This window comes from Scyliorhinus torazame, chromosome 5 (genome assembly GCF_047496885.1).
Source record: "Scyliorhinus torazame isolate Kashiwa2021f chromosome 5, sScyTor2.1, whole genome shotgun sequence".
NCBI lineage: Eukaryota > Metazoa > Chordata > Chondrichthyes > Carcharhiniformes > Scyliorhinidae > Scyliorhinus > Scyliorhinus torazame.
In genome coordinates this window covers 122,556,913-122,701,091 of record NC_092711.1, presented here as the reverse complement: position 1 = coordinate 122,701,091, position 144,179 = coordinate 122,556,913, and the positions used below count along the sequence as shown (strand labels likewise).

The window sequence follows — 144,179 nt, the reverse complement described above, 5'->3', positions numbered from 1 at the left end:
TTATACATCACTCAAGTTGAAATTACATTTATTTTAGTTTAGTTAACACATAATCTATGTATGGCAACTCAACATGATTTTATAGTCAATTTTGGATCAAAAGCTCATCCCATGACCCGGTCTTAGCATCACGCTCAAAATTGACAAGGAAGAAAACATATGACCTTAAGACAGTGATGTGAGATGTCAAGGATGAACAATTACTGATGCAAACTATCAGTCCAAAGAAGTAAACGTGCAATTACTGCACATGACAAGTTTTTCGCTTTGTTTTTTTATTTAATGGTGCTGCAAAGACAGCCAAAAAGTTAATAAACTGGCAGTCATCATAGAAAAGGTAGCAAATGACACCTCAACAGCCCTGTTCAGGATTTCCTCTGAGATGCGAGCTATCCGTACTGTGGCCTTGCAAATTCAAATAGCTCTGGATTATATTCTCGCCAAGAAAGGTAGACATGTGCCCTGATCGGATCAGAATGTTGTACTTACATTCCAGATCGCTTCAAAGACATCATTAATTTGGCAAAACACATTAAAAGTGAGGTTGAAAATCTCAAAAAACCCGAGTCCAGCACTCTTCGAGTTGGGATGTGGAGTGGTTGGGATTCTTGGGAGTTTCAGTGGTACAAGGCCTGGTTATGTTCTTTGTAGTTTTTTTTGCGATATATCTTGTATTTGTGATAATCAAATGTATCTGTAAAAAAATGTCAAAAACATCAAAAAGCGCTGAGTCAGATATGAAGGGTGCTTACTATTAATTTCTCATCAAATACTGCAAATGTGTTCATTTTTATGGCATTTGTTTCTTTGCACTATTGTAATTGATCTATTCGATTTTTATTTTGAGTAATCAAAAGGGGGGAAATGATAGATTACAGATTTATTGATTCACTGACTTATTTAGTTGGTACCTTTAAGAATTGATGCAGTATAATTTTTTAATTCAGTACTTAGACAGAAAATGGAATATCCAAAAAGCTAAATCCCGAGTCGCCACACTCCGGTGCCTGTTCTGGTACACTGAGGGAGAATTCAGAATGTCCAATTCACCTAACAGCACGCCTTTTGGGACTTGTGGGAGGAAACCCATACAGACACTGGGAGAACGTGTAGACTCTGTGCAGGCAGTGACCCAAGCCGGAAATTGAACCTGGTTACTGCCGCAGTGAAGCAACAGTGCTAACCACTGTGCTACCATGCCGCCCTGAAACATGGTTTCAGATAAAAATATGAGAAATGCTGTACAAAGCTCACATTCTTTCAAGAAAAGGTGCATAAAAGCCTTCGTAATGTAGAGACCATTGTTCCACAATACATTTAGTAATAAGAAAGTATCGTAGTCTTAGCAACAGGATAAGAATGTACAAGTCTTAGAAACAAGCAAGGTTAATGCAGAACACCTTGGGCGAAATTCTCCAACGGCGCGATGTCCGCCGACTGGCGCCCAAATCGGCGCCAATCAGACGGGCATCGCGCCGCCCCAAAGGTGCGGAATGCTCCGCATCTTTGGGGGGCCGAGCCCCAACATTGAGGGGCTAGGCCGACGCCGGAGGGATTTCCGCCCCGCCAGCTGGCGGAAATGGCATTTGTTGCCCCGCCAGCTGGCGCGGAAATGCGGCGCATGCGCGGGAGCGTCAGCGGCCGCTGACAGTTTCCCGGCGCATGCGCGGGAGCGTCAGTGGACGCTGACAGTTTCCCGCGCATGCGCAGTGGGGAGAGTCACTTCCGCCTCCGCCATGGTGGAGGCCGTGGCGGAAGGGAAAGAGTGCCCCCACGGCACAGGCCCGCCCGCGGATCGGTGGGCCCCGATCGCGGGCCAGGCCACCGTGGGGGCACCCCCCGGGGTCAGATCGCCCTGCGCCCCCCCCAGGACCCCGGAACCCGCCCATGCCGCCTGGTCCCGCCGGTAAATATCAGGTTTAATTTACGCTGGCGGGACAGGCAATTTCTGGGCGGGACTTCGACCCATCCAGGCCGGAGAATTGAGCGGGGGGTCCCGCCAACCGGCGCGGCCCGATTCCCGCCCCCGCCCAATCTCCGGTACCGGAGACTTCGGCGGGGGCGGGATTCACGGTGGCAAACGGCCATTCTCCGACCCGGTGGGGGTCGGAGAATGACGCCCCTGATCTTTGTAGAATTGGTACACGTGATGGGCACATGTAGACATTTAATTAAGTTGATAGACATTAATGAATCTTAAGTACTGACCAATGCCCGGATAACAAATCATGTCCTGTGACAGACAGTTGTTTGAATAAATCAGAGAGCCTCACTCAACTGAGAATTAGAACCAATGAGAGTAAATAAGGGGTTCGACCATTGATAAGAATCTCTTTAACAATAAGGATTCATGATTAAAGTTTTTGTTCTGAATGTATGCTCTAAGAAATTCTGAACCATCTATTGATTTTTGAATGTTTTTGTTAAACTCTCTTTATTATGTTTTGCTGTATTATTTGAACTGAGTTTTGATTTATTTTTATGTAAGAGAATGAAGGTGAATAATTAGCAATAAAGTTGTATTTTTTGGACACCTCCAATTAACCGGACCTGTGATTCTTATTTTGAAGATAAATAAAAGATTGTAACATGGCAAGTTCGATCAAGGTATTCAAAGTGAATTGAATTTCTATCTGAAGAGAAAGAATATGCAAGGTTACGGGGATAAGGCAAGGGAGTGGGGCTAGGTAGAATGTTCTTTCAGAGAGTCAGCACAGACTCGATGAGTCGAATGGGCTCCCCTTGAACTGTAACGATTCTGTAGTTCTGTCAGCACAGGTCCTCCATCATCAGCACTGGAATTGAAACTCTGATCATGACGATAACACCAGAACCACAATAGAATTTCAGAAAACTGGGAAATCCTCTGAAAGGCAACTGACACCAACATTAGGTGAATTTCACCAACCAGCCAAAGTCTTCAACAGACTGATAGGATTGATGAAAGCTCAAGAGGATTGATGAAAGCTCAAGAGTTTAATCTGGGAGATGGAGAACCAGAGGAAAACAGAAACCAACCTGACTTGGACTTACATCAGCATTAATTCATTGTTGCCGGGTGATAATCCTGTAACTTGTTAGCTCATACCATTGTGAGAGCACCTTCACCACTCAGATTGCAGCAATTGACTAAACATCACCATCAAGGGAAACTGCTGATTGTCAGTCGATTGTTTCAATTCTTTCATGGGATGTGAGCATTTATTGTCCATCCCTAATTGTCCTTCCAAAGTTGGGGTGAGCTTCCTTCATTAAATCACTGCAATCTAAGTATTGTTGGTGTACCTATAGTGCTGCTAGGAAAGGAATTCTAGGACTTTAGCCCAGAGACAGTGAAGGCACCACAAAATACCTCCAAGTCAGAATGGTGTGTGGCTTGGAAGGGTAATTGCAGGTTGTAATGTTCCCATGCTCCTGCTGTCCATATTCTTGTAAGTTAGGGGGTTTGGAAGGTGCTTTCAGAAGAGGCTTGGTGAGTTGCTGGTTATGCTAGTGATGCCCATTTCCCACTAATAAACATTTAAAATATTGTAGACGTAAAAAGTCTCAACAGAAATAGATTTTCTGACTTTAAACACAGCCTTTAATTGGTCTGTGTTTTTAGACTCGGTTCTCGGAGCAACAAAACAAGATAAAACACGATCAACATCTTGGGGCTGCCATTGACCAGAACCTGAATTGGACTAGTCATATAAATAGCATAGCTACAAAAGCAGGTTAGAAGCTAGGAATTATGTGGCAAGTAACTGTCCAACATCTACAAGACACGAGTCAGGAGTGTAATGGAATACTCTCCACTTGCCTGTGTGAGTACAGCTCCAACAACACTCAAGAAGCTTGACACTCCAGAACAAAGCAGTCCATTTGCTTGGCAACTAATCCACAAACATCTACTCCCTCCAGCACAATGGCAGCAGTGTGTACCATCTACAAGATGCATTGCAGAAATTCACCAAGGCTTCTTATGCAGCACTTTCCAAACCCACATCCACAAAGGATAACGGCAACAGACACACGGAAATCCCATCTGGAAATTCCCCTTCAAGCCACTCACCATCCTGAATTGGAAATATAATCACTGTTCCTTCACTGTCGCTGAGTCAAAATCCTGGAACTCTCTCCCTAATAGCACTATGGCTGTATCTACACCATATGGATTGCAGCAGTTCACCAGGGCAGCTCGCCACCACCTGCTCAAGGGCAATTATGGATGGGCAATAAATACTGGCCTAGCCAACGACGCCAACATCAAATGAATGAAATTTTAAAAAGCAGAAACACTGCAGATGTTGGAATATCAAAATATAAAGAGCAAATGTTGGACATACTAATCAGATTAGACCGCATCTTTAGAGAGAAATGAACAGAAACGAGGCCTTCTGTGCTCAGTGGACACCAAAGGCCTTGGACTGCTTTATCGACCCCAGTTTTCACGTTTTGATTTGATGTTTTAAGTTTCCGTTCGTCTTTGTTCTTTTTGGGCTGTGCTCCGTTGGTTCTTTGTAGGAACGGCCCCCTTTAATTTATCCCTAAATTAATTTCAGTTCTTCTATTTAGTTGATTGGGCCCTAAAATAAAACAGCAATATTATAGGTTCAGGTCTGATCTGCGGTCAGCCTCCAATAAAACACTAATAAAACAGCTGATGAATGGTAGCCACAGTCCCCACAAACGTCCGCGGCCCAATAACCTCTCTATCCAATTTGCTCATTGCCCAGGCGCTGAGTGCGCAGGCTCCAGGGACAGCCAGCCGCGAGGCATTCTGGGTGATTCTATTGTTCCAAGTCGGAAGGAACCGGGACGCGGTGGCGCAGATGGGCTGCAGTAAACTGGTAAAGATATGGAACCCCAGGGGGATCGATGGAGCCAGCTCTGGACGGGGAGAGTTTCTCAATCCCGAGTGAATGCCGCAGGCCTAAATAAGACTCTGCGGTACCGAGTTTGTGGCTTCGGGTCCGGTGCCTGGGATCAGGTCCGGGTGAACGGCCGCCATCTTGGTTCAGCGAGGATAAGAGCGCGTGCGCTGGAGTCAGGGTGACGTAAGAGAGAATGGGCAGGACTTTCAGGGGTCTCTTTTCCAACTGGGTCCTAATGGCCGGGCGAGTCCCAAAGGCGACAGGTTTTTAAGAGCTTAAATCTATAATTGGCAGCACGGTAAGCACAGTGGTTAGCACTGCTGCCTCACAGCAACAGGGACCCATGTTTGAATCCGAGCTTGGATGGCTGTCTTTGTGAAGTTTTCACTTTCTCCCGTGTCTGCTTGGGTTTCTTCCCACAGTCCAAAGATGTGCAGGTTTGGTGGGGTTATGCAGATAGGGTGGGGTTAGAGAAGGAGCTCTTTCAGAGGGTTGGGGCAGACTCGAATGGCCTGCACGGTGGAGATGCTAATGTGGAGGTTACAGCCCCTGTATCATTACCGGAAGAGGCTGCTCCTAAATGCTTTGTGATACGTTAACTCCACATTCCTAGCTTTGCTGCACAGAGGGGTCTGTGCTAGTCGGAGCAGAGGGTCTGCTCCTGGATCTGTTGAAAACACCAATTTGTAAATCCAGATGGGTGAGCTCTATGGGGGAGAATGTAGGGCTTCCTCTGACTGCTGGCCTCTCTTCCGTGGTCTTTTCCATGTTTAGGTAGCCCTGGAATGGAAACATGAGGTTTCCACCAGTACACTTGATACCTTCCACAGCTGACGGTACCTCAGGGTGCAGAGTGCTTCTGAGACACGGAAAACAACATTCTGGTTTAGTGAAAAAGTTTTCCATGTTTTTGTTGTGATTTTGCTTTCTTTTACTTTGATTGGGCAACATATTTGGGGAAATTAGAATTATTTGTTCTGAATTTCTATCCTGGGCAGACAGTGATACTGACACAGTCAACTCCTTTTACAGGGGATTGGAAGGAGAGGATTTGACACATACATCATGAGTTGAACATCACCAGCCTTTGAATGTGGGAAAGGATCTGAAACATCAGTGTGACTGGAAAAGCACCGAGACCCACACAACACACACCCGAGTGAGAGAGTTCCAGTGAACTGTCAGTGGAGAGAGCTTCAACTATTACACAGCCTGAAAAAAACATCACATCATTCACCGTGAGGAGACACTGTACAATTATTCTCTGTGTCCACAAGGCTTTAACTGATTATTCAATCTAGTGGCACCATGGTGAAACAGTGGAAATGTGTAGACTGTGGGAAGGGTTTCAGATACCCATCACAGCTGGAAATTCATAAACGCAGTCACACTGGAGAGAAGTTATTCACCTGCTCCACCTGTGGAAAGGAATTCACTCAGTCATTCTGCCTAACAACACATCAGTGAATTCACACCGGAGAGAAACCCTATGATTGCTCTCATTGTGGGAAGAGCTTCCGGTCTTTATCCAACCTCACTGAGCATCTACGGGTTCACACTGGGGAGAGACCATTCCACTGCTCTGAATGCGGGCAGAGATTCACTTGTTCTTCCCACCTCATTCTACACAAGCGTGTCCACACTGGTGAGAGGCCGTGTGTGGGAAGGGATTTATTAAATTGGCGACCCTTCTTGAACACCAGCGTGTTCACACTGACGAGAAAGCATTCAGCTGACTGGAGTGTGAGAAGAGTTTCAGTCGTGCAATTAGTCTTCGGGATCACCAGCGAATTCACACTGGGGAGAAACCCTTTACCTGCGCTGAATGTGGGAAGGGATTTGCTTTGAAATCGCAGCTTCGGTCACATAAACTTGTTCACACTGATGAGAGACCATTTCAATGTTCTGACTGTGAAAAGAGCTTTAAAAGCAGAAGAGATTTGACGATTCACCAGCGAGTCCATTCCAGGGAGAAGCCGTTCACCTGCCCCGTGTGTGGCAGAGGATTCACTCGGACATCCGGTTGTCTCAGACACCAGAGAGTTCACATGTGATTACAGGGATTGGATTCCTACACCCAGGAATGAACCATGTTCATTCTGACAGTTCAGATTTATTTCCATTGATGTTAAACTCCAGCCCAGTTAATGGAATTAATAGAATGGACCTGAATTGCATTAAACACAGTGTTGGAGTCTTTGATTTCTCTCAGATAAGAGGAGACTGATTAATGTCCTCTTACCCACTATTCCATTGTTGGGTCTTTTCTCCTTTGTTAATGGAAGATTTGTATTTATATAGCGCCTTTCACAACTTCAGGCTGTCCCAAAGTGCTTTACAGATAATGATGTTCTTTTGAAGTGTAGTCACTGAAGTAATGTAAGAACAAAGAAAAATTATAGCACAGGAACAGGCCCTTCGGCCCTCCAAACCTGCGCCGATCTAGATCCTCTATCTAAAACTGTCGCCTATTTTCTAAGGATCCGTATCCCTCTGCTCCCTGCCCATTCATCTTAAATGACGCTATCGTGCCCGCCTCTACCACCTCTGCCGGCAATGCGTTCCAGCCTCTACCACCCTCTGCGTAAAGAACTTTCCATGCATATCTCCCTTAAACTTTTCCCCTCTCACCTTGAACTCGTGACCCCTAGTAATTGAGTCCCCCACTCTGGGGGGGGGGGAAAAAGCTTCTTGCTATCCACCCTGTCTATACCGCTCATGATTTTGCAGACCTCAACGAGGTCCCCCCGAAACCTCCGTCTTTCTCATGAAAATAACCCTAATCTACTCAACCTCTCTTCACAGCTAGCGCCCTCCATACCAGGCAACATCCTGCTGAACCTCCTCTGCACCTTCTCCAAAGCATCCACATCCTTTTGGTAATGTGGCGATCAGAACTGTACGCAGTATTCCAAATGTGCCCAAACCAAAGTCTTGTACTGTAACATGACCTGCCGACTCTTGTACACAATACCCCTTCCGATGAAGGAAAGCATGCCGTATGCCTTCTTGACCACTCTATCGACCTGCCCAGCTACCTTCCAGGTACAATGGACCTGAACAGCCAGATCTCTCTGTACATCAATTTTCCCCAGGGCTTTTTCATTTACCGTATAGATCTTCCAAAATGCATCACCTCGCAATTGCCCGGATTGAACTACCATCTGCCATTTCTCCGCCCAACTCTCCAATCTATCTATATTCTGCTGTATTCTCTGACCGTCCCCTTCACTATCTGCTACTCCATCAATCTTAGTGTCATCTGCAAACTTGCTAATCAGACCACCTATACCTTCCTCCAGATCATTTATGTATATCACAAACAACAGTGGTCCCAGCACGGATCCCTGTGGAACACCACTGGTCACAGTTCTCCATTTTGAGAAACTCCCACTACTACTCTGTCTCCTGTTGCCCAGCCAGTTCTTTATCCATCTAGCTAGTACACCCTGGACCCCATGAGACTTCACTTTCTCCATCAGCCTACCATGGGGAACCTTATCAAATGCCTCACTGAAGTCCATGTATATGACATCTACAGCCCTTCATCAATCAACTTTGTCACTTCCTCAAAGAATTCTATTAAGTTGGTAAGACATGACCGTCCCTGCACAAAACCATGTTGCCTATCACTGATAAGCCCATTTTCTTCCAAATGGGAATAGATCCTATCCCTCAGTATCTTCTCCAACAGCTTCCCTACCACTGACGTCAGGCTCACCGGTCTATAATTACCTGGATTATCCCTGCTATCCTTCTTAAACCAGGGGACAACATTAGCAAATCTCCAGTCCTCCGGTACCTCACCCGTGTTCAAGGATGCTGCAAAGATATCTGTTAAGGCCCCAGTTATTTCCTCTCTCACTTCCCTCAGTAACCTGGCATATATCCCATCCGGACCTGTGGACTTGTCCATCTTAATGCCTTTTGGAATACCCAACACATCCTCCTTATGCTGACTTGACCTAGAGTAATCAAACATCTATCCCTAACCTCAACATCCGCCATGTCCCTCTCCTCGGTGAATATCGATGCAAAGCACTCGTTAAGAATCTCACCCATTTTCTCTGACTCCACACATAACTTTCCTCCTTTGTCCTTTGAGTGGGCCAATCCTTTCTCTAGTTACCCTCTTGCTCCTTATATATATGAATAAAAGGCTTTGGGATTTTCCTGTAGGAAATGCATCAGCCAGATTGTGCACAACAGGCTCCAACAAACACAATTAAGATGCTGGAAATACTCAGCAGGTCAGGCAGCATCTGTAAAGCAAGAAAGTGAGTTCAAAACCGAACTATGATTATGACCAGATTATCTGCTCAGTGCTCATCACCGAGGGCTTTATATTGAGCAGTCAACCTGAGAGAACTTCCTCCTTCGAAATATCATCAGCAGAACTTTTACATCCAGCTGCAAGAGCAGATGGGTTTATATTGGAAGGTTTCCTCTGAAAGACATTGCAGTATTCCCTCAGTACAATGCTGTATTCCCTCAGTACATTGCTGTATTCCCTCAGTACAGTGCAGTATTCCTCAGTGCAGTATTCCCTCAGTACAGTGCTGTATTCCCTCAGTACAGTGCTGTATTCCCTCAGTACAGTGCTGTATTCCCTCGGTACAGTGCTGTATTCCCTCGGTACAGTGCTGTATTCCCTCAGTCCAGCATCGGAATACCAGCTGGATTTTATGGTCATGTTTCTGGAGGTGAAGTTGAACCCACATCATCCTGACTCAGAGATGGGAATGTAACCACTGAACAATAACAACTCGGGATTATTTCCGCTCTCACATCTTTGGTTGTTCTCCTGAACACATTAATCCATTGGGCTCTCAGACAAATCCAAGTGGATTCAACAGGTTTCCAGGGTTTGTGCTGATGCTGCAGCAAGAGATCGAGAAGGTTTTTATTTCTGAATTCAAGAACTGGCATCAAGTATCACAATATGGTGACAATTTGAACTCCAGGCTTTGCCTTTCAGAGACTTTGGCCTTAACCATTCAGGCCATTTGTTACTTTCTGAGAGAAAGAGCTTGAGATGGGAGAGATGGAACTTGCCTCCAAACCAATTGCCAAGACTTCTGATTCTGATGTAAAAATCCCATTTAGAACCAGCAAGTCGGAGTAATTGTTGCCAAAATTGATAAAGTAAAATTATAGCTTTTCTATTTCAAACTTCGAAAGGGAGATTTACCTGAAGCTGAGAGGGATTATCAAATATTCAGAACAAAACCTGATGACAAACAATCTGGGCGGTTCCCGGGAATCGGGGAAAAAAAGTTTCCTTTGGGGAAATAAATTGAAGATTAAGAAAACCTGTCAGCCCCACAATACGGCAAATTGAATTTGAACTCATTTTGAAAATAAAAAACATCTAAACTGTTGATACCTGGAATCAAATTGGAAAGTCTGATTCCTGTTTTAAAGGTAGTAGGAGTATTGGACAGTAAAGTTTCTCTAAGCCTCATGAATGAGATATATAATGGGATATAATATTTACAGTGCAGAAGGAGGCCATTCGGCCCATCGAGTCTGCACCGGCTCTTGGAAAGAGCACCCGACCCAATCCCCATAACCCAGTAACCCCACCCTACACTATGGGCAATTTTGGACACTATATCATGGCCAATCCACCTAACCCGCACATCTTTGGACTGTGGGAGGAAACCGGAGCACCCGGAGGAAACCCACGCACACACAGGGAGGATGTGCAGACTCCGCACAGACAGTGACCCATGCCGGAATCGAACCTGGGACCCTGGAGCTGTGAAGCATTTGTGCTATCCACAATGCTACCGTGCTGTATGTAAATATGTAAAATTATATAAGAGGAAGTGATTGAGCACAGGAATAAAGTTAATGAAAAATAACCCCACTAAATGGGAATTGGAATACCTCACTGTGGGTGCAGTTCAGTGGAATATATCAATGTGGTATTGATGTACATTTTAATAAAAGGCAAGTGTAGATGTGACTAATAAATTGATGGCTCTATTGGAGATGTTTGTATCGTTGTGGATGAACTTTCAAAGAGAATTGCATTTGATAAAATGGCCACTGCCAAAGTCATTGAAGCATTCGGGGGGAGATAAGCAAATATATTTACAGACACATATAAGTGGGACTAGGCAGTAAATGATTCATTTTCAGGTGAGGTACATTTTATATTTACTGACGTAAGATAATAAGATCAAGGAAGCCATTTTGAAACTAACATTTAAATGAAAAGGGCATTTTGTATTCAGCAATTGATCGATTGTATTAATCAATGATGTGTATTAATTATTCACTAGTCAGAAACAGATTATTAAATAAGTAGTGTGCCACAGTTGATTTTAATTGAAGATTTAATAATCTGTTAGTGGTTGTGTTAAAAGACTTGGTTGTACCTAAAACTGTGTAAGCCTGTTTTAAATTCTATATTACAGCTTCTGTGAGAAGGAATGTATGATCTGATCTGATGGTTAGCAACAAGTCTTCACACCCTTGGTAACCTTCTTTGGAACTGGAAGGTCACACAATGATGGGAGGGATACATTAAACATTCCCATTGTATCCCGATCTGCGACATTTACCAAAATGGTTGAAACCCAATCAAACCGATTCGGGTATGAAATTGACCAACCATTGAGTTCTAATCAGTTTATTCAAACTGAGGGAGGATCTACTTAGGTACTTCAAACCCGAGGAGAATGTCTGTTGCCAGCCAAGTACTGGAATCCCCAAAGCAAGATTCCCATCAGAATTGTTATCAATGAAATTAAATGAAAATCGCTTATTGTCACAAGTAGGCTTCAAATGAAGATACTGTGAAAAGCCCCTAGTCGCCACATTCCGGCACCTGTTCGGGGAGGCTGGTACGGGAATTGGACCGTGCTGCTGGCCTACCTTGGACTGCTTTCAAAGCCAGCGATTTAGCCTAAGGAGTACAAGCGGGATTATGTTTTTACAGCCTGATCAACCAAGAGAAATGGTAAAAGTCAGTTTTGTGTCGATAAGTTTCCCTTTTTCCTTCTGTATCGATCAATTTACCCTTTGCCTTCTGTGTCGATCAGTTTACCCTTTGCCTTGTCGATCAGTTTCCCCTTTTCCTTCTGTGTCGATCAGTTTACCCTTTTCCTTCTGTATCGATCAGTTTACCCTTTTCCTTCTGTGTCGATCAGTTTAGCCTTTTCCTTCTGTGTCGATCAGTTTACTCTTTTCCTTCTGTGTCGATCAGTTTCCCCTTTTCCTTCTGTATCGATCAGTTTACCCTTTGCCTTCTGTATCGATCAGTTTACCCTTTGCCTTCTGTATCGATCAGTTTACCCTTTGCCTTCTGTCGATCAGTTTACCCTCTTCCTCTGTGTCGATCAGTTTACCCTTTTCCTTCTGTGTCGCTCAGTTTACCCTTTGCCTTCTGTCGATCAGTTTACCCTTTTCCTTCTGTATCGATCAGTTTACCCTTTTCCTTCTGTATCGATCAGTTTACCCTTTTCCTTCTGTATCGATCAGTTTACCCTTTTCCTTCTGTTTCGATCAGTTTACCCTTTTCCTTCTGTATCGATCAGTTTACCCTTTTCCTTCTGTATCGATCAATTTACCCTTTGCCTTCTGTGTCGATCAGTTTACCCTTTGCCTTGTCGATCAGTTTCCCCTTTTCCTTCTGTGTCGATCAGTTTACCCTTTTCCTTCTGTGTTGATCAATTTACCCTTTTCCTTCTGTGTCGATCAGTTTACCCTTTTCCTTCTGTGTCGATCAGTTTCCCCTTTTCCTTCTGTGTCGATCAGTTTACCCTTTTCCTTCTGTATCGATCAGTTTACCCTTTTCCTTCTGTGTCGATCAGTTTACCCTTTTCCTTCTGTGTCGATCAGTTTACTCTTTTCCTTCTGTGTCGATCAGTTTCCCCTTTTCCTTCTGTATCGATCAGTTTCCCCTTTGCCTTCTGTATCGATCAGTTTACCCTTTGCCTTCTGTCGATCAGTTTACCCTCTTCCTCTGTGTCGATCAGTTTACCCTTTTCCTTCTGTGTCGCTCAGTTTACCCTTTGCCTTCTGTCGATCAGTTTACCCTTTTCCTTCTGTATCGATCAGTTTACCCTTTTCCTTCTGTGTCGATCAGTTTACCCTTTTCCTTCTGTATCGATCAGTTTCCCCTTTTCCTTCTGTATCGATCAGTTTCCCCTTTTCCTTCTGTATCGATCAGTTTACCCTTTTCCTTCTGTATCGATCAGTTTCCCCTTTTCCTTCTGTGTCGATCAGTTTGTCCTTTTCCTTCTGTGTCGATCAGTTTCCCCTTTTCCTTCTGTGTCGCTCAGTTTACCCTTTTCCTTCTGTATCGATCAGTTTGCCCTTTTCCTTCTGTGTCGATCAGTTTACCCTTTTCCTTCTGTATCGATCAGTTTACCCTTTTCCTTCTGTGTCGATCAGTTTGTCCTTTTCCTTCTGTGTCGATCAGTTTGTCCTTTTCCTTCTGTGTCGATCAGTTTACCCTTTTCCTTCTTTGTCGATCAGTTTACCCTTTGCCTTCTGTATCGATCAATTTCCCCTTTTCCTTCTGTGTCGATCAGTTTCCCCTTTTCCTTCTGTGTCGATCAGTTTACCCTTTTCCTTCTGTGTCGATCAGTTTACCCTTTTCCTTCTGTGTCGATCAGTTTACCCTTTTCCTTCTGTGTCGATCAGTTTACCCTTTTCCTTCTGTGTCGATCAGTTTACCCTTTTCCTTCTGTATCGATCAGTTTCCCCTTTTCCTCCTGTGTCGATCAGTTTCCCTTTTCCTTCTGTATCGATCAGTTTACCCTTTTCCTTCTGTGTCGATCAGTTTACCCTTTTCCTTCTGTGTCGATCAGTTTACCCTTTTCCTTCTGTGTCGATCAGTTTACCCTTTTCCTTCTGTATCGATCAGTTTACCCTTTTCCTTCTGTGTCGATCAGTTTACCCTTTGCCTTCTGTCGATCAGTTTACCCTTTTCCTTCTGTATCGATCAGTTTACCCTTTTCCTTCTGTATCGATCAGTTTACCCTTTTCCTTCTGTGTCGATCAGTTTACCCTTTTCCTTCTGTATCGATCAGTTTACCCTTTTCCTTCTGTGTCTATCAGTTTACCCTTTTCCTTCTGTATCGATCAGTTTACCCTTTTCCTTCTGTATCGATCAGTTTACCCTTTTCCTTCTGTATCGATCAGTTTCCCTTTTTCCTTCTGTATCGATCAGTTTCCCCTTTTCCTTCTGTATCGATCAGTTTACCCTTTTCCTTCTGTATCGATCAGTTTACCCTTTTCCTTCTGTGTCGATCAGTTTGTCCTTTTCCTTCTGTGTCGATCAGTTTGTCCTTTTCCTTCTGTGTCGATCAGTTTACCCTTTTCCTTCTTTGTCGATCAGTTTACCCTTTTCCTTCTGTGTCGATCAGTTTACCCTTTTCCTTCTGTGTCGATCAGTTTACCCTTTTCCTTCTGTGTCGATCAGTTTACCCTTTTCCTTCTGTGTCGATCAGTTTACCCTTTTCCTTCTGTGTCGATCAGTTTACCCTTTTCCTTCTGTATCGATCAGTTTCCCCTTTTCCTCCTGTGTCGATCAGTTTCCCTTTTCCTTCTGTATCGATCAGTTTACCCTTTTCCTTCTGTGTCGATCAGTTTACCCTTTTCCTTCTGTGTCGATCAGTTTACCCTTTTCCTTCTGTGTCGATCAGTTTACCCTTTTCCTTCTGTATCGATCAGTTTACCCTTTTCCTTCTGTGTCGATCAGTTTACCCTTTGCCTTCTGTCGATCAGTTTACCCTTTTCCTTCTGTATCGATCAGTTTACCCTTTTCCTTCTGTATCGATCAGTTTACCCTTTTCCTTCTGTGTCGATCAGTTTACCCTTTTCCTTCTGTATCGATCAGTTTACCCTTTTCCTTCTGTGTCTATCAGTTTACCCTTTTCCTTCTGTATCGATCAGTTTACCCTTTTCCTTCTGTATCGATCAGTTTACCCTTTTCCTTCTGTATCGATCAGTTTCCCTTTTTCCTTCTGTATCGATCAGTTTCCCCTTTTCCTTCTGTATCGATCAGTTTACCCTTTTCCTTCTGTATCGATCAGTTTCCCCATTTTCCTTCTGTGTCGATCAGTTTGTCCTTTTCCTTCTGTGTCGATCAGTTTACCCTTTTCCTTCTGTGTCGCTCAGTTTACCCTTTTCCTTCTGAATCGATCAGTTTGCCCTTTTCCTTCTGTGTCGATCAGTTTACCCTTTTCCTTCTGTATCGATCAGTTTACCCTTTTCCTTCTGTGTCGATCAGTTTGTCCTTTTCCTTCTGTGTCGATCAGTTTGTCCTTTTCCTTCTGTGTCGATCAGTTTACCCTTTTCCTTCTGTGTCGATCAGTTTACCCTTTTCCTTCTGTGTCGATCAGTTTCCCCTTTTCCTTCTGTATCGATCAGTTTACCCTTTTCCTTCTGTGTCGATCAGTTTACCCTTTGCCTTCTGTATCGATCAATTTCCCCTTTTCCTTCTGTATCGATCAGTTTCCCCTTTGCCTTCTGTGTCGATCAGTTTCCCCTTTTCCTTCTGTGTCGATCAGTTTACCCTTTTCCTTCTGTGTTGATCAGTTTCCCCTTTTCCTTCTGTATCGATCAGTTTACCCTTTTCCTTCTGTGTCGATCAGTTTACCCTTTGCCTTCTGTATCGATCAATTTCCCCTTTTCCTTCTGTGTCGATCAGTTTCCCCTTTTCCTTCTGTGTCGATCAGTTTCCCCTTTTCCTTCTGTGTCGATCAGTTTCCCCTTTTCCTTCTGTGTCGATCAGTTTACCCTTTTCCTTCTGTGTCGATCAGTTTACCCTTTTCCTTCTGTGTCGATCAGTTTACCCTTTTCCTTCTGTATCGATCAGTTTACCCTTTTCCTTCTGTGTCGATCAGTTTACCCTTTTCCTTCTGTATCGATCAGTTTCCCCTTTTCCTTCTGTGTCGATCAGTTTCCCCTTTTCCTTCTGTATCGATCAGTTTACCCTTTTCCTTCTGTGTCGATCAGTTTACCCTTTTCCTTCTGTGTCGATCAGTTTCCCCTTTTCCTTCTGTATCGATCAGTTTACCCTTTTCCTTCTGTGTCGATCAGTTTCCCCTTTTCCTTCTGTATCGATCAGTTTACCCTTTTCCTTCTGTATCGATCAGTTTACCCTTTTCCTTCTGTATCGATCAGTTTACCCTTTTCCTTCTGTGTCGATCAGTTTACCCTTTTCCTTCTGTATCGATCAGTTTACCCTTTTCCTTCTGTATCGATCAGTTTACCCTTTTCCTTCTGTATCGATCAGTTTACCCTTTTCCTTCTGTATCGATCAGTTTACCCTTTTCCTTCTGTATCGATCAGTTTACCCTTTTCCTTCTGTATCGATCAGTTTACCCTTTTCCTTCTGTATCGATCAGTTTACCCTTTTCCTTCTGTATCGATCAGTTTACCCTTTTCCTTCTGTGTCGATCAGTTTACCCTTTTCCTTCTGTGTCGATCAGTTTACCCTTTTCCTTCTGTATCGATCAGTTTACCCTTTTCCTTCTGTATTGATCAGTTTCCCCTTTTCCTTCTGTATCGATCAGTTTACCCTTTTCCTTCTGTATTGCTAGGTATCTTTTTTTTAAATAAATTAATTTCAATTTACCATCTGAAATTCCTGTCCTTCCTAATCGTTAAGTCTTGTTCAAACTAAAACAATTGAGTGAACTGTTTACAAACACTGGTGGATTGGTTGATTGCAATTAGACTTAAGTAATTCTATGTTTTAATATCAGATCACCTGAAAGTCTCTGAATTGTCTGCATTGGATGGAACCCTTGTCGCCTCATGTGAGGATATCACTGTGAGTGTGCAGCTGTGATTTGTCAAATGTAAAATAACTAATTTAGAAATGCTTTGTGAAATTCACTGAAGAATGAATCCCAGACGTGCTCAAACTGTGTCCTAGGCCAAACTAGTTTCAGCTGATGCTTCATCAATGACCGGAGTCCCATGACAAGGTCAGAAGCGGGGATGCTCGCTGATGACTGCACAATGTTCACCATTTGCGACTCCTCAGTTACTGAAGCGTCCATGGCCAAATGCAGCGAGATAGTATCTAGGTTTATACAGACAAGTGGTAAGTTGCATTTGTGCCACAAGTGCCAGACTATGATCATCTCCAACAAGAGAGGATCTAACTATTGCCCCTTGACATTAAATAGCATTACCATCATTGAATCCCTCACTGTCAACATCCTAGGGGTTACCATTGACCAGAAACCAAACGCAACTAGCCATAAATATTGTGGCTGCAAGAGCAGATCAAAGGCTAGGATCCTGCAGGGAGTAACTCACCTCCTGACTCCCTAAAACCTGTGCACCATCTGCAAGGCACATCAGGAATATAATGGAATACTCCCCACTTGTCTGGATGGGTACAGATCCAACAACACTCAAGAAGGACAAAGTAGGCCACTTGATTGGTACCCTATCCACAAACATTCACTCCCTGCACCACGTATGAAAAATGGCAGCTGTGTGTACCATCTACAAGATGCACTGCAGTAACTCGCCAAGGCTTCATAGGCAGCACCTTCCAAACTTAGGATCTCTACCATCTAGAAGCAGAATGGCTGCAGATACCTGGGAACTGTAGCCACCTGGGTTGGCCACTTCCCGACTTAAAATGGAGAACCGCAAAGGCTGAAGGGAAATTCAGCCAACACAGGCAAAGACTAGCAAATACAGAAATCATGTGTATTGAAACCTGTAAGAAACCAGACAGCACTGAAACCAGCAGCCATCTGCATAGTAATGAGCAATTCCAAGGCACAATTGCAACAGTTAAGGTGAATAAAGCCAAGCCAGACTCCTCGGCGCCAGCAGGAGCCAAAACAAAGGAAGGCCAACGGACACTGAGGGACCGCCCAGCGATCAGGGAACAACTCCAGTATTGGAGAAATCGATCCAAGTGATCGGAACCAGGTACGGGGTCCGCCCCGAAGGGCAGGAAGCCCCTGGGGACCATAAAGTAAAGCCCCCAAGTTCAAATCGTCCTTCTTGGCAGGGTCACTCAGCAACTCGAATCAACCCTTGAGAGTGAACTGCCCAGCTGCCGCATCAACCAAGTAAGTCTCCAGTCAACGCTCGCTACGAGATAGGTGCGCCTAGCTACTAGTCCATACCAGCTTTGAAGCCTGCAGACTCAGAATCGAACAAAAGGCCATTTGTTCCCCTGACCTGGTGGGCCAATTCCAAAGCTAAGTATAGGCCTTTTAGTGATAGAGAATAGTCTAGAAAGTAGAGTTTATGCATGAGTAGTGATTTACTGTGTATAATAAATGTGTTTTGATTTGAATCTTACTAATTGGTGTGTTGAGTTATTTATTTTTTTATTAAATATTTTATTGAAAATTTTTGGTCAACCAACACAGTACATTGTGCATCCTTTACACAATATTATAACAACACAAATAACAATGACCTATTTTATAAACAAAAAATGAATAAATAATAAATAACAAAAATGAAAACTAGCCCTAATTGGCAACTGCCTTGTCACAAGTAACACTCTCCAAAAATATAATTTAACAGTCCAATATATAATTATCTGTAGCAACGATCTATACATACTATACAGTATATATTAACAACTCTGAGAGTCCTTCTGGTTCCTCCTTCCCCCCCCCCCCCCCCCCCCCCCCCCCGATCCTGGGCTGCTGCTGCTGCCTTCTTTTTCCCATTCCATCTATCTTTCTGCGAGGTATTCGACGAACGGTTGCCACCGCCTGGTGAACCCTTGAGCCGACCCCCTTAGGACGAACTTAATCCGCTCTAGCTTTATAAACCCCGCCATGTCATTTATCCAGGTCTCCACCCCCGGGGGCTTGGCTTCTTTCCACATTAGCAATATCCTGCGCCGGGCTACTAGGGACGCAAAGGCCAAAACATCGGCCTCTCTCGCCTCCTGCACTCCCGGCTCTTGTGCAACCCCAAATATAGCCAACCCCCAGCTTGGTTCGACCCGGACTCCTACTACTTTTGAAAGCACCTTTGTCACCCCCATCCAAAACCCCTGTAGTGCCGGGCATGACCAAAACATATGGGTATGATTCGCTGGGCTTCTCGAGCACCTCGCACACCTATCCTCCACCCCAAAAAATTTACTGAGCCGTGCTCCAGTCATATGTGCCCTGTGTAATACCTTAAACTGAATCAGGCTTAGCCTGGCACACGAGGACGACGAGTTTACCCAGCTTAGGGCATCTGCCCACAGCCCCTCCTCGATCTCCTCCCCCAGCTCTTCTTCCCATTTCCCTTTTAGTTCATCTACCATAGTCTCCCCTTCGTCCCTCATTTCCCTATATATATCTGACACCTTACCATCCCCCACCCATGTCTTTGAGATCACTCTGTCCTGCACCTCTTGTGTCGGGAGCTGCGGGAATTCCCTCACCTGTTGCCTCGCAAAAGCCCTCAGTTGCATATACCTGAATGCATTCCCTTGGGGCAACCCATATTTCTCGGTCAGCGCTCCCAGACTCGCAAACTTCCCATCCACAAACAGATCTTGCAGTTGCGTTATTCCTGCTCTTTGCCACATTCCATATCCCCCATCCATTCCCCCCGGGGCAAACCTATGGTTGTTTCTTATCGGGGACCCCCCCAAGGCTCCAGTCTTTCCCCTATGCCATCTCCACTGTCCCCAAATCTTCAGTGTAGACACCACCACCGGGCTTGTGGTGTAGTTCCTCGGTGAGAACGGCAATGGGGCTGTCACCATAGCCTGTAGGCTAGTCCCCCTACAGGACGCCCTCTCTAATCTCTTCCACGCCGCTCCCTCCTCCTCTCCCATCCACTTACTCACCATTGAAATATTAGCGGCCCAATAATACTCACTTAGGCTCGGTAGTGCCAGCCCCCCCCTATCCCTGCTACGCTGTAAGAATCCCTTCCTCACTCTCGGGGTCTTCCCGGCCCACACAAAACCCATGATGCTCTTTTCAATCCTTTTAAAAAAAGCCTTCGTAATCACCACCGGGAGGCACTGAAACACAAAGAGGAATCTCGGGAGGACCACCATCTTAACCGCCTGCACCCTCCCTGCCATTGACAGGGATACCATATCCCATCTCTTGAAATCCTCCTCCATCTGTTCCACCAACCGCGTTAAATTTAACCTATGCAATGTGCCCCAATTCTTAGCTATCTGGATCCCCAGGTAACGAAAGTCCCTTGTTACCTTCCTCAACGGTAGGTCCTCTATTTCTCTACTCTGCTCCCCTGGATGCACCACAAACAACTCACTTTTCCCCATGTTCAATTTATACCCTGAAAAATCCCCAAACTCCCCAAGTATCCGCATTATTTCTGGCATCCCCTCCGCCAGGTCCGCCACGTATAGTAGCAAATCGTCCGCATACAAAGATACCCGGTGCTCTTCTCCTCCCCTAAGTACTCCCCTCCACTTCTTGGAACCCCTCAACGCTATCGCCAGGGGCTCAATCGCCAGTGCAAACAATAATGGGGACAGAGGGCATCCCTGCCTTGTCCCTCTATGGAGCCGAAAATATGCAGATCCCCGTCCATTCGTGACCACGCTCGCCATCGGGGCCCTATACAACAGCTGCACCCATCTAACATACCCCTCTCCAAAACCAAATCTCCTCAACACCTCCCACAAATAATCCCACTCCACTCTATCAAATGCTTTCTCGGCATCCATCGCCACTACTATCTCCGTTTCTCCCTCTGGTGGGGCCATCATCATTACCCCTAACAACCTCCGTATATTCGTGTTCAGCTGTCTCCCCTTCACAAACCCAGTTTGGTCCTCGTGGACCACCCCCGGGACACATTCCTCTATTCTCATTGCCATTACCTTGGCCAGGACCTTGGCATCTACATTTAGGAGGGAAATAGGTCTATAGGACCCACATTGTAGCGGGTCCTTTTCCTTCTTTAAGAGAAGCGATATCGTTGCTTCAGACATAGTCGGGGGCAGTTGTCCCCTTTCCTTTGCCTCATTAAAGGTCCTCGTCAGTACCGGGGCGAGCAAGTCCACATATTTTCTATAGAATTCGACTGGGAATCCATCCGGTCCCGGGGCCTTTCCCGCCTGCATGCTCCTAATTCCTTTCACCACTTCGTCTACCTCGATCTGTGCTCCCAGTCCCACCCTTTCCTGCTCTTCCACCTTGGGAAATTCCAGCCGATCCAAGAAGCCCATCATTCTCTCCCTCCCATCCGGGGGTTGAGCTTCATATAATTTTTTATAAAATGTCTTGAACACTCCATTCACTCTCTCCGCTCCTCGCTCCATCTCTCCTTCCTCATCCCTCACTCCCCCTATTTCCCTCGCTGCTCCCCTTTTCCTCAATTGGTGTGCCAGCAACCTGCTCGCCTTCTCCCCATATTCGTACTGTACACCCTGTGCCTTCCTCCATTGTGCCTCTGCAGTGCCTGTAGTCAGCAAGTCAAATTCTACATGTAGCCTTTGCCTTTCCCTGTACAGTCCCTCCTCCGGTGCTTCCGCATATTGTCTGTCCACCCTCAAAAGTTCTTGCAGCAACCGCTCCCGTTCCTTACTCTCCTGCTTCCCTTTATGTGCCCTTATTGATATCAGCTCCCCTCTAACCACCGCCTTCAACGCCTCCCAGACCACTCCCACCTGGACCTCCCCATTATCATTGAGTTCCAAGTACTTTTCAATACACCCCCTCACCCTTAGACACACACCCTCATCTGCCATTAGTCCCATGTCCATTCTCTAGGGTGGGCGCCCTCCTGTTTCCTCCCCTATCTCCAAGTCCACCCAGTGTGAAGCGTGATCCGAAATGGCTATAGCCGTATACTCCGTTCCCCTCACCTTCGGGATCAATGCCCTACCCAGCACAAAAAAGTCTATTCGCGAGTAGACTTTATGGACATAGGAGAAAAACGAGAACTCCTTACTCCTAGGTCTGCTAAATCTCCACGGGTCTACACCTCCCATCTGCTCCATAAAATCTTTAAGTACCTTGGCTGCTGCCGGCCTCCTTCCAGTCCTGGACTTCGACCTATCCAGCCCTGGTTCCAACACCGTATTAAAATCTCCCCCCATTATCAGCTTTCCCATCTCTAGGTCCGGAATGCGTCCTAGCATCCGCCTCATAAAATTGGCATCATCCCAGTTCGGGGCACATACGTTTACCAAAACCACCGTCTCCCCCTGTAGTTTGCCACTCACCATCACGTATCTGCCCCCGTTATCCGCCACTATAGTCTTTGCCTCGAACATTACCCGCTTCCCCACTAATATAGCCACCCCCCTGTTTTTCGCATCTAGCCCCGAATGGAACACCTGCCCCACCCATCCTTTGCGTAGCCTAACCTGGTCTATCAGTTTCAGGTGCGTTTCCTGTAACATAACCACATCTGCCTTAAGTTTCTTAAGGTGTGCGAGTACCCGTGCCCTCTTTATCGGCCCGTTCAGCCCTCTCACGTTCCACGTGATCAGCCGAGTTGGGGGGCTTCCTACCCACCCCCCCTTGTCGATTAGCCATCACCTTTTTCCAGCTCCTCACCCGGTTCCCACGCAGCTGTATCTCCCCCAGGCGGTGCCCCCCCGCCCATCCTCTCCCATACCAGCTCCCCCCTCTCCCCAGCAGCAGCAACCCAGTAATTCCCCCCTCCCACCCCCCCCCCCCCCGCTAGATCCCCCGCTAGCGTAATTACTCCCCCCATGTTGCTCCCAGAAGTCAGCAAACTCTGGCTGACCTCGGCTTCCCCCCGTGACCTCGGCTCGCACCGTGCGACGCCCCCTCCTTCCTGCTTCTCTATTCCCGCCATGATTATCATAGCGCGGGAACCAAGCCCGCGCTTCTCCCTTGGCCCCGCCCCCAATGGCCAACGCCCCATCTCCTCCACCTCCCCTCCTCCCCCCATCACCACCTGTGGGAGAGAGAAAAGTTACCACATCGCAGGATTAGTACATAAAACCTCTCTTTGCCCCCCACATTCGCCCCACCACTTTGTTCGAACGTTCTTTTTAATAACCCGCTCATTCCAGTTTTTCTTCCACAATAAAAGTCCACGCTTCATCCGCCGTCTCAAAGTAGTGGTGCCTCTCTCGATATGTGACCCACAGTCTTGCCGGTTGCAGCATTCCAAATTTTATCTTGTTTTTATGAAGCACCGCCTTGGCCCGATTAAAGCTCGCCCTCCTTCTCGCCACCTCCGCACTCCAGTCTTGATAAACGCGGATCACCGCGTTCTCCCATTTACTGCTCCGAGTTTTCTTCGCCCATCTAAGGACCATTTCTCTATCCTTAAAACGGAGGAATCTCACCACTATGGCTCTGGGAATTTCTCCTGCTCTCGGTCCTCGCGCCATCACTCGGTATGCTCCCTCCACCTCCAACGGACCCGCCGGGGCCTCCGCTCCCATTAACGAGTGCAGCATCGTGCTCACATATGCCCCGACGTCCGCTCCCTCCACACCTTCAGGAAGACCAAGAATCCTCAGGTTGTTCCTCCTTGCGTTGTTTTCCAGTGCCTCCAACCTTTCCACACATTGTTTCTGATGTGCCTCCTGCGTCTCCGTCTTCACCACCAGGCCCTGTATATCGTCCTCATTCTCGGCTGCCTTTGCCTTCACGACCCGAAGCTCCCGCTCCTGGGTCTTTTGTTCCTCCTTTAGCCCTTCGATCGCCTGTAGTATCGGGGCCAACAGCTCTTTCTTCATTTCCTTTTTGATCTCTTCCACACAGCATTTCAAGAACTCTTGTTGTTCAGGGCCCCATGTTAAACTGCCACCTTCCGACGCCATCTTGGTTTTTGCTTGCCTTCCTTGCCGCTGTTCTAAAGGATCCACTGCAATCTGGCCACTTCCCTCTCCTTTTTCCATCCGTATCCAGGGGGGATTCCCTTCTGGTTTACCGCACAGTGTTTTTAGCCGTCAAAATTGCCGTTGGGGCTCCTATCAAGAGCCCAAAAGTCCGTTTCACAGGGAGCTGCCGAAACGTGCGACTCAGCTGGTCATCGCCGCACCCGGAAGTCTGTGTGTTGAGTTATTGATCAGCACTTGAACTTGAACCTCGTGGCGGTATAAAGATACCTGGCGACTCTAGAGCAAAGGTTATAGAAACAGCAAATTAAGTAAAGATACAACGGGCAACAAATTAAGAGCCAACCAAAAGTTAGCAAAAGAACACCACCACCTGGAAGTTCCCCTCCAAATCACTAACCATTCCTATTTTGAAATATATATGTTTGAAAATATATATTACTGGCAACATTGAGGCCCAGGGCCTGTACTGTGCTGTAATGTTCTATGTCACTGGGTCAAAACCCTTGAACTCCCTCCATAACAGCTCAGTGGGTGTACCCACACCTAAGGGATTGCAGCAGATGAAGACGGCAGCTCACCACTACCTTCTCAAGGGCTTCTAGAGATGAGCAATAAATGCTGGCCTAGCCAATGACACCCACATTCTGTAATTTTTTTAAAAAATGTGACCATAAAAGGAGAAAACATTTTTAAATCATCAAGGCATTGACTCGTACTCCAATCAGGACAGAACGAAAAACACGGGTTAGCGTCAACAGAAGTATAAAATTAAAGTCAAAAGGAATTGAGTTTGGACAATTGGAGGCTTGGAAGAAATAATACTGAATTAGAACGATCCACAAGATGGATACAGGCGAAGGGAGAGCTGGTGAATCTTCAAATCCAAGCGCGATCTGTCACTTTAATGATTTGTACTTAGTCTTATTTGCTGGTAAATTAAAGTCGCCATAGCCCCAGATGACCAGAGGCTGCTTTCCTCTTTGAGGGGGAGAGCTGACTGGTGGTGATTTAACCTGAGGATCACCACACCTCAGGCGAGGAGTAAGATTGAGAAGGCGGGGCCTTCATGAATAACCTCAGCCAGTTCAGGAATTGAACCTGTGTTGTTGACGTTATTCCGCATCACAAACCAGCTGTCTAGCCAACTGAGCTCAACCGGCCCCCAGTTATTTCCTAGTATTTTAGAAATAGCAGCTCTGCTAGGGATAAGGAATGTCATTGAGTGACGTGTGGCGTGCTTATTCAAGTAAATATAATTAGCTAATTTTACCAGTCTCAGTGTGTCTTCTCAGGTATGTAATCAAGAAATCAGGGAAACAAGTGCATATCTTATAAAAAGCTGGATTAGCCAAAATTAATTGTGAGAACTGAGAGGGGGGAACTGAGGGAGATCAATATTAGTAGAGAAATGGTGTTGGGGAAATAGATGGAATTGAAGGCTGATGAATCCTCAGGGCCTGATAATCTGCATCCCAAAGTACTTAAACGAGTGGCTCGAGAAATAGTGAATGCATTGGTGGTCATCTTACAGAGACTCTGGAACAGTTCCTGCAGATTGGAGGGTGGATTATGTAATTCCATTATTTAAAAAAGGGAGGTAGAGAGGAAACAGGGAATTATAGACCAGTAAGCGTGATGCAGGAAGTGGGGAAATTTCTTGAATCCATGATCAAGGTTTTATAGCTGAGCTCTTAGAAAACAGTGGCAGGATCGGACAAAGTCCGAGGGCAGCACGGTAGCATTGTGGTTAGCACAATTGCTTCACAGCTCCAGGGTCCCAGGTTCGATTCCCGGCTTGGGTCACTGTCTGTGCGGAGTCTGCACGTTCTCCCCGTGTGTGCGTGGGTTTCCTCCGGGTACTCCGGTTTCCTCCCACAGTCTAAAGATGTGCGGGTTAGGTGGATTGGCCATGCTAAATTGTCCTCAGTATCCAAAATAGTGTTGGGTGGGGTTACTGGGTGATGGAATTAGGGTGGAGGTGTGGGCTTTGATAGGGTGCTCTTTCCAATAGCCTGTGCAGACTCGATGGGCCGAATGGCCTCCTTCTGCACTGTAAATTCTATGAGTCAGCATGGTTTTATGAAGGGAAAATTTAATTTTGAGGATATAACTAGTAGAATTGATTTTTTTTTTTAATTTAGAGCACCCCATTCAATTTAGTGTGGCCAATCCACCAACCCTGTACATCTTTAGGTTGTGGGGGAGAAACCCATGCAAACACTGGGAGAATGTGCAATCTCTACACGGACAGTGACCCAGAGCTGGGATCGAAACTGGGACCTCGGTGCCGTGAGACAGCAGTGCTAACCACTGATACATTTACATTGTATCCAACCTTGTGCAAAACCTATCATGGGAGCGTTTGATGGGCCAATGTAGAGGACCACTCCTCCACCCTATCCCCGTAACCCCACCTAACCATTGGACACTCAGGGGAAATCTTTTAGAATGGGCAATCCACCTAACCTGTGCATCTTTGGACTGTGGGAGGAAACCGGAGCACCCAGAAGAAACCCACACAGATACGGGGAGAAATTGCAAACTCTACACATAGTCACCCAAGGCTGGAATGAACCCCCCTCTCTGTGATCTCCAGTCAGCCTCTGTTCGAATGAAAAGAGCCCCAGTTTCTCTCATCTCTCCTGGTAACTAAAGCCTCTCTTCCCTGGGATCATCTCAGTGAATCTCTTCTACACCCTCTCCATGGCCTTGACATCCTTCCTGGTTTAAGGTCCCCAAAACCTGATCTGATATTCCAACTGCAGCCTCACCAATGATTTGTACAGGTTTACATGACCTCTGTCCTTCTGTGCTCCACACCCAGAATTATAAAACCTTGGATCCCATGTGTTTTTTAAACACTTTATCAACTTGTCCTCCCACATTTAAAAGTTTGTGTATCTGAATCCTTTTATGGTTTGGGAGATATTAACATAACTTGGCTGAAATACATTGACATCCAATGTCTGATATAATGTGTGTTATGGGAGAGAAGTTTAGTAGAGTTAGAAACTCAAGCAGGCGCTTCACTGCTGACAGGTCACCTTGGAAACGCTGATCAGACATTCCTTCACTGCAGACAGGTCACCGTGGAAACGCTGATCAGACATTCCTTCACTGCAGACAGGTCACCGTGGAAACGCTGATAAGACATTCCATTCCACAGAATCGACTCATTGGAAACTCGAATCGGATCGGGGAGAGGACAGAGTTTGTCTGTTATTAACCTCAACATAAACTTAAACCAGAGTGAATAATGGAACAGATTAAATTCTAATGTGTGATGTTTATAGCTACAGTAATGGAATTATCAGAAATAATAGAATTAACAGGCAGGGTAGTTTAGGGAAAATGAGGAAATTACCGAAGAAACGTAACTGCTGGGAACCAAGAATGTGTCCTTGTAAACCACAGATTAGAGAAATTCCTGCTGTCTTTTCCTCACTTGCTGCATGAACTGTGTTCCGTACTGGGCACCAAACCTCAGGAAAGATACATTGCACTGGGTAACTGTCCAGTACAGATTGACCCTGATGAAGTGAGGCTGGTGAACTGAGTGAGTCCCTTCCCACACACAGAGAACATTAAGGGTCACTCCTCAGTGTGAACACGTCGATGAATCTCCAGGTCTGATTAAATCTGTTCCACAGTCCCCAGATTTCCAAGGTTTCTTCCAGCGTGACTACATATCGTTCGAAAGGTCAGACCATCGGCTAAAAAGTCAGCCACATTCCGAACACAGGAACTGTTTCTCCCACATTGAACAGGGTCTTTGAACAAAGAACAATACAGCACAGGAACAGGCCCTTCGGCACTCGAAGCCTGTACCGGTCATGATACCTTCCTTGTGCCGTATCCCTCTATACCCATCCTATCCATGTGTTTGTCAAGATGCCTTTTGAATGCCGTTAATGTATCTGCTTCCACAACCTCCCCTGGCACTCACCACCCTCTGCGTAAAAAAAACTGCCTTGCACATCTCCACTAACTTCGCCCCAGGGACCTTAAACCTATGCCCCTTGGTGACTGGCCCCTCCACCCTGGGAAAGAGTGCCTGCCTATCCACTCTATCCGTGCCCCTCACAATCTTGTCGACCTCTTTCAGGTCACCCCTCAACCTCCGTCTTTCTAACGAAAACAGTCCGAGTCTATTCAGTCTCTCCACATCGCTAACACCCTCCGACTAGGCAACATCCTGGTAAACCTCCTCTGCACCCTCTCCAAAGCCTCCACAACCTTCATGTACTGTGGCGACCAGAAATGTGGACAATATTCCAAGTGTCGCCTTAACAAAGTTCGATACAACTGTAGCATGACTTGCCAGTTTTTATACTTGATGCCCCGTCCAATGAAGGCAAGCATCCCGTATGCTTTCTTGAGTACCTTGTCCATTTGTGCTGCCAACTTCAAAGATCAGTGCACATGCACACACACATCTCTCTGACTTTCTATATTGCCAGGAGTTTTGCCATTTACGGTATATTTCCCCTCATAATATAACAATATTCTCCTTAACCAGTAATGCTACTCCCCCACCCCTTTTACATCCCTCTCTATCACTCCTGAAGCATCTATATTCTCCAACATGCAGCTGTCAATCCGGCCCTTCCTTTAAACATGTTTCTGTGATAGCCACATCATCGTAATTCCAAGTAAGTGGTGTGTGGGAAGGTGAGGGGGTGTATCGAAAGGTACTTGGAGGCCAACGACAAGGGGGAGGTGCGGGTGGGGGTGGTATGGGAGGCGTTGAAGGCGGTGATCAGGGGAGAGCTAATTTCCATTAGGGCTCATAGGGAGAAGACAGAGGGTATGGAAAGGGAGAGGTTAGTGGGGGAGATTTTGAGAGTGGACGGGAGATACGCAGAGGCCCCGGAGGAAAGATTACTTGGGGAAAAACGACGGCTCCAGACGGAGTTTGACCTGTTGACCACAGGGAAGGCGGAGGCACAGTGGAGGAAAGCGCAGGGGGCGACCTACGAGTATGGGGAAAAGGCTAGTCGGATGCTGGCACACCAGCTCCGTAAGAGGATGGCAGCGAGGGAAATAGGGGGAGTCAAAGATGGAAGGGGAGCCACAGTTCAGAGTGCAACGAAAATAAACGAGGTATTCAAGGCCTTTTATGAAGAGCTGTACAGATCCCAGCCCCCAGCGGGGGAAGAGGGGATGAGACGATTCCAAGATCAGCTGAGATTCCCGAGGGTGGAGGAGCAAGAGGTGGCTGGTTTGGGGGCACCAATTGGGTTGGAGGAGCTGAGCAAGGGTTTGGGGAGCATGCAGGTGGGGAAGGCCCCGGGACCGGACGGATTCCCGGTGGAGTTCTACAGGAAGTGCGCAGACCTGTTGGCCCCGCTACTGGTGAGGACCTTTAATGAGGCAAGAGAGGAGGGGACCCTGCCCCCGACAATGTCGGAAGCGACAATTTCTTTGATCCATAGCAGGACAAGGACTCACTGCAATGTGGATCGTACAGGCCAATCTCGCTCCTCAATGTGGATGCTAAGTTGCTGGCAAATGTGCTGGCCACGAGGATCGAGGACTGTGTCCTGGGGGTAATCCACGAGGACCAGACGGGATTTGTAAAGGGCAGGCAACTAAACACCAGTGTGCGGCGGCTCTTAAACGTGATAATAATGCCATCGGAGGAGGGAGAGGCGGAGATAGTGGCAGCTATGGACGCGGAGAAGGCCTTTGACTGAGTCGAGTGGGAGTACCTCTGGGAAGTGCTGCGTAGGTTTGGGTTTTGGGTAGGGTTTATCAATTGGGTTAAGCTCCTTTACAGAGCCCTGATGGCGAGTGTAGTGACGAACCGGCAGAGGTCGGAGTACTTTCGACTGTACCGAGGGACGAGGCAGGGGTGCCCCCTGTCCCCCCTGTTGTTCGCATTGGCGATCGAACCATTGGCCATGTCATTGAGGGAGTCTAATAAATGGAGGGGGGTGGTCCGAGGGGGAGAAGAGCATTGGGTGTCGCTATATGCGGATGACCTGGTGCTGTACGTGGCGGATCCCATGGAGGGGATGTTGGAGGTCATGCAGACTCTAAGGGAGTTTGGGGAGTTTTTGGGCTATAAGCTCAATGTAGGGAACAGTGAGCTCTTTGTATTACAGGCGGGGGACCAAGAAAGAGGGATAGGGGACCTACCGCTCAGGAGGGCGGAGGGGAGCTTTCGCTATCTGGGGATCCAGATAGCCAGGAGTTGGGGGACCCTACATAAACTGAATCTGACGAGGTTGGTGGAGCAAATGGAGGAGGATTTCAAAAGATGGGACATGCTACCGCTCTCGCTGGCGGGTAGAGTGCAGTCGGTCAAAATGGTGGTCCTTCCGAGGTTTCTGTTTGTGTTTCAGTGCCTTCCCATCGTGATCACTTAGGCCTTTTTGAAGAGAGTAGGCAGGAGTATTATGGGGTTTGTGTGGGCGAATAAGACCCCGAGAGTAAGGAGAGGGTTCCTGGAACGCAGTAGGGACCGAGGAGGGTTGGCGCTGCCAAACCTGGGGAGCTACTACTGGGCAGCAAATGTGGTGATGATCCGCAAGTGGGTTATGGAGGGAGAGGGGGCAGCATGGAAGAGGATGGAGATGGCGTCCTGTAAAGGAACGAGCCTGGGGGCGTTGGTGACGGCACCGCTGCCGCTCTCGCCGACAAAGTATACCACGAGCCCGGTGGTGGCGGCAACGCTAAGGATCTGGGGCCAGTGGAGACGGCACCGGGGTGCAATGGGAGCATCGGTGTGGTCCCCGATCAGGGGTAACCACCGGTTTGTCCCGGGGAAGATGGACGGGGGTTCCAGAGCTGGCATCGGGCGGGGATTGGAAGAATGGGGGACCTGTTCATCGACGGGACTTTTGCAAGCCTAGGGGCACTGGAGGAGAGGTTCGAGTTACCCCCGGGAAATGCCTTTAGAGATATGCAGGTGAGGGCTTTTGTGAGGCGACAGGTGAGGGAATTCCCGTTGCTCCCAGCACAAGAAGTTCAAGATAGGGTGATCTCGGGTGTATGGGTCGGGGAGGGCAAGGTGTCGGAAATACACCTGGAGTTGAAAGAAGAGGGGGAAGCGCTGGTAGAAGAGTTGAAGGGTAAATGGGAGGAGGAGCTGGGGGAGGAGATCGAGGAAGGTCTGTGGGCTTTTGCCCTAGGTAGGGTTAATTCCTCCTCCTCGTGTGCCAGGCTTAGCCTGATACAATTTAAGGTGGTCCACAGAGCGCACTTTATGGGGGCGAGGTTGAGTAGGTTCTTTGGGGTAGAGGACAGATGTGGAAGGTGCTCAGGGAGCCCGGCGAACCATGTCCATATGTTTTGATCATGCCCGGCACTGGAGGGGTTCTGGAGAGGAGTGGTGGGAGCAATATCTCAGGTGGTGAAAGTCCGGGTCTAGCCAAGCTGGGGGCTAGCAATATTTGGAGTAGTGGACGAACCGGGAGTGCAGGAGGCGAAAGAGGCCGGCATTCTGGCCTTTGCGTCCCTAGTAGCCTGGCGAAGGATCTTGCTAATGTGGAAGGAGGTGAAGCCCCCCAGCCTGGAGGCCTGGATAAATGATATGGCTGGGTTCATAAAGTTGGAGAGTTCGCCTTGAGAGGGTCTACGCAGGGGTTCCACAGGCGGTGGCAACCGTTCCTAGACTATATCGCGGAGCGTTAGAGGAAGGTCGGTCAGCAGCAGCAGCAACCTTGCGGGGGGGGGGGGGGCGCCGGGGGGGGTGGGGGGGGGGGGGGGTGGAGGGGACGTCCTGGGAGGGTGGGGGGGGAGGGGGGGGAAAGGGGGGACTGCCTGGGAGGGTGGATGAGCAAGAGATAACATGAAGGGTTGGGGAAACTGGCCTGTACGGGTGAGGGCCAGTGTACAAAGCTGTGTAAATATATCATTTTGCCATGTATATATCTTGCTCTGTGCGATTTCTCGTTTGTTTTTTTTTTGTTCCGAGGGGGGTGGGGTATTGTTTGTAAGGGAGAAAAATTGTGTTAAAAAACTTTAATAAATATATTTTTAAAAAAAAAGTAATTTCAAGTACCAATAAGTGCTCTAAGTTCATCTGCCTCCCCACTATACTTCCGGCGTTGAAACAAATACACTTCACTATGTTTGAGTAGACAGGGTGATGTTGTTCTCTTATTTTTGTTCCCCAATTCCCCTTCAGTTATTACACCTTCTAGCCCTCTGGTTCCCACCCCCCTGCCGTACTAGTTTAAATCCTCCCGAGTGACTCTAGCAAGCCTCCCAGCCAGGATCTTGGTGCCCCTCCAGTTTAGATGCAACACGTCCTTTTTGTACATTTCCAGGATGACATCGACTCAGAGTCATGTGTTTCTCTTGCAGTCTTTCTGTGATTGGAGAAGGTGTTTCTCGACCCGCAGATCTTTGGCAGAGGTCCCTCTCTGCCACTCTCTGCCTCTTCATTGAGGCATTGGAATTCAAAAGTAATAATAATAATCTTTATTATTGTCACACGTAGGCTTACATTATCACTGCAATGAAGTTACTGTGAAAATCCCCTAGTCGCCACACTCCGGCGCCTGTTCAGGTGACTAATTCACCCAACAAGCACGTCTTTTTGGGAGAATGTGCAGACTCCGCACAGACTGTGACCCAAGTGGGAATTGAACCCGGGACCCTGGGGCTCTGAAGCAACAGTGCTAGGGGCTGTTTTACACAGGGCTAAATCGCTGGCTTTGAAAGCAGACCAAGGCAGGCCAGCAGCACGGTTCGATTCCCGTACCAGCCTCCCCGGACAGGTACTGGAATGTGGCGACTAGGGGCTTTTCACAATAACTTCATATGAAGCCTACTTGTGACAATAAGCGATTTTCATTTTTTTCATTTTCAACCACTGTGCTACCGTGCTGCCCTAATGATGCAGTTTGACGGGCACGTTGTCAAATAGTGACTGATTGGCAGCTGAGGAGCATAATGTGGGAACAATTGTTCTTGGGCAAATGCAGAACAGTAATGTGGTGGTTCGATTAAGAAGCACTTGCTGCGAGTGCTGGATAGTTTTGTCCCAATGAGATGAGGAAGGAATGGTAAGGTGAAGGAGTCTTGGATGACAAGAGAAGTGGAACTTCTAGTCAAGAGGAACAAGGAAGCTTACGTAAGGTTGAGGAAGCAAGGATCCAGCACAGCTCTAGAGGGTTACAAGGTATCCAGGAAGCAACTCAAAAATGGACTGAGGATAGCTAGAAGGGGGCATGAAAAAGCCCCGGCGGGAAGGATTAGGGAGAACCCCAAGGCGTTCTACACTTCTGTGAGAAGTAAGAGGATGATCAGAGTGGGAGTTGGGCCGATCAGGGATAGTGGAGGGAACTTGTGCCTAGAGTCTGAGGAGATGGGGGAGGCCCTCAATGAATATTTTGCTTCAGTATTCATGAGAGAGAGGGACCTTGTTGCTCGTAAGAACAGTGTGAACCAGGTTAATAGACACGAACAGGTTGACACTAAGGAGGATGTGCTGGAAATTTTGAAAAGCATCAGGATAGATAAGTCCCCTGGGCCTGACAGAATATACCCAAGGTTACTACGGGGAGTGAGGGAGGAGATTGCTGCGCCATTGGCAATGATCTTTGCTTCCTCGCTCTTGACTGGTTTGGTACCAGATGATTGGAGGGAGGCGAATGTTGTTCCCCCGTTCAAGAAAGGGAATAGGGAAATCCCTGGGAATTACAGACCCATCAGTGGTGAGCAAATTATTGGAAAGGATTCTGAGAGATAGGATTTATGATTATTTAGAAAACCATAGTTTGATTAAAGATAGTCAGCATGGCTTTGTGATGGGCAGGTCATGCCTCACAAGCCTCATTGAATTCTTTGAGGATGTGACGAGACACATTGATGAAGGTCAGGCAGTGGACGTCGTGTAAATGGATTTCAGTAAGACATTTGATAAGGTTCCCCATGGTACGCTCATTCAGAAAGTTAGGGGGCATGGGATACAGGGAAATTTGGCTGTCTGTGTACGGAATTGGTTGGCCAATAGAAGACAGTGAGTGGTAGTGGATGGAAAGTATTACGCCTGGTGGCCGGTGACCAGTGGTGTCCTTCAGGGATCTGTTCTGGGACCTCTGCTCTTTGTGTTTTTTATAAATGACTTGGATGAGGGGGTGGAAGGGTGGGCTTGAATGCTGAATACAGAGTTCAAAGGCAGGATTCTTGGAAGTGTGGAGGTATAGAGGGATCTTGGGGTCCACGTACATAGATCCCTCAAAGTTGCCAGCCAGGTTGATAGGGTTGTTAAGAAGGCATATGGTGTGTTGGCTTTCATTAATAGGGGGATTGAGTTTCAGAGCCGCGAGGTTTTGCTGCAGCTTTATAAAACCCTAGTTAGACCACCCTTGGAATATTGTGTCCAGTTCTGGTCACCTCATTATAGGAAGGATGTGGATGCTGTAGCGAGGGTACAGAGGAGATTTATCAGGATGCTGCCTGGACTGGAGGGCATGTCTTACGAAGAAAGTTTGAGGGAGCTAGGGCTTTTCTCACTGGAGCGAAGAAGGAAGAGAGGTGTCTTGATAGAGGTCTACAAGGTGATGAGAGGCATGGATAGAGTGGATAACCAGAGACTTTACCCCAGCGGAAATGGCTGTCATGAAGGGACATAATTTTAAGGTGATTGGAGGAAGATATAGGGGAGATGTCAGAGGTAGGTTCTTTACACAGAGAGTAGTGGGTGTGTGGTATGCACTGCCAGGAGAGGTGGTGGAGTCAGAGTCATTAGGGACTTTTAAGTGACTCTTGGACAGGCATCTGGACAGCAGTAAATTGAAGGGGTGTTGGTTAGGTTGATCTTAGATTAGGATAAATCGTCGGCACAACATCGTGGGCCGAAGGGCCTGTACTGTGTTGTACTGTTCTATGTTCTAAATTCTTCCCAGTCATTACGGTCAATGCTTATTACATAAATGGGGAGTGAGCAGGAGTGGAGTAAATTCAGAGACAGGCAAGGCAGCACCCACTTATTAGCCTTGACCAGAACACCAGCTTTTTCAGCATTGTTTCTCCAGAGTTATTAAACCACTCGAAGGAAGGAAGCACAGGTTCAGGTGCTGATGGAGATCCTGGTGCATCCTCAGTCACCAATAGTAATTATATATAAAGTCGAGGTCTGAAATATGTGAAGGTATGATCGATAAGTTTGCACATGGAAAATATTGGTGTGGTAACTAGCAAGGAAAAAAGCCTTAAATTACAGGATGATACAGATGAGTGGGTCATATGGGCAGAACAATGGCAAATGGATTTACGTAGGAAAAGTGGCAGCTCTTGTACAGTCATAGAGATATGGTATGCCGAGTGACATCTGTTCTGGATCATTCCAGAAAACATTGAACATTCAATATCACGAGCAAGAGGGAAGAAGATAGAGGAATTACTGATTCTGGGATTGAACCCAGCAAGAGTTGCATCTTCTGGGGAGGGGAGAGGAGGACCCATTGGGGGAAAAAAACTGAAATTCTGCATTCTTCCACAGGAGAGCAGCATTTAATCATTTTGAACAATGGAGAGTAGCAGAATACCCATTGGCAATAATTTGTTTGATTATTTTTATCAATTGGTAACCAAGTTATTTTGTATTTACTGTTTGTGGTGTCAATGGTGCGGCTATTACCCAACATTCCCTGCGGCTGTCAATGTGCCCCATTCACAGGAGCCCAATGCGCAGACGCATTGCTGGGTGTATCGAGCATGCGCAGTGTCACTTTGCTCGGAGGTCTGGGCGTGTGGGAGCGGCTGTTTCCAGTGCTGAGGCGGAGGGAGGAACGGAGCCGGGAGTCGGGGTGGGGAGGGAGTGAAGGCTACAGAAACACTCCCTGCTGGTCACAAGGTCGGAATAAGACCCTGCAAGTCCCGTGTTTTGCAGCTGTGGAGCTTTTATCCGGTGTCAGGCCCAGTTCCACGGCCGCCATCTTTGTTTAGCGGAGCTGAGGGGCCACCTTGGTGACGTAACAGATGCGGTGCTTCAGGATCCCGGTGACTCTCGAAGTTATTGTTGGACAATCAGCGAACCAGCCTGAGCCTGTGGCCGCTCTCACCATTTGAAACCGTCATAGTGCCCGGGTGATTGACGGTGGCTCCGACCAATAGGAAGAGGAGGGGCGGTTTTTGAGGACCAACAGCTGGTCCTCCAACCAATCGGAGTGAAAGGGGCGGGACCAGCTGTGATTGAAGCATGCGCAGTGAATCAGATGGGTCTTTGCAACAACCAACAATGGGTTTCAGGGTCTTCAGTAGACGTTAAATGAATTCAAATTTAACCTTCTGTCTTGGTGAGAGTCGTGTCTGGGAAATCATTAGGATAGTTAAAAACGATTTTGCGGACTTTGGGAAATCATTAGGACAGTAAAGAAGATTTTAATGTAATTTTCTTTGGTGGATATAAAAATATTGAAAATGGGGTAAAGGTTATTTGGCTGACAATCACAGTCCTGTAAGGTAACGAGTCTTTTTGCTTCCCAATTGGCTGAGTAAGGCAGTGTGTCGCAAGGATGGATGTGTTGACCGATTAATGGCTGGAGGATGGGGGCAGGTTATGTGATCAAACCTCCAGATATACGTTTAATCAAAGTTGGCGAGGAGAGAATGTTATGAATTTCTATCCTAAACTGACGGTGAGGTTTCTGTAAATTTACAGGATACTGGACATGGAGGTTTAACAGACGGGAAAAGCAAACCAAATGTCACATCGCGATCTGACAGTCACTCGATTCACCAGAACCTGAATATCAGCAGCCTCTGAGTGTGGAAGGTAAAAGGTTTGTCTGTTCTGTCTGTGAGGGAAGATTTCAGGTCTCAGTGTGACTGGAAAAGCCCCGAGATTCACAAACCCTGGTTCGACCAAACCTGGAGAACTGTGTTCAGTTCCGGGCAACAAACCTGAGGAAGGAGAGAATGGCCTCGAAGGGAGTGTAGCACAGATTTACCTGAGTGATATCTGAACCCCCCCGGGGTTAAATTACAAAACTAGATTGCACAAAAGAGTCAGAGACATGATGGTACAGAGAATGGCATTCGGCCCATTGAATCCATGCTAGCTCTCTGGAGCAATCCAGTCAGTCCTATTCTCCTGCTCTATCCTTGTATCCTCGCAGGTTTTTTTCCCTCAAATGTCTATCCAATTTCCTTTTGAAATCAAATGATTCATTGTCTATTTTCAAACTCCCTCATAGGCAGCAAGTATCAGGTCAATGCCACTCGCTGTGTAAAAATATATCTCACATCACCTCATATCTCCTGTATCTTTTACATACAAACTAGGAACAGGATACTCGGCCCCTCGAGCCTGCTCAGCATTCAAAAAGATTGCGGCTGATCTCATTCTAACCTTAACTCCACATTCCTGCCTACCCCTGATAACCTTTCACCCCCTTGCTCATCAAGAATCTATCCAGCTCTGCCTTAAAAATATTCAAGGTCCCTGCTTCCGCTGCCTTTTAAGGACATGAGTTCCAAAGTCTTACAGCCCTCAAGATTCCCGACTGCTTGGACGATCAGTGAATGGAAACAGAGTTTCTTTGTCCACCTGACGGAAACCTGGCATAATCTTGTGTACCTGAATCAAATCTCCCCTCAACCTCCTTTGCTGGAACCATTCTGGTAAATCGCCTCTGCACCTTCTCAAGAACCTTTCCATTCTTCCTGAAGAGTGGTGACCAGAGCTTTATAAAGATTCATAGAATAGAATTAGAACCATAGAATTCCTACAGTGCAGAAGGAGGCCATTTGGCCCATCGAGTCTGCACCGATTCTCTGAAGGGGCACCCTGCCTAGGCCCACACCCCTGTCCCTGTAACCCCATAGCCCCACCCAACCTGCACATCCCTGGACACTACCGGGCAATTTATCAAGACCAATTTTACCTAACTTTCCCTTCTTTGTACTGCTGGAGGAAACCTGAGCACCGGGTGGAAACCCACGCAGACACGGGGAGAAAGTGCAAACTCCACACACACAGTCACCAAGGCCGGAATTGAACCTGGGTCCCTGGCGCTGTGAGGTAGCAGTGCTAACCACCGTGCCACCAAAAGCAGAGTGTCAGTATCAATATTTCTATTTATGAAGCTCAAGGTCGAATATGCTTTGCCAACTACTCTCTTAATATGTCTTGTGGATATACAAAATCCCTCTTCGCCTCTTTCTCTCTCCTCCAAAAGAGGCCAATTGGGTTTTTATAACAATCCAGCAGTTTTCATGGTCACTTTTTCCCAGTGCCGGCCCCACAAGTGAGCAGATTCATTCAGCTCAATTTCACAACCTGCCTTTGTGTTTTTGTGGGTTCTCTCTCACTCCCTATTTTCTGTTTTTAAATCAGTTTCACAGGGTGTTCGAAGGGGAGGCTTCAAAGTCCAGAAACTCAAACCAAGCATCATATCAGGATCTGACAGAGACGTCAATTTATCACATCCTGAATATCATCGGAATATCATTGAACATGGAAGGAAAAAGCATTGTTCACAGTGGGGAGAAACCGTATATTATTTGTGTGTGTGGACGAGGATTCGCTCGATCATCAGGCCTCACAAGCCACAAATGCAGTCACACTGAGGAGAAACCGTGGAATTGTGCGGACTGTGGGAAAGGATTCACTTCCCCATCCCAGCTGGAAACTCATCGACGTAGTCACACTGGAGAGAGACCATTCACCTGCTCCAAGTGTGGGAAGGGATTCACTCAGTCATCCGACCTGCTTATCCACCAGCGAATTCACACTGGGGAGAGACCGTTTAGGTGCTCTTACTGTGGGACTGGGTTCAGAAAATCATCTCACCTCACTGCACATCAGCGAATTCACACTGGGGAGAGGCCATTTGCCTGCGCCAAGTGTGGCAAGGGATTCACTCAGTTATCTGCTCTGCAGAAGCACCAGAGAATTCACACTGGGGAGAGACCATTCACCTGCTCAGAGTGTGGCAAAGGATTCACTCAGTCATCCCTACTCCTGAGACACCAGCTAGTTCACACTGGGGAGAGACCGTTTCAATGTCCACACTGCGGGAAGCGCTTTATAGGTTCTGGGGATCTGATACGCCATCAACGTGTTCACACTGATGAGAGACCGTTTAGGTGCTCTCACTGCGGGACTGGGTTCAGACGATCATCTCACCTCACTGTACATCAGCGAATTCACACTGGGGAGAGACCGTTCACCTGCTCCGAGTGTAGGAAGGGGTTCACTGAGTCATCCAACCTGCTGAGTCACCAGCGAATTCACACTGGGGAGAGGCCATTCACCTGCTCCAAGTGTGGGAAGGGATTCACTGAGTCATCCGCACTGCGGAAGCACCAGCGAGTTCACACTGGGGAGAGACCGTTCACCTGCTCCGAGTGTGGGAAGGGATTCACTAAGTCATCCCACCTGCTCAGTCACCAGCGAATTCACACTGGGGAGAGACCGTTCATCTGCTCCAAGTGTGGGAAGGGATTCACCACTTCATCCCACCTCCTGAGACACCAACGAGGCCACAAGTAACCACAGTGATTGGATTTTGCTGTTAACTCACATTCAGGACTGAACCATGTTCATTTGGGTCTCTTTCTGCTGATGACAAACTCCAGCCCATTTACAGGGGCTAATATTCTGGCTAAAAGTCAAATAAATTAGATTTGTGTGAAATACGCAGTGTTGAAACTTTTTTTAAAAAAAATATTTTATTGAAAATTTTTGGTCAACCAACACAGTACATTGTGCATCCTTTACACAACATTGTAACAATACAGATAATAATGACCTTTTTAAATTTAAACAAAAACAACAACAAATAAATAAATATTAAATAACAAAAAATAAAAACTAGCCCTAATTGGCAACTGCCTTGTCTCAGGCCACCCCCCCCCATCCCCCCCCCCATCCCTCTCTCCCCCCCCCCCCCCCCCCCCCCCCCCAAGTCCTGGGCCGCTGCTGCTGCCTTCTTTGTTCTCCCCTATCTATCTTTCCGCAAGATATTCGACGAACGGTTGCCACCGCCTAGTAAACCCTTGAGCCGACCCCCTTAGGACGAACTTAATCCGCTCTAACTTTATGAACCCCGCCATATCATTTATCCAGGTCTCCACCCCCGGGGGCTTGGCTTCTTTCCACATTAGCAATATTCTGCGCCGGGCTACTAGGGACGCAAAGGCCAAAACATCGGCCTCTTTCGCCTCCTGCACTCCCGGCTCTTGTGCAACCCCAAATATAGCCAACCCCCAGCTTGGTTCGACCCGGACTCCTACTACTTTTGAAAGCACCTTTGTCACCCCCATCCAAAACCCCTGTAGTGCCGGGCATGACCAAAACATATGGGTATGATTCGCTGGGCTTCTCGAGCACCTCGCACACCTATCCTCCACCCCAAAAAATTTACTGAGCCGTGTTCCAGTCATATGTGCCCTGTGTAATACCTTAAACTGAATCAGGCTTAGCCTGGCGCACGAGGACGACGGGTTTACCCTGTTTAGGGCATCTGCCCACATCCCCTCCTCAATCTCCTCCCCTAGCTCTTCTTCCCATTTCCCTTTTAGTTCGTCCATCATAGTCTCCCCTTCGTCTCTCATTTCCCTATATATATCCGACACCTTACCGTCCCCCACCCATTTCTTTGAGATGACTCTGTCCTGCACCTCTTGTGTCGGGAGCTGCGGGAATTCCCTCACCTGTTGCCTCGCAAAAGCCCTCAATTGCATGTACCTGAATGCATTCCCTTGGGGCAACCCATATTTCTCGGTCAGCGCTCCCAGACTCGCAAACTTCCCATCCACAAATAGATCTTTCAATTGCGTTATACCTGCTCTTTGCCACATTCCATATCCCCCATCCATTCCCCCCGGGGCAAACCTATGGTTGTTTCTTATCGGGGACCCCCCCAGTGCTCCGGTCTTTCCCCTATGTCGTCTCCACTGTCCCCAAATCTTCAGTGTAGCTACCACCACCGGACTCGTGGTATAGTTCCTTGGTGAGAACGGCAATGGGGCTGTCACCATAGCCTGCAGGCTGGTCCCCCTACAGGACGCCCTCTCTAATCTCTTCCACGCCGCTCCTTCCTCCTCTCCCATCCACTTACTCACCATTGAAATATTAGCGGCCCAATAATACTCACTTAGGCTCGGTAGTGCCAGCCCCCCCCTATCCCTACTACGCTGTAAGAATCCCTTCCTCACTCTCGGAGTCTTCCCGGCCCAAACAAAACCCATGATACTCTTTTCTATCCTTTTGAAAAAAGCCTTCGTGATCACCACCGGGAGACACTGAAACACAAAGAGGAATCTCGGGAGGACCACCATCTTAACCGCCTGCACCCTCCCTGCCATTGACAATGCTACCATATCCCATCTCTTGAAATCTTCCTCCATCTGTTCCACCAACCGCGTCAAATTTAGCCTGTGCAATGTGCCCCAATTCTTAGCTATCTGGATCCCCAGGTAACGAAAGTCTCTTGTTACCTTCCTCAACGGTAGGTCTTCTATTTCTCTACTCTGCTCCCCTGGATGCACCACAAACAGCTCACTCTTCCCCATGTTCAATTTATACCCTGAAAAATCCCCAAACTCCCCAAGTATCCGCATTATTTCTGGCATCCCCTCCGCTGGATCCGCCACATATAGTAGCAGATCATCCGCATATAAAGATACCCGGTGTTCTTCTCCTCCCCTAAGTATTCCCCTCCATCCCTTGGAACCTCTCAGCGCTATCGCCAGGGGCTCAATCGCCAGTGCAAACAGTAATGGGGACAGAGGACATCCCTGCCTTGTCCCTCTATGGAGCCGAAAATATGCCGATCCCCGTCCATTCGTGACCACACTCGCCACTGGGGCCCTATACAACAGCTGCACCCATCTAACATACCCCTCTCCGAACCCAAATCTCCTCAACACCTCCCACAGATAATCCCACTCCACTCTATCAAATGCTTTCTCGGCATCCATCGCCACTACTATCTCCGTTTCACCCTCTGGTGGGGCCATCATCATTACCCCTAACAACCTCCGTATGTTCGTGTTCAGCTGTCTCCCCTTCACAAACCCAGTTTGGTCCTCATGAACCACCCCCGGGACACATTCCTCTATTCTCATTGCCATTACCTTGGCCAAGACCTTGGCATCTACATTGAGGAGGGAGATTGGTCTGTAGGACCCGCATTGTAGCGGATCCTTTTCCTTCTTTAAAAGAAGTGATATCGTTGCTTCTGACATAGTCGGGGGCAGTTGTCCCCTTTCCTTTGCCTCGTTAAAGGTCCTCGTCAGTAGCGGGGCGAGCAAGTCCAAATATTTTCTGTAAAATTCAACTGGGAATCCGTCCGGTCCCGGGGCCTTTCCCGTCTGCATGTTCCTAATTCCTTTCACCACTTCTTCTACCGTGATCTGTGCTCCCAATCCCATCCTTTCCTGCTCTTCCACCGTGGGAATTTCCAGCCGATCCAAAAACTCCATCATTCTCTCCGTCACATCCGGGGGTTGAGCTTCATACAATTTTTTATAAAATGTCTTAAACACTTCATTCACTCTCTCCGCTCCCCGCTCCGTCTCTCCATCTTCGTCTCTCACCCCCCCTATTTCCCTCGCTGCTCCCCTTTTCCTCAATTGGTGTGCCAGCAATCTGCTCGCCTTCTCTCCATATTCATACTGTACACCCTGCGCCTTCCTCCATTGTGCCTCTGCAGTGCCTGTGGTCAGCAAGTCAAATTCCACATGCAGCCTTTGCCTTTCCCTATACAGTCCCTCCTCCGGTGCTTCCGCATACTGTCTGTCCACCCTCAAAAGTTCTTGCAACAACCGCTCCCGTTCCTTACTCTCCTGCTTCCCTTTATGTGTCCTTATTGATATCAGCTCCCCCCTAACCACCGCCTTCAACGCCTCCCAGACCACTCCCACCTGAACCTCCCCATTGTCATTGAGTTCCAAGTACTTTTCAATGCATCCCCTCACCCTTAAGCACACCCCCTCATCCGCCATTAGTCCCATGTCCATTCTCCAGGGTGGACGCCCTCTTGTTTCCTCCCCTATCTCCAAGTCTACCCAGTGTGGGGCATGATCCGAAATGGCTATAGCCGTATATTCCGTTCCCCTCACCCTCGGGATCAATGCCCTACCCAACACAAAAAAGTCTATGCGTGAATAGACTTTATGGACATAGGAGAAAAACGAGAACTCCTTACTCCTAGGTCTACTGAATCTCCACGGGTCCACCCCTCCCATCTGCTCCATAAAATCCTTAAGCACCTTGGCTGCTGCCGGCCTCCTACCAGTCCTGGACTTCGACCTATCCAGCCTTGGTTCCAACACCGTGTTAAAGTCTCCCCCCATTATCAGCTTTCCGGTCTCTAGGTCTGGGATGCGTCCTAGCATTCGCCTCATAAAATTGGCATCGTCCCAATTCGGGGCATACACGTTTACCAACACCACCATCTCTCCCTGTAATTTGCCACTCACCATCACGTATCTGCCCCCGTTATCCGCCACTATAGTCTTTGCCTCGAACATTACCCGCTTCCCCACTAATATAGCCACCCCCCTGTTTTTCGCATCCAGCCCCGAATGGAACACCTGCCCTACCCATCCTTTGCGCAACCTAACCTGATCTATCAGTTTCAGGTGCGTTTCCTGTAACATGACCACATCTGCTTTAAGTTTCTTAAGGTGTGCGAGTACTCGTGCCCTCTTTATCGGCCCGTTAAGCCCCCTCACGTTCCACGTGATCAGCCGAGTTGGGGGGCTTCCCACCCCCCCCCCCCCTTGCCGGTTAGCCATCATCTTTTTCCAGCTTCTCGCCCAGTTCCCACGCAGCTGTATTTCTCCCAGACGGTGCCCCCCCGCCCATCCTTTCCCGTACCTACTCCCCCCTTTCCCCAGCAGCAGCAACCCAGTAATTCCCCCCTCCCCCCCCCCCCCACCCCGCTAGACCCCCCGCTAGCGTAATTACTCCCCCCATGTTGCTCCCAGAAGTCAGCAAACTCTGGCTGACCTCGGCTTCCCCCCGTGATCACGGCTCGCCCCGTGCGGCGCCCCCTCCTTCCTGCTTCTCTATTCCCGCCATAATTATCATAGCGCGGGAACCAAGCCCGCGCCTCTCCCTCGGCCCCGCCTCCCATGGCCAACGCCCCATCTCCTCTCCCTCCCCACCTCCCCCCATCACCACCTGTGGGAGAAAGAAAAGTTACCATACCGCAGGATTAATCATACAATCCCTCTTCGCCCCCCCCCCCCCACTCGTCCCACCACTTTGTCCAAACGTTCATTTTCGTAGTCCAATCATTCCAATTTTTCTTCTACAATAAAAGTCCACGCTTCATCCGCCGTCTCAAAGTAGTGGTGCCTCCCTTGATATGTGACCCACAGTCTTGCCGGTTGCAGCATTCCAAACTTTATCTTTTTTTTGTGAAGTACCGCTTTGGCCCGATTAAAGCTCGCCCTCCTTCTCGCCACCTCCGCACTCCAATCTTGATAGACGCGGATCACCGCGTTCTCCCATTTACTACACCGAGTTTTCTTCGCCCATCTAAGGACCATTTCTCTATCCTTAAAACGGAGAAATCTCACCACTATGGCTCTGGGAGCTTCTCCTGCTCTCGATCCTCGCACCATAACTCGGTATGCCCCCTCCACCTCCAACGGACCCGTCGGGGCCTCCACTCCCATTAACGAGTGCAGCATCGTGCTCACATATGCCCCGACGTCCGCCCCCTCCACACCTTCAGGAAGGCCAAGAATCCTCAAGTTGTTCCTCCTTGCGTTATTTTCCAGTGCCTCCAACCTCTCCACAGATCGTTTCTGGTGTGCCTCCTGTATCTCCGACTTCACCACCAGGCCCTGTATATCGTTTTCATTCTCTGCTGCTTTCGCCTTCACGACCCGAAGCTCCTGCTCCTGGGTCTTTTGTTCCTCTTTCAGCCCTTCAATCGCCTGTAATATCGGGGCCAACAACTCTTTCTTCATTTCCTTTTTTATCTCCTCCACGCAGCGTTTCAAAAACTCTTGTTGTTCAGGGCCCCATATGAAACTGCCACCTTCCGACGCCATCTTGGTTTCTGCTTGCCTTCCTTGCCGTTGTTCCAAAGGATCCGCTGCAATCCGGCCACTTTCCTCTCCTTTTTCCATCCGTGTCCAGGGGGAACACCCTTCTGGTTTACCGCACGGTGTTTTCAGCCGTTAAAATTGCCGTTGGGGCTCCTATCAAGAGCCCAAAAGTCCGTTTCACAGGGAGCTGCCGAAACGTGCGACTCAGCTGGTCATCGCCGCACCCGGAAGTCGTGTTGAAACTTTTTAATATCTCTGACGCAAGTTAGTTCCTTTTGAAGTACTCTTGCTCTCCCCTGTCTCTTCCATCCTCCCCTCCAACACGACGTGTGAGGAGCTTGTGGAGCTTCTTTGTGACTGAGATTGAGTAAATACGATCAGCTGCCTCTGCTGCTTCCCTCCCTACCACGAGCCCACCGGACCAAACTGTCTCTAAATTTCATCCTTTCCTGAGCCCTGAACCCACATATTTCTCTAGTTTCTCTCCCATCTCCCCTCATGCCCTCTCAGAGCTCATCTTGTCCATGAGATCCAGCTCCTGCTCCATCGACCCTATTCCCACTGAGCTACTGATCAGCCAACTACGCTGTGTCCACGGACATTGTCACCATTTCTTTCTCCAGGTACTGTCCCTCTGTCCTTCAAATCTGCCATCATCACCCCCTCCTCAATATAACAGGTCCTTGACCCTGCCATCCTTACAAATTACTGCCCCATCCCTCTCCTCTCAAAACTATTAGATCATGTTGTCACCTCCCAAATCCTTGCCCATTTTTCCCAGAACTTCCATGTTTGAATCCCTTCAATCAGGTCTCCGCCCTGTCACAGTGAAATACAAGAGACAAACAGTAATCTTACCCGGAGAGAAGACAGACAATCCGGGAGCTTGGATGCAAGAGCGGCACAGTGGGTAGCACTGTTCATTCACAGCACCAGGGTTCGATTCCTGGCTTGGGTCACTGTGCGGAGTCTGCAAGTTCTCCCCGTGTCTGCGTGTGTTTCCTCTGGGTGCTCCGGTTTCCTCCCACAATCCAAAGATGTGCAGGTTAGGTGCACATTGACTATGCTAAATTGCCCTTGGTGTCCAAAAAAGCTAGGTGGGGTTACTGGGTTATGGGGATAGGGTGGAGGTGTGGGCTTAAGTAGGATGCTCTTTCCGAGGGCCGGTGCAGACCCGATGGGCTGAATGGCCTCACTGCACTGTAAATTCGATAATTCTATGAGGTGAGATTGTCCTTTCTGAGCTCCAGTCAGGGGATGTTAAACACTCAGGTGGGAACTTGCTGCCCAGATCCATCCCGATCTACATCCCTAAGGTCTTTTTCAAAGCACTAGACAAACTAATCATGGTGTTCATATGGTGGGGGGGGGGAAATGCTAGGATCCCAAAGAAGGTCCTAAAAAAACAAAATCCAGAGAGGGGGAGGGGGGGGGGCTAGCCCTCCCAAACATACAATTTTACCACTGGGCGACGACGGTGAACAGATAAGCGGATGAATCAAGGAGCCAGAAGCCGAGTGGGTGCGCTCGGAAGAGGCCTCCTGCAAGGGGAACTCCCTCCGGGCCCTCGCCACGGCAGCACTCCCAACCCACCCAAAAAACACTACAGCAGCCCGGTGGTGATAGCCACCCTCCAGTCCTGAAACCAACTACAGCAGCAATTTGGCCTGACCAAAATGTCGGACAAAGCTCCCATCTGCAACAACCATAGGTTTGCACCAGCGCTGACTAACGCCACCTTTAAAAAGTGGGGACAGGACGGAGGGACACTGACAGTCAGGGACCTATACACAGACGGCAGGGTCGCAACAATGGACAAACTGACAGAGAAATTCCAGCTAGCCAGGGGGAGCGAGGTAAGGTACCTGCAACTCAAAAACTTCCTACGAAAGGAGACAAGGACGTATCCACAACCGCCACGACAGACGTTACTGGACGCAAGCATCCTAGATAAAGGGAACTGTAGCGACATGTATGACCGACTGGTAGAAAGGGCCGACACCGTATTGGACGCAACAAGAAAGAAATGGGAGGAGGACTTGGGGATTGAAATAGGGTGGGGACTCTGGAGCGAAGCACTGCATGGGGTCAACTCCACCACCACGTGCGCAAGGCTCAGCCTGACGCAACTAAAAGTGGTACATAGAGCCCACTTAACAAGACCTCGTACGAATAGGTTTTTCCCGGAGGTGGAGGATAGATGTGAACGGTGCCTAGGAGGCCCGGCCAACCACGGCCACATGTTCTGGTCTTGCCCCAGACTTGCGGGGTGCTACCTCCTTCAAGAAGACCACCATAAAAGAACAAGGTAGCCTGCCTCAACGACTAACGTCTGTTATCATGAAATGCTTTGAGAGGCTAGTCATGAGACGGATCACTGCCAGCATCCCAGACGGTCTCGATCCACTGCAGTTTGCCTATCACCGCAACTGGTCCACAGCAGATGCTATCTCACTGGCTTTGCAATCAACACTCGAACACCTCGACAACAAGGATAACTATGTAAGACTGCTGTTCATTGACTACAGCTCCGCCTTCAACACCATTATCCCAACAAGACTAATAACCAAACTCCGCAATCTTGGACTTGACCCCTCCCTGTGCAGCTGGATCCTCGACTTCCTCACCAACAGACCGCAATCTGTCAGGATAGGCAACAGCACCTCCTCCACAATAGTCCTCAACACTGGGGCCCCGCAAGGATGTGTACTCAGTCCTCTACTGTACTCCCTAAACACACATGATTGTGTGGCAATATTTAAATCAAACTCAATCTATAAGTTTGCGGATGATACGACTGTGGTGGGCCGTATCTCAAACAACGATGAATCAGACTACAGGAGGGAGATAAATCAGTTGGTTGCATGGTGTACCGAAAACAATCTCCCTCTAAATGTTGGAAAGACCAAGGAACTGATCATCGACCTCAGGAAGCATAGCACGACACGCACTCCCGTCTGCATCAATGGCTCTGAAGTGGAGATGGTCGATAGCTTTAAGTTCCTGGGGTCACCATCACCAACAGTCTGTCCTGGACCACTCACGTTGATGCAACAGTCAAGAAAGCCCAACAACGTCTCTACTTCCTACGGAGGCTAAATAAATTTGGCATGCCTGCATCAACTCTCACAAACGTCTACAGATGTGCGATAGAGAGCATCCTATCCGGCTGCATCACAGCTTGGTCCAAGACCGCAAGAAACTACAGAGTGTGATGAACTCAGCCCAACGCATCTCACAAGCTTGCCACTCCCAGATTCATTCTGTACACACATACCACTGCCTCTGGAAGGCAGACAGCATTACCAGAGACCCCTCCCACCCAGACATTGCCTTCTTCCAGACCCTTCCATTAGGCAGAAGGTACAGAAGTCTGAAGACTCGCACATCCAGACTTAAGAACAGCTTCTTCCCCACAGGTACAAGACTCCTCAACGACTCCCCCTCTGACTGATCTATTCCCTGTAAGAACACTCTTCATGACACCCCATGCTGCTCTTGCTCATGTATTTGCTTTGTTTGGCCCCTTGTTCTGCACTGTAACCAATCACTGTTTGTTGTTGTACTATTTGTCAATGTTCTCTGTTGATTATTCTTTTGTCTACTATGTACGTACTGTGTACGTTCCCTCTGCCGCAGAAAAATACTTTTCACTGTACTTCGGTATATGTGACAATAAATCAAATCAATTTGAAGGTTGCCACTCAAGTGGATAGAGCAGTGAAGAAGGCCTATAGTGTGTTAGCGTTTATTAACAGGGGGCTTGAGTTTAAGAGCCGTGGGGTTATGCTGCAACAGTACAGGGCCCTGGTGAGACCACATTTGGAGTATTGTGTGCAGTTCTGGTCACCTCATTATGGGAAGTATGTGGAAGCATTGGAAAGGTGCAAAGGAGATTTACCTGAATGCTGCCTGGATTGGAGGGTAGGTCTTCTGAGGAAAGGTTGAGGGAGCGAGGGCTTTTCTCATTGGAGCGAAGGAGGATGAGAGGCGACTTAATAGAGGTTTATAAGATGATGAGGGGGATAGATAGAGTGGACGTTCAGAGACTATTTCCTCGGGTGGATGTAGCTGGTACAAGGAGGCATAACTATAAGAATCAGGGTGGGAGATATAGGAGGGATCTCCGAGGTAGGTTCTTTACTCAGAGAGTGGTTAGAGTGTGAAATGGACTGCCTGCTGTGATAGTGGAGTCGGACACTTTAGGAACTTTCAAGCGGCTATTGGATAGGCACATGGAGCACACCAGAATGACAGGGAGTGGGATAGCTTGATCTTGGTTTCGGACAAAGCTCGGCACAACATCGAGGGCCGAAGGGCCTGTTCTGTGCTATACTGTTCTATGTTCTATGTACTGGACAGCCTTCTTCGAGGCAATGTCCAAAGTGATGGGGATGAGGGTGGAGCCATGCCCGAAAGTGGCAGTCGTGGGGGTATCAGACCAGCCAGATCTATTAATGGGAAGGAGGGCGGACGCCCTTGCCTTTTCCTCCTGATCGCCCGCCATAGAATCCTGTTCAGCTGGCGGTCAGCAGCACCACCCAAAGCTGCAGACTGGCTGTCCGACCTCTCAGAATCTCTGCAAATGGAGAAAATCAAATTCGCCATCCGAGGGTCAGACGGCTTCCACAGAACGTGGGAGCCATTCGCCTAATTGTTCCGGGACCTGTTAGTGGCAACAAACAAGCAGAAGAATAGACCGGTCGCCAAGAATCAGGGGAAAGTACCCGAGGCGGGGGGAAAGTACCCGAGGCGGGGGGAGAGAGGGATAGACCGCGGTGGGGGGGATAGCAGCTAAACCTAAGAGGAAAGAAAGGCTAATCACAGGAGAAGGGGAGGAGGTGGAAGAGGGAGGAGACAGGGAACAATAAAGGGGAACCAGTGAGGTGGGAGGAGGCAAGGGAATGATAGCCGGAAGTAGGGCACGGGAAACAATAACAAACTTGGCATCTACAGGAGCAGAGAACAAGGAAAATCCGTGCGAAAGACGGGATAAACGGCTGAAGCGGAGGTGATCGTGAGATGACGACGGCAGCGAAAACCGTCCGATGGAAGCAAGCTACAGCACCAAAACCAGATCCATTCGCGTATTGCCCTCTGTAATTCTGTATTTATTTCCCCGGCGCCCAAATGTCTATGTACCCACCCAGTTTCACCCCCCCCCCCAAACAGATGCCTACTTCTGTGCTAAAAACAATACTGCCAATTGTACAGAGCTGCTGTTGTTGAGCTAGCACATAATACCCCACCAGTCATTTTATTCTAACTTTTTTTGTTGTTGTTTGTTTTGTTTTTTGTGCGTGTTCCCTTCTCGTCTATGTATATATATATATGTGTGTATTCTATTTTGTGTACATAACGGTAAATATACTTTATTCAAAAACCCAATAAAAAACATTTATTTTTTTAAAAATTCACTCTCATCATCCAACCTAAAAACAAAACCCTTGACCCCATCGTCTTGGCAACCTACTGCTCCATCTCCAATCTCCCTTTCCTTTCCAAAGTCCTTGTACTCGGTCTCCCCCAAGGATCTGTCCTCAGCCCCTCCTATTTCCCACCTACACACGGCCACTAGGTGACTTCATCCCACAGCACCGTGTTAGTTTTCACATGGATACTGACAACACTCAGCTCTACCTCACCACCATCCCTCTCCATTCCCCCACTGTTACTAAATTATCAAACTGCTTATCCCACATCCAGTGCTGGATGAGCAGAAATTTCCGCCAATTAAAAATTTGGGAAGACCAAAGCCATTGTCTTCAGTCGCCATTAGAAATTCCGTTCCCTAACTCCCGAGTCCATCCCTCTCCCTGGGAACTGTCTGAGGCTGAACTGCACTCTGCACAATCTCCGGGTCAGATTTGACCCCAAAATTAGTTTCTGACCCCATATCCACACCATCACTAATACCAGATATTTCAATCTCCATAATCTCACCTGTCTCCCCCTCCATCCCAGCTCATCTGCTGCTGAAACCCTCATCCATGCCCCTGTTATCTTTAGACTTGGTGATTCCAATACATTCCTGTCCACATTCACCCAGCACGGAAACATGAGATCATCCCAAACTCTGCTGACTGTGGGCTTTCTCACACCAAGTAGTCCTGTTCACCCATCACCCTGTGCTCACTGACCTACACTGGCTCCTTATGTAGGACAGCCTTGATTTTAAAATTCACATCCTCTACCTTGTTTGCAAATCCCTTCATGGCCTTATCCCTCCCTATCTCTGTAATCTCCAGTTTTACAACCCTCTGAGATATCTGCACTCTGCTCACAAACAACAACAAAAAAAAAGTTAGAATACAATGACTGGTAGGGTATTATGTGCTAGCTCAACAATAATTAAAATTCCCCATTTAAATTATTCCACCATCAATGTCAGGACCAAGGCCGGAAACTGTGAAATTCTCTCTCTAAACCTCTCCGTCAACAGTGCAATTTTAAACAGCGTAGAATCAAATATTCCAGCGGTGGTGGGGGTGAAGGGTGGTAAATGTCGACAATTGGGTGATTAAGCTGTTGATCAAGCTGTTTACAAAAAAAAGCTAATGGGGTCCTCAGTTTATTAATGTAGACATGGAGTGCAAATGCAAGGAAGCTATCGGGAATCTTTGTAAATTACTGATTACCCAGCAGTGTGGAAAATTACCCAGGTAGGTCCTGTACACAAAGAGCAGGACAAATCAAACACAGCCCAATACTGCCTCATCAGTCTTCTCTCAATCATCAGTAAGGTGATGGAGGGGCCATCAACAGTGCTATCAAGTGGCACTTGCTCAGCAATATCCTGCTCTTGGGTCATGTCTGTGCGGAGTCTGCACGTTGAGTCTCCAGAGACTTCCTCCCAGAAGTCCCGAAAGACGTGCTTGGTAGGTGAATTGGACATTCTGAATTCTCCCGCAGTGTACCCGAACAGGCGCCGGAGTGTGGAGACTAGGGGATTTTCAAAATAACGTCATTGCAGTGTTAATGTAAGCCTAATTGTGACACTAATAAAGATTATTATTAGATTATCATTGATGCCAGTTTGGGTTCCGGCAGGGTCACTTAGCTCCTGATCACATTACAGCCTTGGTTCAAACATGGTCAAAAGAGCTGAACTCCAAAGGTAATCTGAGAGTGACTGTTATTTAAACCAAGCCAGCATTTAACCAAGTATTGCATCAGGGAATCAGAGCAAAACTGGTGTCAATGGGAATCGGGGGAAACGCCGCTGGTCATAACTTGCACAAAGGAACTTGGTTGTGTTTGTTGAATGTCAATTATCTCAGTTCCAGGACATCACTGCAGGAGTTTCTCATGGCAGAGTCCTAGGCCCAACATCTTTATCAATGACCTGCCTTCCCTCATAACTTCAGAATTGGGGATGTTAACACTGCTTCTCATGGTGCCAAGGTCCCAAGTTCGATCCCAGCCCTGGGTCACTGTTTGTGTGGAGTTTGCACATTCTCCCCAAATTTTCTGTGGGTTTCGCCCCCACAAACCAAAAGATGTGCAGGCTAGGTGGATTGGCCACAAAAAATGGCCCATTAATTGGAAAAAATTAATTGGGTACTCTTAAAAAAAAATTTTTTTTAAAGAATTGGGGATGTTTGCAGGTGACTAAACAATGTTCAGCACCATTCACGGCTCCTCAGACACTGACGCAGTCTGTTGAATTCGCGGACAGCAGGACACAGAGACGATAGGTAGAAAGTAATGAATAAGGTTTATTACGATACAAATCCAAACTCTTCAACTCCCCAACACAGGGCTAAATCGCTGGCTTTGAAAGCAGACCAAGGCAGACCAGCAGCACGGTTCGATTCCCGTATCAGCCTCCCCGAACAGGCGCCGGAATGTGGCGACTAGGGGCTTATCACAGTAACTTCATTTTGAAGCCTACTTGTGACAATAAGCAATTTTCATTTTCATCCATTTTTCATTTTCAAAAATCTCCTTCCCTGATTGCCCCCAGACGAGGGTTTTATGTGAGATGCGGCTCTCCCTGTTAAGAGGAAGCCCTGCTCCCTTAAAGGGGCAGTTCCTATTCTGGGGAGGTCATGGGAAATTGTATGGTCCTGTCCCGGGACCTCCATTGGGGTTATAACACAATCCATGTCCAAATGCAGCAAGACCTGGGCAATATCCAGACTTGAGCTGACAAGTGGCAAGTTACTTTCACACCACACAAGTGCCAGGCAATGACCGTCTCTAATGAGAGAGGATCTAATGATTGACCCTTAACATTCAATGGCATTACCATCGCTGAACCTCCCACAATCAACATCCTGGGGGTTAGCACTGACCAGAAAATGAACTGGACTAGCCATATAAATATTGTGGCTACCAGAGCAGGTCGGAGGCCAGCAATCCTGTGGCACGCAACTCAACCCCTGGCTCAGCAAAGCCAGTCCACCATCTGCAAGACCCAGGTCAGGAGCATGATGGAATATTCCCCACTTGCCTGGATGAGTGCAGCTCCAACAACATTCAAGAAGCTTGACAACATCCAGAAAAAACAAGCCCATTTGATTGGCACCCCATCCACAAACATTCAATCTCGCTACACTGGGGAACAGTAGCAGCAGTGTGTACCAGCTACAAGATGCACGATAACTCACCCAGGTTCATTTAGGCAGCACCTTCCAAACTCATAACCTCTGCCATCCAGAATGACAAGAGCAGCAGATACATTGACGCACCATCACCTGGAGGTTCCCCTCCAAGATACTCCTGACTTGGAAATATATTAATGTTCCTTCACTGTCACTGGGTCAAAATCCTGGATGCAGCCTCATCCTCGAGTTACCGAACAGACTTTCTCCTGTCAATATAGAGCAGCAGGATTGGACTGTGGTTTGTTTATTGCTCATCTTCAGTTAATACAGTTTAGGAGTGATTTAAATTTAAAACAAGCTTTTCAGACATGATGGTCTATTCATACATAAATTAGATGCTATAGGGCACAAACTGCATCCAAATAGGGCTGATTTACATCAGAAATAAATATTGGAATGAACTTGGGTCCGGCATGAATGTGATTAACAGCAGCAATAACTGCAGAATCAAAAACAATTAGGTGGGGTTACAGGAATAGGGTGGAGGCATGAGCTTAAGTAGGGTGTTCTTTCCAAGGGCCGGTGCAGACTCAATGGGCCGAATGGCCTTCTGCACTGTAACTTCTATGATATGATGATAAGGTGGAGTTGAACTCGTGTCTCTAGCGCATTGTGCCATCCCACATCTGTGGACACTAAGTGGCAATTTAGCATAGCCGATCCACTTAACCGGCACATCTTTGGATTGTGGGAGCAAACCAGAGCACCTAGAGGAAACGCACGCAGACATGGGGAGAAAGTGTAAACAATCTCCCAAGGCTGGAATTGAACTTGAGTCTCTGATGCTGTGCCACCGAAGTACTTCACTCAGCCACCCCACATTTTGAGTTTACATTTGACTGGAGCTATTGGATTCTGCTGTCGTGTTGGAAAACTTTAGGGCATTTGAAATTCTCCACCAATTCCTACTCCATCTTTCTGATGGATAATGAAGGGTCTGTGCACATTCCCCCCCAATATCCACATCACAGCAAAAACGATCACGAGTCACTAATTAGGATTTTTGATGGGGCTGTATTTACCCAGCATTCCCGCGGTAGTGAATGTCCCCCATTCACATCAGAGGAATATGCTGCGCAGGCGCAGTAGTGACCAGTATGGGAGCATGCGCGGTGCGAGTAATGGCGATGAGGAGAGTCGCTCTTTTGTCGTCTCTGCAGCGGGAAGGATGCGGAAACTCTGACAGAATGATGGAGCCGGATCTGGATAGGGAGGGTTTCTAAACACCTGGTGAGGGCCGCCAATCCAGAATCAGACTCTGCAAATCCCGCGTTTCCAGCTCCGGGTCTTTGTTTTCCCCCAGACCAGGACAACACGTTTTAAAATCAATTCCCCGCTCTCGGGCTGCACCGGATATTCGCCGCCCAGAGGAGTCTTTGGGCCATATATTTATATTCAGTGAGAGGTCGCAGTCTCCGTCTTGTTACCTGAAGGAACTGCTTCGCCATTTGGTTTGCACTACAACCCCACGCTGCTAATCACTGCCCAGTGTGGAGGGGGCTGGGTAAGTCAGAGGATCTGCTCCTGGACCTGCTCTTGGGCCTGGTTAAAGCAGCAGCCTGTAGATTGGCAGGGGGTAACTCCGGCTGTCGGCCCCTCTTCTGTGGTCTTGTCAATCCCCGGGTAGTCCTGGAGAGGGAGCGTGTGGTGTCCACCGGAACACTTGTGACCTTCCACACTGGTGGCCACTTCAGGGTGCAGAATGTCCCATAGACACTGGAAACAACATTCTGGTGTAGTTGAGAAGGAGGTTTGATTGGACCACAAGTTTGGGGAAACAAGAGAAAAAACCCATAGAAACTGGAATTGTCTGTTCTGAATTTAATCCTGTACTAATGGTAATACTGACACTGTTAATGTCTTTTACAAGGTACAAGAGGACGTTGATTTACAGATGGGGAACTCAGACCAAACATCACATCAAGATCTGACAGAGTCACTTAATTCATCAGGACCTGAATATCATCGGTCCTTGAATGTGGAAGGAGAAATGTTTGTTGGTTCTGTCAGTGGGAACAAATTTCAAACATCAATGTGACTGGAAAAGCACCGAGACCCACACAACACACACCCGAGTGAGAGTGTTCCAGTGAACTGACTGTGGAAAGACTTTAACCAGTTACACAGCCTGAGAAAACAGCACATCATTCATAGCGGGGAGAAACTGTACACGTGTTCTGTGTGTGGACGAGGCTTCCATTGATCATCCAGTCTGGAGAGACACCAGGACTCGGACACAATGGAGAAACCATGGAAATGTGGGGGCTGTGGGAAGGGATTCAATTACCCATCCCTGCTGGAAATGCATCGACGCAGTCACACTGGAGAGAGGCCATTCACCTGCTCGGTGTGTGGTAAGGGATTCATTCAGTCATCCCACCTGCTGACACATCAGCAAGTTCACATTGATGAGAGGCTGTTTAACCAGTCAGACTGTGATAACTCTAAAAGCTCCGAGGACCTGGTCAAGCACCAGGTTGTTCGCACTGAGAGACAGTTCAGCTGCTCTCACTGTGGGAAGCTGTTCAAACGATCACAGAATCTCATTGAACACAAACGCACTCACACTGGGGAGAGACCATTCACCTGCTCTGTGTGAGGGAAAGGATTCACACGATCATCCCACCTCGCTACTCACAGACTGGTTCACAGTGATAACAGACCTTTCAAATGTACTGAATGCGAGAAGAGTTATAAAACCACAAGTGATCTGCTGATACACCAGCGGGTTTACAACGAGGAGAGGCCATTCAGATGTACAGTGAGTGGGAAGGGATTTACTCAGTTATCTGGCCTCCAGAAACACCAGCGAGTTCACACTGGGGAGAGGTCATTCACCTGCTCCTTATGTGGAAAGGGATTCATTTATTTAACCAGCCTCCGATCACACCAACTTGTTCACTCAGATAAGAAACCTTTCAAATGTTCTGAATGTGAGAAGAGCTTTAAAACCACAAATGTTCTGCTGAGACATCAGCGAGTTCACACTGGGGAGAGGCCGTTCACCTGCTCTGACTGTGGGAAGGGATTCACTCGCTCATCCCACCTGCTGACACATCAGCACACGCACACCGGGGAGAGACCGTTCACCTTCTCTGAGTATGAGAAGGGATTTACTCGGACAGCTCATCTGACACAGCAACAGGTTGATAAATGTCTGCAGGGTTTGGATTCTGCTGTTATTGCTGCTGTTAATCACATCCAGCACTGAACCATGTTCATTCTGACTGTTGGAGTTTGTTTTTGCTGATGTTAATAATCCCTATAACTGGACTGGAGTTTAATCTTCTGAATATATGTCAAGTGAACTAATATTGTTTCAGACACACTATTGAAACCTTCATTTCACCAGGATAAGAAGAGATTAATTGGTGTCCTGTTACTGGCTGCTGCATTTTTGTGACCTTTCCTCCTTTCTAACTCGGGATTATTTCAGTTCTCACACCTTCAGTTACTCTCACAACCGCGTCCCAGCTCCCCATCACTTCCAGTGCGTCTGTCTTAGCTTTGGCATCCAGGGGACGTATTGGTAACAAACCCAGGATCACTAAACACAAAACCCAGTCATTTGTACTGGGGATCTGGTCAAGCACCAGGTTGTTCGTACTGAGGGGCAGTTAAGTTGTTCTCACTGTGGGAAGCTGTTTAAACGATCACAGAATCTCATTGAACATGAACACACTCACACTGGGATGAGTCACATGAAGGTGGTCAGTACAAATGATACAAAGACATCCAAAAAAAGGATCCTTACAAACTTCTGCACTGCGGACCACCTAAAATATTATCATATCTCTGGGAAAAGACTGCAATCGACCAGCCGTGTGGCGGCAGCACTGAAATTAGTTCAGTTTGTTTCAATTTGTACTGATGTGCTTGTCTCCCCAATCACTGAGGACAGTGATGTTTGTGGAGCCGCCTCCTCCTGTGATTTGTTTAATTATTCACCACCATGTAGATGTAGCAGGACTGCAGCTTTGATCTGAACCGCTGTGTGTGAGATCGCTTAACCCTGCCGAGAGCATGCTGCTTCTGCTGTTTAACACGTTTATAGTCTCCTGTGATAGGGTCACCAGATTGGAATCTGTTTTAGGGAAACCTGGTGCTGCTCCTGACATGTTCTCCTCCACTCCATGTTGAACCAGGGTTGATCCCTTGGCTTGATGGTAATGATAGAGTGAGGGATATGCTGGCCTATGAGCTTACAGATTGTGTTTAAGTATTGTGCTGCTAATGGCTCACAGTGCCTCATGGATGCCCAGTTTTGATCTGGATCTAATTTATTGTGCACCCCCCCAGAACTGGTTGACATCTCTCAATGCATAACCTCCCACGTTTCTGTGTTAAATTCCCTATTGCCACTTTATTGTCCACTCCACCAATCCATCTACATTGTTTTGGAAATGATAGCTATCCTCTACAATGTCCAGAATTCGGCCAATCTTTGTGTCGTCTGCAAATTTCATAATCATGCTCCCTACGTTCACGTCCAAATTATTATATAGCCCACACAGTAATGGTCCCAACACCGAGCCCTGTGACACAGCGCTGGAAACAACTTTTCCAATTGCAAGGGCAGCCAATGACCCTTTGTTTCCTGCTACTGAGCCAATGTTTTATCCAGTTTGCCACATTGCACTGTATCCCACGGGCTTTCACCTTTGCCACGTGGGACTTTGTCAAAAGCCTTGCTAAAATCTATGTGCACAACATCGACTTCACTACCTTTATCAACACTTCTTGTCACTTCCTCAAAGAATTCGACCAAATTTGTGAGGCAAGAAATTCCTTTAACAAATCCATGCTGACTATCCCTGATTAGTCGATGCCTTTCTATGTGACAGTTAATCCTATCTCTCAGGATTCATTCTACTAATGGTGAGAATCAGCTCACTACCACAGGGAGTGGGTGAAGTGAAGAGTACAGATGTGTTGAAGGGGAAACTGGACAAACACAAGAGGGAGAAGAGAATAGAGGATTACAATGAAAGATTTAGATGTGGAAAGATGGGAGGAGCTTGCGTGGAGCAGAAACTCCAGCAGGGACTGGTTGGGCTGAATGGTCTGTTGCTGTGCTGTATATCCTGTGTAATCGAGCTCTGAATTCACTGTGTTATTTCTGTTTGTGTCAGGAAGCAGCATGACGTTAAACTGAGGACTATAATCAAAATCTCCCAGGCCATTGTCCTTCCCACCCTGCTGTGTGGAGCAGAATCCTGGGGATGCTATAGGAGCTACAGCTCTGGAACTCTTCCAGCAAAGACTTCTGAAGACCATCATGAAAATTCAATAGCAGGACAAAAATCTCAAAACAACCTGGTTCCCCATCGTGCTGGGCTCAACAGCATGGAGACCATCCTCCAGAACATTCAACTGAGCGGCCAGGCCATATCTCTCACATGGATGACTATAAAATCCCCAAGCAGACCTTCAATGGGGATTGTCTCAGGGCAAACAACATCAAGGTGGTCATTACAAATGATACAAGGACATTCAAAATAGGATCCTTACAAACGTCTGCACTGCAGACCACCTCTCTGGGAAGACTGCAATCGACCGGCCCATGTGGAAGCAGCACTGAAATTGGTTCAGTTTGTTTCAAGGACCATCAACAGCAAACTCATAACATCCAACACTGCCAGAGAAAGATCAGAGGTGGAGCAGCTACAGAAGTTCCCCCTAAACACCAACAACAATATAAACTGCCAGTTCTGTGGACGTGCATGTCGATCCCACATCAGACCCTCAGTCACGAGAGGACCCACAGAAAACAATGTAATTAATGACAGCTTGGACATACTCGAACAATGAGGAGTTGACCCCAACATTATCCCTGTTCTCCGGATGGGATCACTGTACTCTGTCTAATTATTGCAGAGCTGTTAATGAAGTCAGTAAAAGACAATCCATTGTTGGGAGCTTGATTATAGAAATATAGAAAATTGAAGGAGTGGCCATTTGGCCCTTCGAGCCTGCTGCCCCATTCATCATGATCATGGCTGATCTCCCAAGTCAGTAACCTACTCCTGCTTTTCCCTCATATCCTTTGATCCCTTTAGCCCCAAGCTCGATATTATCTGGTGTCTGAAACCACAGGGCTCAATATTTAGAGTCAACAAGATGAACAAGGATGTGTTCATCAGGGCCCAATTCTCCACCTGGATATTCACAGGAGAAAGTCAGTCTGTTATCAAACACATTGAGGGAATTGAACAGAGAAAAATCACGTTTGTAAGAACCTCGCAAATCAATTGTAAATATCTGTCAAATGTTGGCAGGTTCCAACTGTCGATTTCCATCACATTGAAGTCAGTGAGAGGCGGGAGGGTGGTTATTCTGGAACTAAAAAACACCAGTTAGATCACAGCTAGAGTACTCAGTACAGTTCTGGTCACCACATTACAGGGAATAGGGACTAGCTCAGTCTCAACCAGTACAAACATGGTGGGGTGAATGGCCTGTGTGCTGGAAACTTTTAGGATTCTGTGATGACAAGTGGTCCTTGTGTTTTTATCCAAGACCGGTCACGGCCCAGTCATTTAGTCCAAGTGTTGATGTGATGGTTCAAGCCAAGAGGTGTCTTATGGAATCTGTGGTTCAAGCTTGTATTTTTAGAGACAGACGCTCATTGAAAAGGGAAACTGAGAAAATAAACTGACTCTCAGCTGCCAAGGAATCTAAGACTGAAACTGAGTAGAATCGTTTAAAAGGACAAAGAGAACCCTCGGAGCTCAGTCGCAGATTGTGGGTTCAGTGTTGCTGTACAGGCAGGTTGAGGAGTCTCAAATGAAAAAAAAATGAAATGAAAATCGCTTATTGTCACAAGGAGGCTTCAAATTAAGTTACTGTGAAAAGCCCCTCGTCGCCACATTTCGGTGCCTGTTCGGGGAGGCTGGTACGGGAATTGAACCGTGCTGCTGGCCTGCTTTAAAAGCCATCTCTTTAGCCCTGTGCTAAACCAACCCTTGGATCCAGAAGCTGAAAATAAGCAAAGATGCAGTTTCTGAAGATAACATTGGTCGCGATACACCATCCAGACCAAAAGATATCGGAGCAGAATTGGCCCATTTAACCCATCGGGTCTGCTCCACCACTGAATTATGGCTGATATGTTTCTCATCCCCATTCTCCTCATAACCCAATTGGAAGGCTAGATAATGTTGAGGAAGCAGGTGTAAAAGTGTGAGGTTATGCACTTTGGAAGGAAGAATAGGGGCATAGACTATTTTCTGCAAAGGCTTCGAAATCAGAAGCACAAAGGGAGTTTGAAGGTGCAGTTCAGGATTCTCTAGGTTAACATGCAGGTTCACTTGGCAGTTAGGAAGGCAAATGCGATGTTAGCACGCATGTCGAGAGAGCTCGAATATAAGAGCAGGGATGTAATGTTGAGGCTGTATATGGCTCTGGTCAGACCCCATTTAGAATATTGTGAGCAGTTCGGGCCCCATATCTAAGGAAGGAAGTGCTCGCCTTCGAAAGGGTCCAGAGGAGGTTCACAGGAATGATCTCTGGAATGAAGAACTTGTCATATAAGGAGCGGTTGAGGACTCGGGGTCTGTACTCAATGGAGTTTAGAAGGATGAGTCTTACAGAATACTGAGCAGCCGAGAAAGAGTGGACGTGGAGAGGATGTTTCCACTAGTAGGAGAAACTAGATCCAGAGATGACTGCCTCAGACTGAAGGGACGATCCTTTAAAAGAGATGAGGAGGAATTTCTTCAGCCAGGGGGTGGTGAATCTGTGGAACTCTTTGCCGCAGAAGGCTGTGGAGGCCAAGTCACTGAGTGTCGTTAAGACAGAGGTAGATAGGTTCTTGATTAATAAGGGGATCAGGGGTTATGGGGAAAAGGCAGAATGGAAATGAGAAAAATATCAGCCATGGTTGAATGGCAGAGCAGACTCGATGGGCTGAATGGCCTAATTCTGCTCCTATATGTTATGGTCTTAATGTAATAAAACATCCCTCGTTGCTTCAGGAGTTTCAGAAAGACGAAAATGACATTGAGTCACATCGGCTGATATTAGGGTAAATGGACAAAATCTTTTTTTTAATATATAAATTTAGAGTACCCAATTCATTTTTTCCAAATAAGGGGCAATTTAGCGTGGCCAATCCACCTACCCTGCACATCTTTGGGTTGTGGGGCGAAACCCACGCAAACACAGAGAGAATGTGCAAACTCCACGTGGACAGTGACCCAGAGCCGGGATCGAACCTGGGACCTTGGCACCCTGAGGCAGAGTGCGAACCACTGCGCCACCGTGCTGCCCTTAAATGGAAAAAATCTTGATTGGAGAGGGAGATTTTAACAAGTATCTTTAATCAGTGCTGAGAGGTGGAGAGGGCAGAGAGCTTGAGGGAGACCTTCAAAGAAATTCACGTGTCAAAAATATAAAAACAGACTGAATTTAACACAAAAACTGTTGTTTGATTTTTATCTAGAATATATAACGGAGCTGAAGTTTATTAACATCAGCAAAACACACTCCAATGAACATGGTTTAGATATGAATGTCATTCCCAATAAAATCCAATCATTGTTATTTGTGAACTCATTGGTGTTTCCGCAGGTTCGATTATTGAGTGAATCCCTGGCCACATTCGGAGTAGGTGAATGGGCTCTCCCCAGACTGAACTCGCCAGTTTGTCAGCAGAGTGGATAACTAGTGAATCCCTTCCCACACACAGAACATAAAAATGGCCTCCCCCAGTCTGAATGCGCTGATGAATTTCCAACTGAATCCTTGCTCACAGTCCCGATATTGCCACGTTTTTTGCCCTGTGTGAACACGCTGGTGTTTCTGGAGTTTATGAATTAGCAAATCCCATTTTACACACAGAGCAGGTGAACGCTCTCTTCCCAGTGTGAACCTGCTGGTGTTTCTGTAGGCTTAATGTCTGAGTGAATCCCTTCTCACACTTGGAGCAGGTAAACGGTCTCTCCCTGGTGTGACTCCGCTGTTGTTTCCGGAGTGTGAATGAATCAGCAAATCCCTATTTAGACCCAGTGCAGGTGAACGGCCTCTCCTGTATGATGGCGCCGATGAAGTTTCAGGCGAGATGGGTAACTGAATCCCTTCCCACAGTCCCCACATTTCCATGGTTTCTCCCCACTCTGAGTACACTTGTGTTTCGACAGATCATATGATCGGCTGAATCCTCGTCCACACACAGAACACGTGTACGGTTTTTCCCCACTGTGAACAATACTTTTTCCGTTCATTTTTAAACTTCGATGATGTTCTGATGATATACGGACGATGGTAAATTGTGAGGCTCCATGTGATCTTGATGTGATGTTGGTTTGTGTTTCCCAAATGCAAATCCTTTGAATCTCCTGTGAAATTGATTGAAAACAGAAAATAGGGAGTGAGAGAGAACCACGAAAACACAAAGGCAGGTTGTGAAATTGAGCTGAATGAATTTGGTCATTTGTGGGGCCGGCACTGGGAAAAAGTCACCATGAAAACTGCTGGATTGTTGTAAAACCCCAACTGATTCACTGATGTCCTTCAGGGAACGGAAGCTGCCAAACTGGAGTCCCACTCACTCATCATCCCTGTGCTCACTGACCTACATTGGGACTCAGCTAAGCAACATCTCAATGGAACATTCACATCTTTGTTTGCAAATCTTGCTCTTTGCTATTTCCAGCAACACAGATGTTTAATTCTTGAAGCACAGAACCACTGGGGCTGGTTTAGCACACTGGGCTAAATCGCCGGCTTACCAAGCAGGCCAGCAGCATGGTTCAATTCCCGTACCAGCCTCCCCGAACAGGCGTCGGAATGTGGCGACTAGGGGCATTTCACAGTAACTTCATTGAAGCCTACTTGTGACAATAAGCGATTTTCATTTTCATTTAATTTCAAACACAAATACTTACATTCAGGTCCTGATGAACTGAGTGACTGCCAGATTTTAACGCGAATCTTAGTTTTCCAGAGGGAGGTGGGGGAGGGGGAGAGAGCGAGAGAAAGAGAGAGAAGGGATTTTATATGTTGACAGGCAGTTGTCCCTCTCCCCACGGACGTTTTGCATTGTTTTCCAAGGGTCACACCAGCCCCAGAGACATGGAACCCCTCACAGGTAAGAGAACAGAGCACTAAAAGCTCAAAGGTGTTGATAAATGCTCAGACATACTTAGCTGTGAAGCAGTTCCACAGTTTTTCATGTTAAAATCTCCCACTGTAGCCTGCAGCTGGAAAGATATCAGAAGCTCTGGAGTCGGAGGAAAATCCCCCAGTTGAGGAGAACGGGGATGATGTCACCACGCAATTGGAGGTGCGTGATGACATCACAGACAGGAAGACTGAACATCTGGATCTGTGCGAACCAGTGATCACCACATATTATGGAAGATGTGATGGTCCTTGAGAGAGTAGAGGAGACTTACCAGAATAGTTCCAGGAATGAGGGATTTTAGTTGCAGGTTAGGTGGGAGAAACTGCAGTTGTTCTCCTTGGAGCAAAGGAGAATGATAGAGGTGTTCAAGTTTCTGATTGGTCTCAGTAAAGTAGCTAAAGAAACATTGCTCCTACCAGCTGATTGTAAAAGGATTTCAGGACACAGATTTAAGATTTGGAGCAAGAACTACAGTGAGTGGTAATGACTTGGAACTCAATGCTTACGCTGAAAGTGCGATAATATCCAGGTCCTGATGTCATAGAATTTACACTGCAGAAGGCCATTCGGCCCATCGGGTCTGCACCAGCTCTTGGAAAGAGCACCCCATCCAAGGTCAACACCTCCACCCTATCCCCATAACCCAGCAACCCCACCCAACACTAAGGGCAATTTTGGACAATAAGGGCCATTTATCATGGCCAATCAACCTAGAATGCACATCTTTGGACTGAGGGGGGGAAACTGGAGCACCCAGAGGAAACCCACGCACACACGGGGAGGATGTGCAGACTCCTCACAGACAGTGGCCCAAGCTGGAATCGAACCTGGGATCCTGGAGCTGTGAAGCAATTGTGCTTTCCACAATGCTACCGTGCTGATGAATCGAGTGATGCTGTCAGAATTTGATGTCAGGTTTTGTTTATGTTTCCTGCCTGCAATTCCTTTTCTAATACCCTGAAAATAAAAGTAACAAAAGCCATCTTTCCAAAATCAAAATTCAGGAAAAAAATAAACCTATTCTTGGTTTGAGTGTAAATCCTCCCTTTCTAACGCCCTGTAAAAGGAGTTTCCACAATTCATCACTGTCAGCCCAGGGTAGAAATTTACTACATTCTTCCCTCCTGCTCCCTGGACCAGGATGACAGCTCATACTCCCTGCTACACTTTACCCTCGTTGTCATCAGCCATTGCTCAATTTCAGGATGACCTTTACTCAAGGTTGTGAGTTTCTGACATGGTTCTTGATATGACTGGACACAGTCGTAGATCTTTAGACACATGGAAGAGGATGTTCCAAGAGGTAGTGAGAACTGAAAAGCAGAATGTCTTTCTCTTCCTTTTCTTCTCTGCCTCAACAATAAGACATTGGGACTCAAAGGCTAATGTAGTTTGATGGTTGTCTTCATTCTGAACAATGGGTAACAAACTCCTCTCAAAACATTGAATAAAAGCAAATTACTGTGAATGCTGGAATCTCAAACCAAAAAGAAAATGCAGGAAAATCTCAGGCCTGGCAGCATCTGTAGGGGGAGAAAAGAGCTAACGTTTTGAGTCCAGATGACCACTCAAAACTCTTTTCTCTCCCGACAGATGCTGCCAGACCTGCTGAGATTTTCCAGCATTTTCTTTTTGGTTCCTCCCAAAACATTCTCCCCCTTCAAAACATCCCAAAAGATGTGCTTGTTAGGTGAATTGGACATTCTGAATTCTCCCTCTGTGTACCCAAACAGGCGCCGGAGTGTGGCACCAAGGGGATTTTCACAATGCTTCATTGCAGGGTTAATGTAAACCTACTTGTGACAAGGTTTTTTAAAATCATTGCCCCCTACAAAGATGGCGGCTACGCATGCGCTCTGGTGCGCTACCCCGGTAAAGATGGCGGCCGTTCACCCGGGCCGAACATGAGGAGCTGCAGTCCCGCTCGGTACAAATTAGGTCCGGTAAGCTCTTTTCCCAGATTTGCGACTCACACAACATGTTTACGGAGCGTTTCCGCCCACCGCGCGCTTCTTTGCTCCCTCCGCACCGTCAATCGCCTCTTACCGATTTCAGATCTGAACAAAGAGCCGCAATCCATCGCCATTACCCACACTGCGCATGCTTCAATCACAGCCCGATCCCGCCCCTCATTCACTCCGATTGGTTGGAGGACCAGCCGCTCTCGATTGGTCCTCCAAACCAGCCTCTACTCTTATTGGTCCGCAGCTGCCGTCAATCCACAAAGTGTTTACAAATCATCCCACCCACCGCCTGATGCTGGCTCCGCTTCTCCGGGGCAAACAAGGGCCGAGGTCACCCTTGCTCCAGACTGCACCTGCGCACCAAAATCCAGCGATTTCATTGCCCATGCGCCAGACCACAATGACCGGGGAGTGATTGACGGTACCTCTGAACCAATAGGAAGAAGGACGGGGTGGAGGACTGAGCAAGAGCGACTGGTCCTCCAACCAATCAGAGTGAATGAGGGGCGGGGCTGAGCCCGGATCTCCTTCATTGGCTGATACTCTGCATCATTTTGAAAGCTGATTTGTTTCAAAATCCAGGAGAAAATTGGGCCTTTCTGTTTGAGGCTTTAAACAGATGAAACCCTGTGGGTGTGGAGCAAACATTTCAACATTTGTTACTGAAATGCGGGAACTCACCAGATAGGAGCTTCCAAACCCTGGTCACCATCGCCTGGAAGGACAAGATCCCGAAAGGGCTACAGATCACAAACCCACTCAAGTCGACCTACAACACAGACTATGCTGTCGCACCTCTCTCACGCTCCTCAACCACCTTGTCCGCCAGCTCTACAGCAGACGACGTAACCGGGAAACCAAGATAGAGGCCATATTCTCAACTTGCGCTCAGGATGCAGCAGACCAGCTGCGGAACACCGCCAAACAGATGAGACAACAATACTATGCCACCTATATGCACACCAAGAACAGAAAGCTTGAGAAACTTGGCATCACCACTGTCAGCAACCAAGCCACCCCCGGTGCCACAGTAGAAAACAATACAGGGAAATCTATTGTCAACTTGTCAGACTACACCCTTCAACCAGACGAAATCGAAGTCCTCAGCAGAGGGCTCAATTTCTGCACCACCACCAAAATGGACCCCATCAGTCTTGCGGCAGACACGGAGGAATTCATCAGGCGAATGAGGCTCTGGGAATTCTTCCACAGACCCCAAGAGGCCAACAGCGAACCCAAGCAGACTATCAATGAACCGGAACAGCAGACCGAGAGATCTGCGGTGCGGCAACCGAAGAGGAAAGAGTCGAATTGGACCCCTCCGGTCCTTAAGACTCGACATGTATGCTCAAGCCGTCAGGAGTCGCGTCAATGCCAGATTCATCAGTCGCATTCACAAGACAGCCCCGAACGTCACCCAAGCACAACGCAATGCCATCCGCGCTCTCAAGACCAACCGCAGCATCGTCATCAAACCAGCAGACAAAGGAGGGGCCACTGTCGTACTGAACAGAACGGACTACTGCAAAGAAGTATACCGACAACTGAACAACCAAAAACACTACAGACAGTTACCCGCAGATCCGACCAAGGAATACATCCGCCAACTTAACAGACTGATCAAGACCTTGGATCCAGATCTTCAGAGCACCCTACGTGCTCTCATCCCACGTACTCCCCGCATTGGAGATCTCTACTGCCTCCCAAAAATACATAAGGCCAACACACCAGGCCGCCCTATCGTTTCAGGCAATGGGACCTTGTGTGAGAACCTCTCTGGCTACATCGAGGGCATCTTGAAACCCATCGTACAAGGTACGCCCAGCTTCTGTCGCGACACGACGGACTTCCTACAGAAACTCAGCACCCATGGACCAGTTGAACCAGGAACATTCCTCGTCACAATGGACGCCTCGGCACTCTACACCAGCATCCCCCATGACGACGGCATTGCTGCAACAGCCTCAGTACTCAAGACCGACAACTGCCAATCTCCAGACACAATTCTGCAACTCATCCACTTCATTCTGGATCACAACGTCTTCACCTTCGACAACAAGTTCTTCATCCAGACGCACGGAACAGCCATGGGGACCAAATTCGCACCCCAATACGCCAACATCTTCATGCACAAGTTTGAACAGGACCTACTCACCGCACAGGACCTTCAACCGATGTTATACACCAGATACATCGATGACATTTTTTTCCTTTGGACCCACGCGAAGAATCACTGAAACGACTACACGATGACATTAATAAGTTCCATCCAACCATCAGACTCACCATGGACTACTCTCCAAAATCAGTTGCATTCTTGGACACACTCGTCTCCATCAAGGACGGTCACCTCAGCACTTCGCTTTACCGCAAACCCACGGATAACCTCATGATGCTCCACTTCTCCAGCTTCCACCCTAAACACATTAAAGAAGCCATCCCCTATGGACAAGCGCTCCGTATACACAGGATCTGCTCAGACGAGGAGGAGCGTAACAGACATCTACAGACGTTGAAAGATGCACTCGTACGAACGGGATATGGCACTCGACTCATCGATCGACAGTTCCAACGCGCCACAGTGGAAAACCGCACCGACCTCCTCAGAAGACAAACATGGGACACAACCGACAGAATACCCTTCGTCGTCCAGTACTTCCCCGGAGCGGAGAAACTACGTCATCTTCTTCACAGCCTTCAACACGTCATTGATGACGATGAACATCTTGCCAAGGTCATCCCCACACCCCCACTACTTGCCTTCAAACAACCGCGCAACCTCAAACGAACCATTGTTTGCAGCAAACTACCCAGTCTTCAGAACAGTGACCACGACACCACACAACCCTGCCATGGCGATCTCTGCAAGACGTGCCAGATCATTGACATGGATACCACTATTACACGTGAGAACACCACCCACCAGGTACACGGTACGTTCTCGTGCGACTCGGCCAACGTTGTCTACCTCATACGCTGCAGGAAAGGATGTCCCGAAGCATGGTACATTGGCGAGACCATGCAGACGCTGCGACAACGAATGAACGGACTTCGCGCAACAATCACCAGGCAGGAATGTTCCCTTCCAGTCGGAGAACACTTCAGCAGTCAAGGGCATTCAGCCTCTGATCTCCGGGTAAGCGTTCTCCAAGGCGGCCTTCAGGACGCGCGACAACGCAGAATCACCGAGCAGAAACTTATAGCCAAATTCCGCACACATGAGTGTGGCCTCAACCGGGACCTGGGATTCATGTCACATTACATTCATCCCCCACCATCTGGCCTGCGAAATCCTACCAACTGTCCTGGCTTGATGTAATTCACACCTCTTTAACCTGGGGTTACCCCATCTCTGGATCTGTAAAGATTTAATCACCTACTAATGGTCGCATTCCAAGCATTGTTTGGCATCTTTGAATTTGTCTATATATGTGTTTCTGGAACATACTTCTTCATTCACCTGAGGAAGGAGCAGCGCTCCGAAAGCTAGTGACATCAAAACAAACCTGTTGGACTTTAACCTGGTGTTGTAAGACTTCGTACTGGAAGGACAAGGGCAGCAGACTCTTAAGGAGCAGCCTTCCCAGGGAGGCAGTGGACAAGCAATCCAGACAGCCAGGGTAATGATTTAGTGACAATAAAAGCACAATACCGCAGATGCTGGAAATCTAATAAAATCAGAAATTACTGAAGGACACAAAATATTCATTATTTTTCTCTCTCCACAGATACTACCGCTGAGTTAATGCCACAAATCAGCTGTTTTTATTATAATGGTACCTGAGTTTGAATTCTACCACGGCTGAATTTGAATTCAATAAAAATATTGTGAGCATGGATCAATTGTCATAAAAACGCATCTGGTTCTCTTAATGCCCTTTTGGGAAGGAAATCAGCCATCCTTACCCAGTCAGGTCTACATGTGACACAATTCATAAACAATTCAAGGGCTAAAGGAATAACTGGGCAGACGGGAAATGTCCCCATTAGAACAAGGAGTCTCCCTGGTCAGCAGAAGCGTTAGGCCAGGTTAGGGAGAAGGTTGATACTGCCGTCATTGTGAACAACACAAAGTATCTCCTGTACCTTGTGAATCAGATTTAACGGGGTGAATTTATATATATTTTCTGTATTGGACAATCACATTTAAATCTGGGACTTAGGTGACGACATGAATTTGTGTTAGGTGACGAGATGTAGATCCATGTTTTATCCCACGAAGCCTTACACCCAGAGTGATAGTATTTCAGAACCAGGTGTGAAGACTGAATTCATCCTCAAAAGGACCACGAAAGTTCTATCATGGGAGAATCCACTGGAAGCATACCTGCCCCTGTATATGGGAGCGATAGAACCTGTGAGGAACAGCTCTTCCAATCACAGATTCTGTCTCTCCCAATGTTGTTGCTTCTGCAGAGACAGAATCTGTGATTGGAGGAACAGCTTTGTCGTCCATTTTGAGGAAGGAAGCTGGCTGACGTGCTGCCTGAGTCAGTGCTGTGTGGGGGAACCGTGTCTCCCTGGGACAGAACTAGAGGGTTTCACAGCAGTGGGAGCTTCGGAAGGAGACGCAGACACTTAGAGCTTTCCCTTCTGCTGAGCAATATTTCATTATTTTTATACATCCCAGGAGGTGGGGTGCACAGCTCAGGAATTGGAGTAATCTCCACTGTGAACTTACTCATTAATCACATCTGTCAAATTAGAAGTTGAGATCCAGGTTTCATTCTTCACTGCTGTTATTTGCAATTGAACGCTCACAGACAACATACAGCCCATAGGGGCCATCCCTTCCTCTTTATATATTCTCTAATTTTCTCCTCCTATTTGGGACACTTTGCTCCCTGCGAACTCCGGTCGCTCACCCCTGGCTACAGGGAAGGTGTAGGGAGTCGATTGGACTACGGGTACGGTTTATGGGCTATTTTCCGGTCCTAATCTCTCTGAATTTGAGCACAAACTAACAGATGTTAATAAAGCATACAACCCGAAATTAGCGATTTGTCCAATACAGAATATATACCTGTGGTTTCTGATTTTTAATTAGGTTTGTGGGATTTTTCGGAGCAACAATTGTTACTTCTAATCATGTCCCATCCGGTGATGCCAATGTTGTGCCTGCCTAAACCACTGTGTCTTAACCCATATGCAGCAGACAAATGACTATGAAACTTTCATACAATGATTCAATATCACACAATTGTTACTGTTAATTGATCACACACACACACTTAAGTCAGATTACAAAGCTATTATGCACAAGACCTTAACTTAAATTCAAAGTGACTAGCATGTCCCAGACAGAGATTGGCCTTTATCTGTATCCCAAATCTTGTAGTCCTCAATGTTCAGTCCTTGGTCTGGTCTGTCCCTGGCTCTGGTTTTCCTTCAGTTGGTCGGGTGATGGTCTACATCGTCGACCAGTGGAAGTCACTGTTGTTGGATACTGCTGCAGATGTATTTTAAAGTTGTGCAGAACCTTTTAAACCTGCTTGAATTTCCTCCCCTTTGGAGGGCGGTCTCTTGGTTATTTGTCAATCAATTGATCATGGATCCATCAGCCTGATCGATCAAATCCAATCAGGGGCTGCCATGTCAATTTTGGGGTGGGCACTCAGTGACCATGCCTGGAAGTGTTCGGGGCATGTAGGCTTTCCAAAGGAATTTAGGTGCCGCTGTGGTCTGGTAAAGAAGCGTGAATGACAGGACAATTCTTTGTTCCTGGGATGGCCTGGAGATGGCCATTTGCTTATGTTATTTGCATCAACCTGTAAAATCTTTTGAAGCCTGCAAACCCTTTTGCTGCAACTTTGTTTGATCTGTTCTGCAGCCTGCCTGTCCATAAAACCTGACCACATTTCCCAGCATGCCTTGCTGGACACCATTTTAGGTGGCCACAGAATAGAATGTGAACTTACACAATACATAAAAATGGATTATAAAAGTTTCTATGGCTACATAAAAAGGAAATGTTTGGCTAAGACAAAGGTTTGTCCATTACAGATAAAGTCAGGAGAATTCAGAATGAGGAATCGAGATCTCTACAGCCACCTCGTTCAACACTCTGGGATGTAGATCATCAGCTTTTGGGGTTTTATTAACTTTCAACCCCATTAATTTCTCCAGAACTACTTTTTCCCCAATACTAATCTCTGCCAGTCCCTTGGTTCTCTGGTGTTTTTTGGACAATTTCTGTATCTTCCTCTGTGAAGCCAGACACACATTGTTCAGTTTCTCTGCCATTTCCTGACTCCCCATTCTAAACTCTCCTGTCTCTGCCTGGAATGGACCCACATTGGTCTTTGCTGATCTTTTCCTTTTCACATTCCTGTCAAAGATTTTCCAGTCAGTTTTTATGTTTCTCGCCAGTTTGCTCTCATCAGTTTCTTGGTCCTCCTTTGCTGAATTCTGATGGATCTCATGAATCTTTAACTTTTCTTGTTCTCCACGGTTACATCACTTTTCCTGTTGGATTTTTGTTCCTTGAAGGAATCTATATTTGTTGTATACATGTTGTCAGGTGGATGTACCTTTAACAAATGGGTGTTTATCAAATAGCTGCAGTGATGTCAGTGTGTGAATGGAGCTGGGCTGTCTGTCTTTCACTTTTGTATTTGAGATGGCAGCTGCAGTGTGTTTTTGGTTTCGTTTTCAGAGGTAAAGAGCTGCATTCACAGCAAGAAGATGTTATGATCTTTCTCCGTAATTTAAAGATCACGTGATGATTTCAAAGTAATACCTGTTTCTGTAGAGAATTTAAACCTGCTGTCTTTATTTTAAAAGGGTTTAACTTGTGGATGTTGTTTGGAAAGTTATCAAGGGTTATCTATAGAGTACTGTTTCTTTTTTTGGGGGGGATCAGGATTGGTAGTTGATAAACTGTTTGCGGTGTGTTTATAAAATGGTAACTGGATTCATAGAATAAACATTGTTTTGTTTCAAACCTACTTTAGCTCTCTGTTGCATCACACCTGTAAAGTGGACACTTGTGCTCCCCATAACCAAAATCTATTTAAAGTTGTGGGTCAGGTGAACTCCATGGTATACTTTGGTGTTCTCTAAACCCTGGCCAATAATAAATTGGGGGCTAGTCCAGGATAAAAGTCTATCTGTCGTGATTGGGTTGGCTTAGTGAACTCAAAGACAGTGAGGAGTGAGCATATTTGTGCTTGCTTTTCAGGTGTGGAACTCCAGTTTAAGTAGGGATTGCGTTGTGGACAATAACTCTTTCAGGGGCACAAACCTTGTTGGGGGTGGAGAAGGTCACACGCAGTACCATTCGAACAGAGACTAAAAAAAGACTTTTAGATTTGGCAAAAACATTGCAGTTAGCGTTACGTGACAGCACATGAAAAGAAGAGGTACTTACGGTGCGAGCTGAGCATTTAAAATTGCCTGAGATACAGTCTGACTCAGTAGAAATGGCAAAAATTCAGTTACAAATCAAGCAACTTGAACATGAAAAAGAATTAAAGCAGCTTGAATACAAAATGAGAGAAAAACAGAGAGAAAGGGAGACACGGATCAAGGAAAAAGAAAAGGAGAGAGAAGAAAGAAACAAAGAAAGAATAGCCCCAGCAGATCAAAAACAAAAAGAAAAAGTGAGGAAAGGGAAAAAGAGAGGGACTTTGAACTTCAGAAAATGGCCATGAAACATGACAGTCAGTTAAAATTGACGGATGTAAAGGGAAACATACAGTTGGAGGATACTGATGAGGATAAAGAGAACGAGCGTCATAGCCAAAGGCTTGGTGGGGAGCTATTTAGATATGGCCAAGCATTGCCAAGGTTTGATGAGGAGGTAGAAGCCTTTTTCATTTCATTTGAAAAGGTGGCTAAACAAATGAAATGGCCTCAGGACATGTGGTTATTACTGACTCAAACAAAGCTGGTAGGTAGTGCTAGTGAAGTGTTTGCATCACTATCAGAGGAGGTATCTGGGACGTATGAGGAGGTGAAAACATCCATCTTAGGTGCATAGGAACTAGTGCCTGAAGCCTACAGACATAGGTTTAGAAATTTAAGGAAAGAACCTGGTCAAACGTATGTGGAGTTTGAAAGGATCAAACAGAGTAATTTTGATAGGTGGATGTAAATAGACCGAACGTATGAAGCTGTCAGAGAAATTATACTTTTGGAGGAGTTTAAAAATCCAATTCCTGATGTAGTGAAAACTCATGTGGAAGAGCAGAGGGTTAAAACTGTGAGGTTAGCAGCAGAAATGGCAGATGATTATGAATTAGTTCATAAATCAAAGCTTGGTTTCCAACATCAGTTTCAGCCTGTGAGGGACAGAAACTGGGGAAAAAATAAATACTCAAGTGGTAGAGGGAAAGCTGATCTGATGGGAGATAATAAAGAGAGTGTACCTCAGAATAAAAAAGAAATCCAGGAGGGTGGAAGAGAAATGAGAAGTTTCAAATGTTTTCACTGTAATAAACTAGGCCATGCAAAGTCACAGTGTTGGTGGTTGAAGAAAAGCTGATGTGGTAAAACAGGATAAGACAGTGGGGTTTGTTAAAGTGGTAAAGGAAAGCCCAAGTGAAGCAAAGGAGGTGCAAAAGATTGTACAGGCTGATCAAGAGGTGATTGCTAAGAAGGTGCCAGATCTCTTTAAAGAATTTACTTGTATGGGTAAAGTTTGCTCATGTGCATCAGGAGGAGCAGGTAAAGAAGTCACAATTTTAAGAGATACGGGAGCTAGTCAATCTTTAATGGTAAGAGATGAGGAGTTATGTCGTTTGGGAAGAATACTGCCAGAAAAGGTGGTAGTATGTGGAATTCAGGGTGAGAAGAGCAGTGTTCCATTATATAAGGTAAGGTTGGAAAGTCCAGTAAAGAGTGGTGAAGTGGTAGTAAGAGCAACAGAGAAACTATCTTGTCCAGGAATACAGTTTATCTTGGGTAATGATATAGCTGGATTGGAGGTGGGATTGATGCCTACTGTGGTTGATAAGCCAGTGGAAAATCAGACAACAAATATTGAAGGACGAATACCCTGGGATTTTTCTGGATTGTGTAGTAACAAGGTTGCAAAGTCACAAGTTAAGACAAGAGGAGAAATCAAAGAGTGAAGATAAAGCCGATGTTCAATTATTAGAAACGATTTTTGATTAGATGGTTGAAAAAGAACAAGAACAGGTGGAGGATGAGGCGGATATTTTTATTTCAGGAAAATTGGCGGAGTTACAACATAAAGATATAGAAATAAAATGGACATTTCAGAAAGCATACACAGAAGAGGAATCGGAGTGTATACCAGAGTGTTATTACCGTAAAAATGATGTCTTGATGAGAAAATGGAGACCTTTACATAAGCAGGTGGATGAAAAGTGGGCAGAAGTTCATCAAGTGGTATTGCCGGTAGGGTATAGAAAGGAGGCGTTGCAAGTAGCACATGAGGTACCAGTGGGAGGTCATATGGAAGTAAGGAAAACTCAAGCTAAAATCCAAAAACATTTTTATTGGCCTAGACTGCAGAAAGATGTCGTAAAATTTTGTTGATCATGTCACACATGCCAAGTGATAGGGAAACCTCAAGCAGTGATAAGACCAGCACCCTTAATACCCATTCCAGCATTTGAGGAACCTTTTACAAAGGTCTTAATTGATTGCGTAGGACCGCTTCCGAAAACGAAAAATGGAAATCAATAACTTTTGACGATAATGGATGTGTCTACCAGATTTCCAGAGGCCATTCCAGTACGCAATATTACAGCTAGAAAGATTGTGGGGGAGTTACTTAAATTCTTTACTAGATATGGACTACCCACAGAAATACAATCGAATCAAGGATCAAATTTTACCAAAAGGTTGTTCAAAGAAGTTATGGATAGCTTAGGAATAAAATAATTTAAATCAAGTGCGTACCATCCAGAATCGCGGGAGCGTTAGAAACGTGGCATCAGACATTAAAGACAATGTTGAGGCCTTATTGTCACGATTATCCAGAGAATTGGGATCAAGGAATTCCTTTTGAACTAATTTTCGGTCATAAGGTAAGAGCACCACTTAAATTGATTGAGGAAAAATTGGTGATTGAGCAGTCGGAACTTACATTATTGGATTACGTGTCAAATTTTAGGGAACGATTAAATAGAGCAGGGGAATTGGCGAGACAACATTTAAAAGTTCCACAAAATGTGATGAAACGGGTAGCAGACAAGAAAGCAAAAGTTTGAATTTTTGCCAGTGGAGAGAAAGTTTTAGTATTGTTACCAATTGTAGGTGAACCTTTAAAAGCAAGATTTTGTGGACCGTATGAGACTGCAAGGAAATTAAGTGAGGTGAATTATGTGGTAAAAATGCCAGATAGAAGGAAAACTCACCGAGTGTGTCATGTGAATTTGCTTAACAGGTACTTTGAAAGGGAAGGACAGAAACAGGAGGAGGTTTTAATGATTCTAACTCAAAGTGACAAACCAAATTCAGATGACTTTGAATTTGACATCCCTCAAATTAAATTGTAAAATGAGGATGTTCTTAAAAATTGTGATAAATTGTTGAGTTGCCTTCCAGAGGAAAAACAAACTTTGGTGTTCTCTAAACCCTGGCCCATAATAATGTGAAATAAAAGTCGCAAAAATCCCAGAGGACCATAGGCTACACTCCCCTTTGACAGAGAGAGAGCTGACTGGAGGTGATTTAACCCGAGGGTCAGCACACCTCAGGCGAGGGGCCTGTTTGAGAAGGCGGGGCCTTCATGAATAACCCCAGCCAGTACGGGAGTTGAATCCTCACTGTTGGCCTTGCTCTGCATCACGAACCAGTCGTCCAGCCAACTGAGCTAACCGACCCTCTGGTAAATATGTAATAATTCCTTAAATATTAGGTATTCCCTGTACCAATCAGTTTCCCAGTCCACCTCAGACAAATTGCCCCTCGTATCCTGATAGGTTTCTTCTGTGAGGAACACCCAGATAAATTAAACAAAAGAACCTTGTAACCCCCAGGGCTTTTCTCCATGGCAACATGGCATGCTTTGAGGGGTTTGATACAGAAATGGAAACTAAATATCTTCAAACTTCCAAACACCCTTTCACTCTGTGATCCTTGTGCAATTTGAAGCCAGGTATTAGCAACAAGGCTCAAAGAGCATCAGCCCACTAGAGGCAAAGTGGTGAGACCGGCCAGTCCAGCAGAAAGAAACCCTCCGACCATCCCCACTGACCACCTGTCAGAATGAACAAAATGCAGTCTTGGGTGTAGAGCAGAAACAATAACAGCAGAATCCAACCTCTGTAATCAATTGTGAAATTGTTGGTGTCACAGCGATGAATCATGCAATCCCGTCTCACATTGAGAGGTGGACGGCCTCCCCCAGTGTGAACTCGCTGGTGTCTCTGCAGGGTGGATAACCGAGTGAATCCCTTCCCACACTGAGAGCAGCCTCTCCCCAGTGTGAACTCCCTGGTGTCTCTGCAGGTGAGATAACCGAGTGAATCCCTTCCCACACTGAGAGCAGGTGAATGGCCTCTCCCCAGTGTGAACTCGCTGGTGTCTCCGAAGGTGAGATAACTGAGTGAATCCCTTCCCACACTGAGAGCAGGTGAATGGCCTCTCGCCAGTGTGAACTCGCTGATGTTTCTGCAAACTGCATAGTTCAGTAAATCCTTTCCCACATTGACAGCAGATGAACGGCCTCTCCCCGGTGTGAATTAGCTGGTGTCTCAATAGACGAGATGAATCACAAAATCCTTTTCCACACAGGGAGCAGGTGAATGGCCTCTCCCCGGTGTGAACACGCTGGTGTAACTGCAGGTGAGATAACTGAGTGAATCCCTTCCCACACTGAGAGCAGGTGAATGGCCTTTCCCCGGTGTGAACTCGCTGGTGTTTCTGCAGGTGGGGTAATTGAGTAAATCCTTTCCCACACTGAGAGCAGGTAAATGGCCTCTCCCCGGTGTGAATTCGCTGGTGTCTCAATAGGCGGGACGAATCACAAAATCCTTTCCCACACTGAGAGCAGGTGAATGGCCTCTCCCCGGTGTGAACTCGCTGGTGTGACTGAAAGCTATATACTTCAGTAAATCCTTTCCCACACTGGCAGGAGAATGGCCTCTCCCCAGTGTGAACTCGCTTGTGTTTCTGTAGGGTGGATAGTTGATTGAATCCTTTCCCACACTGAGAGCAGGTGAATGGCCTCTCCGCGGTGTGAATTCGCTGGTGTCTCAAAAGGCTAGATGAATCACAAAATCCTTTCCCACACTGAGAGCAGGTGAATGGCCTCTCCCCAGTGTGAACTCGCTGGTGTGACTGCAGGCTGTATACTTCAGTAAATCCTTTCCCACACTGGGAGCAGGAGAACGGCCTCTCCCCAGTGTGAATGCGTCGATGAGTTTCCAGCTCTGATGGGGCTCGGAATCCCTTCCCACAGTCCCCACATTTCCACGGTTTCGCCATGTTTTGGGTCTCCCAGTGTTTCTCCAGGCTGGACAATCAGTTGAAGCCTCTTCCACAGACACAACACGGGCATGGTCTCTCCCCGCTGTGAATGTTATGTTTATTCAGGCTGTGTAACTGGTTAAAGAACTTTCCAGTCAGTTCACTAGAACACTCTCACTCGGGTGTGTGTTGTGTGTATCTCAGTGCTTCTCCAGTCACACTTTACCCAGTGAAATCTTTAGGTGACAGTTTGGGTAAACATTTCTCCTTCTAGATTCAAAGGCCGATGATATTCAGGTTCCAAGGAAACCAGTGACTGTCAGAGCGAGACGTGACGTTTGAGATTTCTGTCTGTAATTCCTCCTCATCTAGTATCCTGTGAAAACATTGAACAAATTTTATCACTGTCAGTACAGGACAGAAACGCCTCATCTCAGCTTTCTCTCCATTTATCTGCCAGTTCCCCATAACCCTGGACATCCTCATTAATCAGAGATCTATTTGGGGGGGGGGGAGGGGGGCACGTGGCACGGAAGCAGCTGCTTCTCTGAAGGGTCTGGCACTACACAACTATAATTCATCACGAAACCCGGAGAAATAACCTACCGGGACCCGGTGACCTGAGCGGGGGCTGCAGCTTTCTGACAGGACTCAGCGGCCGCCATCTTAGTTGCGCACTGGCAACAATGCGCATGCGCACTCGCCTTTTACATTGGTACTCGCAGCAGTGCACATGCGCACCCGCCATCTTTATTGGGCCAGTAGCAGCAGAGCGCAGGCGCAGGCGCCATCATTGATGGGGGCAAGTTTTTAAAAATCTTTGTGTGTGTCAGAATGTCCATCAAACTGTTCCACTCTGAGTATTTATAAGGCAGAACAATGATATAATGACAATAATTCGTATTTGTATTGTGCCTTGACCAGAATAAAACTTTCAGACTTTTCAGAGAAACGTTACAAAATAACAATTGACACTGAGCCACAGGAGATATTAGCTTTGAGGAGAATCTTAATAGAGGAAAGTGAGTCAGGGAGTCGCAGAGTTTTAAGGAGGAAATTTCAGAGAATGCGGCCCAGTCAAATGATAAAAGACCAGTAATGGTGGAGCGTCAGAAAAATAAGGAATGCTGTACTGGCTGGAATTAATGAGGGCAGAGATCTCCAAGAGGTGGTGATGGGGGGGGGATTACAGAGATCAGGATGATCACAACTATAACAATAGAAGAATGAGAAATTTCAACTTTCGGTGCTTCTGAAAGGGAATCATTTGTAGATCAGTGAGCACAGGGGATGGGTAAACAAGACTTGTGAGTAAACACATGGGCAGCAGAGTTTTGGATGGGATGGAGGGGGTTGTTTAACATTGGAGGCTGACTGGGAGTGTGTTAGCAAAATTTGGTCGAGAGGTAAAAGAATGAATGATGGTTTCTGCAGCAGATAAAAAGACACTAAGGCGGAGTCAGGCAGTGTTGCTGAGGTGGAAATAGGTGATCTTGGTGATGATGTGGATATGTGTTCGGAAGCTCAACAGGGGTGAAATATTTCACTAGGGTTGTGAAGAGGCTGCTTCTGCCTCAGACATTTGGCAGGGACAAGGCTGGAGTTCGTGGCGAGGGAGTGGAATTTGCAGAGGGGACGGAATCTTAATATTTAAAGAGGAAATTTCTGCTCCTCCAGAACTGGATGTCAGACAAGTTCAGACAGTGCGTCCCTTGGAGTGGAACCTGCAAGGGATGGTTTTATGAGCAGGTGCTCTTACTGTGGGACTGGGTTCAAGACATCATCTGACCTCACTGTACACCAGCAAACTCACACTGGGAAGAGGCTGCTCACATGCTCCCAGTGTGGGAAGACATTCACTCAGTCATCCAGCCTGCTGACACACAAGCGAGTTCATACTGGGGAGAGGCCGTTCACCTGCTGCCAGTGTGGGAAGAGATTCAGTCATCCAGCTTGCTGACACACGAGCGAATTCACACTGGGGAGAGGTCATTTACCTGCCCCATGAGTGGGAAGAGATTCACACGTTATCCAGTCTGCTCACAGTCAAGCGAATTGTTGATACTAACCTATCTAATGCATGCAATAAGGTTGAGTGGTATCAGAAATAGTGAAAGTAATGTCAATAGCACAACAGGATGCAGCTTTCAGCGATTACATTACAGTGCCGTTTTTGTTAGGTGATTTAACAGGATGTGATTGTAACATAAATAGATGCGTCATGAATTTGATTATAGCATTTGCTGGCTGGCTGAGAGACTTTAAAGTTTACTTTAACGTACCCAACAGCAAGTCAGAACTTGAAGCCAAAATTATGATTCAATCCTGGTTCAGCAAGTGATGCATCAACCATGTGCTTAAACATTTATTTATAAGGTACAGATTGTTGCTCGGTGTGAGAAGTATGGGCCATTGCAGGAAACTGTGCTCGGAATCAAATCTGCTCGACCTGACTGGGAATGTTTGCCGATTGTTTATGCCAAAAACCAAAGATGGAAGCGTGCACAGCCAGCAATGAAACCACCATTTCTCACCTTGATCATGGTGAACAATTTGCTCATGCAATTTCTAAATAAAAGATGAAAGTGATGCATTTGGAGGTGTTGTTCTTCTCTGGTTTTGTAAAATTGAAGTCAAGTAGATGGAAATAAAACTATTCCATGCTGAATGTTCTTTTCATTTTACAAACACAGGATGCGTAAATACTCCTTTAATTGATTTGATGCCATCCATAGATGGTTTTTGTCAGCTTTTTATATTGTTACTTGAGGAAGTTTGGGTATAGGATAGACACTGATACCGCGCTAGTTAAAACTTACAGGCCAGCAGAATCTAAGTATTCCCATTATTGTTTAAATATGTAAAATCTCAAGCCTCTAAACAAGGTAGATATGGACCTATTGCACACTCTTTCTTTTGTGCCATAATTTCAGTGTTAATAAAGTAGTGGTTTGAACCATTCGGAGAATTAACGAAAGGAACCATCGCAAAGTAGCAGTTATGTTGACAACTTAATCAAATGTTTGAATACCATACTAATATAAGGCAGATAATACTGATCTTGTACAGTGCAGATTTTTGCGCAACTGGTCCGGTATAGACTTTATCCATTTACAATTTTGGCTGACAAACATCTATGTAACTGGTTTTCCATCTGCATCCAAAATGGCAACACTGGATAGTGGGGGGAAAAATTTAATGGCTGGAATATATATTCCATATTATTGACCCTCCTGAAATTTCCATCGTAGATATATGATTTTGATTTGATTTATTGTCACTTGTACCGAAGTACAGTGAAAAGTATTTTTCTGTGGCCAAGGAAAGTACACAGCACGTACATAGTAGACACAAGAATAATCAACAGGGAACAATGACAAATGGTCCATCAACAAAACAGTGATTGGTTACAGTGCGGAATTATATAAGAGGAAAATAGTTTTAGTAGGTCAGTATGCTGATAGGAGATAAAAGAAAGGGACAGGGGGAGAGAGCTCACAGAGAGTCGCCATGCTCCGGAGCCATCTTGGGAAATAAATGATGCGCAGGCTAGGTGGATTTGCCATGCAAAATTGCCGTTAGTGTCCATTTAGGTTGGGTTACGGGGATAGGGTGGAGGTGTGAGCTAGGGTGGGGTGCTCTTTCCAAGGGCTGGTGCAGACTCGATGGGCCAAATGGCCTCCTTCTGCACTGTAAATTCTATGATTCTAAATGTTAAAAATTTAAAAGTAATTACAGTGAGTGGATTTTTCTTTGAATCACATCCAAGACTGATCCATCTTCATTGGGGTCTGTTTCTGCTGATGTTAATAAATTTCAACCCATTTACATGGGCTAATATTCTGGATAAAATTTATATAAAACAGCTTTGTGTTGAACACACTGTTAAGTCTTTTCTAACATTTCACAAACAAGTTAGTTCCCTTTGAAGGTCACTCTCTTTCTCCCCTGTCATCTTATGACATCACCACAATAGAGTGTGATGACATCAGTGGATTCCACACTCCCAAAGGAACACTGTGATGTCAGCTTGACTTTAGGCATAAGCAGTGTGATGGGAAATGTATAGAACTGTGCCAGTTTTCTACAAAAGAGAAACTCTGCTGCCACTGTCCCAACTCACACCGAGTCCCGTTCACTGATCACCCCCTGAGCTCCCTGATCTACATCATAGAATCATAGAATTTACAGTGCAGGAGGCCAGTCGTCCCATCGAGTCCTCACCGGTCCCCGGAAAGAGCACCCCACACAAACCCACCCGTAACCCCACCCAACCTTTTATGGACACCAGGGGCAATTTAGCATAGCCAATCCACCAAACCTGCACACCTTTGGACGGTGGGAGGAAACCGGAGCACTCGGAGAAAACCCACGAAGACACAGGGAGAACGTGCAGACTCCGCACAGACAGTGACCTAAGCCAGGAATCGAACCTGGGACCCTGGCTCTGTGAAGCAACTGTGCTACCGTGCCTGTCCGTTCAATTAACACCTCAGTGATTTTACCTCTGTACAACTGACTGCAAATTTGAGTCAGTTAAAATCAGGTCCATTCTTTTCAAAACCTCCACAGCCTCTTTTTGTTTCAAATCATCATGTGGTCACAAATTCCCCACTCCCATCCATGTAATCTTATCCAATTCGACAACCCTCCGAGCTATCTTTTAAAAAAAAAAAAAATTTATAAAGAGTATCCAATTCATTTTTTCAATTAAGTTCAATTTAGTTTGACCCCCACAGCCCAAAAGCTGTGCAGGTTAGGTGGATTGGCCATGCTAAATTGCCCCTTAATTGGAAAAAAAAATTGGGTCCTCAAAATATATATTTTTTAAATCAGTGATCCAACTTTTACAACATCTTAATTGCATATTTTGCTGACACACCACCTGCCTATATGCCTGGATTTTTAAAAATATCACTGCACCAGATATATAATACAATATATTTAATAAATTCCTACATTCATCAACTGTTCAGGATAAAATTAATGTATTACATCTGCTTCTGTGGATCATTTCAGTGGAAATGTGCCCTCGCTCACAGATTCAGCCGACAGAAATGAAAATCGGGACACCGGCCAGTGCAGAAAGACCCTCCCACTTCACCAACTGTCAAAATGAACATGGTTCAGTCCTGGATGTGACTAATAGTAGCAATAACAGCAGAATCCAACTCCTGTAATGACTTGTGAACTCGCTGGTGTTTCTGCAGGTGGGCTGCACTTCTGAATCCTTTCCCACAGACAGAGCAGATAAACGGCTTCTCATCAGTGTGAAGTCGCTGGTGTGTTAGCAAGTTGGATGAATTAACAAATTTCTTCCCATACACTGAGCAGGTGAACGGCCTCTCCCCAGTGTGTACTCGCTGGTGTGTCCGCAGGTTGGATAACTGAGTGAATTCCTTCCCACACACTGAGCAGGTGAATGGCTTCTCCCCAGTGTGAACTCTGGTGTCTCTGCAGGTGGATTGAATCAATGAATCCCTTCCCACAAACGGAGCAGGTAAACAGCTTCTCACCAGTGTGAATTCGCCGGTGTTTGACCAGACTAGATGGATCTCCAAATTCCTTCCAACACACGGAGCAGGTGAATGGTCTCTCCCCAGTGTGAATTCGCTGGTGTCTTTGCAGGCTGGATAACTGAGTGAATCCCTTCCCACAGTCAGAACAGGTGAATGGCTTCTCCCCAGTGTGAATTTGCAAGTGTGTGAGCAGATGGGACGAATATGCAAATCCCTTCCCACATTCGGAGCAAATAAATGGCATCTCCCCAGTGTGAATTTACTGGTGTGCAAGCAGACTGAATGAATCTCCAAATTCTTTCCCACACACAGAGCAGGTAAATGGTCTCGAGCTAATATGCACTCGCTGGTGTTTGTGTCGGCTGTGTGAAGTTGTTGCTGTGTGTGTAGGCTGGGTGAAGTAGTTAATCGCTTTAGAGCAGGTGAACAGTGTCACCCTGCTGTGCACTCACTGGTGTGTCAGCAGGTTGGATGAAATAGTAAATCCTTTCCCACACAGAGCAGGTGAACGGTCTCCTCGGTGTGAGTACGTCAATGAGATTCCAGATGGGAAGTGAGTCCCTTCCCACGATCCCTAAATTTCTATCATTTCTCACAGTCCGTGTCTCGGGCTTTTCCAGTCATCCTGATGATAAAATGGCCGATGGTTTTCCCTGACCTAACGAAGCGAGTGACTGTCAGATCTTGATGTGAAGTTTGGTTTGAGATTTCCTACTGCAAATCCTCCACTTTGAATACCCTGTTAAAGGAGTTTACAAATGTCATCACCATCAGTACAGCTGAGAAACTCAGAACAGACAATTCTAGTTGCTGTGGAATATGCTTTCCTCTCTCGTTCCTCAAAAGCTGTAAATTTCCATCCCTGCTCACTCCTCACACACAAACCCCCATCTCCTGCTGCTAATTCTGGTGATTTTATTCTTCTGTTATTCAGATGGCCGCAGATGCACCCTGAAGCACCTTCCCCCTTCTATCTAATAATCTTTATTATCACAAGTAGGCTTACATTAAAAAGAGGGTGCCCATAAACTGGACCTTTCAATCAATGAATCATACATTTTCTCTCCTGGTCACTGATACCCCTGAAGCCCCTTGGGTGGCATGGTGGGACTCTAGTTATCATTGCTATCTCACAGTGCCAGGAACTTCGGTTCAATTATGGCCTTGGGTGACTGCGTGGAGTTTGCACATTCTCCCCGTTTCTGCGTAGGTTTCATAGAAATTACAGTGCAGAAGGAGGCCATTCGGCCCATCGAGTCTGCACCGGCTCTTGGAAAGAGCACCCTACCCAAGGTCAACTCCTCCACCCTATCCCCATAACCCAGTAACCCCACCCAACACTAAGGGCAATTTTGGACACCAAGGGCAATTTATCATGGCCAATCCACCTAACCTGCACGTCTTTGGACTGTGGGAGGAAACCGGAGCACCCAGAGGAAACCCACGCACACACGGGGAGGATGTGCAGACTCCGCACAGACAGTGACCCAGCGGGGAATCGAACCTGGGACCCTGGAGCTGTGAAGCAATTGTGCTATCCACAATGCTACCGTGCTGCCCCTCCGGCTGCTGTGGTTTCCTTCCACAGGTTAGGTGGGGATAGGCTGATCTTTCGCAGGGTCGGTGCAGTCTTGATGGGCCGAATGGCCTCATTCCAGAGATTCTCTGATCAAACATGCCAGGTTGGACGCGCATGCGCTGTTCCCAACTGATCGAAGATGGCGGCGGTGGAACTGGGCCCAATTCCGGATAAAAGCTCCGCAACTCGGGACCTGCCGGCTCTTATTCCGACCGTGGGACCTGCACCGGGTGTTTATAAAGCCTCCGCTCCCTCCCCACTCCGACTCCCGGCTCCATTCCTCCCTCCGCCCCACCCGCCCAAAAAGCCGCTTCCGCACTAGCAGGGCTCCGAACAAAGTGGCACTGCGCATGCTCCAGATAGAGCTCTGCGTCTGCGCACTGGGCTCCTGTGAAGTGAATCGAGCACATTCATATCAAGGGGAATATTGGATAAGATGACTGCCATTGAAACCTCAAACAGTTAATACACTATAACTTTGTTACCATTTGACATAAATTAATCTGAAAATGTCATAAATTGTGAATTGGTGATCTACTATGCTCCATTTCTCAAAGCTCTCCTGTGCGACCATGCAGAGTTTTTAAAGCTTTTATACCATTTCCTCTCTCTCATCCCTCCTCTCATGTGTCTAATTCTGGCTGGGTTCAATCGCAGTCACTGGTTCCTCTCTCTTTCCTTCTCCATCCCTGATTCTGAATATTTACTGTTTTACAGAACAATACTGCACAAATTGAAGTCATTCGGCACATTATACCTGTACTGGCTCTTTGGAAGATCTATCCAATTAATCCCACAGCCCTACTGGCAGAGTCAGAACAATGTATATCTGCTGTAGTAATCCGAGAACTTATTGGAAACAGTTTTCCAGTTGGATAGTTCACAGTCATATTCACCACTGTGGAAAAATAGATTGTCCAATTTATTGTCCAATTAAGTGTTCACCGTTAGTTATGCACACAGCACATTATTGAGTTAATTCAACAATCGACAGACTGCACAAAGCACAGTGACATTATGAACAAAGGGTCAACTTGAGGGAGAATCCTGATGTGATAGAGTAGATGAAATATGGGGTGACAAAATAAAGACATTAATATCCTGCAACTTTACAATTCTCACTTGGCTGGAATGTTGCAGTATGAAAGGGCCCCACATACCTGTCAGAGGAAAGAGGCCAAGTCCAATAGACCTGTTCAAGACACCTTACTGTAAGACTGTCCTGGGGTTTGAGAATTAATCTGGGTATTATGAGTATTAGTATGATTGCTGTGTATTTGATTCCCAAAAACAGATGTAGCATCCTCATTAAATACCCAATACAGTATTTAGCCCAGAAATCCCAGGACATCATCATAATCACAGCCCTTGAAATCGTTCCTGATAAAATTACCAACTATTCTGAAATCTCCATTAGGTTTAACTCCCTCACTGAAAACATATTTCTCTGGAAAAAAAAACGCACACAGCTTCTGCACAGCAGAAAGGAAATCACTCATCCTGCACTCCAAACTCTGAATGATTTGATATGTTGCTGATAAGAGTCCATGACAAATTGTTATTTGTACGGTGAAGGTACATCAGCAGCTGGAGTTAGTGAAGAGGGTAATGGTAATAACCAGACAGACTGACCAAAAGATAAAACACAATCATTGGCACCGGTATGACAGACTCCATCCAGTTAGACCTGATTTTAAAACTTTTCAGGACCCTGACCCTGATGTGATGGTGCAGAAGTGGTACACCATCGCAAAGACGTTCCCACGTCCCTCACGGCAAGTAAGGTCTCACCCATCCTCCATGATGAGGTTTTCTATCACAAAGTGGCTCTAATTTGACATGCATTACATCTTGATGTCTTGCAAAAGAATTAATTTTGTTTAGGGATCAGATTGGGGGAGTGTTGCTCTTTCATGTCCTCCATATATTCATAATTACTACTGGTGGCTGAGGAAACCCCAGGATGTTCGTCAACACCTGAACCTGTGTCCAAACTAATCTGGCTGAACGAAAGGAAGACTAATTGGGAAGTTCCACATGATGATCTGGATACATTGGGAGGAACAAGTCTTTTATTGGCTATTCACAAATGAGGGAAGGAAGCACAGTATCTGTGTTACCATGGAGATAAATGTGTCAGGTACAAAATGAAAAGAAAAAGGTCCGATAACTAGATTGTGAATAAATACTGTGCTTGATTTTTTTCCAACAGGGACGAGATGTAGATGGTCACCGTGCTTGTGGACTTTGTCCAGGCTGAAATTCGGTTCTTGATTCCCACCCCCTGCCCCACCCACTCCAGCCAGGTGATATTAACATTTAAGTGGGAAAGCCAAAGAGTATCAGGGGTAGGTGCTGGTCCAGAGTTTTCTCTATGATAGTTCTCTCAATGCTTGAATTATGATTAAACTGTTATTACCTATCCCTGGGTCTCCTCTGGTTAGTTGGAAGAAGTCATGCGCCCAGAACTGTATACAATATTCCAGCTAAGGTCTAACTAGTATCTTGTGCACGTTCAACACAACCAGCTTGTTCCTGTAGTCCATGGCTGGGAAGGGAAATTAATGAGTTGCCAAAGAAGCATGCTGAGAAATACTTGACTATAGTTCAACACTGCTTTTGAACGAAAATAAGTAAGTCAGGTAACATAAACAAAATACTGCTTAATATTCTGGTCTCGGCCTTATTATGAAAACACATTGTCCTCTGAAAGATAACAAAATGTGTACTCGAGTTGTTTTTAGCCAAGCGCAAGAACACACGTACTACGTATTTCATCTTACGTACTTTCCAAGGTCTATTTAATATAAACATGGCTGTTTACTTCAAGCTGTTATTTCAGACTATAAAAATATGCTTTCTTGGATCGAATCTCAGAGTGCAGTGCCCTGGCTTTGCAGCTGGAACACTCGCTCTCCGCAAATATATTTGTGTAAATAAATTTCCTTAAATCGAACCTCAAGGAATTTGTCTTTATTTTAATTTCCACGACAATGGCCTTATAAATCAATCTCAGAATATTATATGCTTTAACTGCTCTCTTCATCTATCCTGTCACATTTAATGACTTCTGCACATATACACCCAGGTCCCACTGCTTCTGCATCCCCTTAAGAATTTTATCCATTATTTTATATTGTCTCTCTATGTTCTTCCTCCCAAAATGTATTACCTCACACTTCTCCACATTGAATTCAATCTGTCACCCATCTGCTCAGTCCACCTGCCTGTCTTTGTCCAATTTGAAGCTCTACACTACTCTTCACAGTTTGTAATACTTCCAAGTTTTGTGTCATCTGCAAACAATGAAATTATCCCCTGCAGACCATCAATCTAAATCATTAATATGCACCAGGAAAAGCAAGAGTCCAAATACAGGCCACTGGGGAACACCACTACAAACATTCCTCCAGCCTGAAAAATATCCATTGACTGTTACTCTCTGCTTCCTAGTATTCAACCACTTTTGTATCTACATTGCTACTGTCCCCTTCATTCCACGCACTATAATTTTTCTCATAAGTTTGTTGTGTTGCATTATATTAAATACCTACTGAAAGTCCATGTACATGACATCAACAGAATACCCTCATCAATCTTTTCGGTTACTTCCACAAAAAACTCCAGCAAATTAATTAAACATGATTTTCTCTTTACAAATCCATGCTGGTTCTTCCAAATAAGCATTCATTTTTCACATGGCTATTAATCCTATCTGGAATAATTGATTCATGAAGCATACCGAACAACTGGTGTTAAACTAACTGGTCTACATGCTGGAGCTATCCTGACAACCCTTTTTGAATAAAGGTGTAAGATATGTAATTCTCCAGTCTGGCACCTCATGGAAAGACTGGCGAATCATTTCAGCACCCCTGAAATATACATTTTCACTTCAACAGTTCCTCCTTATCAATTTTAAACCTATTTATGGACAGGGCATTCTAGTCTGCCTACATGGCCTGGGTAGCATCCATCTCCTTCGTAAAGACAACCAGTTATTTTTGTAGCATTTTGAACAGGGCGGGATTCTCCATTGGCCGAGTGCGGAATCGCAAAACCCCATTGGGCGGAGAATGGGTTCTGCCCCTGAAATTGTGGCGAGCACCGATTTCACGGGAAACCGCAATTCTCAGGGTAGCACGGTGGCACAGTGGTTAGCACTGCTGCCTCATGGCGCGAGGTCCCAGGTTCATTCCCGGCTCTGGGTCACTGTCCATGTGGAGTTTGCACATTCTTCCCGTGTCTGCGTGGGTTTCGCCCCCACAACCCAAAGATGTGTAGGATAGGTGAATTGGCCACGCTAAATTGCCCCTTAATTGGAAAAAATGAATTGGGTACTCTAAATTTATATTTTAAAAAATTGCAATTCTCCGTCGCCTTGACAGTGGCGTCTATGCATTCCGGAATGCACATGCAGTTAAACATCGTTTACATATCATTAGCAGGGCCAACCCGGTATTCTCAGGGGCCTCCGTGATTCGCCTCCAATGGGCTGAATTCTCGACGGTGAGGTTCACTTGTGCTTTTAAAAATCGTGAAACAGGCTCTGTGGCTGATGAGCGAGAGGGGGTATGGAAAGTGTCCAGCATTGCCATAGTTTGCCGACAGTTGTGTTGCTGGCCAGGGGACTTCTGCCAGGGTTGGGGGAGTAGTAGGGGATGGCCAGGAGGTGCGCTGTGGGGTGAGGGTGAATGGGCACAGAGCACTATTGCTGCAGCCTGCAAAGTAGCCATGCAGCTGCGCTCGCCGGTGACTGCCCACTGTGAAATTAGGGCCATAGATTGCATGGGTGTCCCCCAGGGCACTCCCCTATGTGCCCTCTGGACTTAGCTGACCCATCAGTGGGATGGGGGCACTCCAGTACAACCAGTGCTATCTTGTTGGCTGGGATGAGTGTGTATGGGGAGTGTAATGTGTATATGCAGCCGCAGTTTGTCAGCCTCCCGTGAGTCAATCACGGACCCGGTGAATCCCGCACCGTTTTAATTCAAATTGATTGGCTGGTCCTAGCCCCTCCAAAGTCGCTGAATCGGTACTCCCGCTCTGCCTGTTCTTTGTTGAAGTCAGCCCTTGAATTGTGTGAACATAGTTTCATATTTCTACACTTCAGTAACAAATGTTGAAATGTTTGCTCCACACCCACAGGGTTTCATCTGTTTAAAGCCACAGAAAGGTCTCGTTTTCTCCTGGAGTTTGAGACAAATCAGCTTTCAAAACGATGCAGAGTTTCAGCCAATAAAGGAGATCCGGGCTCAGCCCCGCCCCTCATTTACTCCGATTGGTTGGAAGGCCGCCTTCCTATTGGTCCAGACCTTCCATCAATCAGTTGGGCATTGTGATACAGACCATGCGCAATCCAACTGCTGTAGTTGGACACCAGTGCGCAGGCGTAGAGACGCAGTTAGGAGCATGAGCATTTCCAGTGTTGGCCTGGGCAGTAAGTCCTTTGTCCCGGAGAAGCGGAGTCAGCGTCAGGCGGTGGGTGGGAGGATTTGTAAACACTTTGTGGATCCGCAAACCCTTCACCATCATTATCAGCTCCCTGGTTTGCAGCTGCGGAGCTTCTCCCTCCCTCCCGGGAACAGGCCCAGGTTAACGGGCACCATCCTGCCTCAGCCACTGGAGGATGGTTCACATCAGAGGATGGGGGAGGGGGACAATAAATAAGAGCTTACACTTTGCACTCAAATCTTGCAATCTGATCTCTGGCAAGGAAGTAAACCCTGGCAGGTGGGTGGGGAGGATTCACAAACACCCGCTGGAGGCCCCAAACCCCCAATAAGAACCTGCCGGTCCCGGGACTCCAGCTCCGAGGGATTGTTGGCTTCAGATGTGGCCATCTTGGTCAAGGGACAGAATGGGCGGGGCTTCAGGGTCCCAGTGATCAGGAGGAAAAATTATTGATTAATTGATTTTATTCTCACTTTGCACAGAGGGGCTTGAGAACTGAACCCAGCCAGAGGGGAGGGAGGGGGTGAGCTGTAAGGAAAATAATTGTGAAGGTGGTGTGCAGCGTTTGCCGAGCTGACCAACTCTCATGGTGAAAATTAAAGCACAGTCTGCACTGAAAGGCTGGCGTTCTGCCAGAGCTGGGACCAGTCCGCCTGAGGTAAGTGTCTGCCAGAGCTGTTGGAACACAGAAACAGTAAGGAACATGGTTCTGTGCATTGAGAAAGGTCCAATTTATGTGACAGATAACATCCAGGCAACATGCAGCCTGGGACAGTGGACACAAATACATTCCAGTAAAATATGGGACTGTTCATCACCCCGGGATTTGCATCCACCCGGGAGGTGAGAGAGTGCATGGGATTAGGATTTACTGCTTTACAGGTACAAATGATGAAAATATGCTTCATGGAAAATAGAATAGTATGTTCAGAATTTCACTCCTCTATTTAAAGTTTTGTAAACTCTTTTTCTGGGGCATTAGAATGGGTGGATTTACAAACAGGGAGCTTAAACTGATGAGTTACTGAGTCACCACAGCCTCAATATCATCAATCATTGAATTTGGAAGGAGAAATGTTTGTGTTCTGCCTGTGCGACATCATTCAAAACATCAGTGTGACTGGAAAAGCATAAAGATTCACACTGGAGTGAGAGGTTCCAGGACAAAGAGTTTTAACCAGTTAAACAGCCTGTAAACATCATCACGATTCGCAGTGGGGTAAAAAGCGTACTCGTCTTCTGTGTGTGTGGACAAAGCTTCAACTGATTGTCCAAACTGGAAAGATGCAGCAAAACTAGAATGAATGAAAATCGCTTATTGTCACAAGCAGGCTTCAATGAAGTTACTGTGAAAAGCCCCTCGTCGCCACATTCCGGCGCCCGTTCGGGAATTGAACCGTGCTGCTGGCCTGCCTTAGTCTGCTTTCAAAGCCAGCGATTTAGCCCTGTGCTAAACAGCCCCTATCATGGAGAAACCGTGGAAATGTGAGGACTGTGGTAAAGGATTCAATTCTTCATCCAGGCTGGAAATCCATCGACGCGTTCACACAGGGGAAAGGCCGTTCATCTGTTCTGTGTGTGAGGAGATTCACTCAGTCATCTGGCCTTCGGTTACACCAGCGAGTTCACACTGAGGAGACGCCATTCAGCTGCACAACCTGTGAAGAGAAATTCAAGTCCTCATCCATGCTCATGGAATACCAGCGAATTCACACGGGTCAGAAATTATTCATTTGCTTTGTGTGTGGGTAGGGATTCACTCAGATATTCACCCTCCAGACACACCACCAAATGCACACAAACGAGGATCCATTCAGGTGCACCACCTGTGGAGCGGGTTTCAGTCAGTCAGCTGACCTCTGAGCACCAACGCACTCACACTGGGGAGAAGCCCTTTACCTGCTCCGTGTGTGGGAAGGGATTCCCTTGGTCATCCCAACTGCTGACACATCAGTGGGATCACACCGGGGGGAGACGGTTCACCTCCTTGTGTGGAGCGGGATTCACTCAGTCGCAACACCTGCTGAGACACCAGCGAGTTCACAAGTGAGTGCAGGGACTGGAACCTGCTGTTTTGCTGCTGCTAATCACATCCAGGATTGATAGTCTGACAATATCTGGTTTGATTCTGCTGATGTTTGCAATCCCTATAACTGTCTGCAGTTTAATATTCTGGAGAATCGCAGCGCCTGCGATCTTCCTCCTTAATTCAAGAACTGTCAACAGGAACACCTTTACAGTAAAATTATGAACTTAAAAAAAAAAATTTAGAGCACCCGATTCATTTTTTCCAATTAAGGGGTAATTTAGCATGTTGAATCCACCTACCTTGCACATCTTTGGGTTGTGGGGGCGATACCCACGCAAACACGGGGAGAATGTGCAAACTCCATACGGACAGTGACCCAGAGCCGGGATCGAACCTGGGACCTCGGCGCCGTGAGGCTGCAGTGCTACCACTGCGCCACCATGTTGCTCCTAAAATTATGAACTAGTACTCCAATCCTAAATTGATCTTTGATGCAAATCAGTGTGTGGAAGGTTCCACTGATTAACATTTGCAATTAGAAAGTGCAGATTAATCCTTCCTGACAATTCTTACTGACTTCTTCAGTGTTATGTCCATTAGGAAATTAAATTGTGAAGGAAGCAAAACAAAACAGCAGCAACATTTGGTAAAGGTGGAACTCACAATACAGACTGGTTTGAGACCCACTCAACAGAGATAACATCTGTCATTGAAGCAAAAAGTAAAGCTGACCTGATGTACAACTTAAACCTAACAGCTAGAACAGTGTTTTTCAAACTTTTTTCCGAGGACCCATTTTTACCAACCGGCCAACCTTAGGGACTCACGCCGTCCGACCTTTGCAACCCTCGCTGGCTAACCTTTGCGGCCCACGCCGTCCGACCTTCGTGACCCACGCTGGTTAACCTTTGCGACCCACGCTGACTGACCTTCGCGACCCACGCTGGTTAACCTTCGCGACCCATCATTTTCTCTTACCTTGTTTGCTGCTGACAAAATGGTGGAATCGCAAACGCGCCCAAAGCACGTGAGGTCGACATTCGGGGGGCGTGACCTGCTCTCTACCTCCCTTCAGGCAGGAAGATTACATAGAATGTTTTAAAAATCTTCTGTGACTCCGATTGCACAAATTTGTGGGGAACAGCCGCAACAGCCGGCTTTTAACAATGCCGGCTGCGAGCGGCCTTCAAAAAGGCTGTGACCATGTTAATAAAATGCGGGAGCACTGTGTATGCGTGCACGCTTATTGGTGCACATGCGCAAACCTCTGTGCATGCGTACCGATGAGCAGGCACACATGCGCAGTGCGGCCGCATTTTTAAAAATATGGTCGCATCCTTTTAAAATGTCGACTTTTAAAATGCCTGAGCTAGAACACAGCATCACGTGAAAGTAGCCAAGATAGTTCTGTAAAAGACAGGAGGTGGAATCAATTTGATAGAAAACGTGTGACACACAAATCATCACATTTTACAAAAACAGCAGTGACAGAGGAGATTGCAGCAACTACAGGGACATCTCACTCCTGAACAATGCTGAGAAGACCTTCACTAAGGTCATGTTTAAAAGATTTGTCTACTTTCAGACTGAGTGTCTCCAGAAGCACAGTGCGGGTTTTGGGCTGACTATCTATGAAATCTATGATGTACAGTGAACATGATCTTCTCCACACACCAGCTACAAGAGAAGTGAACAATTGGGATTTGGTCTAAAATGCTGCCAGTTCCTGTGCTGTGAAATGCTATAGTTACTGAGTGAAAGTAAACCTTTCAGTGTGAATCACAATTTACTGGTACAATTGGAAATAGTATCGAAATGTTTGATTCCCTAAAGATAAACTTCAGCCTTTAAGTTATATTTCGGAGCTCACAAGCTGTGAGAAGCTCCACCCTCTTTAACTCTTTTTGGTCTAAGAAGGTTGAAGCATTTGTTTACCCACGAAAGCTAACCTTTTTAGTTTGAATTTTCCTGAGTTATAGCACAGCGATTGGGAAAATCACCCGAAGAAAGAAGAAAAAACATCTTGGCAAAACTGAGAAAAAATATCAAAATAATTGGAAAAACAAAGATCAAAATGGTGTCTTGTTCATCTTTAATCTGGAAATAAAGTTACGTGAGGTTGACACAATTGTGCCCATTTGTGAATGTTTGCGTCACCCTTTTACAATCAAGCATCGCGGTGAACATTTAAACTAAAGATTCTGGTTTTTAAAATATTTGACTTCATTCCAGCACACTGGGCTAAATCACTGGCTTTTAAAGCAGACCAAGACAGGCCAGCAGCACGGTTCAATTCCCGCACCAGCCTCCCCGAACAGGCGTCATAATGTGGCGATTAGAGGCTTTTCACAGTAACTTGATTGAAGCCTACTTGTGACAATAAGCGATTTTCATTTCATTTGTTATCACTCAAGACAAAGCGCCTGAAAATGGGAGATATGAGAGTTACCCCCAAACCGATCTGTTTCTCTGTCTCTGATCTAAAAATACTGAATGATGGGTGTGTTTAATTGGACAGTAAAGTTTCCGCACTCTCCTGAAACAGATAGAATGGGAAGCCCCATTTTCTTTTTTCTTAATAAATTTAGAGTACCCAATTATTTTTTTCCAATTAGTCTCATCAGTCTGCAGACTCCTGTTAAATACAGAGCAGTGCAGGAGCACACTGACAGGGTAACACAGTCTCATCAGTCTGCAGACTCCTGTTAAATTCAGAGCAGTACAGGAGCACACTGACAGTGTGACACAGTCTCATCAGTCTGCAGACTCCTGTTAAATTCAGAGCAGTACAGGAGCACGCTGACAGTGTAACACAGCTTCATCAGTCTGCAGACTCCTGTTAAATACAGAGCAGTACAGGAGCACACTGACAGTGTAACACAGTCTCATCAGTCTGCAGGCTCCTGTTAAATACAGAGCAGTACAGGAGCACACTGACAGTGTAACACAGTCTCATCAGTCTGCAGGCTCCTGTTAAATACAGAGCAGTACAGGAGCACACTGACAGTGTAACACAGTCTCATCAGTCTGCAGACTCCTGTTAAATACAGAGCAGTACAGGAGCACACTGACAGTGTAACACAGTCTCATCAGTCTGCAGACTCCTGTTAAATACAGAGCAGTACAGGAGCACACTGACAGTGTAACAGAGGGTGAAGTCCAAAGGCTGAGAGTAACTAACCAACTCAATTTCGAATTTATTGATCCCAGGAGTGTTTCCAATATCTTCCCAGGACCCCAGTGGTAGGATAATAATAATCGCTTATTGTCACAAGTAGGCTTCAATGAAGTTAATGTGAAAAGCCCCTAGTCGCCACATTCCGGTTTCTGTGCAGGAAGGCTGGTACGGGAATTGAACCCGTGCTGCTGGCATTGTTCTGCATTACAAGCCAGCTGTTTAGCCCACTGTGCTGAACCCAGCTGCCTAAACCAGGAGACACACTCTGGAAGATATGGAGAGCTGGGAATTGTCCATGAGAGTAACTGAAGCTATGAGAACTGAAATAATATAGAGATAGAAAAGAGAATAGAACCTAAATATGAAGCAGGCAGCAACAGGACATTGATTAATCTCCTCTTACATTGGAGAACATGGAACATAACACAGTGTATTTGCACAAAGACTGACTTAGCTGACATTCATCTCGAATTTTAATCACCCTGATGAAATTTACCATCAGCAGAAACAAACAGTGAAAGTGATGAACAGCAGAATCCCGCCCCTGCAATCACATATAAACTCACTGCTCTCACAATAGATGCTGTGACTGAGTGAACCCTTTTCACACACAGAGCAGGTGACCAGCCTCTCACCAACGTGAGTGCGTTGGTGCGTCTGCACCTCACGTGTACTTCTCATATTCATAACAGGATGTCATTTATCAATGTGAACACGTTGATGTGCAGCGAGTGTGCTTAACCGAGTCAATCCCTTCCCACACACAGAGCAGGTGAATGGCCTCTCCCCAGTGTGAACCCTCTGGTGCCTCAGCAGGGTGGATGACTGAATGAATCTCCTCTCACACACAGAGCAGGTGAATGGCCTTTTTCCAGTGTGAGTCTGCTGGTGCCTAATCAGGGTGGATGACTGAGTGAATCCCTTCCCACACATGGAGCAGGTGAACGGCCTCTCTCCAGTGTGTGTGTTGGTGTTGCATCAGGTTCTTTCTGCTTTTAAAGCTCTTCCCACAGTCAGAACATTCTAAAGGTCTCTTATTGGAGTGAGGACGCTGGTGTGACTGCAGGTGTTGTGACTGAATGAAACCTTTTCCACACAAGAAGGTGAACGGCCTCTCCCCTGTGTGACTGCATCAATGAGTTTCGAGATGGGATGGGTAATTGAATCCCTTCCCACAGTCCCACGGTTTCTCCATGGTGCCGGTGTCCTTTTGCCTCTCCAGGTTCGATGATCAGTTGAAGCCTTGTCCACACACAGACCACGTGTATGGTTTCTCCTCACTGTGAATGGTGTGATTTTTGTTCAGGCTGTGTAACTGGTTAAAGCTCTTTCCACAGTCAGTTCACTGGATCACTCTCACCAGTGTGTGTGTGTGTGTATGTGTCTTGGTGCTTTTCCAGTCACACTGATATTTGAAATCTTTTCCCAGACAGAAGACAAACATTTCTCATTCCACATCCAAAGGCCAATGAGATTCAGGTCCTGATAATCGAATGACTTTGTTGAATCTTGATGTGATGCTTAGGAATTTCCCGTTTGTAAATCATCCCCTTCGAATATCCTGTAAATGGTGATTACCAAAGTCAAAGACGTAAATCCCCGTCCCACACACTGTCCCTTCTCCCGGGGCTGAAATCCAAACCTATTTCTTTCCTCCACTCCGTTTTCTCCCTCCCTCTCCTCTGCCTGGGTTCAGTTCTCCTGTCTGCAGACTGACAATAAAATCAATGGGTCTTATGGTGGTGGTGGGGGGTTTGGGGTCTCCTCTTACCCACCTGAAGCCAGAGCAAGAACCCGCACTGCACGTGTTCCAGCTCACAATGCCCGAGTTGCGATTGACGGCATCTCTGGACCTTTAAGAAGCAGCAGTGGGGCTGGAGGACTGAGCAGGAGCAGCTGGTCCTCCAACCAATCAGAGTGAATGAGGGGCGGGGCTGAGCCCGGATCTCTCTCATTGGCGGAAATTGCATCATTTTGAAAACTGATTTGTCTCAAACTCCAGGAGAAAAGTGGACCTTTCTGTCTGTGTTGGGAGACATCACTCACTCCCTCCAGCCTGTTCCACCATTGAATAAGAACCTGGCTGATCTGACTGTAACACCCACTACACATGCAGCGAGCGGGACTGCCCTGGAGCTCAATTATACTCAAATTCTGATCATGTTCAGGTTCTGATGAACAGAGTGACAATGTTAGAACTTGATGTGATCTCTGATTTGAGTTTTCTGTGTAAATCCAGCCTCCCAACCCCCTGTAAAAGGAGTTTGCAGAATCCATCCCTGTCAGTCCAGGAGAGAAATTCACAACATTCTCTCCTCCTGCTGACAGGGAGCATCGCGCATGCGCCCTTAACCCGGGCCTCTCACTCCAGACGCGGCCCCGCCGCCTCCGCCGCACAGATACAAACCCGGCACCGGCAGCTTCTTATTCCGGTGTCAGAGCCGCATCGGGGACTCACGGACCCTCCCCGTCCACCGCTCGGCTCCGCCTCTCCCTCCATTCCGCCTGTGGATCTGACAAACAAGCGTCTGTCCCTGGACACCGCCCGCATTGCGCATGCTCAACGTCACAATGCCCGGGGAGCGATTGACGGCGGCTCTGGGCCAATAGGAGGAATGGGCGGGGCCGGAGGACCGAGCGGGAGCGGTGGTCCTCCAGGCAATCGGAATGAATGAGGGGCGGGGCTCGGAAGTGACTGACGCATGCGCAGTGCGAGCGATCGATAAGGGGAAAATTGCGGAAAGCAGGCACCGGTCGATATGCCGGGTGTGTGGAGTGTTTTTGTGAACATATTGTGCACAATCTTGGGAAAAGGACTTCCAAGTCTCCCATTTGAACCGAACACGTCCTCACCGGCCCGTGTTCAAGATCGCATCTTTAATAGGGGCAATGATTGCAGAGACTGGGACAGATAAGAGCATGGATGAGATGACAGAGAGGAAAAAGACCATGGAGGGGATTACAGACACAGAGAGAGCATGGGGCAGATTACAGAGAGATAGAGAAGGGCATGGAGGAGATTAGAGAGACTGGGAGGGATGGGGCAAGAGCTTGGAGAAATTTGAAAACAAGGATGAGAATTTCTAAATGTATCTGGTTCTTAACTGGGAGTCTTTGTAGGTCTGTGAGCATGAATGAAACTTGGTGTGATTAAGTAATAACGATCTCAGGTTCACAGGGAGGTTTAATGTGGGAGACCAGCCGGGACTGTATTAGAACAGTTATGTCTATAGGGAACAAAGGAATGGGTGAAGGTTTCAGCAGCAGATGAGCAGAGAGTCGGTGATGTTACTGAGGTGGAAATAGGCGGTCTTGGTGATAATGTAGATATGTGATTGACAGCTCTACTTGTGACAAAATATTTTGGGATATGTATGAACCATGGTTTAGTCTCAGGCTGTTAAGGGGAGATGGGTGGAGCCGGTGCTGAGGAAATGGAGTTTGTGGCAGAGAAGCAAAGACAATGGGATCATTTTTTGCAATGTTTAAATGCAGTAAATGTTTGCTCATCCAGTCCAGGATGTCAATACGGTGTGTGACTGGGAGAGGAATTTGTTGGTGAATGCGTTCTCAAACACATGCTGCCCTGGTCCTTTATGGTGATGGAGGCTGAAGGTTTGAGAGATTTGTAAACATCTGGTCAAGCTGTAGATGTATAAAAACCCTTTCCTTCATTCCCTACCTCTCCTACCTCTCTCTCTTCCATTCTCCCTCCTCCTATAGAAGTCTGAATCTTGTGTTGGCCCAGACCAGTTGGCAGGATTCCTTCTCTGAAGGACATTACTGAACCAGTTGGGTTTTTATGACAATCCAGCAGTTTTCATGGTCACTTTTTCCGAGTGCCGGCTCCACAAATGACCAAATTCATTCAGCTCAATTTCATTCTCACACTCGCTCGTTTCTGTTTTCAGTCAATTTCACAGGAGGTAGTACATTGGGAAACTGAAACTCAACATCACATCAGAATCTTACAGAGTCGCCCAATTCATCATCATCCAAATATTGCCGGATTTTGAACATGGAAGGAAAAACACCATTCACAGTGGAGAGAAACTGTACACAGGTTCTTTGTGTGGATGAGACTTCAGCTGATCATCTGTCCTGTTGAGACAAACACAGTTACAGCAGAGAGAGAACGTAGAAACGTGCGGACTGTGGAAGGGGTACAATTACCCATTGAAGTGGAAATTCATCATGGCACACAGCGGAGAGATCGCTCACTTGCTCTGAGTGTGGGAAGACATTCACTACCTCATCCCACCTATTGACACCAATGAGTCCACACCGGGAAGAGACCGTTCAGCTGCTCCGAGTGTGGGAAGGGATTAACTCACTCAGCCAACCCGCTGAGACACCAGCGAGTTCACACTCATGAGAGACCTTTTAACTACCCAGACTGCGGGAAGCACTGTAGAGGTTCTGGGGAACTGATGTCCGATTGTGTTCACACTGACATGATACCGTTCAGCTGCTCTGACTGGGACTGGATTCAGGTGATCATCTGATCTCACTGTACATCATTGCAGTCACGCCAGAGAGAGGCTGTTCACCTGCTCTGAGTGTGGGAAGGGATTCATTACATCATCCTACCTGCTGACACACCAGTGCATTCACAGTGGGGAGAGGCCATTCCCCAGTATGGGGTAGGGAGGGTATGGGAGTATGAGTATGGGAAGGGATACATTACATCATTCTACCTGCTGATACACCAGTGCATTCACACTGGGGAGAGGCCGTTCACCTGCTCCGAGTGTGGGAAGGGATTCACTCAGTCATCCAACCTGCAGACACACCAGCAAGTTCACACTGGAGAGAGACCATTCATCTGTTCCAAGTGTGGGAAGGGATTCGCTCAGTCATCCAACTTGCTGACTCACCAACGCATTCACACTGGGGATAAACCATTCACCTGCTCCGAGTGTGGGAAGGGATTCATTTGTACAACCTACTTACTGAGACACCAGCGGGTTCACATTGGGGAGAGACTGTTCACCTGCTCAGGTTGTGGGAAGAGATTCACTCAAAGATGTAGTCTTCTGGAACACCAGCAAATTCACACTGGGGAGAGGCTGTTCCCCTGCAGTGAGTGTAGGAAGGGATTCAGTGCCTCATCACAACTGTTGACACAGCTACGCACTCACACTGGGGAAAGGCCATTCAGCTGCCCTGTGTGTGGCAAGCGATTCTCTCAGTCATCCCAGATGCTCACACACCACCGAGTTCATACTGGGGAGAGACCATTCACCTGCTCTCAGTGTAGAAAGGGATTTACTCAATCATCCAACCAGCTGACACACCAGCGCACTCACACTGGGGGGGGGGGGGGGAGGGGTGCGTCTAATGCTCTGAGTGTGAGTAGAGAGTCTATCAGACATACACCCTTCTGAGACACCAGGGAGTTCATACTGAGGAAAGGCTGAATATCTGCTGTGTGTGTGTCAGGATTCACTCAGTCACTGTCTGCTGTTGGAAAGTCATTCACTTTCTCCATGTGTGGAAATGTTTCAACTGACCTGATGAATCACCAACTTGTTCAGACTGGGGAGAGGCTGGGCAGTGATATGACGTGAGATTGATTCATTCATCCAATCTGTGGACACACCAGCGAGTTCACACTGGGCTGAGACTGTTCACCTGCTCCGTGTGTGGGAAGGGATTCACTCAGTCATTTAAACTTCTGACTCCTCAGTGAATTCACATTGAACAGAGGGTGTGTGTGTGTGTGTGGAAAAGGGTTTGATTCTCATCACAACTGGAAAATTGTCAATTACAAAATGGAGAGAGGATATTCACCTGCTTCCTGTCTGCAAACACATTTCCTGATAATGGATATCGTATTGATCAGAGATCCTGAAATTCATTTCAAATTGTTACAGACTGTTGCTCTCTAAAAAACTAAAAATATTTTTCTGTTTTTACACAATGATTTATTGCTTTAAACAAGCAACAATGAGACATTGGTTCAATATTTTTATTTCTATCACATAACCCATTCCAGACAGAGACCATGAGATTACTGGATACTGACGGGAGGTCTCATCAGAAAGATCTTGAGCACGTTATTCTAATCTGATCAATCTGGTCGAAGGTAGATCTGGTGAGGAACACCGAGCTTTTGTGTATTGATCCTTTTTGGCTTCAGTAATGTGTTAATTTGACGATAACATCTCAATAAATTCTGGTTATTTGTTTATCAAAACGGAACACATTAACCCATTAATTCACCTGATAAATGATGTCATCCTCTTTAGTGAGCCTTGTGCGATATTGTCATTGCTTTTTTCATGGTTTGTATCTGAATTTCTCATCTCTTTCTGAACAACCTAATAATATCTTTGTATTGAGTCCATCTCCTGACCATCTGCCTCAGTGTCGAGAACTTACATTCATAGAATCATCGAATCCCGACTGTGCTGAAGCAGGCCATTCGGCCCATTGTCTGTCCTTTCAGATAATTTATCTCTTCGTGTCTAATCTTATCCTCAGTGTGACCTCTGTAGGTCCTTAGTTTTAATGTGTGTAAGTGACATTACTGTTGAAAAGTGTTCATTAAAGTTATTCAGATCTTCTCCGCCTGATCTCCCTCTGTCTACATTCCCCACCTTGACAATCAATAAAGTTCTTATTTTTGTAGCTTTAGAGTTTTCTCTTGCTCAGTGCAAACATTTCCATTATAATCTTTCCCCTTGTAACCTGTTTACTTGAATCTCTGTAACATTGTGGTCTTTACACTGGTATTTGAACCCGAGTATTAGTCAGGTTGATGGTACTGTCTACCTATGTGACAGGAAGTATTCCTGTGTGTGTCTGTGGTTCTCGGTGTATGAAAATGTGGCTGTGTGTGTCTGCAGACTATCTATGCTGCTTCTAATCAGCTGCAACACAAACCTTCCTCTCTCTGAGCAAATGATGTTGGTTCACTGAGAATCCCATCCAGTGATTTGAAAAGTGCCGCTCAGAGATTCCTCATAAAATCAAAGAAGGAGGCCTTCAAGTCACCACCGACCCTTCGAAAGACCATCTTACCTAGGCCCAATCCCCTGCCCTTTTCCTGCTACCCCACCCCAAGGGGCAATTTAGCATGGCCAATCCACCTAACCTGCACATCATTGGACTATGGACAGAAACCAGACACCATGCTGGAGGAAACGCATGCAGCCACGGGGGAGGGCGGCGGTAGGGAGATATGCCAAGATCTATAGACAGACACCATTGCCCCTCCGCCCCGATCTTTTTAAAGTTTACCTAACAGTTAATAGTGCCTTGTATCAGTGTGACATGATATTGGGATACCGGTGTGAGTGAGCAGATTTGATTTGTTACATATGGAGTAACTGACATGTGAAATGCAGAGTGAGCCTGCACTGAAGAACGGGTCCCAGATACACTCAGCTACTAGAAACAGAACAACACTGAGTGATCAGAATGGGACATTTTAAATCGTCCATTGAGAAACTGACTTTAAAACAATCAGGATAAGATTAAACAGGCTGGTTTAGCACAGGGCTAAATCGCTGGCTTTGAAAGCAGACCAAGGCAGGCCAGCAGCACGGTTCAATTCCCGTACCAGCCTCCCGAACAGGTGCCAGAATGTGGCGACTAGGGGCTTTTCACAGTAATTTCATTTGAAGCCTACTTGTGACAATAAGCGATTTTCATTTTCATCCATCAGAGGGAGTAAAATTTAAGTGAAGAGGGATGTGGAATCTGGATTTAGAAAATAAGTAAGTAAAGTAGCCACAGTCCCAGATGCCCATAGACCGTTTTCCCCTTTGAGGGGGAGAGCTGACTGCTGGTGATTTAACCTGAGGATCACCACACCTCAGGCGAGGGGCAGGGTTGAGAATGCGGGGCCTTCATGAATAACCTCAGCCGGTACGGGAACTGAACCCACGTTGCTGGCCTCGCTCTGCATCACATAAAAATTGTGAATACATCTGGCTCAAAACAGAAGTTCAAGCACGGACTTTAAAAATTCTCCAGCTCTTTGTTCACCTGCATCCACCTTGTGGATATTTTCTAAATAAGAAAGTGGGGGCTGGTTTAGCTCAGTTGCCTGGACAACTGGTTTGTGATACAGAGCTAGGCCAACAGCGTGGGTTCAATTCCTGTACCGGCAGAGGTTATTCATAAAGGCAGCGCCCGATCCTGGACCAGTGAAGCATTCCGAGGAAACTCATCTCCAGCCCCGGAGATCAGCATCTCCCTGATCCAGGGCCAGCAAACCATTCCGAGAAAACTCACCTCCAGCCTCAGAGATCAGCATCTTCCTGATCCAGGACCAGTAAGCCATTCCGAGGACACGTCACCTCCAGCCCTGGAGATCAGAATCCCCCTGATCCGGGATCAGTGAACCATTCCAAGGAAACTGTTACCTCCAGCCAAGGAGATAAGCACCCCACTGATGTGGGCCCAGTAAACTGTTCCCACCTGATCCAGGGTCATACATCTTTTCTGTCTATTCAGCTGATGCATTATATCTAAACTGTTGCTTCTTAATCAACTGCTTTAAAACCACATATGATTTTGACCCCCTTTTTGGATAATCTGTGACTCCTGGACACTTGTCCATGAGAGTAACGGAAGGTCTGAGAACTGAAATAATCCAGAGTAATGATGAGGTGTGTATTTTTATCACTTTTCTTAGAAATCGCCTGCTAATCCAAAAAGGGTCAAAAACATTCTTTAAATGGTGTACAAGGACTTTCACTCCTTGACTCCTTAAGGCAGACTTAAGTAGGTGCTATTCAGGGTCAAAGTGACATTTCAAGTTATTCCTGGTATAACCTATATCTACAAAGAAGATTTTATCTACTTACTACTCGAGTAGCTTCAATCCTGGGTCCTCCTTTGCTGACGTACAGTGAAGTAGACTGACTATTTTGTAATAACCACTATTTCAGGTGAGTGTAAATGTTTAACTTACTTTATTTTGTTTCAAAAGATAAAATCATTGTTTTTACAACAAGTAAAAGATCTTGCTTCTGGTGTTCCGTTCGAGTTGATCAGACTTTCGTGACCCTCTTGACAATCTCCCTTCTTATCTGTGGGTGTTCTCAGTAGTTTTGATTCTGTTTGGCTCCTCAGTACTGCAGTCCCCATGCACCGAAGTAGCTGTAAAAGTTCATGCTGGCAACTAGCAATTCAGGGTATTTATTACCCTTCTCGCAGCCTTACTGTTTACATGGCCTTCTCCTAAAGTAATATCTTCTGCTTACTGATGTATATATTTTGTCCATTTGTTAATATATGTTTAATTCTGCTAAAGGGCAAGTACACCTCTTTTTAATGTGTTAACATGACCTCAGCTTGTCAGACTTTTACTTAAAGAGTGATACATCTGGTTGCCGTGGTGTCTAACATGATAACGCTTTCACATTAACATGACCTTAGATTGTCAGAACACTGGCAGGGAAGCTTCCTGCTAATTATTTTGTTGTATTTCAGCCTTTTAACTCCTTATCATTTTTAAGCATTTCATTTTCTCATGTTCCTTTCAAATGTTTCAAATCACATTCTTCGCATTTTACAATTTTACAAAATTGTTGGCTGCTTTTTGGGAAGAAGCAGTTAGCTGCGGTGAATTGTACATTAGCAAAGGCAACTGTCATCTCCACATTTCCACTTTTAACTGGTGCCATTAAGTTTCTATCATTCACAAATAAACATTATTTCAAGTAATTCAAATTTAAGATTCTGACAACTCCACCCAATTGCTTGCTAAAATAATTACCTTCTATCAAAGGGGGGGAGAACTTGTTCCCTTTATGTAATTTAAAACTTAACTTTGCTAGAATTTCTCTAACTTGAAAGGTATTGGGTTACAGCACGAGTTGTTGCGAGGTGTTATCCCAAAGCCTGTGTGATAATAACTGTCTGCAGTCTAAAACTTTTTGCTGCTGTTAACCCTTTGAGAGACTTCTGCTTTAACTTCTCTATATCATTTTTAAGCATTGCATTTTCTCATATTCCTTCGGGTTGATCATCAGACCTTGATGTTTCAAATGACATTCTTCCCATTTTATTTTACAGGTGTTAGTTGTGGCTCAGAGGTTACATTCTTATCTCTGAGTCAGGAGGTTGTGGGTTCAAACCCACCTCCAGAAACATGAGCATCAAATCCAGGTTGATATTCTGATGCAGTCCTGAGGGAGCACTGCACTGTCAAAGGTCCAGTCTTCCAGATCAGACCTTCAACTCTGGGCCCATCTGCCCTCAGTTGGGTGTAAACGTTCCCATGATGTCATTCCAAAGAGCAGGGGAGTTCTCCCTGGTTTACTGCTTAATATTCATCCCTCAACAAACATCACTGAACAGATTCTCTGCTCACAGCCACATTTCTGTTTGTGGGATCTTGGTGGATTGGCTGTGCTAAATTGCCCCTTAGTGTCTAAAGGTGAAGTGGGGTTACAGGGAGAGGGCGGGGGAAGTGCACCTGGGTGGGGTGCTCTTTTGTAGTGTTGGTGGAAACTCGATGGCCGAATAGCCTCCTTCTGCACTGTAGGGATTCTTCGATGCTGCCAGACCTGTTGAGTTAATTTGCATTTTCTGCTTTTATTCTATATTGCACACCTTTTTAATCCACTGATTATATTTATTGAACTCCAACTACCATCGACTACCAGGAGCAGTGTGTTGATGTTTCAGCTATTCTGGCCTTAGGTGACTGTGTGGAGTTTGTACATTCTCCCAGTGTCTGCGTGGGTTTCCTCCGGGTGCTCCAGTTTTCTCCCACCGTCCAAAGATGTGCAGGTTAGGTGGATTGGCTGTGCTAAACTGCTCCTTAGTGTCCAAAAAAAAGTTAGGTGGAGTTACTGGGTTACGGTGATTGGGTGGAGGCATGGTTTAAGTAGGGTTCTCTTTACAAGGGCCAGTGCCGGATCGATGGGCCGAATGGCCTCCTTCGCCACTGTAAATTCTATGATTCTGTATGATTTTCTCTCTCAGCCTGATCCAATGGGTCTGTCTTGTAGTATTTCCCTGATGGGAGCACAATGGTTAGCACTGTTGCTTCACAACACCAGGGTCCCGAGTTCAAATCCTGCTTGGGTCACTGTCTGTTCGGATTCTCCCCATGTCTGCGTGGGTTTCCTCCGGGTGCTCCGGTTTCCTCCCACAAGTCCTCAAAGACGTACTTGTTAGGTGAATTGGACAGTCTGAATTCTCCCTGTGTACCCGAACACGCACCAGAGTGTGGCGACTAGGGGCTTTTCACAGTAACTTCATTGCAGAGTTAATGTCAGCCTATTTGTGACAATGATAATAATCTTTGTGTTTTAGGGTGTTCGGTATATTAAGGAGCAGGTAGATCTTCCTTGGTTCGACCTGTTGTCCCTCAGATGTTGCACTGTTTTTGGTTAATGTGTCTGGAGTCTTTCAGTTCTTCCAGTCCGTCTCCAATTCTCCTTCCTGTCTTGGGTATATGAGTCAAGGGATCTTGGTGTTGTGATTCATGTTGTTTAGCTGTCTGTTTCCAGCAGGTATTGTTGTCTCTCGATAATGACTGTGCTGCTTCCCTTGCTTCTGGTCTTATCTGATCAGATGATCCAAGCTCCCAGATTGTCTGTCTTTCTCTGCGGGTAAGATTCTGTTTGTCTCTTGTATTTCACTGTGACAGGGCAGAGACCTGATTGAAGGGATTCAAACATGGGAGTTCTGGGAAAGATGGGCAAGGTTTTGGGAGGTGACAACATGTTCAAAGAGTTTGGAGAGGAGAGGGAGGTTGAAGATGGGGCAGTAATTTGTAAGGATGGCAGGGTCAAGGGTTTGTTTTATTGAGGGGGTGATGATGGCAGATTTTAAGGATAGAGGGACAGTACCTGAAGAGTGAGAAATGTTGACAATATCCATGGACACAGGGTAATTGGCTGATCAGTAGTTCAATTGGAATAGTGTCGATGGAGCAGGAGCTGGATCTCATGGACAAGATGAGCTCTGAGAGGGCCTGAGGGGAGATGGGAGAGAAACTAGAGAGAAATGTGGGTTCAGGGCTCGGGAAAGGATGAAATTTAGAGACAGTTTGGTCCGGTGGGCCCGTGGAAGGGAGGGAAGCAGCAGAGGCAGCTGATCGGATTTACTCAATCTCAGTCACAAAGCTCCACAAGCTCCTCACACTTCCTGTTGGAGGTGAGGATGGAAGAGACAGGGGAGAGCGAGAGTACTTCAAAAGGAACTAACTTGTGTCAGAGATATTAAAAAGTTTCAACACTGCGTATTTCACACAAATCTAATTTATTTGCCTTCAGCCAGAATATTAGCCCCTGTAAGTGGGCTGGAGTTTGTTATCAGCAGAAAGAGACCCAAATGAACATGGTTCAGTCCTGAATGTGAGTCACAGCAAAATCCAATCACTGCACAGAGATCAAAGAACAATACAGCACAGGAACAGGCCCTTCGGTCATGATACCAACCGTGGCCAAAACCCTTCTGCCATATCCCTCTGTATCCATCTTATCCATGTGTTTGTCAAGATGCTTTTTGAACGCCGTTAATGTATCTGCTCTGTGGCCTCGTTGGTGTGTCAGCAGGTGGGATGAAGCAGTAAATTCCTTCCCACAATTGGAGCAGGTGAATGGTCACTCTCCAATGTGAACTCGCTGGTGCCTCTGCAGGGCGGATGACTGAGTGAATCCCTTCCCACAACAGGAGCAGGTGAATGGCCTCTCCCCAGTGTGAACTCGCTGGTGCCTCTGCAGGACGGATGACTGAGTGAATCCCTTCCCACACCAGGAGCAGGTGAATGGCCTCTCCCCAGTGTGAACTCGCTGGTGCCTCTGCAGGACGGATGACTGAGTGAATCCCTTCCCACACTTGGAGCAGGTGAATGGCCTCTCTCCAGTGTGAACTGACTGGTGCCTCTGCAGGTCAGATGGCCGAGTGAATCTCTTCCCACACCAGCAGGCGAATGGTTTCTCCCCAGTGTGAATTCGCTGGTGTTTCCGCAGGTCGGATGACTGAGTGAATCCCTTCCCACACCAGGAGCAGGCGAATGGTTTCTCCCCAGTGTGAATCTGCTGGTGATTCCGTAGGTCGGATGACCGAGTGAATCCCTTCCCACACCAGGAGCAGGTGAATGGCTTCCCCCCAGTGTGTATTTGCTGGTGCTTCTGCAGGTCAGATGACTGAGTGAATCTCATCCTACACCAGGAACAGGTGAATGGCCCCCCCCCAGTGTGAATTCGCTGGTGCCTCTGCAGGACGGATGACTGAGTGAATCCCTTCCCACATTGGGCGCAGGTGAATAGTCTCTCCCCAGTGTGAATTCGCTGATGTACAGTGAGGTGAGATGATCGTCTGAATCCAGTCCCGCAGTGAGAGCACCTGAACGGTTTCTCGTCAGTGTGAAGACGTTGATGGAGCATCAGTTCCCCAGAACTTTTATAGCACTTCCTGCAGTCTGGACATTGAAACGGTCTCTCATCAGTGTGAACTCGCTGATGACTCAGCAGGTCAGATGACTGAGTGAATCCCTTCCCACACTTGGAGCAGGTGAATGGTCTCTCCCCAGTGTGAATTCGCTGGTGTTTCCGCAGGTCAGATGACTGAACGAATCCCTTCCCACACCAGGAGCAGGCGAATGGTGTCTCCCCAGTGTGAAACCGCTGGTGATTCCGCAGGGTGGATGACCGAGTGAATCCCTTCCCACACTTGGAGCAGGTGAATGGTCTCTCTCCAGTGTGACTGCGTCGATGAGTTTCCAGCCTGGATGGGTAAGTGAATTCTTTCCCACAGTCCTCACATTTCCATGATTTCTCCTCAGTGTGACTGCATTTGTGGCTTGTGAGGCCTGATGATTGACTGAATCCTTGTCCACACACACAACACGTGTACGGTTTCTCCCCACTGTGAACAATACTTTTTCCTTCCATGTTCAAAGTACAATGATATTCAGGATATGATAAATTGAGGACTCTGTCTGATCCTGATGTGATGCTTGGTTTGAGTTTCCAGACTTTGAAGCCTCCCCTTCGAACACCCTGTGATACTGATTTAAAACAGAAAATAGGGAGTGAGAGAGAACCCACAAAAACACAAAGGCAGGTTGTGAAATTGAGCTGAATGAATCTGGTCATTTGTGGGGCTGGCACTGGGTAAAAGTGACCATGAAAACTGCTGGATTGTCATAAAAACCCAACTGGCCTCTTTGGAGAGAAAGAGGTGAAGAGGGCTTTTGTGTATCTACAAGACATATCAAGAGAGTAGTTGGCAAAGCAAATTCAATCTTGAGCTTCATAATTAGAAATATTGATACCGAAACAGGGTAGCTCGGCTTCCAGTGGCAGAGTGATTAGCACTGCTGCCTCACAGCGCCAGGGACCCGGGTTCAATTCTGGCCTTGGTGACTGTCTGTGTGGAGTTTGCACTTTCTCCCCGTGTCTGCATGGGTTTCCACCCGGTTCTCCGGATTCCCCCCGCAGTCCAAAGACGGGAAAATTAGATGGATTGGCCTTGATAAATTGCCCCTTCGTGTCCAGGGATGTGCAGGTTAGGTGGGGCTATGGGGTGGCACAGTGGTTAGCACTGCTGCCTCACAGCTCCACGATCCCGGATTCAATTCCAGTCTCGGGTGACTGCTTCTGTGGAGTTTGCATTGTCTCCCCATGTCTGCGTAGATTTCCTCCGGGTGCTCCGGTTTCCTCACACAGTCCAAAGATGTGCAGGTTAGGTGGATTGGCCATGGTAAATTGCCCCAAAGGTTAGTTGGGGTTACTGGGTTACGGGGACAAGGTGGAGGCATGGGCTTAAACCTAAGTAGGGTGCTCTTTCCAAGAGCCTGTGCCTTGGGCCGAATGGCCTCCCGCTGCACTGTAAATTCTATGATTCTGCACTGTAGGAATTCTTATGAATCTTTCTAAAGCTCTGGTCATCACGCTTCAGGAAGGATGTGAAAGTTCTCGGAGAAGGTGCAGATTTACCAGAATGGTTCCAGCAAAGGAGGATGAGGGGAGATTTGATTCAGGGACACAAGATTATGCCAGATTTCAATCGGGTGGACAAAGAAACTGTATTTCCATTGACTGATCGTACAAGCAGTCGGGACACAGATTTAAAGTTTTGGGTAAAACCTGGATTGAACTATACAAGATCCTGAGGGGTCTTGACAGGGTGGATGTGGAGAGGATGTTTCCTCTTGTGGGAGAATCGAGAACGAGAGCATCGCTGTTGCAAAATAAGGGGTCGCCCATTTCAGATGGAGATGAGGATTTTTTATTCTCTTGAGGGCTGTAAGACTTTGGAACTCACGTCCTTAAAAGGCAGCGGAAGCAGGGACCTTGAATATTTTTAAGGCAGAGCTGGATAGATTCTTGGTGAGCAAGGGGGTGAAAGGTCATCAGGGGTAGGCAGGAATGTGGAGTTGAGGTTAGAATGAGATCAGCCGCAATCTTACTGAATGCTGAGCAGGCTCGAGGGGCCGAGTGACCTGTTCCTAGTTTGTATGTAAAAGGTACAGGAGATATGAGGTCATATGAGATGTATGTTTTTACACAGCTGGCGGCAATGACCTGATACTTGCTGCCTATGAGGGAGTTTGAAAATGGACACAATGAAAGATTTGATTTCAAAAGGAAATTGGATAGACATCTGAGGGAAATAAAACTGCGAGGATACAGGGATAGAGCAGGAGAATGGCACTGACTGGATTGCTCCAGAGAGCTAGCATGGACTCAATGGGCCAAATGCCCTTCTTTGTGCCATCATGTCGCTGACTCTTTTGTGTAATCTAGTTTTGTAATTTTACCCCGGGTTCAGATATCACTCAGATAAATCTGTGCTACACTCCCTCGGAGGCCATTCTATCCTTCCTCAGGTTTGTTGCCCAGAACAGAACACAGTTCTCCAGGTTTGGTCTAACCAGGGTTTGTGAATCTCGGGGCTTTTCGAGTCACACTAAGACCTGAAATCTTCCCTCACAGACAAAACAGACAAACCTTTCACCTTCCACACCCAGATGCTGCTGATATTCAGGTTCTGATGAATCGAGTGACTCTGTCAGATCACGATGTGACGTTTGGTTTGCGTTTCCCGTCTGTCAAACCTCCACTTCCTGTAAATTTACAGAAACCTCACTGTCAGTTTAGGATAGAAATTCACAACATTCTCTCCTCGCCAACTTTAATTAAATGTATTCCTGGAGGTTTGATCACATGACCTGCCCCCATCCTCCAGCCATTAATCGGTAAACACATCCATCCTTGTGACACACTGCCTTCCTCGGCCAATTGGGAAGCAAAAGGACTCATTACCTCACAGGACAGTGACTGACTGTCAGCCAAACAATCTTTATCCATTTTCAATATTTTTATATCCGCTGAAGAGAAATATTCAAAGAAAATTACAAAAAAAATCTGTGCTGTGCTGATGATTTCCCGGAGACCCGGGCATGAATCTCACCAAGGCAGAAAGTAAAATTTGAATTCATTGAAAGTCTAGTGGTGACCATGAAACCATTGTTGGTTGTTGCAAAGACCCATCTGGTTCAAGGAAATCTTCTATCCTTACCTAGTCTGACCCACATGTGACTCCAGATCCACAGTCAGCTGGTTGACTCTTGAAATGCTCTCTATGATACACTTAGTTCAAGGGCAATTAGGGCAGTGAAGGTTGGCCCAGCCAGTGACTCCACAAATTAATAAAATAAAATGCTGGAGACTCCAGTCAGTGAATCCGGGAGAGTTGGCATCCGGTCCAGGCTCGCAGCGTATGCGCCCTGCGGCACCTTGTCCTCTGTAAAGATGGCGGCCGGTAACCCGGGCCTATCACTGCTCAGCTCTCACTCTGTTCAATGCTGTTTAAGACGGGACCGTTAACATTTTCCTCGGGAGTTGAAGCCTCCACGGGGTATTTATGAAGCCTCCCGGCTCACTCCGCAGCTTCTATTGTTCCCCAGCCACCCACCGGCTCCAATCCTGAAAGTAGCTCGATTGTTCCTTTCCCGCTCCTCGCACCGTCAGCAACAACCTGAACTGCGCATGCGCTGGGCACAGCTGGAATCTGTGCATGTCCGCGGAAGTTCTGTGATGTGAATAGAGCACATTCTCAGCCGTAACGCACGATGGGTAATAATCCCACCATTGAAATCGGTTTGTTGATTCAAATTATGCTTTGCCAACCGATTACAATTGGTACAGTTGGGCCAAGGGAACAAATGTATGAAATAAATTAATACAGCAACTAAGGTGTACAGGCCCATCGATCACAGTCTGTCCTGGGTATGATTGACAACAGACCAAGCACGGACAGTGAGTTGTTAACATAAGAACTAGAAGCAGGAGTAGGCCACCTGGCCCCTCGAGCCTGCTCCGCCATTCAATGAGATCATGGCTGATCTTTTGTGGACTCAGCTCCACTTTCCGGCCCGAACACCATATGCCTTAATCCCTTTATTCTTCAAAAAACTATCTATCTTTATCTTAAAAACATTTAATGAAGGAGCCTCTACTGCTTCACTGGGCAAGGAATTCCATAGATTCACAACCCTTTGGGTGAAGAACATGGAAAAATACAGCACAGAACAGGCCCTTCGGCCCACGATGTTGTGCCGAACCTTTGTCCTAGATTAATCATAGATTATCATTGAATTTACAGTGCAGGAGGCCATTCGGCCCATTGAGTCTGCACCGGCTCTTGGAAAGAGCACCCTACCCAAAGTCAACACCTCCACCCAACACTAAGGGCAATTTTGGACACTAAGGGCAATTTATCATGGCCAATCCACCTAACCTGCACATCTTTGGACTGTAGGAGGAAACCCACGCAGACACGGGGAGGATGTGCAGACTCCGCACAGACAGTGACCCAAGCCGGAATCGAACCTGGGACCCTGGAGCTGTGAAGCAATTGTGCTATCCACAATGCTACCGTGCTGCCGTTAAGAACAAATTAATCTACACTATATCATTTTACCGTAATCCATGTACCTATCCAATAGCTGCTTGAAGGTCCCTAATGTTTCCGACTCAACTACTTCCACAGGGTAAAGAACCTACCTCTGACATCCCCCCTATATCTTCCACCATTCACCTTAAATTTATGTCCCCTTGTAATGGTTTGTTCCACCCGGAGAAAAGATCTCCAAATGTCTACTCTATCTATTCCTCTGATCATCTTATAAACCTCTATCAAGTCGCCCCTCATCCTTCTCCGTTCTAATGAGAAAAGGCCTAGCACCCTCAACCTTTCCTCGTAAGACCTACTCTCCATTCCAGGCAACATCCTGGTAAATCTCCTTTGCACCTTTTCCAAAGCTTCCACATCCTTCCTAAAATGAGGCGACCAGAACTGTACACAGTACTCCAAATGTGGCCTTACCAAAGTTTTGTACAGCGGTTTCATCACCTCACGGCTCTTAAATTCAATCCCTCTGTTAATGAATGCTAGCACACCATAGGCCTTCTTCACAGCTCTATCCACTTGAGTGGCAACTTTCAAAGATGTATGAACATAGACCCCAAGATCTCTCTGCTCCTCCACATTGCCAAGAACTCTACCGTTAACCCTGTATTCCGCATTCATATTTGTCCTTCCAAAATGGACAACCTCACACTTCAGGGTTAAACTCCATCTGCCACTTCTCAGCCCAGCTCTGCATCCTATCTATGTCTCTTTGCAGTCGACAACAGCCCTCCTCACTATCCACAACTCCACCAATCTTGTATCGTCTGCAAATTTACTGACCCACCCTTCCACTCCCTCATCCAAGTCATTAATGAAAATCACAAACAGCAGAGGACCCAGAACTGATCCCTGCGGTACGCCACTGTTAACTGGGATCCAGGCTGAATATTTGCCATCCACCACCACTCTCTGACTTCTATCGGTTAGCCAGTTCGTTATCCAATTGGCCAAATTTCCCACTATCCCATGCCTCCTTACTTTCCGCAGAAGCCTACCATGGGGAACCTTATCAAATGCCTTACTAAAATCCATGTACACTACATCCACTGCTTTACCTTCATCCACATGCTTGGTCACCTCCTCAAAGAATTCAATAAGACTTGCAAGACCTACCCCTCACAAATCCATGCTGACTATCCCTAATCAAGCAGTGTCTTTCCAGATGCTCAGAAATCCTATCCTTCAGTACCCTTTCCATTACTTTGCCTACCACCGAAGTAAGACTAACTGGCCTGTAATTCCCAGGGTTATCCCTAGTCCCTTTTTTGAACAGGGGCACGACATTCGCCACGCTCCAATCCCCTGGTACCACCCCTGTTGACAGTGAGGACGAAAAGATCATTGCCAATGGCTCTGCAATTTCATCTCTTGCTTCCCATAGAATCCTTGGATATATCCCGTCAGGCCCAGGGGACTTGTCTATCCTCAAGTTTTTCAAAATGCCCAACACATCTTCCTTCCGAACAAGTATTTCCTCGAGCTTACCTGTCTGTTTCACACTGTCCTCTCCAACAATATGGCCCCTCTCATTTGTAAATACAGAAGAAAAGTACTCGTTCAAGACCTCTCCTATCTCTTCAGACTCAATACAGAATCTCCCGCTCCTGTCCTTGATCGGACCTACCCTCGCTCTAGTCATTCTCATATTTCTCACATATGTGTAAAAGGCCTTGGGGTTTTCCTTGATTCTACCTGCCAAAAATTGTTCATGCCCTCTCTTAGCTCTCCTAATCCCTTTCTTCAGTTCCCTCCTGGCTATCTTGTTTCCCTCCAACGCCCTGTCTGAACCTTGTTTCCTCAGCCTTACATAAGTCTCCTTTTTCCTCTTAACAAGACATTCAACCTCTCTTGTCAACCATGGTTCCCTCACTCGACCATCTCTTCCCTGCCTGACAGGGACATACATATCAAGGATACGTAGTACCTGTTCCTTGAACATGTTCCACATTTCACTTGTGTCCTTCCCTGACAGCCTATGTTCCCAACTTATGCACTTCAATTCTTGCCTGACAACATCGTATTTACCCTTCCCCCAATTGTAAACCTTGCCCTCCTAAACTCAGTCCTAAATCTACTTCCCCTTATTTTAAGTCTATGCCCCCTAGTTCTGCTTTCACCCGCCAGTGGAAACAACCTGCCCGCATCTATCCTATCTATTCCCTTCATAATTCTGTATGTTTCTAAAAGATACCCCCTCATCCTTTTAAATTCCAACGAGTACAGTCCCAGTCTACTCAACCTCTCCTCGTAAACCAACTCCTTCAGCTCTGGGATTAACCTAGTGATTCTCCTCTGCACACCCTCCAGTGCCAGTACGTCCTTTCTCAAGTAAGGAGACCAAAGCTGAACACAATACTCCAGGTGTGGCCTCACTAACACCTTATACAATTGCAGCAGAACCTCCCTAGTCTTAAACTCCATCCCTCTAGCAATGGAGGACAAAATTCCATTTGCCTTCTTAATCACCCGTTGCACCTGTAAACCAACTTTTTGCGACTCATGCACTAGCACACCCAGGTCTCTCTGCACAGCAGCATGTTTTAATATTTTATCATTTAAATAATAATTCCTTTTGCTGTTATTCCTACCAAAATGGATAACCTCACATTTATCAACATTGTATTCCATCTGTCAGACCCTAGCCCATTCACTTAACCTATCCAAATCCCTCTGCAGACTTCCAGTATCCTCTGCACTTTTTGCTTTACCACTCATCTTAGTGTCGTCTGCAAACTTGGACACATTGCCCTTCGTTCTCCAACTCCAAATCATCTATGTAAATTGTGAACAGTTGTGGGCCCAACACTGATCCTTGAGGAACACCACTAGCTACTGATTGCCAACCAGAGAAACACTCATTAAACCCCACTCTTTGCTTTCTATTAATTAACCAATCGTCCGATCCATGCTACTACTTTACCCTTAATGCCATGCATCTTTATCTTATGCAGCAACTTTTTGTATGGCACCTTGTCAAAGGCTTTCTGGAAATCCAGATATACCACATCCATTGGCTCCACGTTACCTACCGCTCTGGTAATGTCCTCAAAAAATTCCACTAAATTAGTTAGGCACAATCTGCCCTTTATGAACCCATGCTGCGTCTGCCCAATGGGACAATTTCCATCCAGATGCCTCGCTATTTCTTCCTTGATGATAGATTCCAGCATCTTCCCTACTACCGAAGTTAAGCTCACTGGCCTACAATTACCCGCTTTCCGCCTACCTCCTTTTTTAAACAGTGGTGTCACATTTGCTAATTTCCAATCGGCCGGGACCACCCCAGAATCTAGCGAATTTTGGTAAATTATCACTAGTGCATTTGCAATTTCCCTAGCCATCTCTTTTAGCACTCTGGGATGCATTTCATCAGGGCCAGGAGACTTGTCTACCTTTAGCCCCATTAGCTTGCCCATCACTCCCTCCTTAGTGATAACAATCCTCTCAAGGTCCTCACCTGTCATAGCCTCATTTCTATCAGTCACTTGCATGTTATTTGTGTCTTCCACTGTGAAGACCGACCCAAAAAACCTGTTCAGTTCCTCAGCCATTTCCTCATCTCCCATTATTAAATCTCCCTTCTCATCCTCTAAAGGACCAATATTTACCGTAGCCACTCTTTTTTGTTTTATATATTTGTAGAAACTTTTACGATCTGTTTTTATATTCTGAGCAAGTTTACTCTCAATCTATCTTACTCTTCTTTATAGCTTTTTTAGTAGCTTTCTGTTGCCCCCTAAAGATTTCCCAGTCTTCTAGTCTCCCACTAATCTTTGCAACTTTGTATGCTTTTTCCTTCAATTTGATACTTTCCCTTATTTCCTTAGATATCCATGGTCTATTTTCCCTCTTTCTACCGTCCTTAACATGTTGGGGTCTGAGCAGGTTCAGGTGAATAGTGATTTTTGTCTTTGTGGACAGAACAGTTAAACTGCCCCTCGTCAATAACAATGTGCTGAAATTGGATCAAATGGTCTGGGCTTTTAAAGTTGGAGTGTTAACCAGTGGCAAAACTGAGGAAATCCCATTGCACACATGAAGTGTGTGAGTGATCTCCCTCTGAACTGCTCCTGAACTGCACATTAGATTAATTAATGACTAACTCATATTTATTCTCATCCAGTGGAAACATCTTCCACTTGTCTATCATATCAAACCTGTTCATAATCTTACAGGATCAGGTCATCCTTCATTCCCTTTTCCAGAGAAAAGGTTTACACCCTGTCCAATCTTTGTTGCCGGGTATAACCTGCCAGTTCAGGCACAATTCAAATATCTTTTCCTGCATCTTCTCTAGTCCTTCGAGATCCATTTTACAATATGGAGACTTTAACTAATCTGAGCAGCAAACTCACCGTTGTCCCCAAATGCCTGTATGTTGCAGTATTTTAGTCATTTTATTGTTAGCTGAATGTAAGATGGGACAGAATAAGATCCAACGAGCCAGTCTGTAACACTGTAGAACATCTACAAACTTGCCTCTTCCACGTACTGCTAAATAGTTGACTTTTTCACTCTTAACCTGTCAGCTATGTCATTAAGAATAATGTGTCAGAGAAAGACTGGATATCAGCTTGGTGACACCAGGCCAGACTAAATTTTAGTTCATAGGATTGTTGAGCTAATTTCTCCACATCATAAGATGCCACTGACGATTCCTGAACTGTCAAACCAACGGAAGGAATTTATATTTACCCTCTGTTCATCTTAGAAGTGTTGATTCTGCTGATACTGTCACTGTTAATCACACCCAGAACTGAACCATCTTCATTCTGACAATTGGGGTTTATTTCGAATCTCTGTAACTGAGCTGGGCTAGAGTTTAACATCTTGTTGTTTGTGAAATAAATCAGCTTTGTCTCAAACACACTGTGTCAGGTCCTTGCTTTGTCTCGGGGGAAAGGAAATTAATTGATGGCCACGTGTCACCAGGCCATGCCAGTCAGAGTCTTTTTTTTTTAATAGACATTTTATTGACCTATTTATGGTTTTACAACAACAAAATAAACAATGTGCACGAAAATATAAACATAGTGCAAAAGCCGTCTTCCTCCCTTACAGGTCCCACCTTTAAGGAACCCCCTACTCTAAGCTAAACTAACCCTCTGCCCCCGTCCCGTCCCCCTTCTGTTGACAGTTAATTTTCTCTAAAGAAGTCAATGAACGGCTGCCACTTCCGGGCGAGCCCTAACATTGACCCTATCAAGCGTCATTGATTTTATCCAAACAGAGAAAGCTAGCCATGTCAGTTAGCCAGGTCTCCAACTTCGGGGGCTTTGGGTCCCTCCAAGCTAATAGTATCCGTCTCCGGGCTACCAGAGAAGCAAAGGCGAGAATGTCTACCTCTTTCTCCTCCTGGATTCCCGGGTCTTCCGACTCTCCGAAACTCGCCACCTCTGGACTCGGTGCCATCCTTGTTTTTAACACCGTGGACATGACACCCACAAACCCCTGCCAGAATCCCCTAAGCATCGGACATGCACAGAACATATGGACATGGTTTGCTGGTCCTCCCGCACAGCTGTCTTCAACCCCAAAGAACCAGCTCAAAGAACAAAGAAAAGTACAGTACAGGAACATGCCCTTCGGCCCTCCAAGCCCGTGCCGACCATGCTGCCCGACTAAACTACAATCTTCTACACTTCCTCGGTCCATATCCCTCTATTCCCATCCTATTCATGTATTTGTCAAGATGCCCCTTAAATGTCACTATCGTCCCTGCTTCCACCACCTCCTCCGGTAGCGAGTTCCAGGCACCCACTACCCTGTGTAAAAAACATGCCTCGGACATCTACTCTAAACCTTGCGCCTCGCACCTTAAACCTATACCCCCTAGTAATTGACCCCTCTACCCTGGGGAAAAGCCTCTGACTATCCACTCTGTCGGGATGTCCCTCATAATTTTGTAGACCTCTATCAGGTCGCCCCTCAACCTCCGTCGTTCCAGTGAGCACAAACCGAGTTTATTCAACCGCTCCTCATAGCTAATGCCCTCTATACCAGGCAACATCCTGGCAAATTTATTCTGCACCCTCTCTAAAGCCTCCACATCCTTCTGGTATTGTGGCGACCAGAATTGAACACTATACTCCAAGTGTGGCCTAACTAAGGTTCTATACAGCTGCAACATGACTTGCCAATTCTTATACTCAATGCCCCGGCCAATGAGGGCAAGCATGCCGTATGCCTTCTTGACTACCTTCTCCACCCGTGTTGCCTCTTTCAGTGACCTGTGGACCTGTACTCCTAGATCTCTCTGACTTTCAATACTCTTGAGGGTTCTACCATTCACTGTATATTCCTTATCTGCATTAGACAAAATGCATTACCTCACATTTGTCCGGATTAAACTCCATCTGCCATCTCTCCGCCCTCTGCACCCTTTCCAATGCTTCCACATCCTTTCTATAATGCAGCGAAATGAATTGCACGCAATTCTCCAAATGCGGCCGCACCAGAGTTTTGTACAGCTGCAACATGACCTCATGGCTCCGAAACTCAATCCCTCTACCAATAATAGCTAACACACTGTACGCCTTCTGAACAACCCTCTCAACCTGGGTGGCAACTTTCAGGGATCTATGTACATGACACCGAGATCTCTCTGCTCATCCACACTGCCAAGAATCTTACCATTCGCCCAGTACTCTGTCTTCCTGTTATTCCTTCCAAAATGAATCACCTCACACTTTTCTGCATTAAACTCCATTTGCCACCTCTCAGCCCAGCACTGCAGCTTACCTATGTCCCTCTGTAACTTGTAACATCCTTCCGCACTGTCCACAACTCCATCGACTTCAGTGTCATCTGCAAATTTACTCGCCCATCCTTCTACGCCCTCCTCCAGGTTATTTATAAAAATGACAAACAGCAGTGGCCCCAAAACAGATCCTTGTGATACACCACTAGTAACTGGACTCCAGTCTGAACATTTCCCATCAACCACCACCCTTTGTCTTCTTCCAGCTAGCCAATTTCTGATCCAAACTGCTAAATCACCCTGAATCCCATGCCTCCGTATTTTCTGCAGTAGCCTACCGTGGGGAACCTTATCAAACGCTTTACTGAAATCCATATACACCACATCAACTGCTTTACCCTCATCCACCTGTTTGGTCACCTTCTCAAAGAACTCAATAAGGTTTGTGAGGCACAACCTGCCCTTCACAAAACCGTGTTGACTATCTCTAATCAAATTATTCCTTTCCAGATGATTATACATCCTATCTCTTATAAACCTTTCCAAGAATTTGCCCACAACAGAAGTAAGGCTCACTGGTCTATAGTTGCCGGGGTTGTCTCTACTCCCCTTCTTGAACAAGGGGACAACATTTGCTATCCTCCAGTCTTCTGGCACTATTCCTGTAGACAAAGATGACTTAAAGATCAAAGCCAAAGGCTCAGCAATCTCCTCCCTAGCTTCCCAGAGAATCCTAGGATAAATCCCATCCGGCCCAGGGGACTTATCTATTTTCACACTTTCCAGAATTGCTAACACCTCCTCCTTATGAAACTCAAGCCCTTCTAGTCTCGTAGCCTGAATCTCAGTATTCTCCTCGACAACATTGTCTTTTTCCTGTGTGAATACTGATGAAAAATATTCATTTAGCACCTCTCCTATCTCCTCGGACTCCACGCACAACTTCCCACTACTGTCCTTGACTGGCCCTACTCTTACCCTCGTCATTCTTTTATTCCTGACATAGCTATAGAAAGCTTTAGGGTTATCCTTGATCCTCCCTGCCAAAGACTTCTCATGTCCCCTCCTGTCTCTTCTTAGCTCTCTCTTTAAGTCCTTCCTAGCTAACTTGTAACTCTCGAGCGCCCTAACTGAACCTTCATGTCTCATCTTTACATAAGCCTCCTTCTTTTTCTTGACAAGTGTTTCGACTGCTTTAGTAAACCACAGTTCCCTTGCTCGACCACTTCCTCCCTGCCTGACAGGTACATACTTATCAAGGACACGCAGCAGCCGTTCCTTGAACAAGCTCCACATTTCCATTGTGCCCATCCCCTGCAGTTTTCCTCTCCATCCGATGCATCCTAAGTCTTGCCTCATCGCATCATAATTGCCTTTCCCCCAGATATAACTCTTGCCCTGCAGTATATACCTATCCCTTTCCATCACTAAAGTAAACGTAATCGAATTGTGGTCACTATCACCAAAGTGCTCACCTACCTCCAAATCTAACATCTGTCCTGGTTCATTACCCAGTACCAAATCCAATATGGCCTCGCCCTCTCGTTGGCTTATCTACATACTGTGTCGGAAACCCTCCTGCACACATTGGACAAAAACAGACCCATCTAAAGTACTCGAACTATAGTGTTTCCAGTCAATATTTGGAAAGTTAAAGTCCCCCATAACAACTACCCTGTTGCTTTCGCTCCTATCCAGAATCATCTTTGCAATCCTTTCCTCTACATCTCTGGAACTTTTCGGAGGCCTTTGGAAAACCCCTAACAGGGTGACCTCTCCTTTCCTGTTTCTAACCTCAGCCCATACTACCTCAATAGACGAGTCCTCATCAAACGCCCTTTCTGCCACCGTAATACGGTCCTTGACTAACAATGCCACCCCTCCCCCTCTTTTACCACCTTCCCTGAGCTTACTGAAATATCTAAACCCCGGCACCTGCAACAACCATTCCTGTCCCTGCTCTATCCATGTCTCCAAAATGGCCACAACATCGAAGTCGCAGGTACCAACCCATGCCGCAAGTTCACCCACCTTATTCCGGATGCTCCTGGCATTGAAGAAGACACACTTTAAACCACCTTCCTGCCTGCCGGTACACTCCTGCAACTTTGACACCTTACTCACAAAGATCTATGTGAAGCAATGAGTTGTTCTGATCTCCTCAAAACAGATTCAATCGTATCTTTCCAACGGGTGAATACTTGAAAGGTAAGAATTTGCAGGGCTGTGGGGAAAGGGCAGAGCAGTTGGATGAATCAGAGAGTCCTTTCAAAAAGATAGCAGGGGCACGATGGGCCGAATGGACTCTTGCAGCCTGTGAATCTGAACCGCTTGCTTTTGTGCAGGTTAAAAGGGACAGATTTCATGTCAGCCTCTTCCCTGTATATGTATTTAAAGAGATGGGTTTCTCTTTAGCGCAGAGTAACCAATATAATAATTGGTTGGAGGCCCATTTCCCAGTCAGTCCTCCAGCACCTTCCTGTCTCTCTATTAGCGACGTCCATGGCAATTTCCCAACTGGCACGCAGGCCCCGTTATTCTCAGCTAAATTCAGCCTTCAGCTCTATCGCCTGCCTGTCAGTGACACGAGCAATAGAGACAGAAAGGTGCCCGATGCTCAAATGGGAAGTTGAAACTTGTGGCTGGAAACAAGCATTTCAACATTTGTCAGACAAATCCATGTTATTTATACTGGGGGTTTTATTATTAGATTGAGGCACTGGAGGCAAAGGGTGAGGGTTTTAAAGGGTAACTTTCCCTTACTAGTCTCAGCCATGGCTCAGTGGGCAGCTCTCTCACCTTTGGGGTCAGAAGGTTGTTGGTTCAAATCCCAGTCCAGAGACCCGACGACAAAAATCACATCCAGCCTTTCTTGTCCCAGCACTGAAGGAGTGCTGCACTGTCAGAACAGCCTTCTTTCAGGGAATTTCCATTGCTCCCGACACAGGGGATACAGGACAGGGTGCTTTCAGGGGTGTGGGTCGGAGAGGGCAAGGTGTCAGAGATTTACCGAGAGATGAGGGAAGAGGGGGAGGAGTCGGTGGGCGAACTAAAAGGAAAGTGGGAAGAAGAACTAGGGGAGGAGATAGAGGAGGGTATGTGGGCTGATGCCCTAAGCAGGGTAAATTCCTCTTCCTCATGCGCCAGGCTTAGCCTGATTCAATTTAAGGTGCTACATAGAGCACACATAACGGGAGCAAGATTGAGCAGGTTCTTTGGAGTGGAGGACAAATGTGGGAGGTGTGGCGGGAGCCCGGCAAACCACGCACATATGTTTTGGGCATGCCCGGCACTGGAAGGGTATTGGAAGGGAGTGACGGGAGTGATTTCGCGGGTGGTGAAGGCCCGGGTCAAACCAGGCTGGGGGTTAGCTCTATTTGGAGTTGCGGAAGAGCCGGGAGTGCAGGAGGCGAAAGAGGCCGACGTTGTGGCCTTTGCGTCCCTAGTAGCCCGGCGCAGGATCCTACTCATGTGGAGGAGGCGAAACCCCCCGGACTGGAGGCCTGGGTAAATGATATGGCGGGGTTCATTAAACTGGAGCAGATAAAGTTTGCCCTGAGAGGATCGGCTCAAGGGTTCACCAGGCGGTGGCAGCCATTCTCGACTACCTAGGGGAACGTTAGAGGGAAGACAGATGATCAGCAGCAGCAACCCAGGGGGAGGGGGGGGGGGGGGGGGGGAGGGGGGGTTTAGTTTAGGTCAAAGATAAAGGGGTTTTGTTACTTGTGTATTGTTTAAAATTTCTGTATTGTTATTGTTGCGTTTGCTTTGTAAGAGGGGAAAAATTGTTGTTTGGGAAAAAATTTTCAATAAAACATTTATAAAAAAAAGAACAGCCTTCTTTCAAATAAGATGTTAAACTGAGGCCCTTGTCATCATAGAATTTACAGTGCAGAAGGAGGCTATTTGGCCCATCGAGTCTGCACCAGCTCTTGGAAAGAGCACCTTATCCAAGCCCACAGCTCCGCCGTAACCCCAGCCAACCTTTTTGACACTAAGGGCAATTTAGCATGGCCAATCCACCTAACCTGCACATCTTTGGACTGTGGGAGGAAACCGGTGCACTCGGAGGAAACCCACGCAGACATGGGGAGAACGTGCAGACTCCGCACAGACAGTGACCCAAGCCGGGAATCGGACCTGGGACCCTGGAGCTGTGAAGCAACTGTGTTAACCACTGTGCCGCCCATGTCTGCCCCTCTCAGGTGGGTGTAAAAGTTCCCACAGCCACTATTTTGAAGACGAGCAGGGGAGTTATCCCCAGTGTCCTGGTCACTATTTATCCCTCAGTCAACATCACTAAAAACACATCATCTGCTCATTATCACATTGCTGTGTGTGGGATCTTGCTGTGTGTAAATTGGCTGCTGCGTTTCCTACATTACAACAGTGGCTGCTGCGTTTCCTATATTACAACACTTCAAAAGCACTTAATTGACTGTAGAGCACTTTGGGTCGTCCTGTGGGTGTGAAAGGCGCAATAGAAATGCAAGTTTTAAAATTGAAGATTTGTGTTAACTGATCTTGTTATCTGGAATTTAATGAATTTTAGCCACCCACAACTTACCATTTAATAAATTCACTTTGGTTCAGACAAGACTTTAAACAATTAAGACAAAGGCAGAATTCTCTGGATAGAAAATTTAAAAGGTTGATTTACCCTCAAACATCCACCCCCAATCTAGATTCTTCAGTTCCTGCCTAATATTGTTATAATTAGCCTACCCCAATTTAGCATTCACCCTAGGACCACTCTTATCCTTGTCCACCAGCACTTTAAAACTTGCTGAATTGTGGTCACTGTTCCCGAAATGCTCTCCTACTTAAACTTCTACCACCTGGCTGGGCTCATTCCCCAATACCAGGTCCGGTACAGCCCTTCCCTAGTTGGACTGTCTACATATTGTTTTAAGAAGCCCCCCTGGATGCTCCTTACAAACTCTGCCCCATCTAAGCCCCAAGTACTAAGTGAGCCCCAGTCAATATTTGGAAAGTTGAAGTCTCCCATCACAACAACCCTGTTGTTTTTACTCTTGTCCAAAACCGGTCTACCTATCTGCTCCTCTATCTCCCACTGGCTGTTGGGAGGCCTGTAGTAAACCCCCAACATTGTGAATACACCCTTCTTATTCCTGATCTCTACCCAGAGAGCCTCACTGCCCTCTGAGGTGTCCTCCTGTAGTACAGCTGTGATATTCTCCCTAACGAGTAGCGCAACTCCGCCACCGCTTTTACAACCCCCTCTATCCCACCTGAAACATCTAAATCCTGGAACGTTTAGCTGCCAATCCTGTCCTTCCCTCAACCAGGTCTCTGGAATGGCAACAACATCATAGTTCCAAGTACTAATCCAAGCTCTAAGTTCATCTGCCTTTCCCGTAATACTTCTTGCATTAAAACATATGCACTTCAGGCCACCAGACCCACTGTGTTCAGCAACATCTCCCTGTCTGCTCTGCCTCAGAGCCATACTGGAACTATCCCCTAGTTCTCCCTCAATGCTCTCACCTTCCGACCTATTGCTCCGGTGCAGCGGGTCTCCCTGTCTGCTCTGCCTCAGAGCCATACTGGAACTATCCCCTAGTTCTCCCTCAATGCTCTCACCTTCTGACCTATTGCTCCGGTGCCCACCCCGCTGCCATACTAGTTTAAACCCTCCCGTGTGACACAAGCAAACCTCGCGGCCAGGATATTTATGCCTGTCCAGTTTAAATGCCACCCGTCCTTCTTATACAGGTCACACCTGCCCCGGAAGAGCTCCCAGTGGTCTAGATAACGGAAACCCTCCCTCCTACACCAGCTGTTTAGCCACGTGTTTAGCTGCTCTATCTTCCTATTTCTAGCCTCACTGGCACGTGGCACAGGGAGTAATCCTGAGATGACAACCCTAGAGGCTCTGTCTTTTAACTTTCTGCCTAGCTCCCTGAACTCCTGCTGCAGGACCTCATGCCCCTTCCTGCCTATGTCGTTAGTACCAATATGTACAATGACCTCTGCCTGTTTGCCCTCCCCTTCAGGATGCCTGCTACCCGTTCGGAGACATCCTGGACCCTGGCACCAGGGAGGCAATATACCATCCTGGAGTCTCTTTCATGACCACAGAAGCACCTATCTGTGCGCCTGACTATAGAGTCCTCAATGACTATTGCACTTCTGCGCTTTGACCCTCCCTTCTGAACATCAGAGCCAGCCGTGGTACCACTGCTCTGGCTGCTGCTGTTTTCCCCTGATAGGCTATCCCCCCCCCCGACAGTATCCAAAGGGGTATACCTGTTCGAGAGGGGGACAACCACAGGGGATTCCTGCACTGACTGCCTGCCCTTTCTGGTGGTCACCCATTTCTCTGCCTGCACCTTGGGTGTGACCACATTTATATAACTGCTATCTGTGACGCTTTCCGCCACCTGCGTGCTCCTAAGTGCATCCAACTGCTGCTCCAACCGAACCATGCGGTCTGTGAGGAGCTCCAGTTGGGTGCATTTTCTGCAGATGAAGCCATCTGGGACGCTGGAAGCCTCCCGGACCTGCCACATCTCACAGTCAGAGCACTGCATCCCTCTAATTGACATTGCGTCAATTAATTAGTAAATTAAATTTAAAAGTTTTTTTTTAAAAAGTTACTGTTAACTATCTGTTTCCTCGCACTAGATTTCTTTTTTTTTTAATAAATATTTTATTGAAAATTTCTGGTCAACCAACACAGTACATTGTGCATCCTTTACACAACATTATAACAATACAGATAATAATGACCTTTTTTTATATAAACAAAAAACAACAAATAAATAAATATTAAATAACAAAAATGAAAACTAGCCCTAATTGGCAACTGCCTTGTCACAGGCTATACCCCCCCCCCACCCCATCCCTCCCCCCCCCCCCACCCCCCAAGTCCTGGGCTGCTGCTGCTGCCTTCTTTTTTCCCCCATCTATCTTTCCGCAAGATATTCGACGAACGGTTGCCACCGCCTGGTGAACCCTTGAGCCGACCCCCTTAGGACGAACTTAATCCGCTCTAACTTTATGAACCCCGCCATGTCATTTATCCAGGTCTCCACCCCCGGGGGCTTGGCTTCCTTCCACATCAACAGTATCCTGCGCCGGGCTACTAGGGACGCAAAGGCCAAAACATCGGCCTCTCTCGCCTCCTGCACTCCCGGCTCTTGTGCAACCCCAAATATAGCCAACCCCCAGCTTGGTTCGACCCGGACTCCTACTACTTTCGAAAGCACCTTTGTCACCCCCATCCAAAACCCCTGTAGTGCCGGGCATGACCAGAACATATGGGTATGATTCGCTGGGCTTCTCGAGCACCTCGCACACCTATCCTCCACCCCAAAAAATTTACTGAGCCGTGTTCCAGTCATATGTGCCCTGTGTAATACCTTAAACTGAATCAGGCTTAGCCTGGCGCACGAGGACGACGCGTTTACCCTGTTTAGGGCATCTGCCCACAGCCCCTCCTCAATCTCCTCCCCTAGCTCTTCTTCCCATTTCCCTTTTAGTTCGTCCACCATAGTCTCCCCTTCATCCCTCATTTCCCTATATATATCCGACACCTTACCACCCCCCACCCATTTCTTTGAGATGACTCTGTCCTGCACCTCTTGTGTCGGGAGCTGCGGGAATTCCCTCACCTGTTGCCTCGCAAAAGCCCTCAATTGCATGTACCTAAATGCATTCCCTTGGGGCAACCCATATTTCTCCGTCAGCGCTCCCAGACTCGCAAACTTCCCATCCACAAATAGATCTTTCAATTGCGTTATTCCTGCTCTTTGCCACATTCCATATCCCCCATCCATTCCCCCCGGGGCAAACCTATGGTTGTTTCTTATCGGGGACCCCCCCAATGCTCCAGTCTTTCCCCTATGTCGTCTCCACTGTCCCCAAATCTTCAGTGTAGCTACCACCACCGGACTCGTGGTATAGTTCCTTGGTGAGAACGGCAATGGGGCTGTCACCATAGCCTGCAGGCTGGTCCCCCTACAGGACGCCCTCTCTAATCTCTTCCACGCCGCTCCTTCCTCCTCTCCCATCCACTTACTCACCATTGAAATATTAGCGGCCCAATAATACTCACTTAGGCTCGGTAGTGCCAGCCCCCCCCTATCCCTACTACGCTGTAAGAATCCCTTCCTCACTCTCGGAGTCTTCCCGGCCCAAACAAAACCCATGATACTCTTTTCTATCCTTTTGAAAAAAGCCTTCGTGATCACCACCGGGAGGCACTGAAACACAAAGAGGAATCTCGGGAGGACCACCATCTTAACCGCCTGCACCCTCCCTGCCATTGACAATGCTACCATATCCCATCTCTTGAAATCTTCCTCCATCTGTTCCACCAACCACGTCAAATTTAGCCTGTGCAATGTGCCCCAATTCTTAGCTATCTGGATCCCCAAGTAACGAAAGTCTCTTGTTACCTTCCTCAACAGTAGGTCTTCTATTTCTCTACTCTGCTCCCCTGGATGCACCACAAACAGCTCACTCTTCCCCATATTCAATTTATACCCTGAAAAATCCCCAAACTCCCCAAGTATCCGCATTATTTCTGGCATCCCCTCCGCTGGATCCGCCACATATAGTAGCAGATCATCCGCATATAAAGATACCCGGTGTTCTTCTCCTCCCCTAAGTATTCCCCTCCATCTCCTGGAACCTCTCAGCGCTATCGCCAGGGGCTCAATCGCCAGTGCAAACAGTAATGGGGACAGAGGACATCCCTGCCTTGTCCCTCTATGGAGCCGAAAATATGCCGATCCCCGTCCATTCGTGACCACACTCGCCACTGGGGCCCTATACAACAGCTGCACCCATCTAACATACCCCTCTCCAAACCCGAATCTCCTCAACACCTCCCACAGATAATCCCATTCCACTCTATCAAATGCTTTCTCGGCATCCATCGCCACTACTATCTCCGTTTCACCCTCTGGTGGGGCCATCATCATTACCCCTAACAGCCTCCGTATATTCGTGTTCAGCTGTCTCCCCTTCACAAACCCAGTTTGGTCCTCATGAACCACCCCCGGGACACATTCCTCTATTCTCATTGCCATTACCTTGGCCAGGACCTTGGCATCCACATTTAGGAGGGAAATTGGTCTGTAGGACCCGCATTGTAGCGGATCCTTTTCCTTCTTTAAGAGAAGCGATATCGTTGCTTCTGACATAGTCGGGGGCAGTTGTCCCCTTTCCTTTGCCTCGTTAAAGGTCCTCGTCAGTAGCGGGGCGAGCAAGTCCAAATATTTTCTGTAAAATTCAACTGGGAATCCGTCCGGTCCCGGGGCCTTTCCCGTCTGCATGTTCCTAATTCCTTTCACCACTTCTTCTACCGTGATCTGTGCTCCCAGTCCCGCCCTTTCCTGCTCTTCCACCTTGGGAATTTCCAGCCGATCCAAAAAATCCATCATTCTCTCCCTCCCATCCGGGGGTTGAGCTTCATACAATTTTTTATAAAATGTCTTGAACACTTCATTCACTCTCTCCGCTCCCCGCTCCACCTCTCCTTGCTCGTCCCTCATCCCCCTATTTCCCTCGCTGCTCCCCTTTTCATCAATTGGTGTGCCAGCAATCTGCTCGCCTTCTCTCCATATTCATACTGTACACCTTGCGCCTTCCTCCATTGTGCCTCTTCAGTGCCTGTAGTCAGCAAGTCAAATTCCACATGCAGCCTTTGCCTTTCCCTGTACAGTCCCTCCTCCGGTGCTTCCGCATATTGTCTGTCCACCCTTAAAAGTTCTTGCAGCAACCGCTCCCGTTCCTTACTCTCCTGCTTCCCTTTATGTGTCCTTATTGATATCAGCTCCCCCCTCACCACCGCCTTCAACGCCTCCCAGACCACTCCCACCTGAACCTCCCCATTGTCATTGAGTTCCAAGTACTTTTCAATGCATCCCCTCACCCTTAGACACACACCCTCATCTGCCATTAGTCCCATGTCCATTCTCCAGGGTGGGCGCCCTCTTGTTTCCTCCCCTATCTCCAAGTCTACCCAGTGTGGGGCATGATCCGAAATGGCTATAGCCGTATATTCCGTTCCCCTCACCCTCGGGATCAATGCCCTACCCAACACAAAAAAGTCTATGCGTGAATAGACTTTATGGACATAGGAGAAAAACGAGAACTCCTTACTCCTAGGTCTACTGAATCTCCACGGGTCCACCCCTCCCATCTGCTCCATAAAATCCTTAAGCACCTTGGCTGCTGCCGGCCTCCTACCAGTCCTGGACTTCGACCTATCCAGCCTTGGTTCCAACACCGTGTTAAAATCTCCCCCCATTATCAGCTTTCCCGTCTCTAGGTCCGGGATGCGTCCTAGCATTCGCCTCATAAAGTTGGCATCGTCCCAGTTCGGGGCATACACATTTACCAAAACCACCATCTCTCCCTGTAATTTGCCACTCACCATCACGTATCTGCCCCCGTTATCCGCCACTATAGTCTTTGCCTCGAACATTACCTACTTCCCCACTAATATAGCCACCCCCCCTGTTTTTCGCATCCAGCCCCGAATGGAACACCTGCCCCACCCATCCTTTGCGCAACCTAACCTGGTCTATCAGTTTCAGGTGCGTTTCCTGTAACATAACCACATCTGCTTTAAGTTTCTTAAGGTGAGCGAGTACTCGTGCCCTCTTTATCGGCCCGTTCAGCCCCCTCACGTTCCACGTGATCAGCCGAGTTGGGGGGCTTCCCACCCCCCCCCTTGCCGGTTAGCCATCATCTTTTTCCAGCTTCTTACCCAGTTCCCACGCAGCTGTATCTCTCCCAGACGGTGCCCCCCCGCCCATCCTTTCCCGTACCCACTCCCCCCTTTCCCCAGCAGCAGCAACCCAGTAATTCCCCCCTCCCCCCCGCTAGACCCCCCGCTAGCGTAATTACTCCCCCCATGTTGCTCCCAGAAGTCAGCAAACTCTGGCTGACCTCGGCTTCCCCCCGTGATCACGGCTCGCACCGTGCGACGCCCCCTCCTTCCTGCTTCTCTATTCCCGCCATAGTTATCATAGCGCGGGAACCAAGCCCGCGCCTCTCCCTCGGCCCCGCCTCCCATGGCCAACGCCCCATCTCCTCTCCCTCCCCACCTCCCCCCATCACCACCTGTGGGAGAGAGAAAAGTTACCATACCGCAGGATTAAAACATAAAACCCCCCTTCGCCCCCCCCCATTCGCCCCACCACTTTGTCCAAACGTTCATTTTCATAGTCCACTCATTCCAATTTTTCTTCTACAATAAAAGTCCACGCTTCATCCGCCGTCTCAAAGTAGTGGTGCCTCCCTTGATATGTGACCCACAGTCTTGCCGGTTGCAGCATTCCAAATTTTATCTTCTTTTTGTGAAGTACCGCTTTGGCCCGATTAAAGCTCGCCCTCCTTCTCGCCACCTCCGCACTCCAGTCTTGATAAACGCGGATCACCGCGTTCTCCCATTTACTACACCGAGTTTTCTGCGCCCATCTAAGGACCATTTCTCTATCCTTAAAACGGAGGAATCTCACCACTATGGCTCTGGGAGTTTCTCCTGCTCTCGATCCTCGCACCATAACTCGGTATGCTCCCTCCACCTCCAACGGACCCGTCGGGGCCTCCGCTCCCATTAACGAGTGCAGCATCGTGCTCACATATGCCCCGACGTCCGCCCCCTCCACACCTTCAGGAAGGCCAAGAATCCTCAAGTTGTTCCTCCTTGCGTTATTTTCCAGTGCCTCCAACCTCTCCACAGATCGTTTCTGGTGTGCCTCCTGTATCTCCGACTTCACCACCAGGTCCTGTATATCGTTCTCATTCTCTGCTGCTTTCGCCTTCACGACCCGAAGCTCCTGCTCCTGGGTCTTTTGTTCCTCTTTCAGCCCTTCAATCGCCTGTAATATCGGGGCCAACAACTCTTTCTTCATTTCCTTTTTTATCTCCTCCACGCAGCGTTTCAAGAACTCTTGTTGTTCAGGGCCCCATATGAGACTGCCACCTTCCGCCGCCATCTTGGTTTTTGCTTGCCTTCCTTGCCGTTGTTCCAAAGGATCCGCTGCAATCCGGCCACTTTCCTCTCCTTTTTCCATCCGTGTCCAGGGGGAACACCCTTCTGGTTTACCGCACGGTGTTTTTAGCCGTTAAAATTGCCGTTGGGGCTCCTATCAAGAGCCCTAAAGTCCGTTCCACCGGGAGCTGCCGAAACGTGCGACTTAGCTGGTCATCGCCGCACCCGGAAGTCCGCACTAGATTTCTACTATAAATGTGAAAGCTATACAGAGTACTCTCCGATCGCTGGCTTAGATACCCCTCTAAATTATAATTAAGTTAAAAGTAAATATGTTTAATTAGTTTAACAATGCTTAATTTTTTTAATTTAGTGTACCTTCCCAACCAGCCAATCAGCTCACAGCTTTACTGTGATGTCACTTCTGTGTCCCCCCCCCCCCCACCCACATACAATTTGAAAAGGTAATAAAAATCACTTACATTTCCAGGTTCGCAGATGCTCTCTGGTTCTCTCCCTTTCCTGATTACCTCCACCAAATTACGAAGTTCCAAATTTCCACTCTGGATGCGTCTCACTCCGGCTGTGTCTCCTCCAATATATAATAATCACTTATTGTCACAAATGGGCTTCAATGAAGTTACTGTGAAAAGACCCTAGTTGCCACAATCCAGCACCTGTCTGGGGAGGCTGGTCCGGGAATTGAACCCGCGCTGCTGGCCTTGTTCTGCTTTACAAGCCAGCTGTTTAGCCCACTGTGCTAAACCAGCCCCTAAATTTAGAGTACCCAATTAATTTTTTCCAATTAAGGGGCAATTTAGTGTGGCCAATCGTGATATCACCCAGGAGTCACACGGTTGTACATTTCATTAAGGCACAAAATCTGCCCAACTCCGGCGAGGAAGTAAGGACAATCACCAGGGACTGCCAGGTCTGTGCGGAGTGCAAGCCGCACTTCTACCGGCCGGACCGCGCGCGCCTGGTGAAGGCCTCCCTCCCCTTTGAACACCTCAGCGTGGACTTCAAAGGCCCCCTCCCCTCCACCGATGGTCACACATATTTCCTTCGTGTGATCGACGAATACTCCAGGTTCCCGTTTGCCATCCCCATTTGCCCCGACATGACGTCTGCCACCGTCATTAAAGCCCTCAACACAATCTTCACTCTGTTCGGTTTCTCCGCCTACAACCACAATGACAGGGGAACCTCATTCATGAGTGATGAGCTGCGTCAGTTCCTGCTCAGCAGGGGTATCGCCTCCAGCAGAACGACAAGCTACAACCCCCGGGGAAACGTACAGGTAGAAAGGGAGAATGGGACGGTATGGAGGGCCGTCCAGCTGGCCCTATGGTCAAGAAACCTCCCGGCCTCCCGCTGACAGGAGGTCCTCCCTGATGCACTCCACTCCATTCGCTCACTACTCTGCACTGCCACTAACAATACACCCCATGAACGTCTTTTTGCCTTCTCCAGGAAGTCCACATCCGGGGCGTCGCTCCCGACTTGGCTCACAGCTCCGGGAACCGTGTTTCTCCGTAAGCACGTCCGACTCCACAAGGCGGACCCGTTGGTGGAGAGGGTGCACTTGCTCTACGCAAACCCCCAGTACGCCTATGTGGCGTTCCCCGACAGCTGCCAGGACACTGTCTCCCTCAGGGACCTGGCACCAGCAGGTTCCACCCCCACACCACCCCCTTCGCCCCCGGCATCACCCTCCCCACCCCCGTCGCTCACAACAGCAACCCCCCCCCCCCCACCCCAGGATCGTCTGCCCCCCCCCTCTGTCCACGCCCGACAATGACAAGGATTTCGGCACGCTCCCGGAGTCACCTTCGACCAGATCAGCACCAACATCGCTGACACCACTGCGTCGCTCCCAGAGGAACATCAAGGCCCCGGACCGGCTAAACCTCTGACCTGTCCACCGGACATCAAAGGACATTTGTTTGCTCAAATCTTGTAAATATTAACTTATTGTTGTATATAGTTATCCACCACCCCGCCATACTTTAACATGGGGTGAATGTGGTAAACCACTGTTGAACCTGTATTAGGTGTTGTACGGTAGGACCTGTACTACAGGTTCGCCGGTAGTCCCTGCCTGCTGGCTCCGCCCAGGAGGCGGGGTATAAATATACATGTCCTCCAGCTAGCAGCCATTTAGCCAGCTGCTGTGAGAGGCCACACATCTGATAGCAATAAAGCCTCAGTTAGATTCAACTATCGTCTTTGTCCAATTGATCGTGCCTCATTACTAATGACAGTAAATACACTATGAAAATAACGATTTTAAAACTAAACGTGATTACACATGCGTACTTACAGCTTCTTACATCACAACAGTGAATATGTTTCAAAAGTACTCTATTGGCTTTAAAAGATTTCAGAAGGTCCACTGGCAGTGCAAGGTTTTATAGAAATGTACATTTGTTCTAATAGTCCACAAACTAGGATATACCCCTGTCTCTGGATCTGTAAAGACGTAATTACCTTCAAATGCTCACACCCCTGTCTCTGGATCTGGAAAGACTTAATTACCTGCAAATGCTCGTATTCAAAGCCTTGTCTTGCATCTTTGACTTTGTCTATATATATATGTTTCGAGAACAGTGTTCTTCAAACTCGGGGGCGTGGCCCGCGGGCGGGTGTCGGGAGGATCGCGGAGCCGTCCTTCACGGCGCTCCTGATCGCACAAATCCCCACGCAGCAGCCAGCTTTTAATAATGCCGGCTGCAAGCGGCTTTTAAAACGGCCGCGAACATGTAAAAAAAAATTCGGCCACATTGAGCATGCGTGCACGATCATCGCCGCTGATCGAGCGTGCATGCGCAGTGCGGCCGCTATTTTTTTACATGGTCGCAGCTTTTTGTTTTACAAGTTCGGGGGTGTTTTATTCATTTATTTTATTCATTTAATTTTCATTTTTTCCATTTAATATTTATTTTTTTCATTTAATTTATTCTTTTTTTTTACAAGTTTGGACGGGTTTTATTTGACAAAATTTTACAGGAAAAAAAATGCAGAACTTTGGACCGATGGAGACTCCATACTGTCCGACACTGGAAGGCTTCACCTTCATCCAACAGGTTCCATTGAAGGAGCGTGTACGAGGGCCAAAGGGACCAAAAACCATTTCCTCCATTTTTATCAGCAGCAAACAAGGTAAGAGAAAATGGTGGGTCGCTCAGGTCGGCCGGGTTGGGTCCCGACGGTTGGCCGGTTGGTAAAAGTGGGTCCCCAGAAAAAAAGTTTGAAGAACAGTGTTGAAGAACATACCTCTTCATTCAGCTGAGAAAGCAGTGCTCCGAAAGCTAGTGACATCGAAACAAACCTGTTGGACTTTAACCTGGTGTTGTCAGACTTCTATCTGCAGGATGATTCTGAAGGGTTTGCTCCAGCTCAGGGGGCGGAGCTGGAGGACTGACTGGGAGTGGCTGGTCCTCCAACCAATCAGGGTGAACGGGAACCGGGGCTCTCACTCACTACGCATGCGCTACGCCGCACACTTCGTCCACCCGGGCCTGTCTCCGGGAAAAGCCCGACCAGTGGTCGCCGGTTCAACTGCCGTATCCGAGCTTAATATTCGGGGCTTGGGGCCTTCACGAAATGTTTATGTAGCCTCCCGACCCATCCACCGGCTCTATCCATGCCTCATGACTCACCGAGCGGGATCTGACAAGGTGACGATTTCCACCCGACCGACTGAATCCTGAGCTGTCATCGGCACTGCGCATGCTCCAGCGCACGTGGGTGACCGGGCTCGGCCCCGCCCCTCATTCACTCCGATTGATTGGAGGACCAGTCGCTCCGCTCGGACCTCCAGTCCAGCCTCTCTCTTCCTATTGGGCCAGAGCTGCCGTCAATCATTCCCAGGGCATTGTGAGCTGGAGCATGCGCAGTGCCGATGCTGGACTCGGCCGGGAGGTTTCACTGAAACCCGGTGGAGGCTCCAAACCCCAATAACAGGTTTCCGGGCCCGGGTTTGCATTGAGCGGCGGGACAGCTGCGGCCTGCTCCCGGTGACAGGCCTGAGTTAACGGCTGCCGTCTTTATAGAGGCTGCAAACCCGCAGGGGGCAAAACATCAGAGAGAGAGTTTGTTGTGAAACCAATGGGATTTTGTAAAGCAGGAGGTCAGGGTTACAGTCAACAACAACAACTTCTATTTATATAACACCTTTAACATCATAAATCATCCCAGTCAACTTCACAGCAACATTATAAAACAAAGTGAGACACCCAGACACAAAAGGAGATATTAGGGCAGGTGACCAAAAACTTGGTCAAAGAGGTGAGTTTTAAAGAGTCTGAAAGGAGGTGAGTGAGGTGGAGACGGGGAGGTTTCGGGAGGGAATTCAGTGCTTGGGGCTGAGGGAACTGAAAACCGCGGCGGAGTAATTAGAATCGGGGGTGTACAAGAGTCCAGGATCAGAGCTGTGCAGATATCCCAGGGGGTTGTGGAGCTGGAGGAGATACAGACACAGGGAGAGACGAGGCTATGGAGGGATTTGAAAACAAGGGTTAGAATTGAGTGGGAGCGAATGCAAGTCTCGGAGCACAGGGATCATAGGGGAAAGGAACTGGCTGTGAATTAAGACATGGGTAGCAGACTTTTGGATCACTTTAAGTTTCCAGAGGTAGAATGTGGGAGAGCAGCCAGGTGTGTGATGGAATTGTCAAATCGGGAGGTGACGATGGTAAATTGCCGAATGGTTTCCTTCTGCACTGTAAATTCTATGAATGATCCTTCTATGACAAGTGGAAACAGGTGGTCTTTGTTATAGTACAGACATGAGTCCAAAGATGTTCAGGTTATGTGGATTGGCCATGCTAAATTGCCTTAGTGTCCAAAAAGGTTAGGTGAGGTTACGGGGATAGGGTGGGGGTGTGGGCTTCAGTAGGGTGCTCCTTCCACGGTCCGGTGCAGACTCAATGGGCCGAATAGCCTCTTTCTGCACTGTAAATTCTATGAGGTCAGAAGCTCATATTGGGATCAAATCAAGTTTACAAAGAGACTGGCAAAGTCTCTAAGACTATTGCCAAGGAGAGGGATAGAGTTGGTATGTCAGGAATGGAGGTTGGAGCAGGAAACCGAACAGTGGATTCAGTCTTCTCCATATTTGATTGAAGTTATTTCATCAGCGGGAAGAGAACCACAATGGACCCGGAGTCTGATATCCGGTATAACTTAGTTCGAGAGGCAGAGGAAGAACAAAGGAAACCCTGGAAGATTTGGAGAAACGCCCTTCGCGATTGCTCATCAAATCTCCATACAGTCAGTTCTGGACACAAGGTTAACATCTGTTATTCTGTCTGCTCAGTCAGGGTATTCAGACTAATGTCTGCCACAAGTCATGAATGAAGTGACTTATAAAGCATATTCTTACCTCTAATTATATAACTTTGGTAAAAAGATACAGAAATAATGATCTTATACTTTATTTAGATTTCAGCCCCAGGGAGGAGGGAGAGTGTGTGGGACGGGGATTTACAGCTTTGGGGAAAGAAGAGAGAAAAAAACGTCTGGAATTGTCTGTTCTGAATTTCTATCCTGTACTGATAGTGTGACCTTTGTAAACTCCTTTTCCAGGGCATTAGGAGAGGATTTTCAGACAGGAAACACAAACCAAATATCACATTAAGATCCGACAGTGTCATTTAATTGATCAGGATCTGAATATCCTCAGACGATGAATGTGGAATGAAAAATGTTTGTTCTGTTTGTGGGAAAATATTTCAAACATCAGTGTGACTGGAAAAGTACCGAGACACACACGCACCCGAGTGAGTGTGTTCCAGTGAACTGACTGTGGAAAGAGCTTTAACCAGTTACAGCCTGAAGAAACACCACACCATTCACTAAGGGGAGAAACCATACACGTGTTCTGTGTGAGGACGAAGCTTCACTTGATTGTCTAAAGAGGAAATACACAAAGACACTGACTCCATGGAGATACCATGGAAACATGGAGATTGTGGAAGTTGGATGTTCAACAGTTCAGTGAGAATCGGGTCAAAGGAGCAAAGGGTAAGTATCAGAGACAAGATGAGCTCTGGAAGAGCATGATGGGAGATAGCAGGAAAAGAGGGGAAAGATGTGAGTTCAGAATTTGGACAAGAAAGGACTTTAGAGGCAGTTTTACTTAGTGGTTCAGTGGAAGATGAGCTGTAGAATCAGCTGATCGGATTGTTTCAATTGGGGTTTTTCAGCCCTTCCTGCTGGCTGGATCTTCCAATCCCACAGATCTCTCGGTCTGCTGTTCCGGTTCATTGGTTGTCTCATTGGGTTCGCTGTCGGCCTCTTGGGGTCTGTGGAAGAACTCCCGGAGACCCATTCGCCTGATGAATTCCCCAGAGAGGGGAAACTACAGCATCTTCTTCGCAGCCTTCAACGTATCATCAAAGGCTGTGTGGGCCATCCCCACTACTTGCCTTCAAACAACCGCACAATCTCAAACAGAACATTGTTTGCAGCAAACTACCCAGCCTTCAGGAGAACAGCGACCACAACACCACACAACCCTGCCATGGCAATCTCTGCAAGACGTGCCAGATCATCGACATGTGAGAACACCACCCACCAGGTACGCGGTACATACTATACACGTGCGACTCGGCCAACATTGTCTACTCATACGCTGCAGGAAAGTGTGTCCCAAGGCATGGTACATTGGCGAGACCATGCAGACGCTGTGTGAAGTAACTGTGAAAAGCCCCTAGTCGCCACATTCCGGCGCCTATTCGGGTAAGGTGGTTCGGCATCACAATCCAGCTGTCTAGCCCACTGAGCTAAACCATCACATGACAATCGCCAGGCAGGGAGGTTCCCTTCCAGTCGGGGAACACTTCAGTAGCCAAGGGCATTCAGCCTCTGATCTTCGGGTAAGCGTTCTTCAAGGAAGCCTTCAGGATGCACGGCAATGCAGAATCGATGAGCAGAAACTGATGGCCAAGTTCTGCACACATGAGTATGGCCTCAACTGGGACCTTGAATTCATGTTGCATTACATTCACCCACCACCATCTGGCCTGGGCTTACGAAATCCTACCAACTGTGCTGGCTTGAGACAATTCACTCCTCTTTAATCTGTGATTATCCCTCTCTCCAGTCGCACCGTCTGGACCTGTAAAGATTTAATTACCTGCAAAGACTCGCATTCAAAGTACCATCTCGCATCATTGAATTTTTCTACATATGTGTTTGTGGAACCCACATCTTCATTCACCTGAGGAAGGAGCTACGCTCTGAAAGCTAGTAATTTGACACAAACCTGTTGGATTTTAACTTGGTGTTGTAAGACTTCTTACTGCGCCCACCCCAGTCCAACGCCGGCATCGCCACATCATAAATGGGAAACAGTTAGGGCAGCACGTGGCACAGTGGTTAGCATTACAGTCTGTGGTGCTGAGGACCTGGGTTCGAATCCCGGCTCTGGGTCACTGTCCGTGTGGAGTTTGCACATTCTCCCAGTGTGTGCATGGGTTTCACCCCCACAACCCAAAGATGTGCAAGTTAGGTGGATTGGCCACGCTAAATTGCCCCCCCCCCCCAAAAAAAAAATGTTAAATAAGAAAAAAATAAATGAGAAGCATTTAATGCTTCTGCCAGTTTTGAACCAGGCACCTTTCGCGCGTTAGGTGAATGTGATAACGTCTACGCTACAGAAACAGCTGGCAGCACAGTACCCAATGGCCCTGTGCAACATTCAACTGCACAGTCTTGCTGCAGTTTTCAATGGTTTGGCTGGGAGACCGTGTCACTGATTACATGAAGACAGCTGTTCCTTCAAAACAGATGTCTCAACTTGTAAGTCCATAAGATATAGAACTTATATTGAACTTTAGCATTTGTTCAGCAAATATCTAACGGAACAATGTTTTCTGTTCAATCATTAATGCATCATTCGGACTTCCGGGTGCGGCGATGACCAGCTAAGTCGCACGTTTCGGCAGCTCCCGGTGGAACGGACTTTTGGGCTCTTAATAGGAGCCCCAACGGCAATTTAAACGGCCCAAAACACCATGCGGTAAACTAGAAGGGAATCCCCCCGGACACGCATGGATAAGGGAGAGGATAGCGGCCGGATTGCGGAGGATCCTCTGGAGCAGTGGCAAGGAAGGCAAGCTCAAAGCAAGATGGCGTCGGAAGGTGGCCGTTTGTTATGGGGCCCAGACCAACAAGAGTTCCTGTGTGGAAGAGCTGAAAAAGGAGTTGAAGAAGGAGCTGTTGGCCCCGATATTACAGGTGATTGAAGGGCTAAAGGAGGAGCAGAACCCAAGAGTAGGAGCTTCGGGTCGTGAAGGCAAAGGCTGCTGAAAATGAAGACGAAATACAGGGCCTAGTGGTGAAGACAGAGATGCACGAGGCACAGCACAAAAGGTGTGTGGAAAGGCTGGAAGTACTTGAGAATAATTCGAGGAGGAAGAATTTAAGGGTTCTGGGTCTTCCCGAAGGCGCAGAAGGGGCGGACGTCGGGACATATGTGAGCACGATGCTTCACTCGCTAATGGGATCGGAGGCCCCGACGGGCCCTTTGGAGGTGGAGGGAGCTTATCGAGTTTTGGCGCGAAGACCGAGGGCTGGAGAAATACCTCGAGCTATAGTGGTGAGGTTTCTCCGCTATAATGACAGAGAGACGGTCCTCAGATGGGCGAAGAAAACTCGGAGCTGTAGCTGGGAGAACGCGGTGATCCGCGTATATCAGGATTGGTGTGCGGAGGTGGCGAGAAGGAGGGCTAGTTTTAATCGGGCTAAAGCGGTGCTTCACAAAAAGATCCAGTTTGGAATGTTACAACCGGTGAGATTGTGGGTCACACACCAAGGGAAGCACCGCTACTTTGAGACGGCAGAAGACGCGTGGACATTCATTGTGGACGAGAAGCTGGAATAGTCTGGCGAGAGAAAGAACTTTTGGGACAAAGTGGTGGGGTGATTATGTGGGGCGAGGAAATTTGTTAATCTTGCGATCCTGTAACTTCTCTCTCTTCCCCATGTTGGGGGGTGGGGGGGGGAGGGGGGGGAGTATGAGGAACTGTGGGCGCCGGTCATTAGGGGTGGGGCCGAGTGGGAAACGCGGGCTTTGTTCCCGCGCTATGGTAATTATGGCGGGAACAGGGACGCAGGAAGGAGGAGTCCTCGCACAGCGGGGGCCGAGGACAATGGGGGAAGCCGAGGTCAGCCAGAGTTCGCTGACTTCTGGGAGCAACATGGGGGTTGCAGCTACGCTAGAAAGGGATCTAGCGGAGGGGGGGGGTTAACTGGGTTGCTGCTGCTAAGGAGAAGGGGGAGCTGTTATGGGATGGGGTGGTCGAGGCGGGAAGGCGCCGTCGGGGGGGATACACGGGTACGTGGGAACCGGGTGAGGAGCTGGGCTAAAAAAAGGGGATGGCTAGTCGACAAGGGGGTGGGGGTAAAGAGCCCCCCAACCTGGCTGATCACGTGGAACGTGAGAGGTCTGAACGGGCCGATTAAAAGGGCACGGGTACTCGCACACCTAAAGAAAGTAAAGGCAGATGTGGTTATGTTGCAGGAGATGCATCTGAAACTGATAGACCAGGTCAGACTACGTAAAGGATGGGTGGGGCAGGTGTTTCATTCGGGTTTGGATGCGAAGAACAGGGGGGTGGCTATCTTGGTGGGGAAACGGGTACTGTTTGAGGCAAAGACCATAGTGGCGGATAGTGGGGGTAGATATGTGATGGTGAGTGGCAGATTGCAAGGGGAGGCGGTAGTTCTGGTGAACGTATATGCCCCGAACTGGGATGATGCATATTTTATGAGGCGTATGTTGGGACGTATCCCGGACCTGGAGGCGGGAAAGTTGGTAATGGGGGGAGACTTCAATACGGTGCTTGATCCAGGGCTGGACCGATTGAGGTCCAGGACCGGGAGGAGGCCGGCAGCGGCCAGGGTGCTCAAGGACTTCATGGAGCAGATGGGAGGGGTAGACCCCTGGAGATTTAGTAGGCCTAGTAGTAAGGAGTTCTCATTTTTCTCCCATGTCCACAAAGTATACTCACGGATAGACTTTTTTGTCTTGGGAAGGACACTGATTCCGAAGGTGACAGGGACGGAATATACGGCCATAGCTATTTCGGACCACGCTCCACATTGGGTAGACCTGGAGGTAGGAGAGGAAAAAGAACAGCACCCACTCTGGAGAATGGATATGGGCTTATTGGCGGATGAGGGGGTATGTTTAAGGGTGAGGGGGTGCATCGAAAGGTACTTGGAGCTTAATGACAATGGAGAGGTTCAGGTGGGAGTGGTCTGGGAGGCATTGAAGGCGGTGGTTAGAGGGGAACTGATATCCATAAGGGCACATAAAGTGACGCAAGAGGGTAAAGAAAGGGAGCGATTGGTGAAAGAACTTTTGAGGGTGGACAGGCAATATGCGGAGGCACCGGAGGAGGGACGGTACAGGGAAAGACAAAGGCTACATGTGGAATTTGACCTGCTGACCACGGGTAAGGCAGAGGCACAGTGGAGGAGGGCACAGGGTGTACAGTATGAGTATGGAGAGAAGGCGAGTCGGCTACTGGCCCACCAATTGAGGAAGAGGGGAGCAGCGAGGGAAATGGGTGGGGTGAGAGATGAGGAGGGAGAGATGGAACGGGGAGCGGAGAGAGTGAACGGGGTGTTCAAGGCATTTTATGAGAGGTTATATAAGGATCAGCCCCCGGAAGGGAAGGAGGAAATGATGTGTTTCTTGGATCAGCTGGAATTCCCTAAGGTGGAGGAGCAGGAGAGAGCGGGACTGGGAACACAGATTGAGATGGAGGAGGTGGTAAAAGGGATTGGGAGCATGCAGGCAGGGAAGGCCCCGGGACCGGACAGATTCCCGGTGGAATTTTATAGGAAGTATATGGACTTACTGGCCCCGCTTTTGACGAGAACCTTTAATCAGGCTAGGGAAAGGGGGCAGTTGCCCCCGACTATGTCGGAGGCAACGATATCGTTCCTTTTGAAGAAGGAAAAAGACCCGCTGCAGTGTGGGTCCTACAGGCCCATTTCCCTTTTAAATGTAGATGCTAGGCTCCTGGCCAAGGTGATGGCGACGAGGATAGAGGACTGTGTCCCGGGGGTGGTCCACGAGGTTCAAACTGGGTTCGTTAAGGGGAGACAGCTGAACACGAACATACGGAGGTTGCTAGGGGTAATGATGATGCCCCCACCAGAGGTGGAGGCGGAGATAGTGGTGGCGATGGATGCCGAGAAAGCATTTGACTGAGTGGAGTGGGATTATCTGTGGGAGGTGCTGAGGAGATTTGGTTTTGGAGAAGGGTATATCGGATGGGTACAGCTGCTGTATAGGGCCCCGGTGGCGAGCGTGGTCACGAACAGACAGAGGTCTGATTACTTCCGTCTTCATAGAGGGACAAGGCAGGGGTGTCTCCTGTCTCCGTTACTGTTTGCATTGGCGATTGAGCCCCTGGCCATAGCACTGAGGGGCTCCAGGAAGTGGAGGGGAGTGCTCAGGGGAGGAGAAGAACACCGGGTATCCTTGTATGCAGATGATTTATTGCTGTATGTTGCGGACCCAGTGGAGGGGATGCCTGAGATAATGCAGACACTCAGGGAGTTTGGGGAATTTTCGGGGTACAAATTGAATATGGTTAAGAGTGAGTTGTTTGTGGTGCATTCGGGGGAGCAGAGCAGGGGAATAGATGACTTACCGCTGAGGAAGGTAACAAGAGATTTCCGGTACTTAGGGATTCAGATAGCCAGGAGTTGGGGAACCTTACACCGGCTTAATTTAACAAGATTGGTGGAACAGATGGAGGAGGATTTTAAGAGATGGGACATGGTGCCCCTGTCACTGGTGGGTAGGTTGCAGGCGGTCAAAATGGTAGACCTCCCGAGATTCCTCTTTGTGTTTCAGTGCCTTCCGGTGATGGTCACGAAGGCTTTTTTCAAGAGAATTGAGAAAAGTGTCATGAGTTTTGTGTGGGCCGGGAAGACCCCGAGAGTGAGGAGGGGGTTCTTTCAGCGTAGCAGGGATAGGGGGGGCTGGCACTACCGAGCCTAAGTGAATACTACTGGGCCGCCAATATCTCAATGGTGTGTAAGTGGATGGGAGAAGGGGAGGGAGCGGCGTGGAAGAGATTGGAGATGGCGTCCTGCAAGGGAACCAGCCTACAAGCAATGGTGACAGCGCCGTTGCCGTTCTCCCC

The 144,179-nt window shown here is 47.1% G+C and overlaps 3 protein-coding genes and 1 long non-coding RNA gene across 18 annotated transcripts; 2 read left to right on the top strand and 2 right to left on the bottom strand.

Moving 5' to 3' along the window:
* Positions 1-27,230: 27,230 nt before the first annotated feature.
* Positions 27,231-39,220, top strand: LOC140419660 (uncharacterized). 5 transcript variants are annotated; one of them, XM_072503584.1, is made up of 3 exons: positions 27,231-27,249; positions 36,242-36,355; positions 37,919-39,220. In XM_072503584.1, exon 3 carries the CDS (start codon positions 38,039-38,041, stop codon positions 39,074-39,076), a length of 1,038 nt encoding a protein of 345 aa, XP_072359685.1. In that variant the 5' UTR covers positions 27,231-27,249; positions 36,242-36,355; positions 37,919-38,038; the 3' UTR covers positions 39,077-39,220. The 5 variants fall into 5 exon arrangements, with proteins under 5 accessions (XP_072359685.1, XP_072359684.1, XP_072359687.1 ...); XM_072503583.1 differs by lacking the exon at positions 27,231-27,249 and adding an exon at positions 35,298-35,434; XM_072503586.1 differs by lacking the exon at positions 27,231-27,249 and adding an exon at positions 35,298-35,434 and having other exon boundaries at positions 36,242-36,362.
* A 15,083-nt stretch (positions 39,221-54,303) lies between these two features.
* LOC140419658 (uncharacterized) lies at positions 54,304-56,516 on the top strand. The gene is made up of 2 exons (XR_011945955.1): positions 54,304-54,708; positions 55,075-56,516. It is a non-coding gene; the product is annotated as an uncharacterized lncRNA (long non-coding RNA).
* A 5,096-nt stretch (positions 56,517-61,612) lies between these two features.
* On the bottom strand, positions 61,613-97,984 carry LOC140419651 (uncharacterized). Of its 8 annotated transcripts, none has more exons than XM_072503581.1 (3): positions 97,845-97,984; positions 76,531-78,054; positions 61,613-62,542 (listed from the first exon to the last, which is right to left on the bottom strand). In XM_072503581.1, exon 2 carries the CDS (start codon positions 77,694-77,696, stop codon positions 76,560-76,562), a length of 1,137 nt encoding a protein of 378 aa, XP_072359682.1. In that variant the 5' UTR covers positions 77,697-78,054; positions 97,845-97,984; the 3' UTR covers positions 61,613-62,542; positions 76,531-76,559. The 8 variants fall into 8 exon arrangements, 2 of the variants coding, with proteins under 2 accessions (XP_072359682.1, XP_072359681.1); XM_072503580.1 differs by lacking the exon at positions 97,845-97,984 and adding an exon at positions 78,285-78,350; XR_011945945.1 differs by lacking the exons at positions 61,613-62,542; positions 76,531-78,054 and adding exons at positions 82,608-83,936; positions 85,534-85,674.
* Positions 97,985-107,651: 9,667 nt separating this feature from the next.
* LOC140419650 (uncharacterized) lies at positions 107,652-135,738 on the bottom strand. 4 transcript variants are annotated; one of them, XM_072503575.1, is made up of 4 exons: positions 135,669-135,738; positions 132,489-132,598; positions 111,367-111,482; positions 107,652-109,421 (listed from the first exon to the last, which is right to left on the bottom strand). In XM_072503575.1, exon 4 carries the CDS (start codon positions 109,303-109,305, stop codon positions 108,013-108,015), a length of 1,293 nt encoding a protein of 430 aa, XP_072359676.1. In that variant the 5' UTR covers positions 109,306-109,421; positions 111,367-111,482; positions 132,489-132,598; positions 135,669-135,738; the 3' UTR covers positions 107,652-108,012. The 4 variants fall into 4 exon arrangements, with proteins under 4 accessions (XP_072359676.1, XP_072359679.1, XP_072359677.1 ...); XM_072503578.1 differs by having other exon boundaries at positions 111,374-111,482; XM_072503576.1 differs by having other exon boundaries at positions 132,489-132,595; positions 135,669-135,726.
* Between the last annotated feature and the right edge of the window lie 8,441 nt (positions 135,739-144,179).

What these genes read in the sequence shown, in the direction of transcription:
- LOC140419651 (XM_072503581.1), bottom strand. Translation starts at nt 77,696, where the DNA reads ATGGCGAAACCGTGGAAATGTGGGGACTGTGGGAAGGGATTCCGAGCC.
- LOC140419660 (XM_072503584.1), top strand. Translation starts at nt 38,039, where the DNA reads ATGGAAGGAAAAAGCATTGTTCACAGTGGGGAGAAACCGTATATTATT.
- LOC140419650 (XM_072503575.1), bottom strand. Translation starts at nt 109,305, where the DNA reads ATGGAAGGAAAAAGTATTGTTCACAGTGGGGAGAAACCGTACACGTGT.